This window comes from Cinclus cinclus, chromosome 17, assembly GCF_963662255.1.
Source record: "Cinclus cinclus chromosome 17, bCinCin1.1, whole genome shotgun sequence".
Classification (NCBI taxonomy): domain Eukaryota; kingdom Metazoa; phylum Chordata; class Aves; order Passeriformes; family Cinclidae; genus Cinclus; species Cinclus cinclus.
The window spans coordinates 892,947-1,028,725 of record NC_085062.1 but is presented as its reverse complement, the minus strand read 5'-3'; the positions used below and the strand labels follow the sequence as shown (position 1 = coordinate 1,028,725).

The following is a 135,779-nucleotide window of genomic DNA, read 5'->3' as shown; positions in this document are numbered from 1 at the left end:
AGCTCGGTGACTTCTGACTGTAAAGGATGAACATGTGAGCAGGCTGTGTCCTCCAGGGAAACACTGCTGGGTGAAGTTCTCTTCCTGCTTGGGGCCGTGAGTGAAATCACCTGGGGCAGTCAGAAACAGGAGCCTGGGCAGGTGGGAGGGCAGAGGAAGGTCAGGATTGGTGGGAGATGTGATGGGAGGCAGCTGTGGGACAGCACAGAGCAGGGGAGCTCTGCTGCTGAGGCCACAGACAGAAGGGACTGCAGGAAAAAAGTGAGTTTTGCCTTTATTCTTTTTTATTACTGAGTTCTGTTTGGAGAGAAGGGGAAGATTTATGGTTAAAGTGTCCTAAGTGTGGGAATCAGCAGGAGAAACTGTGATTATCCCTTAACTCTGGCCAAGGAATGGGGTGCAGACAGCCTGGTGCAGCATCCCCAGGGGACATCCTGCAGCAGAGCTGGATCCTGAGTCCTGCTGGATCCTGAGTCCTGCTGATGTGGCTGAGCTCCTGGGCACTCCACGTTCCTTCCCCAGCACGCTCACTTGCCCTCAGCTCTGGGAAATACTTTGACATTGATGGAATTGGAGAGGTGACCTGGAAAGGGCTCTTGCTTTTGGAGAGCAGGGAGGCAGTGAATTCCTGGTGCTGCACCCTGAGTGCTGGGGTGGGAACAGGACAGTGTCCCCAGTGCTTCCACATCTCCTTCCCTTGCCAAGCTCCCAGAGCAGCTAGCCATGGCAGCAAGAGGATTGCTGGCTTTGGAAATGCTCCCGGGCCAGATTTCAGTGCTCAAAAACGAGCTGTCAGCAGAGATGGAGCAGCAGACAGATAATGATGGTAATCAGCAAATAACTTTCCCTCTTGATTACTTATTTTGGACAAACTCGGACCCGTTCTTATGCTCACGTTCAGAATTAAAGCTCTTTGTGTGAAGCAACAGTGTCAAAGGCAGCCTGGAGGATCCTGGAGACTGCCTGGTGTTCAGCTGAGTTGCAAAGACACCCTGAACTAATCATCTGCCTGTCCCCTGGGCTGCTCTGTGCACTCCCAGGCAATCCTGCACATTTCTGGAGGTGCAGTGCTGTGTTCAGAGGTGGTTGGTAACTTCCTGACCCCTCGTTTTCCCCTGGAGCCTGGCTCTGAAGGATTTTGGGGAGCTGCTTTGCTCTGTGGCCATGCAGGGTGGTGGGTGCAGCAGGCTCTGGGCACCTCTGGCTGCTGGAGCAGCTTCCCAGCCCCTCTGGGCTGCCAGGGACAGGTTTATTGCCCTGAATCCAAATAATGTGAGTAGCAGCTGAATTCATGGAAGCCCTGATTGAGGCTGGGACCCTTCATGAACAGATTGCAGTGCTGTAATTACCTGGGCACTTGTGGCTGGTGGGAGGGGAGCCTTGCAGGAGGTTTTGGGGAGTTTGGCCACAGTCTCTCAGTGGAAGGGGCCCTTGGCTGGGGTCTGCTCGCTCCTGAATGGTTCTTTCACTGTTGGGTATTTTAAGCTGCCATCCAGCTTCCTGAGATTGCAGATTTAATTGTCAGCTTTGCTGATGAAAAGCCACTGGTAGAAGTTCATGCTTTGCATTTCTGGGGAGAGGGGAGGTGGAAAGAGATGTGGACAGGTCTGATTGCAGAAGTGAGGAATGAGAGGACAGTTGTGTGAAGGGCAGGGTTGATTTTGTAGTTTGTTTTCTGTAATCTCTGTAATTCCCATCCCTGTTGTGGTCTTCCCTGCTTTGGAATTTTCTGCTTTGGGGCTGAGATCTGCACAACCCCCCTGAGTTGCCAGAGCCCCTGAGCCCCTGTGCCAGCCCTGTGGGAAGGGCTGTCCAGTCAGTGTTTTCCGGTGCTGGGGAAGGTTTTGGTTCCCAAACTTGAGTTGTACAGCTTGTGTGGCTGCTGCTGGACAGCTGCAGTGCCAGTGGAAAGCCCCATGGGAGACAGACAGGCACCCAAAATGCTGAGGATTGTCACATCGTTGTCATTCAGCAGCAGCTGCTATAGGAGCAGAATTATCCAGGGACTCCTCTTTGGTGTGATGGCATTGCACATCTAATGAAACTGAGCTGAGCCCACCGTAATGATGGGGCTCTATTAATTTAATATGATATTGCTGCAGGGCCTTTCCCTGCATTGTCTGAAGAGATTAATATTCTCTAACAGAAACACTTTGGCAAATCAAGGCACCATTTCCCATTCTTCCACTCCACCCCTGTGTTTTGGGATCTGCCATTTACTTTTCCCATCCTGCCTCTGGGTTCGTCACTGCACATCCATCAGCGAGGCAGGAGCTTTGCTCTCTTTGTGGAGGGACTGCAGGAAAATCTGCTCTGCTTTGGAGGGCATTGAGTGTCATTTTCAAGCCTGCTATCACAAAAAGAAAGTGTGAGATCATATTGGGGGGTGAGGGAAGTGAGCAGGGCTGGCAGCTTGAGGACTTTGCAGACCCACAGCAGATTAAAATGGAAGTTTCCCCAAATGGGGAACTAAAGGGATTTGTTCCCAGTTGGAAAGAAACTATCAGTGTACCAGTAATTTTTATATATATATATATATATAAAAAATATATTAAAATGTATATAAACCCCAGTTCCAGTTCTTGGTGGGTGAGAGGGAATTCCCAGCCTGGTGTTCCCTGCCAAGGTGGTGCCAGAGGCAGGGGTCCTGTGTGAGGGGCAGAGGAGCCCTTGGGGAGCTGTGGGGCAGGCGAGGGGGCTGTGGCTGTGGGCAGCAGATCCATCCATGGCCAGCACAGGCTCTAATGAATGACCTCTAATTGCCCAAACCTGCTCAGCCAGCACTGAGCATATGTTCTTCAGAAATGCTCTGGGAGCAGCGTGAGCACATGCAGGAGAGGCCAGCCAGGAAGTTTGATGTCAGCTTCTAGCTGAGGTAATGGGCATAAAAATCTCCATATGCTGAGAAGTCACTTTAAGGGAAAGTATTCATCTAATTAGCCCATTTGTCTCTTCTCTCATCAAGCATCTTTCTAACAACCTCCGTTTCTTGCCTTGAAGTAGGAAACTAATAGGTGTAATGTCATAACTCGTGCTTTGGAGGTATTTGATAAGGTTGTCTTGCTCTTTAGAATAAATTAAATTCAGATTCTGCCTGCAAATTTGTCCATTTAAGGCCCGTATGGAGTAGAGAATGTCATGGCTTTAAGCTAGCAGAGTGAACCCCGGGTTCAGAAACAAATTCATGGCCCTGTTCTGAGTCAGAAATCTCATCTGGGGAGAGCTGCGATGCTGGGGCGGGTCCCTGGGAGCTGCAGCAGGAACATTCCCAATTCCCTGGCAGAAAAACCTTTGGGTACCCTTTAGGAGCCTGTCCTGGGCTGCTGGCCAGGGGGAGAAAAATCCCTCCTGCATCTGACACAGATCTCGGGGGTAATGAAGATTAAACACGGCTGATGATGGGGAGGAGCGGGGGCCGCTGTGTGCCGGGGATGGAGGGGTTAACCCGGCACAGCTCCGGGAGCTCGGGCAGGAATGGGCCGGGAATGCCGGAGATGCTGTGCTGGGAGCCAGGAGGTGGCACTCGAAGCCTGGCATGCGACATGTCCTGACCCCAGAGCACGACTTAAAACATGGCCCAGTGCCCGGGGCCAGGACAGGTGAGTGTCCCAGTGCCCGGGGCCAGGACAGGTGACGTGTCCCAGTGCCCGGGGCCAGGACAGGTGACGTGTCCCAGTGCTCGGGGCCAGGACAGGTGAGTGTCCCAGTGCTCGGGGCCAGGACAGGTGACGTGTCCCGGTGCCCAGAGCACCACAGGTGACGTGTCCTGTGCCCGGGGCCAGGACAGGTGAGTGTCCCAGTGCCCAAGGACAGGTGAGTGTCCCAGTGCCCAGGGCCAGGACAGGTGACGTGTCCCTGTCCCCAGGGACAGGTGACATGTCCGGGTACCCAGGGCCAGGACAGGTGACGTGTCCCTGTGCTCAGGGCCAGGACAGGTGAGTGTCCCAGGGCCAGGACAGGTGACGTGTCCCGGTGCCCAGAGCACCACAGGTGACATGTCCTGTGCCCGGGGCCAGGACAGGTGATGTGTCCCTGTGCCCAGGGACAGGTGATGTGTCCCTGTGCCCAGGGACAGGTGAGTGTCCCTGTGCCCAGGGACAGGTGACGTGTCCCTGTCCCCAGGGACAGGTGAGTGTCCCAGTGCCCAGGGCCAGGACAGGTGAGTGTCCCAGTGCCCAGAGCACCACAGGTGACCTGTCCTGTGCCCAGGGACAGGTGACTTGTCCCAGCTCCTGTCCCTCAGGTGATGCTTTGTGCTCACCTGGGGCTGAGCGAGTTCCCCAAGTGCAGCCTCAGGTGTGCAGCCCCTCGATGCCTGGAAGGGCTCTGTGATTCAGGGAAGTGTTCGTGAGGGGTTTTGGTTTTGTTTTAGTTTTTTTGTTTTGGTGGGTTTGGGTTTTGGGGTTTTTGGTTTGGTTTGGTTCTTTTGTGGGTTTTTTTGGGTTCATTGTTTCTTCTCCTCGCAGAAGTCGCTGCTGAAATATTTTCCTTTCTCTTGTTGAGAGACTCCAGGTTTGGTTTTTTTGTTTGTTTTTTGTTGTACAAACCAGCCATCACTCTGCCTCCTGGAGCCAGGTGTCTGCCCTGGACAGCCCAGTTCCACTGGGGGAATCGCTCTCCCTGCCAGTGGGGACAGCAGCACCTGCAGCATAATGGCTTTGGGAGCCCAGAATGAGTGAACGTGTGTGGGCAGGAACAGAGGGGCTTGTTCTGAACCACTGATGGTTTTAAAAACAAAGGTGAAAAGTGTAATTATGAGGGAGAGGTGTCAGGCTTAAGGTGGAGCTGCAGCTCTCTGTGACTTCCCCTCCTCTGGTAGCGTTCAAACCTTGATAGAAAACACAGGAAACAAACCTTGGAAAAAGCAAAGGGAGATGCTGTGCAGCAAGGCAAGGGTGGGGGAAAAGAGACAAATCATAATTAACAAACGCAGTGAGAGAATTGCCATGACCTTTTCAGGGAGGCTGGGGGTGCTCGGGTTGGTTGCCACTTCTGGTAGCCCTGGCTGGTGCTGCTCTGTCTGTCCATCACCTGATCCCTGCCCCAGCTGCCAGGGCACCTTTTTTCCTTTCTCCTGAATAGTTTTACAGTTTTGTTCCCTTTCTTCCATTAAAACCTTCTGGGGTTTGGTTCTGAATGTCTTTATTGGCTGAGAAATCCCAAATGCAGTTTGGGTGCAAACCCCAGAGGATCCTTTGCTGTCTGTCCCCACGCTCCTGTCCCTGGCACCTCCTGGGCTGTTCAGAGGGGCTCCCTGTGGGCAGAATTCTGCAGGCAGTGCCTGTGGGTGGTGGAGCCCCAGGGCTGGGACCTGAGCACGTTCATCCCCCTGCTCCTTCCCCCTGCTCTCGCCAGGCTCTGAGTCCCCAGCCCCGTGTCCAGCTCTGCCCCAGGGCTGTCACTCAGGTGTCTCACTCACCTGAGCCCTGCCCAGGCAGTGAATTCCAGGGGAGAGCCGTGCCTGGGGTGGGGGATGAGGTGATGAAGTGATTCAGCAGAGCAAAAACATTCAGCCCTTTTTAGAAAAGTTTTAAAACTCCGTCGTTTTTCCCCATGAATGATTCAGGAATCTTGCTCTGCCCTTATTGTTGTATGCAAAGTGTTATTAGAATATGGTTTCAGTCATTCTCGCTAGCAGAAAATAAGAGTCCCTAAATCACCCCTCAGCACCAGGTTTGATTGGAAATCACTCTGCTTTCCAAGGTGAGGAATTCAGCTGGAAGTGCCCCTGGCCTGGGAGGCTGGGCTGAGCTTTTATGGCAGAGCAGCTCCCCAGGAGCAGGGGAGACTCTGGATGGAGCAGGGGCTGGAGGTGAGGCTGCACCTCTGATGGATGGTGCTCTGCACTTTGAGGAGCCAGGCAAACACCTCTTCCCTGCACTGGAAATCAGCCCTGGCACAGGGCTCCTAGCTCTGAGTTCCCCAGCTCATTTGGTATTCAAGGATGCAAAGAGGAACATAAATAATTTGATATTCATAGTGACAAGTCTAGGCGCAGCCGTAGCCCCAATTTCAACAATGTAATGGACAGTCTGTTATCTCATAATGTGTTTTGAGATCAGAGCTGATTTAAAGGTTATTCACCCCGGGAGAAATTATGCTGTAATTGAATTTATCTTGGATTTGTCTATTCAAGGAAACATAACTACAGTTTAAGGGAGAAAAATACATCAAGGAGCTAAATTTTTTTATTATCAGGTTGTGTAAAAAGATACAAATTGTTCCAGCAAACTTCCTCCACTGGGCTGCTTTATTTTCTGCATAATCCAAGTCCAGACTGGAAAATAAGGACTTGTTTCAGCAGACAAAGCTGTACACCTTTAACTCAAAGCATGGCTGCAGATGATGGTGGAGCAAAGCAGCACAGAGCATTGAAATAATGAGGTTAATGTAAGATGAATCAGAAAGTCTGGGCTTGAACAGGAAAATAAAGGTTTAGCTGTGGAATGGGGAAGTGGAAATTGGTATTCCCAGCCCATGGGGGGTCACAGGGAAGGTGCTCAGGGCTGTGCCCCGAGCTGGCCAGGCTGGGAGCAGCTTTCATTTGGGTCCAGGGATGGGCAGAGGGCTGTGAGATCCCAGCTTTCATTTGGGTTCAGGGATGGCACAGGGCTGTGAGATTCCCCTGCCCCCTTTAGGGCTCTGTGCCAGGGCTGCTCCAGCCTGCAGAGGAGCTGGAAGCAGGGTCAAGGTGTTTCTCCATCCGTGGCAGCTCCAGCAGCAAATCTCCCCCTCTGGGGCATCTCCCAGGGCTGCAGCAGAGTCAGAGCATGGAGGGGAGTGGAGGGACCAGGGACATCCAGGGATAGCAGAGCCAGGCTGGAAGGTGGGAACAAGGCTGGGCTCAGCTGGGCTTTGGGAGCTTTGAGCAGCTGGATGTGACAGAGGTGGCCCTGGACACTCCTGGGTGTGACAGGGATGCTCCTGGACATTCCAGACACTCCTGGGTGTGACAGGGATGCCCCTGGACATTCCAGACACTCCCCAGCTCCTGCCTGTGCTGCTGTCCCCTGGGCAGACCCAGCCCATGGACCCCATTCCTGGGACGCAGGGAAAAGCCAGGGATGTTCCTGTGGTTCTGGCAGTGCCCTGGGGGCTGTTCCAGCTCCAGCCTTCCCTGCAGCACTTCAGGAGCACAGGCAATGCTAAAATCCCTCTGGAAGCCCTGGGTGTCGTTCCCGTTACCAGATTGTCTCAACAAGCTGTTCTTAAAGCAAAGATGGATCTTAGCTGATAAAAACACTCCTGAATGTGGGTCTCTATATCTTTGTTTTTTCTGCCCCAATCCAGCAATTTTGATAAAGGGAAAAGAATTAATTTACCTCTGAGATAACAAATTTTATGCTAAATTTCTGCCAGATGGTACAGAAAACAGCTGAGAGATTATAGCCCCCCTAACCAAGCTTTAAATAGAAATGATAAGTTGCTATAAAGCTGCCACTAGCACCATTCTAACAATGGAAGAGTTATTTCCCTCATTCACTCTCACATTCCTTATTAATCTTCCTGTTCTTCATTATCCATTTTATTTCACTTCTCCCAATGCTCATCATGTCAGAGGGAAGGGCCTTGGAGAGCCTCAGAAGCAACAAGATTTCCTGCTTTGCCTTGGAGTTATCTTCAAAACTCTTGTTTTGACTAACAAAGTAACTTCTTTTGGATAACAAAAATACTGAGAAAGATGCAGCAGCCTGGGAGATTTGGTTCAGTACCAGGACAAAGGCTCCTGGCATGGTGTTGATGGCACCAGCCCTGCTCAGGTGTTGCTGTAGCTCTCCTCAGGTGTCCCTGCTCAGCCCCTCAGAGACACCAGAACATCCCTGGAGGGTTCCTCTCCTGCTTCCCTTTCTTTTATCTCACTGAGGATTATCAGCCCAGCCTGTGCCTCACATGTTCAGTCCTGCTCTAAAACTGACTCTGGGACAATCACACAGAGTGTTGGCTTTTCTTTTTTAAAGCAGCACTTCAGCTAAATATTCTCTCCAAGAGCCTGAAGTGATTGCACGAGCAGCAGATGTGATTTCAGTGGCACTGTGGGCAGAGCAAACCCTCTGTGTCCTCTGGGGTGCTCCTGGGAGGTTTTCCTGTGAGAAGGAGGAGTCCTGGAAATGTCCAGCTCTGGGAGGATTTCAGCTCCCTGGGGAGGGCAGGAATGGTGGCTGGGGAAAGGCAGAGCAGATCAGGGTGAGCAGGGGCACAGGGGTTCCTTTGGAATGTTTACATGAACTTCTTCCCCAGGTGAGCTCCTCTTCAGGTCTGTCCCTGTTCCTGGGGGATGGTGGACACAGGGATGTGCCCACTGCAGGGATCACATGCACACATCTCTACTTTTCCATTTCCATATCTGCTGTTCAGATTAAAATCCCCTGGTGGTGGGAGTTCATGAATTGGCTGAGCTGGACTTCCCCCACTGGTGGAGCTCAACAGTCTCTATCCTTTATTTCTTCTTGCAAGCAACCTTTCCAATATTATTCAATAAAGTTGCTTTCCAATTTAATGCATCGCTGCCTCTGGATGACCAGAAACTCTGAAAGCACACTGGGAGCCCAGATGATTTTTAATATTTCAGGACAGGCATTTTCATGTCTCCCTTGCCTGCCTCTGTGCCTTGTCCATGTCCCTTCAGGTGACAGCAGCACTTCACAGCCCTCGTGCCTCTGCGTGGCTGACAAGCAAGAAATAGAGAAGCAAATGCACTGACTGATAGAGAGCAGAGCTGGAAAATCAGTTTGATGGAAAACTAAGGGAGAAGAGCTCTTGGTATAATAACTGCTTAGCCACCAGCAAATTTTATCACCTGAGCAGCCCTGGGGGAAAACCAGGTTTGATTTCCCAGCTGGAAAATTTCACTCGGATGTCAGTGAAGGGTTTGGGGGAAAGTGCTGGGGGAGGGAGAATGTGTTTGCTTCAGATGCTCCCTGCTGTCCAGGCGGGGACTGATGGCAGTGACTCCTGCTCTTGTGCTTTTTCTTGAATTTCACGAGGTGGGGGAAGAGCCCTCCTGGAACAGAAGCTGCTTTTACTCGGTGAGTGGTGCAGCCAGGCAGAGCTTTGGGGACGGGAGAGCAAATGGAATGGGGTAGGACAGGGCCAGTGCAAGTCTAATTTAACTGTGACCTTCAAGGAAAAGCTGGGTCCTTTCCTTATCCCTGAGGGAAGGCAGGGAAAGGATTGAGCTGCCCAGGGGAGAGAACTTGAGCAGAGTTCAGAGCAGCTGCACTTCTCCCATGGCAGCTGATCTTTGTGGCTCCCGGGGCAGGTGCTGCTCCCTCAGGTGTTCCAAGGAGAAGGTTCAGAGCCTGCAAGTCCTGCCACGACCCAACCAAAGCAGATCTGCAGCTGGGCTTTTGGGAGAGCTGGAAGGTGCTGGCTGTACGTGATGTGTGTGGTGTCACTGAGAGCTGCAGGGTGCCACAGGGCTCTGCACTCCACTTTGGGCTGGGAAGAGAAAAGGTCCAAGAGGTTCCTGTGGCTGGGGGGTGTGGTGGTCCACTGTGAGCAAGGTGTCAGCCTGAGCAGGTGTTGCATTATTCCAGTTCATGAGCACAAGCTGGGTGGTTCTAGGTAACAAAAAGCAGTTGTGGGACAAAGGGGAATTTTGTGACACCATTTGAACCTGCTGTCTGTTTGAACTTTGGCTCCTGCCAGCAGCTGATGGCTCAGTTGTGCTGTCAGCCTGTCAGTGTTTTGTCACTTCACTCCGCTCACTGCAAACACATCTATTCTAAATGCTGGGGGCAAACAATCTCTGTAAAATATCTGGAGCTGGGCAGATTCCTGGGCCAGTCTGTGGAGGGCTCTGGAGCCCAGCCCTGGCTCCTCTGAGCTCCCTGCCCACGGATGCTGCAGCTCTGGCTCTGCTGCCGCGTCCAGGGCTCCTGAGTGGGCAGAGGGAGACGTTCATGTGAGCTGAAGAGATTTTCTTTATGCTGTCCCTGGGCTCCCAGCCTCCCCCAGAACGGGATGAAAAAGGACTCAAAGTTTGTCCCTGCCCCCCTTTGGCCCGTGAGCTCCCCCAGAGTGGATGGGAGTTGTTCCCAGAACTGCTGCCAAGTCTCACCAAGCTGAAGGGGCTCAGCAGCCCCTGCCCTGTGAGAGCTGCTCTGCCTCTGCAGGGACATCACCACCCCTGTCCTTGACTGCTCTGTGGCTGCAGCTGGGCTTTATCTCTAGATTTTATTTCACAGGCACATTTTAAATTGCTGCATGTATATGAAAAGCAAACAATAGGGCTCTGTGCCTGCCAGGGACATGAATCACGTCAGGGAAGCGAGAATAATAAAATATTGTTTAATATACTGCAATAGACACAGCAGATGTTTAACTTTCTTTCAATAAAAATGACCCCGTATCATTTTATTAACTTCAGGGATGCATTAGTCTCTTCTCCAGAAGGCAGGAGAAAATCCAGCTATTGTACCAAAAATTAAAGAGGAAATTGAAGGGGGATGTTATCGTGGCATATTTTCCTACCACATTCTGTAGTCCTGTAGCACGAATTTCATTGGAAGTAGCTCAAGTCCTACTTGTATCTGCAAAACCAAACAAAATGAATTTGCACCCCAGATTAGCCATCTTCTCCAAAAAAAAGCCATGAGGGTCAGGCTGCTGGGTGCAGCATATATTCACTGCAGAGAAATCCTGTGAAGTATCTCAGAAGTGCTGCCCATGTGGGCACAGCCAGGAGTGCAGATTTTGGGGATGGGGAGAGCAGGTATCCCCACTGGCAGCCAGCTGCTCTGGGCTCTGGAATTTTACAGGACCTGAACCCTGCTCCTCCATCCATCGGGGACAAAGCTCCTGCTTTTAACTCCATCCACAAACACTCTTCTGCTTCAGGAGGCTGCAGGCTGGAGATGAGCTGGGATTGTTATTTTTCAAGACACTCCAAGTGTTTTTCTCAGTGTGAGCAGTAGGTTTTGATGTCTACTGCTTTTACTTCAAAAGGCTATTTGACCATATTCTGCTTTGACATCCTTGTAAAAATATTTGAAGTGCTTCAGTACTATGAGAGTGCTTTGAAAAACCCACTTTAAATTATTGTAGTGCTTCGTGCTTTTGCAAGGACTTGAATTTGGGCAGTTTTGTATCGCACAGAACAATTTCATCACGTTAAAGCTCATCAATTTGATGAGCTGGAGTTTAGAAATGATGAGGATCGTGCACGTGTGTAATATAAATTTTGGAATTACTAAACTTCTGACAGCCTGCAGTAGCAGTACAGCCAGCCTTTGCTGGGTCAGTCCCTGCACACTTTGGGACAGTAAAGGGGAAAAGGGCTTAAGGTTCAGCTAGTGAGATTCAACTCTGCTGAAGCAGGAACTGGGGGCATCTCTAGACTTCCAATGTTTGACAAAGTTCTAAAATGTTCCATCAATTAACGGGAACCCTCTCCCACACTTAATTATATCATTATTTCAGTGTCTGGAACTGGGAGTAATCCCCCAGCCCTGGAGCCCCTTCCTGGCTCCCAGAACGCTGCTCCTCACGGATGCTCAGCTTGCAGAGCTGCACTTGAGAGCATCTTGCCTGCCAGTGAAGCCATTTGTCATTAGGATCAAGTTGTGAGTTAGGATAAGTTAAATGTGCCACGGTTCCTGCGTGCTGGCACACTGCATTAACCAGTTTCCATGGCTACAGCACACAGAACATTCCGGGCCCTTGGCTCTCCTGAGATCACAGCCAGGAGAAAACTGCTGCACTCAAGGACATCCCTGAGAGTTCTGGTATTTGGAGCACAGCACTGGAGGGGAATGTCCTGATAAAGGAAACATGTTGAATGAAAAACATGTGGAAGTAGAAAAATAATCCAAGAATGGTCCTTTCCTTTTCCCTTTCCTTTTCCCTTTCCTTTTCCCTTTCCTTTTCCCTTTCCTTTTCCCTTTCCTTTTTCCTTTTCCCTTTCCTTTTCCCTTTCCCCTTTCCCCTTTTTCCTTTCCCCTTTCCCCTTTTTCCTTTCCCCTTTCCCCTTTCCCCTTTTTCCTTTCCCCTTTTTCCTTTCCCCTTTTTCCTTTCCCCTTTTTCCTTTCCCCTTTTTCCTTTCCCCTTTTTCCTTTCCCCTTTCCTTTCCCCTTTCCTTTCCCTTTTCCCCTTTCCTTTCCCCTTTCCTTCCCCCTTTCCTCAGGTACCACACTCTCAGGTATGTGCATTGTTCCACCAGCAGTGCTGGTTTACAAATTCTCTGCTTGCTCAGGAAGGAATCTGTCTCAAAGCACTGAGTGTTCAAGTGGAAAGTGTTCTGATCTGCTTCCCCCGAGGGCTCTGCTGCAGTGGCATAACCTGCTCTGCATATAAACAAAATCACTGGGATAAGATTTGGTGTTTGAAATTGCTTTTTGAAAATTAAGAACCCTCTGCAGCTTCTAACACCAGTTTATTGTAAAGTAAACTGGTCTTGTCTCATGTCAGCCCTGAGCAACTTTTGTTAACACCAGAAAGACACAAATAAAACCAGCTCAGGGGTGACTACAGACTTTTGAGGGAAATAGTGATGGATGTCTAAACTGCTCTAATTAAACTCTTGGTGGAGGTTTACATAAGCAGAATAAATGAAAAAAAGCTCCCCTTTTCTGAGGAGGGATATTCAGTGTGGATCCAAAGGCAGGAAAAAACAGTTTTTGGTGTGCCTTGGAAATATCCACAATTCCATGAGCAATGCACCCACCCTCTAATCTCAAATAGAACACAGGCACCCCTCCTTCTCCCCTGCTTCCAGCCTGGGGAGGCACTGTGAGGTACATGCTAATTCTTTCTACAGTTCTTTACAAGTCCAAGTATGAAACTTGAGAGACCTCCTCTCCTGTTGAACAAGTGCTTCTCTATGCTGTGCTTTGAATTTAAGGTACCTTAAAAGCATCCATTAGGGTAACTCCTGTCAGATCTTCCCATTGCACTGGAACAACCTAAGAAGTGTAAAATTCAAACTCTGAATCTTCAAGGTATTTCATTAATGAGGTGCAGTGCTCAGTCATAAAGTTAATTGGTTCTTATTTCTGTGGCTGGAGTGGAACCAGTGAAAGATGAGATGGGGAGGAAGGACCAGCTGAGCCTTTGAGTCACTACAGGGCCTCATCCCCTTGATGAGAAGCATCAGATTAGCATTCATAAATGGTCATAATTACTTCTTTGTGCCTGGAGCTGAGCCAGGTCATCCCAAATACAAATTAAATGAGGCAGGGGGTTGCATGTTCAGCCCCATGTGCAGTGGTGGAACAGCAGGGTCCCCCTGCCCTGACACGAGCGCGTGCCTGCACCAGGGGCCGGGTTCTGGCTGACCCAGCAGGCACTGACTGTGCTTTCCCCCAAATAATAATTTCACTGAGTGATTTCACAGCCTCTCACACTGTCAGACACCCCATTTCTTTGGCAAACTGCAGATTATTCTGTCCTTAAACTCGGCTTTAATCATGTCCTAGCAGAGGGGAAATTTATGAATGCTGTTGAGAAAACTTAAGAACTTGGGGGGAAGCAGGGCATTTAATTAAGTTCAGTGATCAGAAAGGGGCAGGATCAGTGCCCCTCTGGGAGGTTCTGCCCTCAGTGCCAGTCCTTCAGAGCAAGGAACACTGCTGAAAGCCAAATCTCCACCCCTCTCCCAACACAGCCCTCGGGAGGCACAACCCAGCTCTCCCCTGGCCTGTGGGGGCTTTGGGAATCAAAGATGCAGATGTCAAACACCACAGGGTTCTTTTTTCTCAGGGAAAAATGATCTGTTCCCTGTTCTGTCCCTTATGCAGCTTCCACTCTCCTAATATGATGGTTTTTTTAGCTGGTTATAAATGGGATATTCCAGGAATACAGCATATGGGGCTTCTAAAACAGAGGAAATTAGTTTTTGCTCATGGAGACATTATTCTTTAGTCATCCCAGGTTTAAATCATTATAAGGATTGCAAGAGCTGAAGCCTTTTCACTGATTTATCTGGGCAAGGATAGGACACTGCTGTAGTGCCTGACACAATTAATGGGGTACCTGTGGACATTCAGAAATCCAACACCATTCCACTGAATTTTCAGGAAATAAAGGCTAAAGAACAGAATAGTTGTAGTATAATTTTATTCACCTAGAAACAAAGGGTCAAAAGTCACAGCATGGAGGTTCATTTTATTTTGTAAACTTATTAAAAATATGTCCATATACAAAATAAGGACATTTTAAACAACAGAACTGCAGACAAAAGAAACTATAAAAATTCAACATGTTAATAAAAAGGTTTTATTTTCTTTCTGCAAAATTCCTTGCACCTTCCATACCAGTCTGCCCGCACTCTGAAGTACAGCTGTTAGAATCATTAAAATTCAAGAGGCTGAACATAAAGCCATTTGCTCTGCTGGAGGAATGTACTGCTGAAAGATCCAAACCCTGGAGCATAACTACAAGTAAGACGAGACTGAAGGACCTGGCTAAAGGCTGCTAAATGGTCACTGTGCATTGATCTGCTCAGAATTCTTCCTGCAAATGTCTGGAATAGTCCTTGGGGAGTAACAGTGTTAGACTGAACAGGGTCTGTCCAAAGGTGGGTGTTGTCCTAAAAATCTAATGCAGGCTCAAAAAGAAAAACATTGCTGCAGTTAAAACAATTTCAATCCCAACAAGTGTCAATTGTGCACCAAAATCTGCAGCAGCTCTCCGACAAGCTAGTGGGATTTAGGATTCAGCCCTCAGTCTTGGATACTCCTGACTGCAAGTCTAGACTTAAATCCTTGATACACTGTCAGTAACAGGTCAATTATAAAATTACATTCCTTTTTAATCTAGCTAATTTGTAATTGAATTAGTCCCTGTTCCTCCCCCCAAAATGACTCCCAGCACTGAAAATCCCCGCACTGCTCGCGGCTCCTGTCAGGCGGTTTCTGCCTGGTGTCCTGGGGGCAGGCTCGGCCTGCTGGGTGTTCCTGGGGGTCCAGTGCTCAGTGTGGGGCAGAACAGCCCCTGGCACTCCTCAGCCTCCACTCCAAGTGTCCCAGCCTCAGGAGCTCGGTGACATCTCCCCGTGAGCAAAGAGCAGCTCGAATGCCTGCAGCGAATTCACGTCCAAGGGTTGCTGTCCTCTGCCAGGACGCAGAGCAAGAAGAGCCCCTGGCATAAGGCACTGAGCCTGCAGAGGGCAGGGCTCCTGCAGTGCCCTGGGCAGGCAGGAGAGCTCCTGCTGGGGCACTGGCCCTTCCCTGGCTGCTGCTGCCCCGTGCCGGGGCTCAGAGCCTCCCGTTGGCAGCCACCTCGCCCACCTTGCACTTGTGGTGCTCGTACTTCACAGAAACTATCAGGAAAAGCAAGAGGGTGGCTCCCTGGATGGCAGCCAGCAGGAAGAAGTAATAGTTTAATTGGCAGCCGTTGATATTACCTAGAAAGAATTGAGGAGGAGGGAAAAAAAATTAATATAGATGATGCAAATAAAAACGTGGATCTTGTCAAGTTTAAATGGTGAAGACTTTTCTGCAGAACCAAACCAAATGACGTTTCCATCCCACAGCACGGTCAGTTTTTTATTATTCAGAGCAAAAGCTGGCACTGCTGAGGAAGATGTGGACAGGATAAGGAATGTTTTCTTTTGTTCATCAATGCCTTAGACCAAGTCAGAAGAAAATTGAAAAGAAAAAAAATATGCTGTAAAGAAAGAAGTTGGCAATTCCATAGATAAAAAAAAAAAGAAGCCATTACTGCAATTGTTTCTCAGATCTTTAGAGTTCATGAAAACACAGGTGACTTCTCTGTGCTTCAGTTCACCTTTGATGCTCCCTCAAAGTTGTCACAAATGAATGCTTTGGACATTAAACAATGTTAAATGAAGAAAGCTCATTGCTAAAACATCCTTCCTCTGTTAGGAAACATCCTGCTGTACTTCCAAGAACAATACACCGTGGCTCATTTCCAACCCAGCACAGCCAACTGGACCATTATGATTATCAAATGGGTGGCAGAGACTGAAACAGTGACGTGTGCATGGACCCTAACCAGCTGTTCCTGCAGCAAGCCTATAAATGTTCAGATTAAATTAATTTAATTACTGAAACTTAAGATTCAATTAAATGAACTTACAATAAAAAGCAGTAAAATTAAACTGAGCCTTTCTTTGACATTTAAAATACAATATACGTGTGAATCTCCGTTTCAAGAGCAGATGTGTTTGAAGAGTAGTAATTATCCTTTATGAGATGGGATATTAAACCCATGAAATCTTAGTTTTGGTGGGAGAAACAAGTCAATTCACTGGCAGTAACCAGCCCTGAAGTGCTGGCAGGGAGGGAACTTCCTCAGGAGATTTTGGAGGCAGTCAGTCACCCCCAGTGATGTCATGAGTTGGCAGAAATAGCAGAAATTTAGGGCACATGCTCACAGTGATTATACAGAATCTCATGAAAAATCCTCAAGTCATTCATTGATTGACTTCTCCTTGCAGCTCCTACCCTGGAAAACCCAGGTGAAGTTCAGATGTGAATCTGGAAACTTTCAATAATGCTACACCAAGTGAAACTTGAGTTACAAAGTTCCAAAAGGTTAAAGCGGGGGCTTTACCTCTGTATGGAGCTGCAGGAAAAGGCTCCTTTTCTGATTTTGGAATTGACTGGGGGAAAGAAGTCTCAGGAGGATGAAAATTCATTTGGGGAGGACACTTCCAGAAGGTTCAGGCTACTTGTTATGTTCTGCAGCTTTTGAAGAACTCAGAAGCCACAGATAGCTCGTGGCATATGGAGGGATCAGACACCATTTCTTTTTGGTAGATTCAAATGCAGTTGAAATGGCAAATTCTCTCAGACCAAATGTAAAGTTTAAGCTGCACTTTTAAGCCATGGACACACAGCAGGTCTAGCAGACGTTTTAAGAACTGTTCACACTCCTCCTGGATGAACTAATTAGCCACTGAGGAGGGGAGGATTTTCTGAAATTCCCGAGGTGCCACCTACTGGTGCCAATAATTATTTTTAACCTCCACTGGCAACTGAAAGCAGGTGATTTGTTGAACTTTAGGAGTATAAATAGCCAGCAGACAGAAATGCAGAATTAACTGGTGCTAATTTCAATGAAATCACTCGAAATGAGGAAGCTCAGTAATCACTTGGAGAGAGATGGGTACATTTTACTTCCCATAACCACAGAAAGCAATTTCAGTACTTTATACCAAATACATTCTTCTGCTGCACGTAATTTAAATATTTTTTACTGAAATGAAAATCTTTGTAATTTCTAGTGATGAAATTCAGTAACAGCTGAGCAAGTAACTGAGGCTCTACAGAAGTTTCTTGTGCTTTCATGAGGGCAGTGAATTATTTTGCATAGCCACATTATTTTGTACTTAAGATGCAAAATGAAACTTTAACAGAGCAGTAGACAAATTAATATTTTGAAAATAATAACTGTGTAAAAACTCAACAGTGCCACGTCTTTGATGCTTAACTGAAACTTCTACTTTGCAGACCGTGAATACACTGAAAATTACACTTACCAAAATCTGTGTGATTACTCATCCAGCCAATTTCTTTAATGGACACCAGTGCCAACAATCCAGAGCCAACAAACGAGCCAATCCCCGAAAAGAAAAAGAACAGCCCCATAATGGCACTCTGCATAGATTTGGGAGCAGCTGAATATGCAAATTCTAGACCTGCATTAAAAGATGAAAAAACGTTATTGGAGTATGTAAGAGTAGATTGTTCTAGAAGTGTTCTAGAAGTTACAGGTGTGTAGTGAACCCCTTGCAGTTCCCAGGTCCTTTTAATTGCTGTTTGAATCTTCTTTAAGTCATCAATGTACCAACCCATTAAATGGACAACATTTGAGACACAGACTTGGATCTTATTTACATTCCATGTGCAAACTTGAGAAATCTTCTGAACCAACGTATTCATTTTCTGTCTAAAATTATCCTCAAAGAAATGGATTAAACTAACTCAAACCTGGCATTTCCACGTTTCCCTTGTCCCTGTTGGGCAGTACATGCAGGACAAAGAAAAAAAGTCACTCTTGCATTGGCCATGAACATTTATTTCTTACAGCCTCAGTGTCTCTATCCCTGAACGTGCAGACAGAGAAATGAACTGGAACTGGAAAGGCAATACTTAATTTAATTTACTTTTGATCTAGAATTCTTTGAGTTCATTGCTTGCTAGCAAGCAATTCTTTTAAAGATTTGTAGATACAGGGCTTGAACTCTCAGCTGTCCTTACTCAAATTTTAACCAATAAACCCAAGAGAAACGTACCAGTGACCATCCATCTGCAAATCTGTGCCACGGAATTTGTGCACCAAGAGCACACACTGGGTTAGGCTCTGCCACACCAAGATTAATGCCCATGATTAACTCTCCTTTTTAGAATAATACTCCTGTCAAAAATCCAATGGGATTGTTCACAAGAGACAATCAAATACATTCTTTGCAGAGCTTTTTCTGACAGATGAAATGCTTGTCTCCAAACAGTCTGCTCATACTGAGAATTAATGCTACCTCATCTAACATTTTTCTTTGCAAGGAGAGCATTACAGACCTGAAATTGCATAGCTCTTATGTCTGGCATAATAAGGGCTTGCTTTATTTACACCACCACTGCTATTTGACTACTCCAGGCAGGGTTTAATAGAAACCCACTGGCATTTCTCCTCAAGAAAAGGAATAACACTTAAAGCCAGAGAGGCCAAGCTGGCTGCTGCAAGGGAGGAACTTTGTTCTTGGAAAAGAAGCAGAGCTGGGTGTTCTCACTGATGTACCAGCACCCTCCTGCCACCTGAGCCACCACCTGTAAGCAGCATCCTGCTGCTCTCCTCTGCAAAACTGGCACAAGGGGCCAGAGGAGAGCAGCTGTGTGAGGCCAGCAGGGAACTGAAACATCCTCACCCAGCTCAGCTGCGGGGCTTCCCTAAAAATTCAAACTGTAACCAGAGAATCCTACAGAGACATCTGCAAACGGGCAGGGCAGGGGGACAAAATGCTATTTATTTTGAGAATTCAAAGTGCCTTTGTTTCCTAGGCTCTGCCACCAATATCACAAGTCAGATTTTCCAGGGAGTATTCATCTGTCCATTCACACTTTTAAGAAGAAGCAAGTGGACAACTCTGAGGACAGAGCAGCTTGTTTGTGACTTCTTGTGAAGTTATCAGAGCTGCCACAGGGCTCGGAGCCTCGGTCCCTCCTTGGTCACCAGGCTTCTGTTTTGTACAAGTTAAGCTCGGGTATAGCACCTGAAGGGATCTGGACTGTTTCATTTCTTGTTCATTTTACAGATGCACTGGATCTGACTGCTGCAGCTGGAAGAAGACCTTAAGATTCAGAACAAAAACCAAAACGAGTGTAACCCTGCACTTTCTGCAACAAAGTAAGGTACATTTCTAAATTTGAGTAACTTCTGCAGCAGCGCTAAGATTTAATCTGGCATAAAGAATATAAAATCTTTTCTTTGCCTTCAGAGCTCCTTTGGCTGCTGGCAGCCACTGATAATGATTTCATGCTCCTGCAAACAAGCACTTCTGAAATTAGAGCCCCTCGCCGCCGTTGTCATGTGAGATTACAACTCCCAGTTAAACAAGGGTGCTTTAGCAGGATTGACAGAATAATACAAAAGATTAATGCAGTGTGTGTCATCTTTTTAAAGGCACCTCGAGTGTAACTAATGTGGCTTAATAAGAATATGCTTAGTTTTACAGTAAACAGAAAAACAGAGGTATGTTTCAGCTCTTGTGCTGTTTAGTCCCGTTTTGCTCACAACAAACATTTCCACATAATTGTGATTTTGTAACCATTAACACTTTGCTTTTTTTAAGCCTGAATTTCACAGCACAGTAGATGCCTTTATCAAGTTTAATATTGAACTGGTAAAGTACACTCTGAATCTTGAAAGGCCTTCTTAAAAATATTAAGAATTATGTTCAGATAACAGTCAGAAGGCAGGAAAGAGCCTTTGTAAAAAATACCAAATGAAAGTGCACTACACAAAGTAATTAAGCTCTGCATAGAATTTCTGGTAGATCTTTTTCAAACACTGACCAAGAGTTTTTGAAGTTGCAATGCTGTTGGTACAGTGCCAGCAGTGCAGAACAGCAGAATATTCACATAAGAATTGTGTAAGCCTTAAAGACTTCTCCCAAAGAACTCCACTGAAGTCCTCTCAGCTTGGAGTTCAGCAAACAGAGAAAGCTTCAAGATGTTTCCACAGCCTGCAGGCAGGTTTGCTATTTTTTCCTTGCAAACACCTATAAACTATTAATAGTACCTGACAGAGAAACAAGATTGTGTAAGAGGGAAGAAATCGGTTTAATTTTCCATGAACACTTGTATTTCTGATAAGTCATCTGTTTATCTGAGGTAGGATTTAAGTGGCACAATCACTAAACTGACTACAAGTAATTTCATTTCACTCTTTGGAGAAAAGTGCTAAATACAGCCTTTGTTTTAATAAATAATTAAATCAGACAAGATTTTATCTTCGGATTTTTGTGTGTTGCCATTTGTGGCAGGTACCATACACACATAATGAAACGGACAGCAAATGAGTAGTTAGGAAAAAATAACAAACCCCACTTTTATTCTCCTTGCCAAGCAACCCAAGCACCTTATTTTATTTCCTAACAACTGTGATGACAGCAGAACACAAGTAACCAGAAACCTGATGGAGCAGAAGTTCTGTGCTCCACTGAGAGGGGAACAAATGGGCCATGAGACAGCTGGGGCCACAGCCAGCAAGAGCTTCCAGAATCACAGAATCTCACTCTAGCTGTGATTGCCCAGGAATGAAAGTAACCTCCCAGAGGGGAAATGAAACTGGAGCCTGTGTCACGAGGAATCCAGGGCAAAGAGCTGTGGGTATTGCCAGCTTGAGTGGAGGATCCTCACAGTTCTGTATTTGCAAACAGAACTTCAACACTTCAGTGAGTAACTGCAGTCAAGCACAGAGGAAATGAGTTTTGCCTCGAGTCTCTGCAGGAGTGTGCTGGGCTGCCTCGGGGAGCCCCACACATCTGCTGAAGCAGGCCAGAAGAGGCACCTGGGCACTCAGCAGGGTTTGTCACTGCCAGCCAAGCCCTGCTCCAAAGAGTGCAGACTGTGCTGGGAGGTTCCCAGGAGCATTTTCACTGTGCAGCCCCAGGAAAGGAGAGCTGGGAAAGCCCCAGTGACCACAGGAGCTGCCCGAGCTCTCCTCCTGCTGATGAGCCCTGCACCTACAGGAGACAGCCCAGAAAATCAGATTTTATAGTCCTGTTCACCCCCTCCTCCCCTTCACTTTCAGCTGAAAAATCCGTGTGAGCACACAGTTGTCCGTGCATCACACAGGGCACTGCTAGGGAATTCAAGATCTCTTGCATTTGTTCAACACACACAAAATTTGAGCACTTCCAGTTTGCTTAGTGTCATGCTGAAGTCCTGGAACAGCTACAGAAAACTGATCTAAAGTAGATGAAATTATATAAAAACAGCTACTTCATGATTAATATGCACAAAACCTTTTCTTATTTCACAGATGAAAAAGCTCAAGTAACACAACTTTAAACTGCTAAGTCTTTGTAAATGGGGTTTATTTCTTCCCCTTGCCCTCAGAAAGGTGTTTCCACCTTTCTAAACTTTCTAAATAGACTTTCTAAACTGTGAGCTCGGTTTATAAGACCAAATAAAACAAAATAACAAAGCTCAAACTGTATTTCCAACACAGAGGAAGATTCAGAGGACACAAAACTGCATTGAAATACAATATTGAAGGAGTATACTGTTTTCCATTAGGGCATGCAAATACCCAGCACTAACTGGAAGCCACACAAACATTTTAGGTGTTACTCTGCTTGAAATTCAGTTTTGAAAGCACAGTCTTACATAGCCAGGCTTCAACTGTGCAAGGCAATGGTGAGCTCTGCCACTCAAATTGAGCAATATTGTATAAAAATGTATTTGGGAACATCAGAGCTTACTTCTAATGATTTGAGAAGTGTTTATTTTCTAAGATTCCATCGTTTATGACAGACAGAAAAGCAGATTTAAGCACACAAAGACTCTTACCTGCTATACTTGCAAATATTTCACTGAAACCAATCAGCACATACTGAGGAATCTGCCACCAGATTGGCAAATCTGCAGCATGGTATGTAACATTCCCAATTGTCTGGTTAATTGTTTTAACCTTTACAATTTTCAGTCTGTTGCTCTCCAGAATTCCTATGTGAAAGGGGAGGGAAAAAAGATTGACCTAAGATGCAAACATTGTTTCTCCACATTAAGAATTAAATTAGGATTCAGCCCTGCATTACAATTAGAAATGGTACAATAGGATTGTGTATTTATTTCCTGACATAAAGCATTTCAGACTACTTTTGCTGTTGTTATTTCAAGACATCCAGTTGTTCTGCCATAGAATTAGTGATTATATTCTCATTCAGTGGCAATAATTGTACAAACACTTAGCCTGTTTCTGGATGGATCAGCTCACAGCTCTCATGGACACTGTGCTGGGGTTTTTATAAAGACAATCTCATTTTCACAAACTATTACTTTGCAATGTTGAACCATTTCAACTGCCACCACAGTATTCATAAATTAGAAACCCTTTTGCTTATGGAAATGGCTACACCAGTCCTGTAGAGCTATGAAAACCCTCTATGAATACGATTATGACATTTATATGACACTTTTCATCCAAAGAGATCCAAGAGCTCATTAGAGCTTGATTTACAAGCAATACATTGCATAGAAACTACTTCATATGGAATGAAAAAGAAACATGATAGTGTAAAATATAAGCATTTTTAGCTTGCTCAGCACAACAGTTTAGAGCAGAAAGTGAATACCAAATAATGCTGTAGGGTTTTGCTGAAGCTGCCCAGATTAAACAATTGACTCTCAGTTATATAAAATACACAGAATAGCTAATAGTTAATAAAACTCCCTGCTTCACCCAAAAGAGACCCCTATAACAGAACTCCCATCTCTAACACTTGGAAGTAAGTTGAATTTATTCATCACAGTTCAGAGGAGCAGGACAGCCACTGCTTCCTGCAGCGTGGGTTGTACCCCCAGCCTCCCATTTAGTGCTGGCAGCCTGGGGCTGTCTCTGCTTCCCGAGCCAAGAGCTGACCTCCTCCTGGGACACAAAACCTGCCTGGCACCAAAAACAACCTACAGGCCTTAGGTATGCTGCTCCATGGATATCACACCATGTGCATCTGCTTCCTCAGTGCCAGCTTCCCTTTCCTGGAGCCACCCAAAGGATGCCATGGGCACCCAGCATTTCACAGGAACCTCTCTGGGCCACGCTGACAGCACTTTGCACAGAAACAAACACAGTTCCCAAAGTGCACCACGCTCCCTGTTCTTCCCAAATCTGTGCCAAGAGTCCCCGAGGGGACCAGCCAGGTCAGCATCTCTGTGCTAAGTGACACTGCCAAATTTCTTACTAACATCTGGGTTGGAGGTAAAGACTGTTCTGAATTTATTACTGCTTCATGTCAGGCCAGCCACCACATTTTCTCTATATTCCTCACTTCTCTGTAGGTGACCCATCTTATTTTTATGTATCTTTCTTTAGCTCTTCAGCTACCTCAGTGCCCTCTGAACTATGAAGAGCTGCTGGAATTAAAACTGGATTTCTCAATGTTTTCATTTTAATATAGCTGCCAAATATTTTAGAGTGGAACTTAATTAAAATGTAAACAAAGCAGTGGAGTTATCTAAGAGCTCAGGCAGAATTTCATTTATTTACACTCAACACAGAACTGTTGCACCTCAGTACATCAAGCAATCTTAATGTGTTTCTACTTTTAGAAAAGAAGCACTGAGCCACCTAGGAGCACAACTACAATATACCAAACTCTGCCATAAATTCACCTTCAAAGTACTTCAAATCTAGAATCTATTGATTCTTCCCTTAAGACTTTGATAGACAAGTTTCATGTTTCATGTTACACTCTCAGTAGTTAAAATAATCTGAACTTCTTGCTATAATGGTTTAAACTCTACAAATGAAGTAGATTTTCCAGCTGAATAACCTTGAACATTGCTGCTCACAATTTACCATAAGATGCATGAAGCACTGCAGACGTTCATTAAACCTAATCAGTTGTGTTTTAACACAGCTTATAAAATATTTTAAATAATCAAACAGATCTAATAGGCAGCCTGAGTAGTGTCCACAACTAATGGCTGTTAGATAAGCAAGTCAAAATGGAAATATGGCACAAACAAGTCATTAAGATATTGCCATGATTGCAATTCCTGACATTTTCAGATGTTTAAGATTTCATTCAGTGTCCCTCTCGAAGGCAGCAATGGTTGGAAGTAGTAGTAGTAGTGTATTTTAAGAATGTGAAAATATGGCAGCTATAAATACCACTTAACAAGAGAATAAAAACTGAATGAGACATATAAACCAACACCTTGCTAGAAATAAAGTTTCCTAAACCCCAAATTTGTCTCAACTGAAGCTCTTAAATTCCTGTTATGATGAACAGATGCTAAGTTACTCCAAAAGGTTAAACCTTCCAAACAGACTGCAAATAATCACCCAAAGAATTCACCTTTTCTAATGGGGAACAGTCGGGGAGGATCAAACCAACAAAACCACATGTTTCATTTGTAGGTGAATTGGAAAAGCATTTGAAACTTGAAGGAATTTTGCTGTGTGAACCCATTCCCCAACTCAGCTATCCCAGCTTGATGTGCTCTTCCCCACCAGCAGGAATAAAGACAGATATTGCTGGGTTTGAATTCCCTTCTATGTGAACCCACAGGTTCTATTTTAAGAGCTGACATTTAAGTGTTTTACATCATCCTCTTCTGCAGCAGCAGTGTCCTAAGAAACATGGAATAGGAGAAACACTTAACTTTAAATGACTTTGCTTTAAGAACTTTCCTTGCCCACAAAGTGACCTTGGCCCAATAATTACCTCTCTCATTGAAAGAAATCTTAATAACCATATAAAGTGTCCCTCTCCCTAAAATATAGGGGATCCCAAGTGCTGCAATGAATTTATTTAATGCTATAATGCTTTATCAATATGTTCATTACAGTGATGCTGGTGAGGGCTATAGATTCTGTGAAGCATTGCTCAGAGATGTTCAGTTCCACATCAGCAGCCCTTAACAACTTGAAATCATCTCAAAAGCAGCTGATTTATGGGGCCAGCAGAGTTGGCATCTTTTCCCTTTCATGCTAAGCTGAGCTATTTTACACTACACTAATTCCCAAACAATAGGGAACAGGAAGATAGGGGAGAGAAAACCCAAAGTGGGAGGAAACTCTTGTTCAGCCATAACCTAACTTTATTATTTCAGATCAGGGGAAAGGATTTTAGGTAAAATTTCAACTTTTTTATACTTGGACGTCAGAATGTATGAAGAAACATTTTAAAGGGTATATGCAAAGTCTACTTCAGGCAGGAAAAATGGTCCAATTTTATTGCAAGTGTACAAAACAGTTTAGTAAATTTTTGGATACAATCCCCTTTATTGAGGGAAATGCATCCACAAAGTCACATTCCAACTCTCCCACGAAGAAAGATCTGAATAATGCTGAATTAAATATTCACACAGTTTTGTTTTTTTAATGCTGTTGCAGTGAGCTGAACAATTCACCGTGTCAGGAGATTTCCAAGTAATTTTCTTACCTGCAGCAAAGGCAGAGCACATCACAAAGAACATTCCAACTGCAATCCTCTTCAGTGAGGATGGCAGCAAGCCATTCCTCTTCAAAATGGGGTCCACCAGTTTGTCCTTTAAGGGTATTAGGATCAGGATAAGCACTGCATCAAACATGGTCAGCCAGGCTGCTGGGAACTAGAAGGGGAAAGGACTCAAGTTGGCAGTTTCATACTTAGGAGCTGATTTTTACTATTATTTTACAAAGAAAGGCTTTGATCAAACACTTTGATCCAAAATAAGCAACAGTGCACTGAGAGATATTGTGAAAAGTCAAATAAGAGTGCTTGAAAGCTGAAGAAAATATTCAGCTATTCAGGTTTTCATTGAATCTGGCTGCTCGTACATCTATAAGCTCAGCTTCTCATCTGACAGAATTAAACTTTTTACCTAATTTAGTCATGAGAAGTATTTAATAGCCAAGCTCTGTATATCTTCTGTTAAGCTTAGAACTATCAGAAATATACCACAGAACAGCAGAAACAGTTTACTAATTTTACATTTACTAACGCAAATGCAAAATTCCTTTAAAATCAAGTTAAACTTGTCAAATGAATAGAGAGGGTGGTGTGACAAACGTATCCTGTAAATCCTATGGTTTTATGTCTGCAATCACATCATGGTAGCCTTTCTTGAAAAATACTGATTGAACTGCTTCTTTCAATATGCTAAAGGTAAAGCGATTATTGACTAGGCAGTCTAAAGTAACAAATGTGTGTCCAACTCCAAATGCTAATGTATCACTTAAGGATGGGCATTCACTCCTCCTGGGCTTGCAGAAATGCTTCTGTCCTGCACAAAATCTCAGGGCATGGAGATTGATCAGCTTTCCTCAAAGGTCAGACCTGGGCCACTGAAGGCTGAAGAAATTCCTGAAGAAAGCAGTGAGAGTTACCTGAAGACACCCAGAGCAGGCTCAGGTACTGTTGGGATGACAGAATCTGGGATGTGCACTGTGCCCCTCAATGCCCAAAGGCTGAGGCACTGCTCCCCAGTAACTACACACATTCAGGTCGTTCAGGCACTAGCTGAACTCCCTGGGATGTTTGTACACTAGTGACCCAACCTGCATTTGAGCTGAAGAAAGGCACTTTGCACTTGCTCTGCTCTCTTACCGTGTGGATGGAGTTGGTGTCATTCGATATCTCGGGAATTTTCAGATGGAGACTTTGCAATACATATGTTGTCTGCATCTAGCATTAGCAAAGAGGAGTTGAGATTACTTGGACAAGAAGTGCTGAGATGTTTTTCATTTTTTAACAATTAACAAAGATTATATCAGAGGGGAAATGCTAACACAGCAAGCTGAAAAGAATTATGGTCAGAACATTAAAAGATTTTTTAACCTTACAGTTGTTTTTACTAAAAACACAATCATCTGTGTGTCTTTGAAAACAATTTCTGCATAGCTTTTTCTTTTCCCAAAATGTATCTGATATCCTGAATCATCTCCATGAGACAGAACTTGAAAATTAGAATGAGGTCTAGACCACTTACCCTAACCTACGTGAAACAACTGCAAGGTGAAACACAGCACAGTATTTAAGATATGTGAATTTGTATAACTGAGTCTTAACTACAATTCTAATTATTTTTTTTCTATTATTAGGTCAAAATATTATCTGAGAGTATTCCTTAGCAGTCGTTTTTCATCTCTCAACTTCAAGGTAAGTTTCCTATTTATGACATAACATCCCAAAAAGTGTTAAATTAGAAATTATGTAAAATATAACCGCAGCCATTTGGAAGGACTCACTTGAAAATACACTGTCCAGTAAGGTATTAAAGCCAGAAAGACAGGGATAATCTTGACAAGAGCTTTTACATCTTCTACTTTATCTTCTCTGAAGGGGCCCCCCCGGGACAGCTTGGCCATCTCGAAGAGGCTTTGCTTGCGAGGTGGGTGCAGCACTCCCTGGCCTTCACTTTGGAAAAGGATTTGAAATGTTTAGTTGAACATAACTGGCAATCTTGTCTTCCTTATAAAAACCTAATGCATTTCCAAAATACCTAATTCAAGTAAGTTACAGCAACACAGCTAGGCCAGAAATCCCCAGCAGGTGGAAACACGAGAGGAAACCTTCTGCTATGAAGTTTTCTTATTTCCCATCCTCCCCACACACCCCAGCCACAAATAACTGGCAGGACTTAGGGTAACCTGTATTTTGTGATATAGCTTGTTAAGTCATTGAACTGTCTGGCAACCTGAACACATGAAACCCCACTGCAGAGGAGGCACCTGACATCTCTTACCAGTGATTCAACTCCAGCACCAGTATTCCATGGGCAGCTCTTAAGAGCGGAAAAATTCTGGCTCCCCATCAAGCCACTTTACAGCATTAAATGCAGGTGAGAGTGCTTTTCAAATCAGAAGGCATCCACAAAGATATCTACCAGAGAAGAAAGCTACCTAAAGCTGAGAGCAGCACAGCCAGGTTACATGACACTCTCAGAACTCGGAGCTGGCAGGACACAGAGCTCAGCTGACACCACGGTCTGGCTGCACAGACACCCAGGGATCTCTGTGTGCCTCTCTTCCATCCCTCAACTCCCAGAAAGTATCTCTAGGGCTCCAATTTCCCAGTTCTCAGAGCAAACCTGCTCCTTGTCCTGCAGTGCCTGGTGGGAGTTACTGCCAGCCAGTCTGAACTAAGGAGTTCCAGTCCTAGGCTGGCTCAGAGTGGAAACCAGACACAAGAGCTCATCACAAACCTGTTTGCTGAATGTTCCCCGTGGCTCTTCTTGGAGCAACAGGAGTATGTGAGAATTTTGAACATGTCTGTGAAGGCACTACCATCAGGAGGTTTGGTGATGAAGAAACTCTGCCCGCATAAGAAAACCATGAATGAAATCCCAATGCAAACTGTTGGGATGCTGTATCCGATCACAAAGCTCACGTTCTGCTGGATGTATGCAATTCCTCCCAGAGACAGGATAGCTCCCAAATTAATGCTCCAATAAAACCAATTAAAAAATCTTCTTGTGGCTTCTGGACCCCGGTCTTTGACCTGGAAAAGATTAAAAGCGAGCCCTTCAGTTTCTGAGAAAAGTAAGGCTAAACAGAATTAGAATCTGTGAATCAGAATTCAAACAAGTTCAATCCACTGAAGAGTTCAGGTTTCATTTAGAGTCACACTGAAATGATTTAAGTGTTTTGGGCTTCACATGGTGTTTGATGAAGTGACACCTCAGTGAGCTGCACCATTATGTGAGTAACCTTCTAGAAGCTCAGCACAGGGATAAAAAAAACACACTACTGAGAGACACAGCTTCCCCAGAGAGGCCATTATTATTTCTACTGCACTGACTCTCACTGGGTCATTTCTCTACAAAAAGCCCCCTCAGATTTACATCCCATAGTCCACAGGAGTTTAAGTAACTATTTTTTTAGTAACAAAAAGTTAAGCTACCTAAAAATGCACCTATTTCCACAATTGCTTCTTCTAACTGGATTTATGTAACAGTTAACACTAATCCATTTTGTAAGCCTCAAATGAATACTTGGTAATAATTTAAATTTTAACACAGTCTTAATGCCTCTCATCAGAATACAAATTGAGGACTTGTCATTCTGACCTTTTAAAAAAATTAATTAAATTTGGGTTGCCTGAGGATCACAGTAAATATTTATCCCTCTAAGTCAGTGCTGCTCATAGCGTTATTTTTCTGCTTGAAGCTCTCAGTGTCTGTCCAGTGAAAGTAAAGACATCCCTGGTTTCTAGAACTATCCTGTACAGTTTTCACCATCCCTCTTTATCATTGCCTACTGTAACTTACTCCACATTTTATAATTTAGTCCCAGGAACCCAGCATCATTCATAAGAGGTGATGTAAGAGAAATTATGCAAATTAAAATTTGAAATACACTAAAAAGATGAAGTAGTCTGTAGAAGAATCCATAATACTGTATTAGTCAGTGGCTGATGACTGAAAGGCCATTAACAGTGACTAGCAAGTCAGTGCCATGCACCAGCCTGGCTGAGTCAGTTCTTTTTAATTTGTAACTGCAAATTTCCCGTCCTCACTTGCCAGATCTTCAAAAGATCCATATTTAGTCTGCAATATGAAAAGTAAGCCGTGTCTTAAAATGAATTTTTAACACTGTCAGTTCTGATTAACAGCTTCAGGTTTCCCAGTGGTGCACAAACCCAGCTGTACCATTCAGCCAAGCCCAAGAAAGGAAATATTAAAGTGTCTATTCCTGTGCATACCTCATAGCATTGTCAGGCATTCAAGTCCATCTGTTACAATTTCAAATTCAATCCTGGAGACTAAACCCAAGAAATTCTCCCTCTCCAGCTTCAACCTGGTACTCAATTCCTAACTTTCATCAACTGCAGCAGTGTATCAATCTAGAAATCCCTTCCAAAGCCCAATGAGCAGCAGGATATTAGCAAACAATTCCACAGAACACAGTGCTCCAACTTGTGTAAAGTGTTAGCAATCTGTTTGATGAAGTTTCCATTTCTTCATCACAAACTCTCAGTTCTCTTATTTCTGCAAGGAAGATGACTTCTCATCCTCCCTCTTGCACATGACCTTGCTGACATCTTTACAAAGGAAAGCTGGGAGAAGAAAGCAAACTTTGATCCAGGTAAGAACAGGGAAGCACAGCATGAGGCTTCTGTCAAGCATTACCCCAGCATCCACCCATTAGCTCCTGAGAAACTTCCTGAAGCCAGCTGGCTTCTCTCTACTTAATCAATGCAGCAGCTCCCCTCCACGAGCTTGTGTGAGCTGCCTCTGAAGCCAGGTGAGCTGTGAGAACCCCTAACACCCCGTGGCACAGAGCTCCACAGGTAACTGCACCGTGGGAAGGCCAACCTGCACTTCCCTGCTCTGAACCTGCCCTTAGCCTCGCTGCTTTTACCTGTCCAGGACACAGCAGAGACAGCTGAGCTCCAGCCCATTCCTGCTCCACAAACCACTGTCACATCTTTCTTTTTGCTGCCTTTTCCAAAGTAGGAAATTTAGTCTGAAATTTAGTCTGTAGTCAGAATTTAGTCTGATTCGTGAGTCCTCACCTGGAAACTACTGACCACGCCTGTGGCCCTTCCCAGAATCTTCCTTCACCACCCCAAGTGTCGTTTTTGGATCAGAGTGATCAAAAGGAAGGCAGTGCTCAAAGGACAGACACACCACAGGCTTACAGTGCACAGGATCCATTTTCTCCTTCTTTATCAAAGTATATATTTGCACTAGAAATCACATCACAGCCACGTCTGAAATGTCATTTAACTGGCAAACATTACTAAGTGAATAAAAGTCCCACTGAACTACGTGGTGGAATATCTTCTCAAAGACAAAGAACTATGAAGATGTCTTGTCAAAACTCCATGTAAAAGAAACAAGATCATTCAGAAGTTCCTGACAGTAGCAGCTTTGATTTGTTCCTGCAGTCAAGTGACAGTCACAAGTGACAAAGGTAACAACCACCCCCAAAGTCATCCCAGTCAGCTCTGAGACAACCCCTCAAACAGAGCAAGGGTGAGAGAGAGAGCCTTGTCCTCGTCCTTAGCCTACCAAAGAAGCTACAGTACCAAGAGTTCTGTGCAGTCAAATCCACAGAATCCTGACCCTCTAATCCATCACTGCAGACAACCACTTACTCTTTGACATCATCTGAGAGAGCTCCATAGCTGAGCTCCAAAGTATTACTTACTCAGCTGCTGCATAATTTCAAAGTTTTACACTAAAATTCAGCAAGTCCACACATAAAGTCTGCTTTCTCTCCTATGTGTTATTACTGGCCTCGTGAATGGCACAACCTGTTTCAGGTTTGATTCTGCAGAGCCTTCGAGGTCCACAGGCTCCTAAGAAGTTTGACAGCAGCAACAACAAAATAAGCTGCAGTCAGGGACGTTCCAATCTTTATCCGTGACTCCCCATCCTTATCCAGAGGCTGGAAAATCTGTGCTCTACAAATAAATAAAGGCTGAAAAATCACTCTAAAGCCATCTTTACAGCAGCAATTTCCAATGACAACTGTAAAACAACAATTTTTAGCAGAGCTGGAAGATGTCTGGCAGTTATGGCTGATAGATTTATTGGCTGTGAAGGGAGTTCAGAGGGAAGCCACAGTGTGGGTGAAACCTGGCCTCTCTCATCGCTGTAACCCTGAAAGAAACCCAGCTATAATTAGAATGATTATGGCTGATGCTAGATTAGGAATCTGCCACCTTTCTGGCTTCAGTGCTGAAGCAGCTTTCTCAATAATGACCAACAGTCCATTGTTTCCTAAGTGCAGAAAGTCACAAACTGCTCCATGGAACAGGAAGTGACAGCAAAACACTCGAAAGGGGAACTGGAAAGTGCCAGGTTCTGGGAACATGTGATTAGAAACTCTATTCTGAGAACCAGCAGCTCACATTTAGAGCAGCAGGATAGATCAGACTGCAACTTCTAGAAAAGCATTTATAAACACAGACGAGAAAAGCTGGTCTTTTTTTAACCAGGAAAAAAAAAAAAGGAACTTTTTTTGCTAAGCTGACTGGTGGAAGTTACTCGATACTAACCCTACTTTAACAGCACTTCTAAAAGCATGCATTTAACAGTTAGTTAGAAACCACATCTTTCAACTTCAGAGAAAAGTAAGTATTGCAACTCAGTTTCCAACTTTCCACCAAGTTATTCTGCGAAATAAAGAAACCTCTCCTCATACAAGAGCTCCCCACCCGAATTCTATACACACATTAAAGCTGAAAAATTCACGTGGTAATAAGAGATCTGCAATGAAATGTAATTAACATTCTGAAAGGTGATTGTGCAAACTAAAGGACATGATGTACAATGCATCCTTTCCTTTGGTACTTGGGAAGAGGACAAATCTTATCAGCACACATCCAGCCAAAAGATGTTTGCAATGTGCTCTGGCCTCCCAAGGATGTGGCTCTGGGAGATACTTTATTCTCAGATATACAGACAGATGACAGAGATATAGATAGACAGATAGATAGAGATATACAGCTATATAGATATATCCACATCTCCCCAGCATTTTCTACATTCCTGTGCAGGGAGAAGGCACCCAAGAGGGTACCACACTGCACTCCAAGGTGAGTGGCATGCTGTAATATATTTAACAGAAGATAAGCCAGAAAAAGAGAGAAGAGGGGAAATTCAGTCCTCGGCAGAGCTCCACTGATTATTATGGCCCAGAAAGGAGTATTTCTTTTGCTTCACCCTACATAAATCACTGTGAATTATCTGCAAACCCAGCCAAACACTGCTTTCCTTGAAATCCTGGGGGAGAAGCCTTTACAAAATCCAGCTACAACAGCTACACTTCCATTGGCAATGGCTCTTCTTTTGCTCTGTTCCTGCCATTATTTATCTCCCATATTTAACTTTCATAAAACGTTCTGGGGATAAGCAGTCAGTTTTGAAAAACACCTTACAAGATAAAGTCATATTAAAGCTATTTCACTTGATGGGCTCAGGCTGGCTTGAGCAGAACTAATGCAGTGGGGAGCACACAATCCTGGGCTATAATAATGTTTTACATTTATATACTGCCTTTCAGCCAGGACTCCAGGATTCAGAATACACGAAATGCCAAAGAATGACAAATGCAAACTGCACAACAGAGAACAGAGGTATGTTTGGCAATCATTCTGTGGAGGACCCTCCCTCTTATAAAGAATTCATGGCATTTCTGATACCTGCTCCAAGCAGAACTCAGTGAGCCAGTAAACAGACATGCAACTGGACTTTCACTTTGGTTAGAAGAGCTGCTCAGTAGTACCTGGGCATAGTGAAATTCTCCATTTGTAAAGCAGAAATTACGTTTCAACATCCACAGCCAGCACACCGCCTTAGCATAGTGCTGTAATAAAAATAAATGTAACAGAGCGTTCCAGTTGCTACTGAACGCCACGTTGCCTCTCAGATGTTTTCTGTGAAGCCACTGGGTTCTGCAGGGATGACCCAATGAATGCTATCACTGTAGTGGGTCCGGATAAGGTCACTTGACAGGACATGTCCTTATGGGAACAGCCCACGGCCAGAGCAGCTTCCCCCCATCATGTGATACAGCATGAGCCTGCACAAAAATACCACTCAAGGGCAAGGCAGTGCACAAATACCTACAGCATAAAAACTGTTTGTTCTGCAGCCTTCCTTTATCACAGGATGGTAAAGACCTCTGGCACTGCCTTAGAAGGTCCACGTCATCCTTGTCAAAGCTAAAATGTGTAACCTGTGCTTCATCTGAGGCGCTCTGAGGTCAAATTAACTGGGGACAAGCTCACCAGGGAGGACAACTAAAAGTCCACTTAATGGCCATTAAGTATCCAACCCAAGTCCTCAAGATGGTGATGGCTTAGCCAACTCAAGATACCACAGCTAAGGCAGGGTGACCAGGAAACCAAAGGTCATAAGGGATCTGACACCCCACAGGCACCAAAATTATATCAAACAGGGCACAACTCTCATCCCCCAGGGAACGGAGCTGGGCGATGCGATTGCCTCCAAGGCTGAGCGCCTACAGAGACATCAGGCAGTCGGGCACTGCCCACCCCACCAAGGCAAGCCCCTCTGCCACCCCTGGGGCACCCAGCAGCCGCTGCCAGACGATACTTGACCTGGTCTGCCCCGAACGGGGTGATGTTGGCCTTGACCGAGCCGACGCCCAGCCCCACGAGGACCAGTCCCACGAAGGTGGCGGTGGCACAGTAGCGGGTGGCTCCCACCTGGGAGCAGGGCACCAGGGTGGCGTTGGCCGCCGGCGAGGAGCAGTTCTCCACGGGGAACAGGGGGACGTCCCCGCAGAGGCCCTGGCGGGTGTGCGGCGCGGCGATGACGGGGAAGGCCAGCATGCCCAGCAGGTACAGCGCCATGCTGAGCAGGATGGTGCCGAACTTGCCCAGCAGGGCGTCAGCCAGCCAGCCCCCGAACGGCGACACCAGGTAAGTGATGCCCATGAAGAGCAGCAGCGCCTGGCTGGCCTGGGCACCCTCCCAGCCGTAGGGCGGCCCGTTGAGGAACAGCACCAGATTGGAGGTGATGCCGTAGAAGGCCACTCGCTCCAGCAGCTCGGCCAGCAGCACGGCGGCGCAGGCCAGCCGGCGGCCCTGGAACGCGCTGCTGGCGGCCCGCCCGCGCTCGCCGCTGCTCAGCAAAGGGCTGCGCTCGCTCGGCTCGGCCTCGTCCATGGCCCCGCGTCCCCGCCGCGCTCCCGTCCCGCCCGGAGGGACCCGCGCCCGCACCCGGCACCGGCCCCGCCCCCCTGAGGAGCGGCGCGGCGCTATTGGCGAAGGGCGCTGTCACTCTGCCGGCGCCCGGCCCCGCCCCCGGCAGTGGGGCGGTGCCATTGGTCAAAGGCGCTGTCACTCCGCCGGCCGTGCCGTCACGTGGCTGGGTGGGGCGCGGCGGGGCGGAAGCGGCGGGGCGGGGCGGGGCGGGGCCGGCCGTGAGGGAACCCCGGCGGGCGGGCGGCGGGAGGGGTCCTCGGGGTGTCTGTCAGAACGGGGATGGCCCTCAGGGTGTCTGTCAGAACAGCCGGCAGTGCCCGGCCGGAGCTGGGGACCCAGGGCTGTCCCCGCTCGGACAGGGATTGCAGCAGGAAATGGGTTTTGACAAAATCTCTGAACCTCTTGGGTTGGAAGGGTCCTGTGCAGATCGTCCAGTCCAACCCGCCTGGCAAGGCAGGGTCGCCTGGAGCAGGGGGCACAGGAACGCCCCAGGTGGGTTCGGAATGTCTGCAGAGCGGCAGAATCCACGACATCCCTGGGCAGCTGTTCCCGTGCTCTGCCATCCTTAGTGAAAAGGAGTTCACAGAGAGGTGGAACTTGTTGTGCTTTAGTTCATGGGCATTGCTCCTCACCCTGTTGCTGGGCACCACTGAAAAGAGCCTGGCACCAATTCCTTGGCACCTCCCTCTGAGATATTTGTATGCATTATGAGGTCCCTTCTCAGCCTTCCCGAGACTAAACAGGCCCAGCTCCCAGTGTTCTCTCAGAAGAGAGATGCTGCAGACCCCAAATCATCTTTGGGGTTTTTCAGGGTTATTTAATGCTATAGTTTGTCTCTCAGCAAGGCCTTTCAGCAGGAAAAGGTGATAAATGTGCTGTAAAAGGCTGGTTTTATATTTGTTTTTATCTGTGTTTGGAAGTAGCACCCAGGGTGTGCTTGGTCACTCGGGGAGGAGCAGCAGCTGGGTGTGAGGGCGTGCAGGAATTATCCAGGTACACATGGAGAATAAATACTCTGATTTCAGTGGGACAAAGCATGTGATTACAATGGGAAAACATCAATTAGTGGTTGCAAGATCAGAACCCTGAGATGTGCAGTTCCACTGTCATGTGTGTTGAAGTATAAAGGTTGTGAGAGTGTGAAATTGTCTTCAGCAGCAGATCTTAAAGTTTTATTTTTGGCCAGAACACAGTGGGTAAGACACTGCTGGTTGTGTGTTTTCAGTGAAAAAGTTAAATTGATTGACATCCTATGGTTACATACCAAACATTTAAGCGTGATTTTGGAGCAGTGTTGGCAGTGGAACAAGTGATGCTTGTAAAAGCAAATATATTCATTTAATAATGGGCCTTTGTAAATAACATGCCATAAAAATGACTCACTAAATATATTTGCTCTCTTAAGTAGTTAACAAATTTCATGACAAAGGACAATGAGGAAAAAGCAACCAGCTGTAGTGACATCTCTTTGTGAACTACTGTAACATGACCACTTCTGTAATAAAATTACATTTCATCTTTTCCTGGCTCAATACAGTATTTCATATTAACTGTCATTGCACTTTCTGAGGAGTTCAGTAGCATCTTCTGCAGACTCGGAGTAATGAGGCACACTTTGTACTATTGTGACTTATTTTCATGTTTTAGGCCCTGCATAATTTACCTTGGTGAGTGAGGTGACATCTCTATATTGACCTGTCCCACAACTGGAACGAACACCTAACAATGCTGAGCAGGAGTAGAAACGTACATTAAAATGTTCCTTAACTCTTCAGGTATAGAGATGTGGGTACTCATTAAAATTCACAAATTACTATTAGAACCCAAACATCCTTTCTAGCACTATAGCAGCTCAGGAAGAAGGTTTTAATTTCCCCCCAAACAATACTTAGCTACAGTGTGTTTAAAAACTTCATTCTAATACATCCATGACCCTTTCTCTGAACACAGTGAATGCACTGTGTCTATAAGGGAATACATTAACGCATGTCCATATTTTCAAGACACAATGCTGCACGTTTCCAGATTATTTTTTTCAATCAAGGCCTATATAGCATAAAGCCAGAGTTACCATAAATAGTGATAAAATGTTAAGATCTCTTTGGATGTTTCCTTTATTTCCTCTTTATTTCTCAGACGACTGGTTGAGTTTCCTCATTTTTCATGGAGCAGGCTTTGCCTTACTTTAATGTTTGCATTTTTGTCTTCTTTGTGTTGCACACTAAATGTGTTGGATAGCTTTTGTTAACCCAAAACATGGTTTTCTGAGCCACAGTCAGATGCCCTGCTTCAGGCCATGCACCTGACAAAAGCCCTCCACATTTCCACAGGAGCAGGATTTCATGCCAGAAACACTTCCTGGAATGCTGACAAAACTGGTGTGGTTCTGCCTACCCTTGGATTAGCATCTACCCTCTTTTTAGTATTTCTGCAATATTTGTTGCTCTTCTAGGTTGTAGCCAGAACTTTTTAGCCCCAGTGCAGTTTGAAATGGTGTACGTAACGTTGTGCTGAATCTCAGTGATAACTTAGTGAGAGGCAGTTAACACAGCTCTGCAGCATTAAGATTTGCTAGCAAAACATGAGCCTGCCTACCAAAACGTTTACAGTTTGCCAGAACTCACTCCAGTGTGTGTTTTTATCACTTCTAAACCCTCAATTCCAGAACACCTGTTAGCCTCAGAAATCCACACAAATTATTGGACGATGTAATGTTTCAAAAATTATCAAATTCAACATTCTTCTGCATGTGGCATATTTTTCTCTGTCTACCTGACACTGAAATTTGAAGAGTAATTTAGGCCACAATAATGAGGCACTGCCATTTTTGAAGACCACTTTTCCCTATCTTCTCCAGCCTTTGGAGAAGCTGGGATCTTTGTAACCCTGTGGTGAATTACGTCAGGCAACCAGACCAGGTTATGAGCAAACAAATGATTTTTCTGTCCAATCAGCCCCCTTCTCACCACCACCCAAGTCCTGCAGCTGTTCTCAGTACTGTTACAAGCTGTTGAAACAAGTTCAGGTGGTTATTTACATCAGCCACCTGGTTCCTATTAATCTCCCAGGACTCCCTAAACTGGCCTCTCCTCTTCCTGCCTGCTGCCCCACTCAGCTGTTCTGTGTTTCTGACTGGAATTGGGGTGCACCCCTTTTATCCTGAAGACTGACTCAGTGGTACAGGACGTGTTTTCATTCCTCCAGAGTTCAGGTTTGTTCTTTTTCCTCTTCTCTGTTTTGTTGTATCTTTAGATGCCTGCTGCTGTGGTTTCTTTCCCCTGGTCTCACACACACCTTTGTGTGGGCCTTTCTGATGTGGTCTTTGAGCATCCCGTTGCTTTATTCTTTGGACTAGCACATTCCTCTGGCTGTTGTGATGGTTGGTATCTCACCGCACGTTGTGATGGTTGGTATCTCACTGCATGTCCCTCTGGCTGTTGTGATGGTTGGTATCTCACCGCACGTTGTGATGGTTGGTATCTCACCGCACGTTGTGATGGTTGGTATCTCACCGCACGTTGTGATGGTTGATATCTCACCGCACGTTGTGATGGTTGGTATCTCACTGCATGTCCCTCTGGCTGTTGTGATGGTTGATATCTCACCGCACGTTGTGATGGTTGGTATCTCACCGCACGTCCCTCTGGCTGTTCTGATGGTTGGTCTCTTACCCCAGTGTATGTTTTTTCCCCGCGGTTCTCTGGCACTAAGCACGAGGCACCTCACGCTGCCATCAGGAGGCAGAGGCTGCGATGCTCTTCTCAGCAGGCCTTTGAGTTAATGTTTCCCGGCCGTGCTCTGAGCGCGTCATCTCTGTGACCGAGCAACGAAACCGCACGGCGCCGTTCAGAGGTGTGGGAGGGCACCCGAACCTATCGGCTCGGTAGCCAAGTGCCCTCTGCCCGGGGCCAGCTGGTAGGGCTGGCCCACCCCCGCAGGGCTCGGGGCCGCTCCGTGCCCGCTCCGCGGCGCCGTTTCCGGGGGCCGGCCAGGTGAGCGGAGCGGAGCGGGCGCGATGAGGCTGCTGCTGCTGGCGTGTCTCCGTGCGCGGACCGGCAACGCCACCACGGCCGCCAGGATCCAGTAAGTGCCGCCGGTCCTGGGGAAGGATGCTCTGCGCTCTGGAGCGGCGGGGCCCGCTCGCCGTGCGCCGGGGACACGGCGGGACCGCCCCTGCTGCGGGCGCCGGGCCCGGAGCGCTGCGCTGCGTGGGCAGAGCTCCCTGCGGGCCCTGGCCACCCCTGCGCTGTGACGATAACGAGTCGTGTCCTTTCTCTGGGGACACGGGCAATTCGGGATAGATTTTACCGGTCTCCTTAGCAGAACGTGGAATTTCGTGTAGCGCAGCACCGAACAGAAATGCTCTTGAGTATCTTTCCATTACAGGTTAATCTTCAAAAAGAACTATTTTGCTGTTTACACGTTAGGCAGAGCTTTGGGTTCTTTAAGACTGGCTCATGCCACCTCTGCACCACCTTTGCATCCTGAGGTCCTTTCTGCTCCCTCTCATGGATTTGTAGGTTGTAAAGCAGAACGTTGGCTCAGCCGGGTGTTCGCGGGCTCTCGAGTTACCCCGGGCCGGGCTGGCACGCTCGGTGTGTGAAGGCTCCGGGATGCGGCTCTCCTGGGATCACGGGCACAGACCCCCCAGAATACCCCAAATTAGCTTTTTCTGTGATGTGGAAAGAGGATGTGGCTGAGAGCATTGATGCTGAGGTTCTGTTGTGCATGTCAGCTATAAAAAAAAAAAAAAAAAAAAAAAAACCAAGCAAAACAGCTCTCTATAAAAATGAAACAATGAAACAATTTCCCAGTGGTTTTGTCCTTTGAGGTCTGAAATAACGATTTGGTTTCATCTTATCTAAAAGTTGCCCAAAGTTTAGTTATCTTCGGATGGATCTCTTGGGATATTCTGCTCTTATGAGTTTTCCCTGACTGTGATGTGTGTATTGTCTCACGTGTAACGTTATGCACAGAAACATTCTCAGACATGAAGTTTTCACACTGCTTGTGTCGTACCAAGTGCAGCCTTAGACTTTGCAGGGCTGCTCTGTTGTGTAAGGTGCTGGTAGAACATCTCTGCTGGTCCTGTCAGGCACACAGGCACTGAACATATAAAGCTGAAGGTTTTGGTATTTTAAAATAATAATTTTAAAAATGATTTTTGGCTTCTGTTGTATCTGTATATATGCTTAGGAAGTTATTTGTTTTTTGTTTTTTTTAATATTGAACTTTTGGTTAAATATAAATGAAACAATGATATTGTCTCCGGGTTGAGCACTTGCCAGCATAGATTAATTTTATGGCTTAATATCACAGTGTATACTCTGTTTACGACATTACTGCTCTTCCAATAACTGGTTCATCTTTTCAGAAATAAGATACTCATTTCCTGAGTTTAAAGAAAGTGGTGACAAAGGTACCAGAATGTAATTTGGCTAAAAATCAACTTGTTAAAACAAGTGGTGTAATGAATGTGCTCAAGGCTTTATTCCTATTGGTGTGCATAATCTTCAATCACCTTTAAAAACATGAGCAATGAATAAAGAATACAGCACTAAGCAAAAGTCTTTGCTTAGGCTGCCATTGTTCAGCCTTAGCAATGAGATCAAAGAGGGTGTCAAGGAAGACAAGAAGTTATTCTTCCCTGCCCCTTGAAATGTTTTGTTTGACTTTTATTGCTTGGTAGTAAGGAGGAAGAGAGATCTGGAATTAATAGGTTAATCAGAAAGATTTAGATTAACCATTTTGCCAATATGTAAATGTTTTCTGGAGAGAGGGAAATTGTTTTGGCTCTCATTAACTGGCCAGTTGAGACAGCTATTCTGTAAATCTCCAAGTAATCAACTGTGAGAGAATTAAAAACACAAATTCAACAGCGCTTCTCATTCCTCTTGACAGGTGTTTTTTTTGTTTTTTTTATCGTAGACATTTATTGGAGTAATTCAGTAATCCAAACATTTCTGCTATTTCCAGTGCCAGTGTTAAGAGTCCCACAGGAGAACACTCCCAGGGCAGGGGTGCTCCTGTCCCCATGGCAGCTTTGGCACCTCCCTGCAGGTTTTTGCCCAGGTGTGGCACCTCCCTGCAGGTTTTTGCCCAGGTGTGGCACCTCCCTGCAGGTTTTTGCCCAGGTGTGGCACCTCCCTGCAGGTTTTTGCCCAGGTGTGGCACCTCCCTGCAGGTTTTTGCCCAGGTGTGGCAGCTCCCTGCACCTCCCTGCCAGATTTTGCTCAGGTGTAGCAGCTCCCTGCACCTCCCTGCAGGTTTTTGCCCAGGGGTGGCAGCTCCTGCACCTCCCTGCAGGTTCTTCTCAGGTATGGCAGCTCCCTGCAGGCTCTGCACGGCCATTCCCAGAGCAGGAACCTCCAGGACAGGTGTTCACCTGTACCCTGGCATGGGATGCCATCATTTCCAGGGCCTGCCCTCAGTGCTGCTGCTCCCCACCATGGTTTGCACTGCCAGAACTATTTATAACACAGGTTTAATAGTGGGATTAAGGTTGAAGCTTTGCAGAGCCCTTTGGTCCTTCCAGAGCTCAGTTAGCGACTTCAGAACACACAGACAGGAGGAGCTGGTCCCCATCTTCACTCACATTTTTAATTTCTGTCATGTGCGGTGAATTTTATTTATAGTTTCACTCATGCCAGGGCAATTTGTCTGTGTTGCTTCAAGGAGAGGTTTGAGAGGGAAACAAAATGAAGGACGTGTTTTAACAATGATGAAAAAGTAAGATTATTTACAAAGAAAACAGAAGATCCAACAGGGTTTCAGTTCTTGTAATTTGATGGGCTTCAGTGGGAGTTGTGAGTATTCAGGTCTGGCCAAGTTTCTAAGAGGCAGTGGAATGAATCTGCTCCCTTAACTGGCTCTGAATTGTGCTATATACATTTGACAGTGCTTGGTGCACAGCTGCTGTGCAGAACAGACAGCTGAGGGAAAGAGATAATTAATATTTTTGGATTAAGTCTATTTTGTGCCATTCAAGAAGTGTCAGTGTATCCACCTACCAGGAACTTTTTGGATATCAAACATTCTTTGTCTGCAAGTAATTCCGTTAAATCAGTATCAGTTGAAATTTAGAGTGTAAATGTTTCTGCAAGGAAGACATCCCAGGAAACAGAGCAAATTTCACAAGCAGAATACCTTAGAAATAAGCACACTTTTTAGTCCTGTGCCTTCTCATCAGCCAGGCTGTGTTTGGAACTCCAGAACTGTTTGCTTATATGAAAACCTGTGAACTGCAGATTCATGCTGAAGGAGGGAAGACTGCTAGGCAGGAAAAGTGAGAAGTAGTGATCAATTGTGTAGGGAACAAAAAAATAAACATTGTAAGACATTGCTTGGTATTTCATCGATGTGTTTGAGAAAAATGTTTTTGGTATAGAAATCTCAAAGTGAGCAGGTGTCAGAAAAGGGCTGTACCTTTCAGCAGGATCTCTCTGCACAGTATAGATCCAGACAACGCACTCAGAAGTTTCCCTTATAAGCTTTGTGATTTCTAAAGGCTATAAAACAATCTGCCAAACAAAAGATAACTTAATTTCCTGAATTCTAAAATGAGTGTGGCTAGGAAATACTTTGTCCAAAATTCAAGTGTGTATAAATAGCACAGTGTAAGCAGTGACCAGTGTAATGTACTTCTAAAAGTGCTCTTTCACTTTTACTGAATTGCCAAAGCTCTCCCTCATGCTTTCTGCTAGAAAACACCCAAAATCTTGGATCTGGTAGCTCAACTCCCTTTTAGAAATGTTATTTTCCCCGAGTCATGATGTTGGCTTCCGTGAGAGTTTCAGCAGAAAGGAAATACATGGCGAGGCAAATTCTAGATCCAAGCAATAATCACTGTCAGAGACACTTGGGAATTTATCTCCTCTATTGAGAAGTGTGATAGAGACAAAAGGCAGCCTTGAGATTTAGCACTTTGTGTTGTCTTGGATTCCCAGACAGCAGGAGCTGGGTTAGTTTTTATTTCTCATTCAGGAAGTATGTGTTTATGAAATGGCAGGATAATGTGAACAGACATTTGCCAGGAGGAGAAAAGATCTGGGTAATGTGTCTCCTCTGTCTTGGTGTCATTCAGGGACATCTGGGGCTTCACACACAGATCAGTCTTCAAAAAAAATCCCCTGCAACACTCGCCAATCATGTTCCTTGGTAACAGCATATGTGTGAAAATCACAGCCTGCTTTTTTTTGGTTATGAAGATGAAAAGCCATTTAGAAAATATGAAAATAGCACTGGATGTTTCAGTACTTAAATGCTACCCAATAACTCAGCTTCTGCACACGTGTATTTCCATATGTGCATGATTTCTAGTTTGTGATTAATGATATCGAACCCAATGGAATGTTTAGGGGATCAAGGCCTCTTTAAATCTGGGAACTTGAATTATTCTGGGAATATTTGCTTATTTTTTCCTTCTAAAGATGTATGCGAATTTTTTACGTGCTCCTGAGTAGAATAAAAATCTTTAAAATATTAATTTTGAAGTAGTAGAAGTGTAATGCACAATTTCTGAGCCTTGGAACACTTGAGGGAGTCCCCCTCTATTTACTGCAGAAACTGCTGTCATTCCCCAGGGAGAGTTGGAGCTGTGGAAAGTGTGGAGGAGAAGTAGTCATCCCTAGTATATTTAGAAAAAAATCACTTTCCATTGGAATTCCTGGCTGAATTTCTTGATTCCTGATATCCTGAGAGAGTTATTTTCAAATTAATTGTAATATGCAAACATATTGCTTGTACATGATAGTGATTTATGGTAATTGGAATACTGATGGGGAAAAAAACCTTTCAGACTATTTAATGAGCACCTGTGAAGTTATGGAATGCATGCCTGAGAATCCCAAGTATTTGCCCACGAGATTTTTCTCTCCACAGCTGGGAGATTTGGGCATCATTATTTAGATATAAATTGAGAACCTCTTTCAAGAGGAAGGCAGGTTCATGGGGCAGCTGCTGTTAATAATTGCTCAACAGTGTAAATAAGGAGCTTAAAATGTAGCTGTATTTTATTATTTATTGGTATTTATCATAATGGATTGGTCTTGTTTCATACAGTGGAATTAAAAGGAGTTTCTTTTTAGGATAAGGAAGAAATCCAGCACCATATGTTGTGCCAATGGAACTCTAGCTGATCTGGTGCTAATACATTGCTCCAGACATTTTACAGCACTTTTAGCACCAATTTCTGCAGTAATGACTAACTTCTGCAGGACAGAAAATTCCATTTCTTGGGAGGCTGTGAAATAATCAGGAGATGAAGGCTGACATTATCCAGGAAGTCAACGAGTTAGCAGGATTCTAATCCCAGAACAATTCATACACGACGAGAAATAAATCAGCTGTAACAATATGGAATAAGCAGAGGTGGTGTTTTTATGACACTGTTTTATTCTTGTGGTGCTTTTATGATACTGACAATGCAAACGCTCCATGTCAGCAGACACAGATTTTCTCCTGTTTTTTTGGCTGATGTTTTTGGGAACACTGATGACTGATTCTGGTTTCAGGGAGAGGAGTAAAGCTGTCTGTAATCAATGAGTTTCTTTACTTTGGCAGTCAAGAAATTGAAGCATCTGTGTTTTAATATGAGGAACCAGTGTGTGTAAAGCCGAATGGGTGAGCTGACACTGTGAGGGGTTTGTTGTTGGATTTGTTGTTTTTTTCTTTTTGGAGCTGAGGTTTTTTTTTAAGCAGGCTGTGAAGGTATTTGTGTAATTGCTTTTGTGTAGTTTTCTTGCTTATACTTCAGTTATCCTTTGCCTGGTTTCTGAAGGGGTGAGCAAAGACAAGGAGCAGTTAAGCCCACAGTCAAACAGAAAGGGAACACAATTCAACTCTCTGGCTTTCTCAATGCATTAATTTTTATGCTCTGTATTTTTAGTAGCATTGACTGGCTGGCCATATTTGTGCTTTCTTCACCTGGTGTCCTTTCTCCAGTACAAGAGGGTGAGAATCTCTGAGAGGAAGATGTGACACACTCACTGCAAAAGGAGGGTTTCAGCAGGACAAGTTGAAGTCAGTCAGGAAGGGTCCTGGCATACTTCAGTTCTTCTGGTTTTCAGAAAAGTTTTCAAAGTTTTGTCGATCAGGCTTGGGCCACGGGGTGTTACATTGCTTGGAAGAATGCCTGTGGCTTCACAGTGGTGAAGGTAACAAATTCCTTCCAGGAAAAAACCCAGCCCTGTAAATAGCTCCTGGATGCTTGAACAAAAATGGCACCAAGTTAAAAGGCAGAGCAAAGTTTAAGGAAAAAAGTTTTGATTAAGCTTGCTTCATATCCTGGTGTGCCTATAACATTGTGACTTCTTTGTTCTTTTTTTATTTGTTCCAATAACGAAGGAATCATCTACATGCTGCAGGTCATGTCTGTGTTCTTAAGGATGCTTTCATGTATGAAAGTCCAGCTGAAATAGCAAATCTGACCTCCACAGAGAAATTTGATGCAGCCCTGGCCATTCATCTCTACAAAGGAGGCAGACTGCTGCAAGGTAACCCTCTTTCTACTCTGCTATAAAAATACCTCCTAAAAAAGTCCTGCAAGGGAAGAGGATGAATCCTACCTGTTATAAATGGCTGTAAATGTATAAACCCACCCAGAATATCCTTATTCTGTTTACCCACTACAGCAAACGTTCAGAAATGCTAAAAATCTGTCTCAATGGGAGATCTGATGCAGAGAGAACTAAATAAATGTTCTTTTAAACTACACAGTGGTTTTGATAATTAAGTCCTTTAACTACATCAAGATAAGAGCATTACATTAACATTAGGATCCTTTCAGCAAATGTGCTCTTTCAGAGGACCATGGCTTGGCTAAGTAGAGCTGGGGTCAAATGGAAGAAAGCAGGGAGGCTAACTTGGTTTTTCTGCTCAAAAATGAGTCAGGGTTTCTCGACATGAAATAACATTCCTGTCAGCTAAACTACGGGAGACAGGATGTTATCAGACAAATAATAAAATTTTCTCTTCTCTCTAGCCATGTAGAACAAAATTTTAGCCTGCATTAATGATACACTAGGAACAGTGGCTCTCGAAATTGCAGACACTGTCACCTACTGAAATTGCAGGTGTGGATCCTTTTCTGAGACCACCTTTGTGTTGCATAGATCTGTTCACTGGAACAAAGGCACACGATTCATCCTTCCATCAGATCTCAGGGTGAGTTGGGAGACTCAGGAGTGCCCCCACAGTTTGTTCTGGTGGCCTTGCAGAAACCCTGAATTATGTGTGCTGTACCTGAGTTTCTTTTGTTCCAAAGGGGCTCTGATTTCAGCAGGGTCCTAAAAAACAAATATAAAATAAGTCTGTAAAATGAGCTCTGCTAACATATGAATTAAGGCTTGTTGGAACAGAGAGATGCTTTTGTTTTTGTTTTTTTACAAGACCTTGATTTGTTTTGGAAGAGGCTTGTGGATGATCTGAGAACCATCTTTTTTGGGGTTTTGGGGGATTTTTGCTGAGGAGCAAAGGATGAAGTTGAATTTTAAGTGTTTATTGGTGTAAAATTTTGTTGTAGTTTAACTTGCATGGCAGTGCCCAAATGTTGCTATTAGCTTTTCAAAATCCTAAGTGACCTGACAAGCCTGATACTTTACAAGAGCCCAGATATTCAAATAAATCAGTTACACTGTTTTTAAAAGCATCTGCAGTAACTGAAGAAATAATAAACCAAAACTCTCTGAAAGGCAAGGCAGTAACAGTAAGATTGCTGAGATGATCATAGACCAAGTGTAAAAGTTATTGCAGACTTCTGGGAGGAAAAAAGTGATTCAGAGGACATTCCTGCTCCTGGAACTTTTAGAAGTGTAGTGATTCCACTCATGCTGCCACACTGTTGATCTGTTTGGCCTCATCCTGGAAATTCTGTGTACATTATCACCACACCTACTAGATGACATCATAATTATTTAATTTTTGGTTTCTTGAGGAGGCGATCCATATTTTAAGTGGTGTTACAGACCCTTGTCCCTTGAAGATTAGAGGCAGGGGTGCTTTGATAGTGCACATTAACTCCCTCCACCTGCAGACATGAGAGTGCAATATCAACAGATGCCAAGGAAATTCTCCAGGTAGTCAGAATGGTAATTAGTCCTTCATTCTTTTTGTTCTCTCTCTCATTTAGTAATGAGGGAATTAGCAATGCTAATAAATCCTGATCTTAGAGCTCACTTAGATTCACATTTGTATTTGGAAGCTATGGAACATTTCCTATCTTTATCAGCGTGCTTTGTTTCCCATCTGGTTTGGTGTCCTGTGAAAGTGCATAGTTATTGTGGGGGGGTTTAAAAAAATATAAACCCCCAAGCTTCTCCTGGCTCCCTTTTGAGAGATTTTTGCTCAGATAGGTGATTCAGTACCATCAATGTGCTTCTTCACTCCTGGCCATTCCGTGGATATATTCTGCAGCTGCTCATTGCAGTCATTGTTTTGCAGGGAGCAGAATTCCTTTTGGAATCATCTTTGGTGGCACAGATGTAAATGAAGATACCAAATGTAAAGAGAAGCTCCAGGTAATGGGAGCAGTGCTGGAGGAAGCCAGGTAAGAGCATGGGTGAAAGGTTTGTGACTGGAAATTGGCATTTTTTTGATGGCACATCCTTTAGGAAGTTTCTATACACACTTGGAATCACTGGAAGATGTGTAGGCCAGCAGACAAAGGCTGGATTTCATTAAATCCTTGTGATCTTTGCATATTTTTTTGTGATTCAGTGGTGGGACTGGAACAGTTTCACCAGAAAACTCAGTCTGTGTGCAATCTATTTGTTTTATATTTCCTCTGTTCCTCTCACACAGCTTGTTGACAGAATGTCTGGTTGAAAAGCTGATCCCTCAAGTACAAGCAGTTTTTTTGGTTTGTTTTTTTTTTTGGTTTTTTTTTGTTGGTTGGTTGGTTTTTTAAATTTTATTTTTTCCTCTGCTAATGTGAACCTTTCCCTGGGTTCATGAGCAAAGAAGCAGAGACTGAAAGGAGTCTTAAAGCAAATTCTCTCAGTTTTTAGATGAAATGACAAGGGAGTAATTTCAGGGTGTTTTAAAGTCTGCAAAGTTCCAGTGACATGCCAGTGTAGTCATCAAACATAGACCAAGAGCTGCTCATAAACCACAGGAAATTACTAAAAACCAAAAAGACCTTTGAGCATTTTTCATAGTTTCAACATCCTCAGAAAAGAAGTTTTCTCCTGGCTGATCCAAAGGTTTGTTGACTTCAGCAGTGTTTGATCCTGGCCATGGTGGGGGAGGAAATCTTTTCCTTGTTGCAAACAGCAGCTCAGAGCAGGATGGATTTTGGGTCAGGCAGGACCTGCACCAGGCTTCTCTCTCCTGGTTTATCCTTGCTGATACCACTCTATTTTCCAGCTGTTATTGGCTCACTTAACACTGGCAGAGATGTGCTGCTCTGTCTGTAATCCCCTATAAGATGTGGTAAGTAAACAGATTTTAAAGACAGCACTTAATCACTCTGATTGGAAAATCATTAGGGCATGTTCTTGTCTCTGTGTGACTTGGAGCTGAAAGCAACTTAAGGTTCCACTCAGGAAAACATTTATGTACTTGTTTACTTTTGTTATCAAATAATCAGAAGTTATTCTTTAAACAGGTCTGACGGAAAAGAAAAAGATATCTAATGTGTCAGATAAATTTCAGCACTGTGCAAAATGAGAAATACATAAAAGCAATCTCTGAGTGTGTCCATCTAATCCATCTCTGTTTAAAATACTGTCTGTCACAAATACAGCTAATACAAAAACTGCTTTACTGAATGTTTTTTAATGATACTGATGGGAACCTGAAGTACACTTTAATAGCTTGAATTATCTATGATATTTCAGAATGTATTACTACATCCTTATGCAGTTTACAATATTTTCTCTGCTACAGGAAAAGGATCTCAGTTTTCTGGGAGTTATTCTGAATGTACCTCTTCTGCAGTAGCATCACTGGTGTTATTCATTGTATAGTTATTAAAAGAAACATTGATTTTTTTTTTTGTCTTTATTGATTGCAGGGTTGTAAGCAGAAAGCATCATGAATTGTAGATTACTTGTCCAGTACAATATCCCACCACATTCCATAAAACAAACTATTGAACACTGTCTAGCCTTATGAGTGTTTCATTTTTAATCAAATTCCTCTGAATGGTGCTTGTACTCCTCTAGGGTATTTTTTTTTTCCTATTGAGCAGTATTTTGTAGACTTAGAAGCAACATCTTCTTTATGCTTGTTAATGTGATATATTGAAAGGATAATGGCAAAATCTGGGAAGGAAGCATGTGCAACTTAACAAAACAAGCCTTTGCAAAGGCTTTAGTAACCTTAGAGCTGTCAAGCTGTGTGTGTGAAATTCATGGGAGTGCCATAAAGCAGATCCTACAGAACAGATGTAGGGGAATGAGGTTTGTTTCAACAGGCAAAAGTAGGAGTTGTAATTCAGCATTTATGGGAATCCTAAGGAGTGATTGTGGTTTCGTGCCCTCAAATGATGACATCTCATCTCCAGTGGAGAAGCTGTGTCCTGGTTGTGACTGTTGAGATTTATCTCAAACCTTCAAGGTGTCAGAGGCTTGGCCCAGGACAGAAACATTTCAGAAATTGCATGAAAAAGAAGCTCTGAATCAGCAGTGCGAGGTGTGATGACCTCCCTTTTATATTCAGTATCTCTACAAGTAATTCAAAAAGGTGTTTTGCTAAGCAGAAGTGAAGGAGCCATTCAAACATTGTTTTCCACAGGACTGAGGGTCTTCAGAAATGGCCCCGTTTGTGGGTCCAGCCCACGCTGAAGTTCCATTTAAGAACACCCAAAGCCTCTGTTTGTGTTCCGTGACAGCTTAAAAAGTGCATCAAAATCCAGCATGTTCAGAGATCTCCTCTGAACAGGGGCTCTTTTCTCACTCTGAACAAAAACCTCTCACACAGCTTCCTGCTGTTACACCAGTTAGAATAATTTGGTTATCAAGTGTGTTTAAAATCTGCCTTTTGCTGGCTGTGCTGGGACACCCAAAAATGAAAACTGCTCCTATCAGTGCTGCTTTTGAGTGGTCCCTCAGCCCTGGGTGGTGCTCAGGGACATTTCTGCCATTTCCCAAGGGCACCCAGATGTGCTGCGAGGAGCAGGCAGGAACCCTGGGGATGGTTTAAAGGCTTCCCTGGAGAGGCTGCACTGCACCCAGTGGCACTGGGCATGGGCCCAGCACAGGATGGGGAGGGGGCACTTCAGCTCCCTCCTTGCTGGTCTGGCTGTGGAAAGGAGCAGGAAATCCAGGGTCCTGCTGCAGCTGTGGCACTAATCTGGCAGCTGTCCCCATTCTTTGGGGTTTCTGTCACTGTGAGAAATCCTCACATCACCATCTGAGGGCCGAGCAGTAAAATGAGGAGCTGCTCTTGGTTTAACCACGATTTTCTGCTGAAACAAGTGGAAAGCCTGCTTTGTCTTTCATCTGGGATCAGGCTTATAAGCCTCTGATCTTAGTTCTTATCAAGATTTTTTCTGAAGTACTTTTTTTTTTTTTTAAACATTTAAACACTTTAAGCAGATGATCCCATCTATTTTTTGTCCATTTAACCAGGTTTGCAGTGGCTTTCACAGTGGAAATGAAGGAGCTGGCAGCAGCGGAGTGGGTACGTTTCTGTGGGGTGGTAAAACTCACAGTATCAAAGATCTGCATCCTCCTAAAATCTTTCCTAAATGGTGCTAGAGAATTGTAATAATCTTCACTGTCCAGTCCTGCTTTTCCTTTCAGGGAAAGCTTTTCATGTTGGTGTACTTCAACAGGTCCTAGAAATGTGGCATTAAAGCTGTTCAGTATTAGAAGGTGTGGAACACTTCAGGAAGTGTTTCTCTATAACATTTAAAACAAATCATTTGTTGTTACTGAGTCTCTCCTGATGCCAAATTGTTTATTGTTCATGTTGACAAAATTCATCCACACGGCATTAGCTGTAATAAAGAATTTGGAATTATAATTTGAAAATACTTGTTTTTGTAGACTGTGGGCATAGAATGCAGAGGTAAATTAGATTTGCAGTGCTGAACACCAGATCCAGTGAGGGGCAGGAACCATTTGGGATAAAACCAGCAAGGCAGGACCTCCCCCTGCACTGAGGTGTTGGCTCCACTCACCTCACCTTGGGAAACATCAGCTGAAGCTGCACAATTAATGCAGGAAATTGAAACAAAGTGCTTGGTACCTCTTCAGTTCTAATTTGCATCATGGTATGATCTTTAAGACACTCTTGCCTAAAAAATAATCACTGAGAGAGGAGCTTGCACAACACAGCAGTAGGATCTACAATTCCTTATTTTTCAGCATTAATTGATTCTTAATCTATTTGCATTAAAAGGCGACATGAGCAGACATGGGATTTGGCATTTTATTTTACAGGTGTAATTTGATTTTAATAGTCACTACAATGTACTTCATGATGGGTAAATGTGAAAGAGCTCAGAGATATTAAGCAAGAAAAGGACAAAAGTAACAGAGTGTAAGGAGAAGAAACAAAATTGAGCCTTGAAATAGTTTCAAAATCAGCACCTCAAATGCTGTTAAGCTCCAGACTTGGATTTTACCTAAATACTTTTGTACCTGGGGCCTGTGGGAATAATTCAGTGCTTGGAGGTCTGTGGCAGGGAACTGGAGGCAGATGCCAGATCCTAAACTGAAATCCTACCTGCTGCCCTGTGCCCTAAATGCTGGGGGTTTGAGCTCCTGTTCTGCTGGCTCTTGGTGTAAAGGCTGAGAGCAAATGCCACAAATTTCCCTCTGAGCAGTGAAGAACACGAACACATCCTCCCATGCACAGCTCGTGGGACATTGATGATTTTTATTTATTACCTCACGCTGCCGTGAGCTGCCTTTTTCCTCTAATGTGGCCTTTATTAGTGAAGAATTTAAATTACACACATGTAAGCAACTGCTATGTCTTCCAACAAATTCTTTTCTCTTACATTGGATAAATTACCCTTCATTATATGTAACCCAGCCCTTGTAATGATCTGTATTCCAGGGGAGTTTGAAATACTGTAAAAAATCTTGTGCTTATGGTCAGCATTTTATTTCAGTAGCATAAAACTGGTGCAGAAGAATTAGCTAAGCCAGTTTTATTAGCATTCAATCTCATTTTCCATTCTCCTCAAGCCCATTTAGAATAAGGAACATAAGAGAAAATGGATCTGCAGTGTGATGTCCCTGCCCTGTCCCACAGTATTCCTGGCACTTTCTGCTTGATGCTCCAGGCCCTGCCAGCAGTGCAATAATACAATAAATAATGATATTTACCCACCCTGAGCCATTTGGGGTCCAGCAGGGCATGAAAGAAGATGCTTAACTTGAATTTCGCTTTGCAAAATGGTGTTTTTAGGGAGCAGAGGGCTGGGGGCTGCTGCTCCTCTGCTTTTCCCACCTCCTTTTTCCCATTTCTCTGTTTTGCTCTCCCACTTTTTCTGCCAAGTTACATTCTGGAGTTGGCCCCAGCTCGCAGTGCTCTCCTCTTGTTTGCACGGGGCTTTTGTCACTGGAAAATTCTGTACAATTGAAAATGTCATTCAGAGAAGGTCCAGTGTTAAGTAATGAAATGATGTAACGACGTATTAAACTGTTTTTATTTTTTTTAAATCCTGTGGATGCAAAAGCCCAAGAAAGATAAAATCCATGGAATGTCCTCAGGCTTCCACTGTAGCACAGTTTTCTCTCCCACTTCATTCCTGTGTGGATTTGCTGCTTTTTTGTGTAATTTTGGTGACATTGTTCACTCTGATTCTCAGAAATCACCTCCTTCCTATCTGTGAGCTGCTCAGAGGTGACTTTTTAACTGACCTCTCTTCTTTCATTTTCTTTTCCCAGTTCATTTTTAGTGACTGCAGTGCCTGGGCAGGGGGCTGAGGGGACAGTGGAGCAATAAGGAAAACCAAAATCTCTCCAATTTAAAAATTAAAAAAAAAAAATCACTTCTGTGACTTGCTGTTTTCTGAGCTGAATGGTTCAAGAATTGGTTGCTTAGAAGTTTGTTTCTGAATTTATTTTCTTTTCATTAAATATTCTATAAATCCACAGTTGGAGTTATAGAAAGATATTGAAATAGGAAATTGCTTCTTTAATCACATAAATTAAATAACTAGCAGAGCAGCACTTCAGGAGTGATTTTGGAAGTGTAGTAATTACCTCTTTTACTACAGCTATTTTAAAGTAATTTATTTTGCAGTTTTTATTTGTGCATGTTCTGCAGTAACTACCAGGCACCAGTTTTTCTGTCTAGGCAAGTCTGTATATTTGACAGTAGTTTCTGAAACTGATATGTTTATAAATTGTATTATGGATAAATGTAAACTGGATTTTCAAAACCAACAGCTTTTTGGGAACTAGGGCTGATTTTCAGCTGGATAGATGGAATTTGTCTTATTCCAGGAAAACAGGATAATGATCTAGAGAGAGGATACAGAGACAAACTAAAAAAGATATTTGTACTAACTTGGTAATTGTGTTAATTGCAAAATTGATTAATTGATACCATAAATGGATATGGTAAATGCAAATTACATTGTTGGCTTTTGGTGTTACTTAATATATGTAATAGTAAGTTTTGATTTTTTTATAGTCAAAAGAAAATCACACTGACATGTGTTTTGTTACTCTTTATTGTGGTTCTTTTTTTTTTTTTTTTTTTTTTAAACAGATAATTTTATGTTGAACTCTGAAAATAATTTTTCTTCTCCTTCTCTTTAAAGCCAGATGCTAGGAAGAAAATCTACGTCCAAAGTCAAGGTGAGAGCTTTGAAATACTGATGAAGACATTCCATTTCTTTGATTCATGTGCTTGGTACCTGTTTGTGTATCTGCCTGCTTTGCCCCAGACATATTTTGCTGAAATGGGCTGGGGTTTGTCCTGCTCCACGGGAGTTGGGCTTTTTGCCACTGACAATAATTGAGGCAATATTTCAGTCTCTCAGCCAAAATTTCCACTCATTTTGTGCTTTTATGGAAGTGTTCCCAGCTGCGTTCCAGCAGGAATCTGAAAGGTCAGGAAACACTGAAGGCAACACCGAGATTTCTCCAAAGGCTGCAGAAGTTTTGATGCTGAATAATTATTTTCTGAAAGCCCAAATTCCTTTAAATGCTCCAAGCTGAACTCCCAGCCCAGCGACAGCCAAGTCCATGACTCAGTGAGTGGTACAGGGAACACAGCTCAGTATTTTAGGTGTGATGACTTCATTTCCTAATTTTTATTTATTTAAAAAAACTCTCTGTGGATTCCGAAACTCATTCCATTTTGTGTATTCCACTCAAAGAAAATAACATTCTTTTCTGGACTGTGTTGTTGAAATAACTGATTGTGAAGTCTGTTTAGCCCATGTTTAGTTTATATTTAAGTCTCTTGTGAGGTAATAGCTAAAAAAGAGATTAAATATTTTAATGATGGAACTACTTTATTAATTTACTTAATCTTTAACATAAGGAAAAACAAGTGCATTAACATTCAGGATAGGTTTATATTTGATTTATATATACATTTAATTTACTTTATGTTGAGGGCTGTGGGTGCCAGCTGCCCTGATCACTTTTGCAGTTGTGTGCTGCCTCAGCTGATGTTATCTCATTTGTAGTTTTAGAAGGAAAAATTGAGCAGGGTTGTGTTGCTGAAGAAGTTCAAACACTGGGTGATTGTACAAAACTTTCCATTGAATTTCAGCCTGTCTGGGGAAGGGCTGCACAGGCAACCTGGCCCAGGTGGGAATTCAGGGTGGTTGTTAGAAATATTGCTCTGAGATTTCCAGGAGCCTTCAGGAAACACAGCTCAGCCATCCAGGGGACACTAAACATGGCAATCTTTTTTTTTTCTTTTTTCTTTTTTTACACAGGAATTAAGACTACACCCAGTGAAACATTTGACTGGTACAGATTTCTACAAAATGCAGGTAAAACTCATTTTTATCCCTCTGTTTACTGTGTTTATTCCTAATAGGTGTCAAGGATGAAAGAAACTTAGAGTTTCACTCATTATGTAATAAAGCTAATGATATGAGAAGTGGCAAATCAGATGAGTCTGGTTCATCAAGGACCCAGAGTGCCTCCAGATTTCTGGTCTGGCCAGGGCTGAGCTGCACCAGCAGTGGTCACACCCTGTGGGTCAGTGTCCCCAAATGTTAATTTAGAGCCCAGCACCAGTTCCTGAGCACTCTGTGCTTTACTGGGTGACAAACTGGGGTGACTCCAGCAGTGCAGAGCTACTGAAGAGGAGAAATATGTGACATTTGATCTTGAGCTAGAGCCTGTCTCTGCTGTCACCAAAGCAGTGGCAGGTAGGGCAGGTGACCTGGTCCTGAGTCACCTGATCTGGGCAATGCTTTAATCACTTCATCTTTTCCCCAAAGAATGATTTATAGGCATTTTACCCTGGTAAAAACGTTTCAATTTTACATTCATCAGCCTGATCTCTGATAGTGCAGCTCTTCCCTGTGTTACAAATGAATCCTCACCAGTCAGAGGCATTATCACATCAGGAAATGTGTGCCATTAGTCAAAGCCAGTGTCAATTTTAAATTGAGCATTGTGAGGTTATTTTGTTCTCAGTAAATCACAGCCCACAAGCACAGTGCCACTAAGATTAATAATTTTCTGAAGTGAAATGATTTGTCACTTGCTAGCACAGCCTTAGTGTTGATTTGATCTCTTGTCCAACCATTTTGTGATTAAGTGAGCAGTCAAGAGATTGAGGAGGGGGAAGCTCCCCCTAAAGTGAATTTCTAATATATTAGAGACAGTTTTTTGCCTAATGTGTACTAATGCAAAAGTGCAAAATAATTCATAATGTACATGAAAAGCAAACTAAAATGTGATTCTAACATCTGTGCCTTATTAAATAATAACTTGAAAACTGGCATCAGATTATTCAGTATTGTGTTTATGACTGTTCCATCTCATTTATCTTTGCCTTGTGCCCGTGTCCATCTCTGGTGGCAGCCTACAATTTCCACTTGTTTTAATATTGCACATGGAGTCAGGCTTTTGGGCTGTGCCTTTGTGCTTTCTGGGGACTAATTAGGAGTTCCCAGTGAATTGCATTTTCCTGGGCAGTTGCAGTTCCAAAGTGTTTAAAATTGTGCTAAACTTGGAGCAATCAGAAGAAAACTCTGAAAGGCAGGAGGCAGTTTTGCTCAGAGGGATGTGATTTTGGCAGGGGGGGTTTGCACAATGTGCATGGGGAGACCCTGAGCTTCAGTGCAGGTAAAGCTGTCCAGTCTCCTTCAGCTCATGGCATTTGTGACCTTTCTTTTTTTTAAAGACTTCTCTCATGAAGTTCTGTTCCATGTCTGAAGGCACTTAAGGATTTTTTTGGGGATAAATATTTCCCCAGATAACCCTTGCCTGAATCTTTAGCCTTGAGCATTTGTCAAATTCAGGATTCCCAGGACAGAATGCAAAGAAGCAGCACACCCTTTGCAGTGCAGGCTTTAATTCATTTGAGGCATGACTGTTAAACCCTGGTGTTCAGGGTGTCAAATTATTCTCTCAAATGAAATAGGCTCTTCAGAATACTTCCAGACTTCTTATGAATATACTTTTTAAAATTTTGTTTTCAGTCAGAGGAAACATTTGCTCACTTTAAATATGACACCAATGCATAAACAGCCTCTTTAAATCAATGTAATGGCTCCAAAAAGAATTTAATGGCAGCTTTAAGTGAGTGGCACAATGCACTAAATGCATTTTATGGTGGGAGACTTCCAGCCCCCAAATTTGAATGGTACTAGACCAAACTCTCAGGAATCCCAGCTTTTTGCACACCCCACTTGATGGTTTGGGTGCTCATGCAAATAGCAATTACCTAACTCAAATGGAAGCAGTGCTGTGAGAGGTTTCTGTTGTTGTTATGATGATGGGTGCAGTACAGTACAGAAATCATGGAATTAGTGTTTTTCTCATGCTCTCAGCAGCAGACTTGAGAGTTGCAGAGGTGCTGGTGTGGTGTTATTGCTGTCTCCTAGCTGCAGGATCTGGGGGCTGGCTAAGGCAGCATTTTGTGGCTAAATCTACCAAAAAAAAAGGAGCTTTTAGAGTTAATTTGCATTGAGGTCACCAGTCAGCTTCACGGTTTGTTGTGTGGATGAGAGGCTGTGAGCAGCAGCAGCCAAACCAAGAAGCTGAACTGAGTGCAGATTTCAGCACAGACTTGAAGAACTCAACATTCTCAGCCTGTTGGGTAACTCAGCCTCTTTAGGGAAGTTGTGCTGCCTGTGTCAGCCTGGAGATCAGACCAGATGATCACAATGTTTTTTCCTGACCTTACGTTGCAGGGGTCTGTATCCAGCACAATCAGTTTGATTATAGCAGTTTTAGAAACCCTATCTATAGACTCGAGGGAGTCAGTGAAAGTTCAGCCTTTTGCTGTGACTTGACTGACAGAAAATGACAGGAGAGTTTAAATAAATGAGAAACCTGAGACTGATCTTCTCTAACAAGTCAAGGCTGGGGCAGAGCTGCTTGTGATCACAGGCAGGCTTGATGTCATCATTCCAGGATGAAAAAGCTCCTTTTGATTTCAGTGGAATGGGGCTGAAGCTTGGAAGATACAGCCCCTAATAAACATCAGGGGATGAGAAGATGTTGATTACTAATGAAGTCTGCACTAATAAGCTGAGAAATCTTTGTTTAGCCAACAGACAGGACTTAAAGCTGCTTTAATGGTTTTGTGGAACCATAGGGTCACACGCTTATTGCACCAGCAAATAAAACATGCAGGATGCTTTTGTGGTTTGATTTTTCAACTCTCATGTCATTTCTGCTTCATAGCACAGCTGTTCTCTGAGCTGAGAAGTTTACATAAGCTGTCATGACACAGACAGGGTTTTACAGAGGCACTGAATTTTCCTAAAGCTATTCTGGAGAGAGAGACACACATAAGAAAAACTGAGCAGTGAAAGTTTGGGCACTCACAGAGCTGCCCATAGTAAAAATCTATGCTGGCAGCAATAAACTGAGTTTCCAAACTGATCTGAAACCACAGAGCTTTTTTCTTTTCTGATCTGTTAGAAATAATGAGAAACAGGGGAGAGGAAGAATTGATTGAGAGTTTTGCAGTCTAATTTTTCTGGGTTAGTTGCCTGTCCCTGGAAGTTTACAGGTTCATTTAACTTCTCTGTCTTCACAGCCATATCAGCAGCCCCAGCAATGATTCAGTGCTGGGGATGAACAGCAGTGCAAACACTTTGGATAAACTTGGTGTTAACTTGTTAGAAACAAACTGCTTGGGGAGGTAAAATGGCACAGTAACAAATGTTTGAGTTCTGCAGGTGGCAAAGTGTATGACTGAAAAAAGGACTAATTGGGCTCCTAATTGTCAGCCTTGTGTGTCGCTGTGACTGCAGCTCCTTGCAGAGTCGGGATGGGGCAGGAGAAGCTGTTGGTGCTGCAGGACACCTCCAGCAGCTGCAGACTTGGCTGCTCTGAGCACCCTGGGCTCTGCAGCTGAGCCAGCAGAGAGAACAAACCCAAACTCCAGTGCCAAGGGGCTACACGAGCTAATGGAAGGTCTTTCTTCAGTGTACAGGGAGCTGAACTTGACAAAAGCTATGAATTGAATGATTTAAGAGTATCAAAGGTTCTGCAGTTGGATAAATTTATCTGTGTTTCATGCTCCAGAAAATAAAATCGTTGTCTGAAAGACTGAAATCTCAGCAATAAACCTATGGCTTTCCTTTTTGAGGAGAGCAGTCATTGCTTTCAGGTGCTCAGGAGATGGATAAATGAAATATTTTCAAGAGCTGTAAAAGACCTGCTGTGGTTCAAAGTGACCAAAAAAGAAAATAAGGTTATTTCCCATCACCATCTCATCGTGGCTTAGATTTTGTTTCTGAACAGAATCAGAAATGGACAAATAAGCACAAGTAATGTGGATTTAGTGTTGTTTTCTAAAGGTCTGTAGAGCACAACAGTGAGCTTGAAATCAGGGGTTGGAAAATTAATTTTCAAATCTTCTTCTTTACCTCTCAGCAAGCTAATGCTGGGTATTACTCATTCACTTCCAGGCCTGCAGCTTTCAGTAAGATTAAAGATTTGCAGTAATACATTTATTTTTATTGTGCACCTATGACTAGTGCATTTTTTTTTTCCTGATAGTACCTGGAGGGATGGAGTTAAATGAATCTGCACTTCCAAACTCTCCTTAGATAACACTTGTACTTATTCCTGCCTTTCATAGAAAAACGATGCCCCTACTGAAGCTTCAGAAATTATTTAGGCTTTTGTGTTTTTCTGTGCAGGTTTTTGTAATGGCCCCAGTACAAACTGTCCCAGTGTGTCATAACCCTGTTCTCCCCAGCAACAAGCAATAGAGCAAGAGGAGATGGCCTCAAATTGTGCCAGGGGGGATTAGAGTGGGGATCAGGAGAAACTTCTTCACCCCAAGGGGTGCCAGGCACTGGCCCAGCTGCCCAGGGCAGTGGAGCTTTAAGTCCCTGGAGGGACTTGAGGGATGTGAGGATGTGGGTGAGTGCTGGGCTCAGGGCTTCACTTGTGAACTCAGGGGACCTTTCCTACCTGAAGGATTCCATGGTTCTGTGTTTCTGTAAAACAGCTGCTGTGCTGTGGAAATGCCCTCCTGTTCTCTCAGTGTTCTCCATGCTCTCATTCTGCCTGGCCTCAGAGCAGTGCACCAGAAGCTAAACCCAGTGCCAGTGCTTCATGGCAAGCAGTTACCAAACCCATCTGGTGGTGACTGGGGAGGACTGGACGGGCAAACAAACGATTGACAACTTTCTCTAGGCCATGCCCTGACTCAGAATCAGTCAGCAGGAGAGCAGGAATCCTGGGGATTAATCCCATTTCATCCCCCTGCCAACAGGTTTTGTGCCACCTTTCAGTGCTCCCAGCAAAGCCCTGGTTGGGTGTCCTGGCTCTGCAATTCCACTCTGAAATGTCCAAATTTCAGCAGCACAGCACCAGCTCTGCTGCTCCCCTGAGCCTGAGCCTGGCTCCCTGCAGCTCCTGTGTGACCATCCCTGCTCCTGGGGGTACCTGGGCCCAGGTGACCTCTCACACTGCTCTCCATCCCTGTCCTGCCCTGACCCCCACACCCTCCTGAGCAGGCTGGGACCAGAGTGCAGTCCTTTGTCACTGATAAAGCCAAGGGACCAAAGCAGAGCTCAGCCCCAGACAAACCCTGGCACTGTTTGTTTACAGCAGCATCTCTGACTGATTCGAAACAATTATTTATGTCACTGACAGAGATGTTAATTACAGTGCCAGGGCTTTGCTTGCGTTGAGTGTAGAATGAGTCTTGAAGGATGGCTGCAAAACATGTACCACGCAGTCTTTTTTTAATTTTATTTTTTAATTGCCAGGGTTTATGTACAAATCTTTCCATTTTGTGTTTTTCAAGCAAACAGGAAGATACATGAGGCACGTATAATGAAGCACAGTGTGCTGTGAAATCTTTGCTTTTGTATCACTGACAGAAACGGGGAGAAAGAGACTGAAGCTTTTTTTTTTTTTTGTTATTTGGGTGTTTGCCTGTCATTTAAACAAGATAGTGGCACAGGGAATGTACTAAAAGAGAAAATGACTTGATTGTGCCACACTGATGTGTTTCCATTTCACATTCACACAAGGTGGTCGTATCTTACTGCATCTGCAAAAGGCAGAATGATAGCAAGAATTCACATACCAAAGTCTTGTTTAAGGTGAAGGAAAAAGAGAAAAGTCTTTCTCAAAGGGCAGTTCTCCCCCAGCTGCTGGCTGGGAAGGCAGCACTGGGATGTTCCCAGTGCTCAGAGGGGACAGTGTGGGTTGTTGTTATTATTATTATTATTGTTGTTGTTGTTATTGTTATTATTGTTATTGCAGTTATTGTTTCAGGGACAGGAGGCTGTTTGTTGGGTGGGATTTTCCCAGAGAGAGCCCCAGGTGGGAAATGATGCTGCAGGCAGCTCCACGTGGGAATGTCACCATTTCAGGGGTGGGCAGAAGGTGAACGAGTCACGCAGGTGCTGCTGAAGTCACATCTCAGGTGGGCAGAGGAAGAGCAAGCTCCCAGCACTGTGAACACAGCAGTGCAGTCCTCCAGGAATGGTTCTGTGCCACTGAGTGGGGGAAGTCATTTTTCATCTGTGTTTTAGCAAAAAGTGTGAAAGAAATGCTTTGCAGTAATTTCTGTTCTAGTTGACTACTGTGCTGGCACGCAGGGATTGAGAACTGTGGGGCATTTCCTGCTCTTTAACTACAAAAAGTGTCAGACCAAGAGCTCTAAGACCTGCAGTGATTAACCAAATCTCTTATCTGAAGTAGGTGGGGAGTTATTAGATGGATGCAAAGTTACTCTTTTTAGGATTGAAAGCACTGAGAGCCCCCCGGAGCTGTTCAGCTGCCAGGGCCCTCCAGGCTGGGTTCTGCTGTCCCAGAACTCCACCAGCCACCCGATTTTTCTCCAAGTCCTGCACGTTCACTGCCTCTGGAAATAAACACCTGTGCCCTATAAAATGATGGAAATCCTCAATCTGAGGATTGATGTAAGAGCAAGAAAGAGGGGGAATAAGGATAATTTTTTATAATCCACCCTTTTACTGTTTTTACCATTGCATGTGCTCATTCATGGAACAATTTTTTATCTGCATTAATGAATTATTTTTACAATTATTTGTTCCAGACATTCCTACAGACACAGACAGTTTACATCTGTTTCTTCTGGTGTGTGGGCTCCGAAAAGTCAAAGACCCTCTGTACTTAGTAGAAGTTTTCTCAGGTAATTAGTGGCTATTTGAATATTCTTGTTTTGTCACTCAGTGCATTCTTTTAATGTTTGTTAGTTTGGCATGAGGTGTTTTATTCATTGCAGGAAACATCATCATATATTTACATTTGAAAAAAGAAATTCTTATGTAACCACTGATCTGTTCAACACATTACTTCTGTGCCATGTCTTTCCCATCCTGCTGGGAATAACAGAGCATTCAAATCAAAGCAACATTTGATGGTTTTGCTTGCTGAGAAGACTGTTTTGCTGTTACATGCAATATTGATGGAAGACAAAAGAAAATATCATCTACTTCAAAAAAACTTTTTTATCTTGCTGTCCTGTGGCTGTTACCTTGATTTGCATGTGTGCTAATTAATGCCACCAAAGCTGCAAACGAATTTTACCACCCATTGTTCTGGCTCAGTGCTCAGACTAGGCTGAAGTTTCCTCACAGTCACAAAAGGGAATATTTTGTCAGGCTTGTGTCTGTAAAAGGTTCAAGCATTCAGAGCTGGAAATTCAGCCCGCACTGTTCACTTTTAGAGCCCTTTAAACCTTGTGATGCTGAGTAACAAATGCAGTTTGTAGGGAACTGCATTGTTATTTCCTGGGATTCAAAGAGCAGCAGATTTCTCTTGTGCATATTACTGAGTAATGATTGTAATGGTTGCAGTTACTTCCACGTGTTCCTTTGCATAGGAAAATATTCAAGTAATTTTGGCTTAGTGGCCAGAGTCACTGCATTATACAGAGCATTGTTCTCTTGAGTGATTCAGAATTAATATCTGAGCTTAGTTAAATAGCCCTTGAGTCAGAAGAGATTGCATGAAGCAGAAAGGCTAAATACTAACTTTCAGATATGCTAATATTTGAATTCCAGGGAGTAATGAGAGGGCTGGAATCTGGTGCACATTGTCTTTTAAGTAGCAATACAATGTTTGTCTAATTTTTCTTTAATCATGGAACTATTTATGCTGATTAAAAAATTAATAGTTTTTATTAATAAAACAGTTGTTCCTCTGTTTCAGACTGGCACAGAGAGGATCCCAGTGTCCATCTGGGCATTATTGGACCTGCAGTAAGTCACTGCTATAATTTTTATTTCTAAATATTTCCATTGACCACAGCTCTGTTCCAAACTGAGCCTAGGTCAGAGGATTTCTGTTCAAGAGATAAGAAGGTCCAAACCTAGAGCTTGTAAAGGCTGTTCCCAACAGGTCCAAACTGTGGAAGTGATTCCAGAGTTCCAAAGTTCAGAACTGTCACTCAAAGGGCTCCTGCACTGCAGAGGGAACAGCTCTGAGGGTTTTCAGGAGATTGAGGCAGCCCAGCTCTGTTCTCTCACTGCTTCATTCCATCACAGAAGGGAGTTCTGAAGAGAAAAGCCATCAAAATATTTGGATTCGACTCTCGGCTACTGTTGTTACACCTGTGGGATTTTAAACCCTCACAAACTACTGAAAATGTGTTCATTAGCAAACAAAATATTAGCAATGCCTGTTTCACTAAGAATAACTTGGAAATGAGCTGTCAAGTGTTCTGGAAGGCAGCAGTTGCCCTCTAGGAGGGATTTTTTGCACAGGCATTGCTGATGAGGATTTCTGATGCTGTGAAGGCGTTCAGGTGCTCCTTATCCCTGCTCTGCCATCCCTGGTGCCCGTGGAGCATTGGCTCCCTGTTCCATTCCCTCCTGGCTCTGATGCCATCCCTGGGAGCCTCAGTTCAAGCACAAAACAGCTCTCAGCAGGTGCAAAATGATCTTCAGGTTCTGTCTCACACCCAGCAGCAAGGACAGAGCTTGAGCTCACAAAACCAGTCCAGCTCCTTTTCCATTCAGAATCTCAGCACTAAAGCTTGGGACAAACCGAGTTGTTTTTTTAATACATCCCCATCTCAGAGCAATCCTAAAGCTTGGGACAAACTGAGTTGTTTTATTAATACATCCCCATCTCAGAGCAATCCTAAAGCTTGGGACAAACTGAGTTGTTTTATTAATACATCCCCATCTCAGAGCAATCCTAAAGCTTGGGACAAACTGAGTTGTTTTATTAATACATCCCCATCTCGGAGCAGTCCTAAAGCTGGTACCTCTGTCCTGATCCTTCTTGCTTCTGTGTGCTGCCTATGTAAGTTTATGCTGAAGTTACAAAAGTAATTGCAGGGCTTTAGAGGAAGGAATCAGTGTTCTCCTGCAGCACAGGGCTGGCAGAGGCAGCCTGAAGCCTTGGTTTAAGGAATGGCAGAGGTCTCAGGAGGCAGCTGTGTCATGTGAAACAAACTCTCACTGGTGCTTGAAGGGGACTAAAAGCTTCCCTGTTTCATCTGGTAATGTGTTCCCTCTGTATCAGTCTCATTTCTGATTTATCTCCACATCAGCCTGAAAACTTGCAGGCAATTTGCTTTATATAAAAAAAGCAAATAAACAAATAGACTCTCAGTAGGCAAATAAGAACCATTTCTCTATTTTCTCATTCAGTTTAATTCTTTTCAAATTTTGGGATGTAGGATTTTACTGTAAAAAACTGTTTTTAGATTTTTATTTTATCTGGGTTTTTTTTTTCCACACTAATACACGAAGTGATTTGGAAGTGAACTGGTGTGGAAGGCAAATCTAGAGCAGGTGTAATGAAGCTGTGCTTTAGAATCAAAAGATGCACTTGCTGCCTCCAGTGAGGATTTTAAACATTTTAGTCGTCTTTTTAAATTTGCTTCACTTTTTCATAAGCTAATGTCTTTACAGACCAGAAATAACCCCGTGGCAGTGCACAGGCTGCATCAAGGGCTGAACCTCCCTAAAACATTTTAGAGCATATTTCTCTCATGGAGCTAAAACATTGCTAAAGGAAAAAAACACATCTCAGCTCTACTGGTATTTAGCTGTTCTCTTCTTATTCATGTTGCTTTTCAAACCACAAAAAATCTTAAGAAAATCAGTGCCACCATCTATGAAGCATGTAATTTTTATTGTGAATATTAAAAGCCCATACAGTAAGATTATATTAATTAAGAAGAGAAAGAACAAAGGCCCACACTCTATTTTCTGCTTTACTTCCACAAGATGATATATTTGCTGCCATGAGATTATATATAATTCCCTGTATTTTCTGTGCATGATTGTCTCAAATGGTGCAGTCAAGGCAATGTTTCAGGATTGAGGCCCATGTTATGTAAAATGTTCACAGTTGTCTCCACTCCCAGTTTTCCTTTTGTTCATTTCTAGACTAAAATTTGCAACAGCAGCTAATTTTCAGCAGCTCCATATTCCAAGAATAGGAGCTTATGAAACTTCAAAAAGAAGTTAAGGCCACAAAACTTTCAGGTTTTGTTTAAGCTTCTGGGTAAGCTCTTGGAGCTCATTTTGGTGTTTTTTTTAGCCATTGCTGTTGGCAGTACAGAACACTGCTCCATCAGATAACCATTGGATCGTGGGGTCACCTGCTGCTGGGAGGAAAGGGGATTCCTGTCCCAGAGGTGCTGCCAAAACCTCAGAAACCTGAGGAACCGAGGAGGTTCTCCCTCTCCACGTTGAATATCTCTGCAGATTCCTCAAGCTCTTCACTTGGAGTACTCTGGTGATTCTCTGACAGAATATTCAGTTCCTGAGACCTGTTTTCCCCTACGGAGTCTGGACTCTCAGCACTATAAAGATGTTCCCAGACCATTATTTCAGTCTGAGTTAATATTTATATGGCAGCATTTTAATATTGTGTGTTTCCAGAAGATTTGCTGGCTCCTTCATCTTTGTGCAGCTTTTGATCTATGACCTTCCTGCACTGTCCAACACATCCTGGATCTTTCTTTTCCTGCCAGCAGAGTGGAACTCCCTGAATGGCACATCTGGACCTGTCTGGGGGTGCCCACACCCCTCTCCTTGTGTCAGCTCTTCTCCTGTGCCAGGAACTGTCCAACAGCTCCAGTGCTTCCCTCTGATCCCTGCTGGGCTGATCAATCTGTGCCCGGGGTGGGTGATGCTTTAACAAATGGGAGGGAACTGATGAGTGCTGTGCTGGGAAATAACAACATAAATTGTTTTTTATGTGGCCACAAACACTGCCTGTGGGAAAGTGGGTGCTGGAGATGTTTTGGGTGGAAAAACCTTGTTCTCAGGATGTTTTTGGGTGCCTGGCTGGAAGAATATTCTTTTCAGGGATTGGGAATTTTGTGTTTGTTATTTGCTAGGGTTGGGAATTACATATTTATTATTTACTGGGGTTTAGAATTTTGTGTTTCTTAGATTTCCAACAACTCTTTCTAGCAGAGCACAGCATCTATGTGAGTGTCTCAGTTTACATCCAGCTTGCCTCCTGAGCTCACTGAGGCACATCTTTACTCAGGGAATAAAGGGACAGTCCCTGGGCACATCAGTGCCCTGCCCCTCACTCAGACAGGAGTTGTCACACCAGGCCTGGGAGGGAACCAAGTAACAGATGTGTGGTATGATTTTCAAGCTCAGCATTTAAAATATTTTAGTTAAAAAATGTGCTAAACTTTGTTTCTTTCTCTGGGTATTCCAAACATCAGCTGCAGTGCTGAGTGCTCAGTGCCACTGACTCTGTGTGTGCTCCTTTCTAGGTTGATCCAGTTTTTACCAGTGAAGTTAAGGAGAAAGTTAAAAGGTAAGAATTAATGTTAAACCTCCTATCTGCTGAATGAAAGCAGTTGGCTGCCCCTTTGTAAATCACTATATACAAATGAGTGTCCATGCACAGCTCTGTGTGGCTGACAGATCTCTCAGGATTATTTGGCATGGAACAGGCTCAGACTGGGTATTCCAAACGTGTGAGGTTTTAGAACAACCAGAATGTTCATGTTTTGTGTTGAATCACATCCGATTCACTCTGATTTGGATATATTTATAATAGTTCATAGAGCAGTGGAAGGGTTTGGGTGGCTGAAGGATCATCCAGTTCCAGCCTCCAAGCCCCATCCAACCTCGAACATGGCCAGGGATGGAACATCCACAGTGGCTCTGGGCACCTGTTCCAGTGGCTCAGCCCCTCCCAGGGCAGAATTCCATCCATCCTTTGGGTCTCCTATGGCTCAGGTATCCTCTTGGTGTGCCTTTGGTTGCAGGGCCCCTGGGGTGCACGTGCTGCAGGAGCTGCCTCAGGAGGAGCTGCACGCTGCTGTCAGCAGGTGCTGTGCCCTGGTGAACAGCTCCATCTCGGAGGGGATGTCTGCTGCCATCCTGGAGGTAACCCCAGCTCCCTTCCTTCGCCATTTGGTGTCCATATTTCAAAGCTAGTGAAGACAAAACTGAAATATTTCTTTTTGCGAGTGTTGGCAATTAAGGTTTTCTTCCCTTGAACTGACAGTTTTTGATGCTTTCTCTGTTTTTAAAGGATAGAATGTAATTTTATCAATCCTGCTAAATTAACAATACAGACCTGAGATGTAGAAATCATTCTGATTTATTGGGGCTGTCACTAGGCTTGATTCAATACCTACTTCCTTAGAATGCTGCTAGAATGGACTTTCATTTATTTTTGCATCCTTTCAAAAAGCAATCTAAGAGCTGTATTTGGTTATTTAATTCTGAAATTATTAATGAATGAATGACACGCTCAGTTAATCCTTTTGCCATCAGTATTGAAAATTAATAACCAGTTTTATTTTGTACCTGTCAAAGTAGGGCACTGCTTAGCATCAAGTGCTTTCTCAGAAAAAAATAAGTGTACTTGAAGTGGAAGTTCTTTTGTTCCATTTGTTTTGGCGGGTGCTGAGTGTTGGTTCATCACAATCTCAGAAGATCATAGCAATTATGACACCATTAATACAAATGAGCCTGTCTTTTGTGTTTCTAATGAGTTGCATTTCCACTCATCTCAAAGTCCCATGAGTAAGAACTGAGTGGGCATTATAAGAATTAGGAAGGCAGATGATGGTGAGGCAGAAGTGAATTTCCATCCCAAATACCAGGGCTCCGAGGTGGAGGCAGCTGCCCTTGCCCAGCATTCACTGCTGAGCTCCAGCATTCACTGCCTGCCACATTCCCAGACTCACTGCTGTCAGTCCAGCTGTGCTGGGATGGATGTGCAGAGAACTGAGCCAGGTGGAGAGCCCTGCCCCAGGGTGAGAGAGCTGCCCCAGGGTGAGAGAGCTGCCCCAGGGTGAGAGAGCTGCCCCAAGGTCACAGAGCTGCCCCAGGGTCACAGAGCTGCCCCAAGGTCAGAGAGCTGCCCCAAGGTCACAGAGCTGCCCCAAGGTCACAGAGCTGCCCCAGGGTCACAGAGCTGTCCCAAGGTCACAGAGCTGCCCCAGGATCACAGAGCTGCCCCAGGGTCACAGAGCTGCCCCAGGGTGAGAGAGCTGCCCCAAGGTCACAGAGCTGCCCCAAGGTCACAGAGCTGCCCCAAGGTCACAGAGCTGCCCCAGGGTCACAGAGCTGCCCCAAGGTCACAGAGCTGCCCCAGGGGCAGAGAGCTGCCCCAAGGTCACAGAGCTGCCCCAGGGTCACAGAGCTGCCCCAAGGTCACAGAGCTGCCCCAGGGGCAGAGAGCTGCCCCAAGGTCACAGAGCTGCCCCAGGGTCACAGAGCTGTCCCAAGGTCACAGAGCTGCCCCAGGGTCACAGAGCTGCCCCAAGGTCACAGAGCTGCCCCAGGGTCACAGAGCTGCCCCAAGGTCACAGAGCTGCCCCAGGGGCAGAGAGCTGCCCCAAGGTCACAGAGCTGCCCCAAGGTCACAGAGCTGCCCCAGGGTCACAGAGCTGCCCCAAGGTCACAGAGCTGCCCCAGGGTCACAGAGCTGCCCCAGGGTCACAGAGCTGCCCCAAGGTCACAGAGCTGCCCCAAGGTCACAGAGCTGCCCCAGGGTCACAGAGCTGCCCCAGGGTCACAGAGCTGCCCCAGGGTCACAGAGCTGCCCCAAGGTCAGAGAGCTGCCCCAGGGTCACAGAGCTGCCCCAAGGTCACAGAGCTGCCCCAGGGTCACAGAGCTGCCCCAGGGTCACAGAGCTGCCCCAGGGTCACAGAGCTGCCCCAAGGTCACAGAGCTGCCCCAAGGGCAGGCTGAGCTCTGTCACTTCCTCCTCATCAGCTCCACTTTCCCTTCATGGCTGCTCACAGAACACTTGACTAAAAATCATCCTGAGTTCTTTCCCCAGAGACAGGAGCCAGGCAGACCAGGAGGGCTCAGAGGAGACTCAGCTTGCTCTGGTCCCCCCAGGCTCAGGGCTGGCAGACAGAGGGTGATGCTTCCAGAGGGTTTGGGGTTTGTGTTTGCTGCTCACCTGGACAGTGGGGTTTGAGACATGCTGATAGAACACCCTGCTGGAAACAGCTCTCTCTCTCAGGAAGTGGCAGTCCAGTCCAGAGAAGTTCTTTCCTGGGGTGGCCAGCAGCAGGAAGGGACAACTGCTGAGATCTTGTTAAATAATGAGGCAGAAAAGTCTGCAGAAAAATCTTCTGGTTCTAGGCTGGAGAAAACAGGCTTGAGTTGGGAAATGCAACTCTCATTGTCCTCAAAGTTCAACATTTAACAAGGTCATGAATCTGTAAACAGTGTTTTAGAGTGAGATAAATATATAATAGATAACTAAGATAAATATATAATCACATCTAGTTCAACCTGCCTCAAGGTATGGAAGAGCTGGGAGCCATCACTAATTACTTTGTCAGCTGGTTCTGAGATCCCTGAGATTTGACTGCAACTGATATGTTTGTGTTTGGCATTTGAAGAAGAGAAAACAAAACATGATAGCTAACATTAAAAATGCATCTCTTCCTCTGAGAGCTCAGGAGTTCTGCACGTTCCTGGGCATGGGATGGTGGGAAAGGCACCACTGCTGGAAAGGTTTCTGTGTTCTCCCTACTCCCTATTGACAACAAGGTTTGGACTCCAGCACCATTGCATTGGAGCTCTTTTCCTGTGCTCTCAGAGGAATTGAAATATCCCAATTGTTGCAAAAAAATCATTACATTCTTATGCTTTTCCCAAAAAATAACCCAATTTTAAAAAAGATTGTAGAGAAGGAAGTTGGACAGACTCTATGGAGGCACAATCCATTCTTGTCCAAGATGTGGAGCACAGGCCTAGCAGTTTGGAATAAATGCCATAGCAAATTCTAAAAATAATAAAAAAAAAAAAGATGAAGGGATATTGTAAAGTAGTAAAATTGAAGAGCCAGCAAGAAGATGCATAGGCTAGAAGGAAGAAAATGAGGGACAATCCAGAAGACCAAGTAGTAAATAAACCCAGTATTTGCTGTATTGTTGGGGAGAGATGCTTTTTGGGTAACATTGCCACAGCTTCACTTTACACCCTGCATCCTCCTGCAACAGCAGTAAAACACATTTGCAGTCAAAATAATGTAACAAAACAGATGGCCAATGGACTAAAGTGTAGTTTTATGCTATTATTCCTGGAACCTAGGTCAGTAAATTATACATTTTTTTCAGCAATGCAAATGATTCTTTTTACTGCTTGAAAATAGACTAAGTATCTAAATTAAATTCGAAGCCACTTTGTGCAGTAATTATTTACAGCCCGACCCATTTGTTTAAGGCCAGGGGTATAAAGGCAGCCCTGCATCTCAAGTATTTGGCCATCTGTTGTGTCTTTCAGTAGCTATAATTCATTGGTACCTGTGTGTTTGGGGACCTGCAGATTTTCTTGTGAAGCAGCTCCTGCCCTCCAAGTCTGAGATAGAACAAACCTCTTTCCCTGTAGAGTTTGGAAATTACAGAAAATTAAATGTAAACTTGGTGCTCAACTTCAAAAAATCATCAACTCTGTAGCTTTGAGAAGCACAAGTGAAGAAATGCATCTTGAAAGAATTTGTAGCTGTGCTGCAGCCCAGTGCCCAGGCACTGACACTCCTGTTCCATGGTCACTGGTCCATGGCCAGGTCTCCTTCCCTGCCATGGGCAGGAGCCAGACCTGGGCCACTTCCACCTTTTTGGTTGTTAAAAGGAGAAATGCAGGGAAGGGCCTTGGGCAGGTGACACAGGACACTGCCACCGCCCAGCTGAGGATTTTCAGGTCACAAGTTCAGGTAAAATATCTTCATTTCTTACTCTGAAGGTGTGGGACGAGGTGGCAGAAGGAGCTGAATCAGAAATTCTGTCACTCCTGGAGGAGCTGGTGCTCACTGGGTCCCAGTGCTGGGGCTGTACTGGGGTAACTGGGGCCAGGAGCAGCTCCCTGGGGCTTCCCAGCCCTGAGCTCTCCTTTCCTGGAGGAATTCTGTGTCTGCACTGGTGCTACAGACTGCCATCAAAGGTTTCTGGTGCTCTTCCTGTGGAAAACAGATTTGGTTAACAGGGAGCTCAGAGCAAGTGACACAGTGATTTGTGGGTGACCAAAGACTGCATTTTCTTTCACCAAAATCACTTTTTTTTAAAACAAAAAAAGTGTGTCTCAACAACTCAGACTGGTCTGTAGTTTTTATATTTCTAATTTATTCTGGTTTGTGTTCACTTCATTAATCAGTCTGAACGACCCCAGATAATCTGGTAGTCTGTGCTGCAAAGTGTAGAACAGGCTCTATCATTAAGGGTTGTTATTTTTAGCACTAACTGCTGCACAGCAGATGTTTGTGCCAGGGCTGTAGAAATGGTCAGACTAACACACCTGCAGTGGTGATTTAAACAGTGCTTTTCTTGCTTATTTTAAATTATTATTATTTTATTTAAATTATTAAAATATGTTGCTAAGTCCCAGCAGTCCCTTCCTGTACCTTAGCCTGGGTATTTGCCTCTTCAGTTTTGTCCAAACCATAAAAAAGTCATTGTTTTCTCCTTGGAATTTTGTTTCCTTGCTATGTGAAGCAAAATTGCTCATCATGCAGGATTGTAATGGCAGCAATTAAAAATGCATTGACTCTGGAGTGACAGGGAATCAGTATGAAACAGATTAAAGATTTGGGGGAGTGAATTTCTTTGTCATTTGACACTGTGCTAATTGTACAATATAAATATTTCTGGTTTTACAGTCAGTGCATCTCCAGATCTCCCAATTAATCAATAGTAATTAAAGCTTCAGATCAGGACACTGAGTGCCCAGGGTTTGCACACCTCAGAGCTGAAGCTGCATTTTGTAAAGTGGCTTGGCAGTGCTCTCTGAGGAATGGCATTTTTCAATTAAAAAACTGGGAAAGAACTTTGGGTTGTTGTTTCTACTTTTCTTGTTAAAATTGTCTTCGTTGGCACGTGGAAAAGCATGTATCCTTAAATCCTTAGAAACTGTTGCTTCCTTTTTTTCATATTCCTCTAGGCAATGGATTTAGATACTCCAGTGCTGGCAAGGGACATTCCTGGGAATGCAGCAATAATAAAACACAAGGAAACAGGACTGCTCTTCTCAAGTCCCCAGGTAAGAAAACCACAGAGCTTTGGGTTCATTTTCTATCACAGGCTTGTGTCTGTCTGGACACTTGGTGCTTCCTCTCAGCACTTTTGCTCAGACTCTCTCTCCTTTTTGGAGCTGCCTGCCCTGCATTTGCAGTTCAGGGAGCTCGAACTAGGTGTCAGCCTTGCTGAATGTTTGTTTGAGCTGCTCAGAGCCACTTGTTGCACTGGGGTTTGAAGGTCCCACAGCCAAACCCTGCAGGAGATGCTCTGGATGTGTCAGAATTCCCTTCAAGCAGTAACTGAGGTAGGAACTCGTGTTAGACAAGCTGCAGCTCCCCAGAAGAGAATGAGCCTCAAGTTTCATGTGACACATTTTCTGTGATTTCTAGCAGTGTTCATTTTTAGATGCAAGATATTGCTCAGTCAGAAATTAATGATAAAATTAAGTGAAGTTAAGTAAAGCTGGGGAGAGGGGGAACACCACCCATATTTAAATGCTGGGAATTTTCATTTCAGCATGTTTTCCTGCATTAGGGCTTTGCTGTTACATATTCATGTATGCCATGGAAAATGACTCAGAAAAAGATTCCCTCAGAGTTTTATCCAACTCAAGATTAAAAAAACATACTAGAATACACCATTTGATAATTTTGCAAAGTAGAGAACGCATCTTATTTATTTACTTTGTGGAGTGTATGATTAATGCATCCTATTAAAGTTGATTTTCTGGAAGGTGAATCCTCTTGGTTGGTTTTGAAGGAGTTTTTAATAGAAAAACTCTTCCAATTCAAGTATGGTTCTGCTTGTTTGTTTGTTTCTGGAATATTCAGCTTTTCCAGTAGTTTCTACAAATCCCAAGATATTTTCTTTGATAACTACTGTACATGCATTCCCTGGGAAAAACTCACAGACTTGCAGCTCCTCCAGAGCTTCCAGGACATCACTCCTATTGAGCAGGGCACTGAGAGCTCTCCTGGTATTAATGCTGCCACATTCTGGTGTTTCCCTCAACAATCTGCCTGCATTTGGCTTGGGATTCAAATGCATTATTAACAGCAGCCCCAGTTCTCATCATCCATCCCTGTAAGGAGCCTCTGCTGTGCTCTCCAAGGTGGTTATTTGGGATTTGAGATCCATTACAATTCTGCTGCACCTTTCACCCAGGGGAAGGAGCAGTTTGAAGCACAGAAGTGCTCCCAGGGACATCAGGAACTCTGGACAAATGGCTGAGGACTGAAGGGCTCTCTTTATATCAGAACAAGAGTCACAGGCTGTAAATTTGTCTGGACTACTGTAATTCCAGTTTCTATGAACCCCTTTCTGCCCGAGCTCCCTTCTCTGCACTGTGCTGTGCCAAAGAGCAGAACCCCTCCCTTGTCCTGCTGCTTGTTCTCCCTTCTCCTCTTCGCTGTTGCTCTGTCTCAGAACCTCTCTTAGGTGAGGGCCTGCAGGTAAAATATTTGTCCTGGAATCAGCAATGTTTGTGCAGCAGCCCTGGGAAAGGAAAGGAAAGGAAAGGAAAGGAAAGGAAAGGAAAGGAAAGGAAAGGAAAGGAAAGGAAAGGAAAGGAAAGGAAAGGAAAGGAAAGGAAAGGAAAGGAAAGGAAAGGAAAGGAAAGGAAAGGAAAGGAAAGGAAAGGAAAGGAAAGGAAAGGAAAGGAAAGGAAAGGAAAGGAAAGGAAAGGAGAAAGGAAAGGGGAAAGGAGAAAGGAAAGGGGAAAGGAAAGGGGAAAGGGGAAAGGAAAGGGGAAAGGGGAAAGGAAAGGGGAAAGGAAAGGGGAAAGGGGAAAGGAAAGGGGAAAGGAGAAAGGAAAGGGGAAAGGAGAAAGGAAAGGGGAAAGGGGAAAGGAAAGGGGAAAGGGGAAAGGAAAGGGGAAAGGGGAAAGGAAAGGGGAAAGGGGAAAGGAAAGGGGAAAGGGGAAAGGAAAGGGGAAAGGGGAAAGGAAAGGGGAAAGGGGAAAGGAAAAAGAGGAAAGGAAAGGGGAAAGGAAAGGGGAAAGGAAAGGGGAAAGGAAAGGGGAAAGGAAAGGAAAAAGGAAAGGGGAAAGGAAAGGAAAAAGGAAAGGGGAAAGGAAAGGAAAAAGGAAAGGAAAATCTCCCTCTTCCTCTGCAAACCAGCATTTGTAGCTCAGTTCATGAAGCCCCTTTTATACCTCATTGCATTTATACACGATGTATAAACTGTCAGAGTTTGCACATTCCCCCTTCCTTCCAGGGGAATGTTTTAATCCCACTGCAGAGTTGGGGAATAACTTCCTTCATGCAGAGGAGCTCAGAATGCCAAACATCAGCACTCCCAGGTTTGAAGATAAAGTTTCATTTTCTCATGTTCCTTATCTCCCCAAACCATACCAAATACAGTTTTTAAGCCACTGCACACAATCTGTCAGAGACTGAGAGTCACATTAGATCAAAGAAATGCAATTAAGTTAGAAGACATTTTAATTGTTGGGAGAAGGGACACTGCCCATGGCACTTTGCAACCTTAGGAGATCTGCTCTGAGTGAACTGGGACTGGAAAACATGTTCTGCTAAGAAATTTGTGTGGTTGTTTGGTTTTTTTTTTTACTTTGATTACTTTGACATCTTAAGTATCTTTTCTGCTGTGCCCACAGATGCATCAAGTTAGTGAGGAATATGCCTTTAATGCAGAATAGATTAGAACTGTGTCTAGGTGCTTGGGAAAGTCTGGCTGGCTGGAAGACAATGAGAAAAGATGAGAAAAGTTTGCTGGATTAGAAAAGGAATTTTCTTTTCTGAGTTTGGTGGATCCTGTCTGGCTGTGAAGATACAGGCTGGATTACAGCTCGGGAGTAGGAAGCATTGCTTATTTTCAGTTGTTTCTGATCTGATTCTGGAAGCTCTGCAGTTCCTTGGATGTGAGCAGTTGTGCCTGCTGTCTTTGGAAAGCCAAATTAGAGGGATATTAAGTGACCATTATGCAATGAGAATTGTTTTAAATCGTGAGTGCTGTTGGCTTTCTTCTTTCATTCTTGCTGGAAGTGAGCTTTTGTGGCTTCAGGAAAGTAGGAAATGTTGTGTCTGACCGTAGCCATCCTTAACCATTTGCATTTGGCTGGAAACAGCAAAAGCCTTGCCAGTCACCAGAGCCAGCACTCAGATGGAAATAGTTAATCTGGAAGTGAAAGCCCTGGAACATTTTGCTCCTGACACTCCATCATCTGTGCACATTACTGTGCACGTCACTTTTAAATCATGGGTTGATCCTGCTGCTGCTTGGATTTGCAAGTTTATGGAATATTTGACACTGAGTTAATGGGACCTGAAGTAAAAAAAAGCAAGAGGTAAGAACGGGGCAATAAATAATGCAAAACTCTGTTAAAAGGTAAGACAAAGAGTTATTCAGCAGGCTGAGCTTCAAAATTATTTGTTCAATGTCTGTAAAAGCTGAGGAAGGACCTAACTAAAGAGAAGGGGAAACTGAACTTCAGAGGCAGCAGGAGAGGGCCGCAGGCTGAGGGAGCTGGCCTGGCCAGCCCCGGGAGTGTCTGGGGACACTGCTGTGACCTGCAGAGCTTTCCTCTGCCAGCCAGGCTCAGGGACAGCCCAGGTGAGAGCTCTGAGCCTTCCCAGCCAGCAGAACGACTCTGAGCCTCGGGCACTCCCAGTGCAGCCCCCAGCAGCACTGGGGGAGCTCACGGGGCCAGCTGGGCTCCACCTGCCTGCAGGTACTGGTGGCACTGGTATTCACACCTGCCTCCCTGGGCTCGCTGTGCTGTTCAAGAATCACCTTCTTCTGGGGGCTGCAGCTGCTATGAAATGCTTTAATTGCAGACTTACTTTCATTATATAAATAATATATTAACCATGCATCTTATTTTCATTATGTGAGAGCTGCAGCGCCAGTGCAGCTCTCGTGGTAATTGAGGAATTATTCATTCTTTTTTTACTCAGTGCACTCATTTTCCAGCTTTATCTCCTGGATACCTGTGTTTGTGTGTCTCTGCAAAATATTATACAGGATTTATTTTAGGTACTATACAGAGGAGTTGACATTTTCTTTAAGGGTGATTGGTCAATTTACCAGGAGAAAACTGTATTATGGATGTTGCTGTTGAAAAATGCCTGTGTTTGTGGTGGAGTACTTCCCATGAAAAGGGCAGATGTGAGAGTGCTTCTGGATGTACAGGAGATTATTTTCTCCCATTTTTCTGGGCTGTGACTTACTGCTGAGCCTCAGCTTTTACACTGTGTTCTGCTGCCACCTGTAAATTAATTATACCCACTCCTGTGTGGGAATAGAGGTTTATTAGGAATATGGATTGGTCCCAAGTAGTAAGCTGGCACATAGATCACCTCCTTCACTTAGGCTGCTGAAAGTCATAACCCTAGGTTTTATAAGTGAAAGGCAGTTTGTGAATTTGACCCCTCTTTCACCAAAACTGAAGCTTACTTCCCATCTACACCAAAATATGGGAGTGCATAAATATTTGTGCAAATCCCACTTGCACAAATACAGCAGAGCAGCTTCTGGAGGCGTGTTACCTCTCTGTAATCACTTTATATATCACAGGCTTCTGGAAGAGCAAAAGGAAATGCTGGATTTTCTGAAAGAGCTCAGAGTTCTGAGTGTCTGCATGCTGCAAGTCCAGACTTAGCACAAAACCATAACTGAAATGCAAGTCACTTGTAGTTAGGGGAGACACCTGAAAAATGAAGTTGTTGCTATCTAAAGCTGAGAAGCCAAACCTGCAAACAAGCTAAGCCAGCTGCTCCAAGGGCAGGAGGCAAAACCCAGATAAGTCACAGTGAATCTTCCCATTGGCTTCCAGTTGGATTGCAAGTGACTTGTGGGTGGTCACACTGGATTAGGAGCACGAGTAGGGATAAGGCTGAGAACTCCTTGCTCTCCAGCTCCTGGTATTTTTCCATTTGCTTTTCCTCTCTCCTGCATTTTCTCCAGTTTTATGCTTTGCACTCAGTCTGGCATTTTTTTTCTGAAATCATCCTCAGCCTTAAGTATTGTAACTGTGAATAAGGAGCTCATTTCTTCTATCATTTACATGTTTCCAAGTTTTTGTCCTCCACATCCACATTTTAAAAGAATGCTAATAGGACTACCTGTCAAGAAATGTTACATTGCTGCTTCTGCTCTTAGCTAATTTACAGAAATTATTTTAAAACATTACTTTAAATAAAATCCCCCACAGGAGCATGAAATCGAAGTTGGGGATGTAGTTCAGTGTGAACAGTATTTATTACTGTGATTTTCCTGGTAATTGGATGAAGCCAGCAGAAGTCAGGTGAGACTTTTGCCACTTGCCCTGTGTTGTTACCATGATTTCCCTACCATGTGTCCCAGGGCTCACATTCCATTGTGGGTTCTGCACAGCCTCCCTGGCACTGCAACAGCAAATTTCATCCTGTGCTCCCCAAAGGTTTTGTATTGGTGGAGGTACTCGGACACTCTGGATTTCCACGTGTGGTTGTCTACTTAACCTAGTGGTGATATGGGCTCTGCTCTTACCTGTTTCCTGTGTAAATAATGTTTCTTGTCCTCCTCCCATCCTCTGTCCCCCGTCCCTCTGCACTGATCCTCACTACCCACGGGGCAGGAATACATTATCTGAATTTTCCACTACCACGAGAGCTGTTTGCTTTTCTGAGCTGCACCAAGGCACAGATCTGAACACATTTGTAATCAAGCTGAAGCATTGGAAGTTGTCTCTTGATGGAAAATTAGACCAGCTGCTCAGAATAGATTAGTCCAGACATCAGATCTCCTTTCACATGTTTGAAGTTCTCAGTTTCTCTTGCCTAGAAGTAAATGAGAGAGGCAGAGGAGGAGGCAGAGGAACAGTTGTGCTCTTTGAGCTCTGGTATTTTGCCCAGTAGAGTTAAAGGGAGTATATAGCTTTTTTTTGGTGTTTGGTGAGCTAACCCTACTGTATCTGTGTCTGCCCAGGTGCTGCATGCCTGCTCTTATCTTTACACTGTGGTTGTGTTGGGACTTTTTTAGTCTTGCCATAAAATTCACTGAAGGTGTCACAGTAGCAATGAGGTAAAAGTTTAGCTGAGCTGGCCTCAAAGATCTGATGCCAGGTGTCCTCCATGGACAGGAAATTCATTTATAACCAGCCTGGCTTTCCAGCACTTGGGTGGGCAGACAGTTTTTGTGTCGTGCAATGTGTTGTTGCTCATTGGTCTTAACACTACTGGAATTGTCTTTGATTTTTAATGTCTTAGTTGGTGGGCTGTATAAAATAATAAAATTATTTATTGATGATTGTTTCTAAATAAAGTATTGTACTTGACCTTGAAAAATTACTTAGGGCAGCTTCATACATTGGCTCACAGTTGGACAGGTACCAATGATACTGTCAGTATCATTAGGACTTTTCCAAGGGATTTTTAACCGATTATTTTCTTTATCTTTTTTAGGAGTTTGTTGTGCTGTCCAAGAGTTTAATTAATGACCCCATTATGGAAAGGGAAATTATAACAAAGGCCAAAGACTATGTGAAGAAACACCATTCCTGGGAAGGTGAAAGGAAAACCTACCAGGATCTTGTGCTGAGACTCCAGTGACTTGCAAGACTGCAGCTGACAGCCAGCAGAGCACTTTAATGATGGAAACCTGATTAGGTCAGGCTTTCTCTCGGACTCTTTGTAGAAAAACAGTCAGACTTGCATTGTTATTCTGTTTAACATTCCAAGATCAGAGCTGCCTCAGCTCACCCCGAGCAGGCTCAGTCTGGGAGCAGCAGCAGGATCAGGACACCCCTGGAGCAGGTGCCAGGTGTTTGCTGCAGGGACACACAGGGGACACACAGAGCTGCCAGGAAGGGTTCTGCCCATGGTGCATCCCAACTCACCTGCAGCAGCAGCAGCTTCCCTTCCACTGCCACCCCTCTGAACACCTGAGCCAGGTACACACCTGAGCCAGGTACACACCTGAGCCAGGTACACACCTCACACCTGAGCCAGGTACAGACCTGAGCCACTTGCACATCTCACACCTGAGCCAGGTACACACCTGAGCCAGGTACACACCTGAGCCACTTGCACATCTCACACCTGAGCCAGGTGCACACCTGAGCCAGGTGCACACCTCACACCTGCTGGTAAAGCCCAGACACAACCTGGAATAAATGGAGGAGGAATCCCTGATGAACATCACAGCTTGACCAGCCCTCCCCTGCTGGCAGCAGGGCTCACAAAAAGCAAAGGCAGAGTTGATGCTGGGCAGGGAGGAGCAGAGGGTGAGTTCTGTGCTGCCCCTGCAGCCTTTCCAGAGCTGCTCCCTGTGCCTGAGCTTTGTCCCAGGCCTGGCTCAGCACCAGAGCTCTGCCACAGATGCTTTGTTACATAAACTACCTCCTGCTCTGCCACTTCCATTGGTACCTCTGTGATTTACTTATTTATTAAAAAATTTATGGGACCTATAAAGAGGGATGTGGAGGTAATTTTCAATTCACTGTGTGTTTTGGTACTGTTTGTTCTTATTTGTGGCTTTTCAGGATGTATTTCAATATAATGCAGCAGGCTTGTCTTAAAGTGAGACTGATCTCTGCCTGAAGTCCACACTAGTCATCCCTGTCAGCCCAGGGATTATGGACATAGCTTTGAGTCTGTAATTGGTCATCAAAGGACTTGCATCAAGAGGAAAAAAAAATACCCATGAGGGTCATATTTCTAATAATTTGTTATTAGGAAATTTTGCTTTGAACAGTCCCAATCCTGCCCCACAGAGAGGCTGAAATGTTTTCAGTGGCTGTTGTGGCAGACTTTTCTCTGCAATGATGAAGTTCACTGTGTATTTTAAGCTTTCCTCTCGATTTTGGATGTTTTGCAAGGTTCTGGTACAGTAAACAAGAAAGCAGTTTCAGTGTTGTATATTGATTTCTCCCAAATTTCCCTCCTCGTTTTTGTGTTGGGGCTGCTCAGCACTGCCTTCAGTAACACAACCCCAAAGGTAAAACCAGCCTGCTTTAAAATCCCAGAACTGCTGCCCTCCCTTCTGAGCACATTTTTCCTAAATATCCCTGGAGTGTCCCTTGCCATGGCAGGATGGAAGTCCAGCTGTGCTACTCCTCAGTTCAGAAGCCAGCAGCCAGCCCTGGGACTGTGCAGCTGAAGGCTCCAGCTGGGTTTTCCTGCAGTCCCAGGAGGGACAGGGACCTCCCATGGCCCTGCTGGGTCTCCTTTGGCCACTCCAAACCAGACACTGAAGGAGGAACTCCTGCAATTTCATCATCACGTATGTGGCAGGTGACCTTTATGTGGGATAAAAAAGGACTTTTCTAACTTAACTGAGCCGATTTTCAGGGTGTCCTGTTCCTCTCAAAACCTCTCAGGTATCTCCTCTGCCAGCTTATTTCTGATAACCTGCTTGACTGGCTTTGATCCTTAGCCATGTCCCCTCCCCTTCCAATAGTAGTGGTTGTCTTCAGAGATAAACAAGTCTTTAAAAGCAAATAAACAAACACATAATGTGGGATAGAAGCCTAAGCACTGAGCTAATGGTAAGTGATTAGTAATAGTAATGATTAGAAGGCTTTTTCTGCAGCCTGATACATTTATTATTAAGCATCAACTATAAATATATAGATCTGGAATTTGTGCTGTTCCCAGCAAAACAAAATATGTTCAAGTGAGAAATTCTGCTACGCCCTCAGAATGTAATTAACATATGATTTTTCAGGCTGTATTTAATCTATAAATACAAAATCTGCATCTGGGAAACAGCATGCTCATTTGCATGTGCTAACCGTGGCAGGAGCACAAACAGCCCTTCTGCAAGAGATGCAGGAAGGGAAAACAAGGGAACAACGCAGAGTGGTGAGCTGAGCCCTCAGGACTGCACTCATCCATCAAGGGCACTCAGCTCCGGGACCATCCATCACAGCCTCGTGCTCTGCCACTGCACAGGGCTCAAAGGTTGGGGCAACAACTGCAGGGAATTTCATCATCATAAACTGCGGCTGGATTTATGTTTTAAATTTCATCCAGTCTTATGTTCCGGGCCTATAAATATTCAATGAGTCTTGTAAGTCCTTGTAAGGAAAATATGAGACCCATGCAAGCAGTTTTGGGTATAATTATCTTTGCAGCGACTTCACTCAAATGATTTTATAGGTAAGAATAATCCTTTTGTTGTCCTGCAGCCCTAATTACAGTATTTATCTTTCCCTTCAAAGCCCCACTCCTACCCAAGCAGCTTTTTAAGCAAAGCACACCTCCAAGAGATGCAGATACAGCTCCAAAAATAGCACTTGTTCTGTTTGCAGGAAAAAAACCTCCATTGTGCATCCACCCCACGGCTACTTCTGGGTTTCAGGACCTTGAAACGTACTGCTAATTAATCCAATTACACGCATTTTATTTTGCAGTGAACTCTGCCATTGAATCCATGGGAAGGGAGGGGAAGCAGTGGACCTGTGCAAGGGGTACCACGATGCTGTTCCCCCTTGGCACCATCCCCCAGAACTCTGTGTGTGACAAACCCCAGCCACATGGAACGGGAGCTTTCTGAATTAGGATTTCATTTTAATTAGCCCTGAAGCAGACACGTCCCCATTTTCAGAGTTAGTTTCTGTACTTTCCTAACCAGTCTGCCCTAAGAACACTCATGCTGGGCTAAGTTTTCCATTTTTGGGGGTGCTGGTCATTGGGGTTTCCATTTACAGAACCCCAGAGCTCCAGCCCGGCCTCAGGCAGCTGCTCTGAAGGTTTGCTATAATCATATCAGGACTTAATTGTGACAAAAACAAAACAAAACATTAAAATGGATACTGGAAGATTTAAAATTTTTTGTGCCTCTTCTGCAAATCATTTGCCATCAATTAAGCCCCAGTATTAAGCAACCCAAACATCTGCAAATGCTACCTTTAGGTTTAATAAATGCAGAGCACTTCAGTCTTCATTTTCAATGCATTTTCTCCTGTCTCCTGGGCTCATAACTCCTTCTGCCCCTTTCTCCCCTCAGTCTTTTTCATCTTTAGGTCAGGAATCATTCCCCATGAAAAAAAAGAAACAGTTTTGTCAAAGGTTTGTCAGAGGAGATGGGTGCTTCCATGTGGAATTCAGTCATTTAATGGCTCAGTGGGATCTGAGCACTTTTTTTCATTAAGTTGTCCAAAGTAATTTCATCACTCCAGAATTTATTTCACTTCCACCCTCCTCTGTCTGTCCAGTCCCAGCCCAGTTCCTTTAATGTGTGACACTGAAAGCTGGTGTAAGAGCAGGTCCCTCCAGCCTTGTCCCTGCCCCAGTGCTCCTCAGTCCTGCCTGACACACAAAACAAAACCTGCATCTTCCAGGGCCTTAACTGCACTGAGGGCTTCAGAGGACAGCAGCTTCTTATTAAAATGCAAAGTCTCACAGTCACCACTAGAAGAGAAAACTGTAGTAAAAAAAAACAGGATTCCTAATTTTTTAAGAAACAGTCTACATTTTCAAAAGGGGTGGATAATCATCTGAAATTTAATTCTCTCTAAATGAAGCATATTTTCATCAAGTAATTATTCCTTGTCATTCCTATGACATCTCTTTTAGCTGTCAAATATTGAGGGCACTTGAAATCTCACATCCTTTCCAAAAAAATGTAGGCCACCATTTGTTTTGTCCAGTGCCTGAAAAAAAATTACTCTAGAAATAAATTTCCTCTAGAGCATCGCCATTAAGCTAATTTAAAACATTTGTTTGAAATTGAACAATGCATTTTAATTAGAGCAGCAGAGAACATGTGGTTGCTGAGGGATCAGAGCTGTGGACACCTGACCTGAAAAAGCATTCACCCCCCTGAGCACCCTTTAACCCTTCCAGCTCCAGAGCAACTGCTGGCACCCCTTTGATGATATTTTAACGTGCAGTTCCTATTTTTGTGCCCCTCAAATCTGCTTAAAAAAATAAGTCCAGCCACAAGTATAACCTTGCCAGAGAGAGGTCACTTATTTAATTTGTCTGATTCAGCCAAGTTTCATCATTCATTGAAACTAAAGGCTCCTCTACTGCTTCAAAAATTAATCCCTGCCATTGAGAAGTCTCGCTGTTATTTTAGTGGCTTTTACAAAGTGAACTGAGTTACCAAAGCTTTAATTTAACTGGAGCAAATGCATCAACAACTCATATCCCTGAGTGTGCCCTTTGGATCCCTTACAGCTCCCAGCTTCTTCCCAGGGTTTTTTAATCTTTTTTTTGCTTTTAAAAATAGGTTTAGGAAAGTGAGAATTCACCTGAAATCACTTTAAAAACTTACATAAATCCCTGCTTGTCCAAGTGTTCACACCTTGCACTGCACACCTGACCCAGCTCCCAGGATTTCCAGCACCAAGCTGCCTCACACTCTGAAATTAGATTTGAACTAAGGCTGGCTTGGCCCTGGATTATTTCACAGGCTGCACCACGAGTCAGGCAGAAAAGCTGCACCTTCTTCTGTATGACAGCACAGCAAAGTGAGAGGCAATGGACACATTTAATAAGCATTCTCTGGAACAGGAGAACATCGTGTTACACGTGCTGAATATTCATCATCTCCTAACACCACCTGGCTCCCATCTCAGCCTGACCCAGCAATGATTCTGCTCCGAGCAGGTGTCAAGCCTTGCCCAGAGCCCCCGGCTCAGCCTGGCTTGTGTTCAGTCTCTGGCTGATCCCATCTCCTGTCTCACAGCCCTGGGAGGTGTCCCTGGAGCTCTGTGTGTCTCTCACTGCTGCATCCTCCATCCTTTTTGAGTTCCTGTGCTGGAGCTGCATGAGAGAGCTTCTCTGTCCCTGCCACCCTTCCAACATTTGTTCCTGCACGGCATCAGGGTGAATAAAACATCAGGATGTGCTCAGCTCCCAGAGGGGGAGGCTCCCAGCCAGCAGTGCTCAGGAAACACCAACTCCCACTGGAACAACTCCTGCTCCTTCTCCTCCTCCTGCTCCCAGGCTGGGATTTTGCCAGGAGCAGCCCTGGCCCTGCAGTTTTGGGAACCAGAACAGATTTATTGGCGCTCCCTGAAGTGCCACTGGGGATCACCTGATGGGAAACAGCCCCTGCTCCACTGCCACACAAGCAAAGGATGTGCATGCACGTTCCATTAATGTGTCTTCACACTGGAACATTTCTGGGAAGACAGAAATTTAATCTTGGCCAAAAAAAAAAAAAAAATAGCCTGAGATGAAGCTGGCACGCTGGCACTGCTGTGCTGCTCTTCCAGAAGCTGTCACATAATATAGAAATAAAATAGATGCTGTTCTCCCCTTCCTCGTGGTGCCTGGAAATGCAAGTCTGCCTCCTCCCAGCTATTTTTGGTAAGGCCAGAAGTGCCCCAGAGCTCTGCAAACCTGTGTGAGAAAGGGCAGCAGAGTTTCCAGCTGAGGTGGGTGCCAGCCCCAACAGGAGGGTCAGGGGCACCCTCCCGTGTGCTGGGGAGGCTTGAAAAGCAGATTGTGCACCCAGTTTTCAGGGGAAGACTGGGGAATCTGGCTGTACTGGTGAGAAGGATTTGTGCAGCAACTCTGCTTTAGAAAATTAGAGAAAAGAAGTCAGATTATCCCTCAGGGCATTAACTCCCAGCCACTGAGTTAACATTAACTCCCAACTCTGAGCAAGAGAAACTTATTTGAAATCAAACCTTGCTGCTTCATCTCTTGGGAGGGAAGAAAACAAAGACCCCCTTATATTATAATTAATATAAATGCAATAATGAGGATGTGCTGCTGATGCTTTCCCTGCTTTCCCCTTTATTTTCAGTTCTCCCTGCAACACGGGGTTAGAACTGCTCTGCCCAGTAGTCAGACATAAGTGAGGTCCTACGCAAAATGAGGAAAGTCAAACGTTGCTATGGCAGTGTTAAAATGAAATTACAATGAGGTTTATGTGTGACTGAGTATCCATATACACGAGAGGTGAAAACGACCTTTTCAACAACATATGTCAAGTGGCAGCATCTTGTCAAGAAATGCAAGGAAAAGCAAACATTAAAATTAAAAAGGCTTTCTAAGACGTGTTTGAAGGACTCTAACAGCTTAGTCCCTGAGCTGGGATTGGTGCCAGAGAGAAGCCAGGCTACAAAGAGCCCTGAGTGTGTCCCTGTCCTGAGCCCCAGGGCCAGATCTCCCCTGCAATTCCCCTCTCCCTCCGCCTTTGGTAAATGAAATCAGACCTTTGTGGCACAAGACTGGGCACTCCACTCTAAATACTGCTTAAAAACTGAGCATTTAAATGTTCCAGCTCTTTAGTTCCCCAGTGTTTTGGTTCTTTTGTTTTTTTGGTTTTTTTTTTCAGGCCAACAGTAAACTCAGAGAAATCCAGGTTTTGCAAGAAAAAGTATTTTTTTTTTGTTATGACAACATTCATCAGGTAACCCCAGAGCAAAAATCTCCATCCCTGGCTGTGGACACACTGAGCTCCTCCAGGGATTGGGGGTAACTGTGGGCTGATACAAAACCTGCACATCCCATTCCCAGAGGAAGCAGATTAACTCCCTAAGCCACCAAATAATTCCCATTGTGTATTACATGCAACTGCACAAGCACAGTGTTTTGCTGCATATTATGCTCCATTATTTTGGAATACAATGGTTCCCTTGGCATTAGTGCCAACTGAATGGTGAGTTCATTTCATCTGAAAGCCTAAACAAACACACACTGACAACGAGGATAAATCAGATTGATGCAGCACTTTCAAGTAGCTGGTAAAAATAATATTTTAATCAAATAACTCAACTGCAACTGCCATGAACTAGTGGAAGGTTAAGGCTGTGGCTCAGTATTCTACTGAGAAAACATAATTATTCCAAACACACTGTTCCATCACCACTGCTTGACTTGGATTAAAAGCAGAGGATGCAAAGCAGAGCTTCCAGCCCTAAGAGCAAACCGAAGCCATCAAAACCCCCCAAGGTTAGAGGAACAGTCTCAAAGACCAGCAAGAAAATGCAATGCTAGAAAAAAGTAACTACTGCCAGACTGGCGTGGTTTAGTCCAAAATAAACATTTGGGGAGGGCTGTCATTTTCACTCAGTCCCAAATGAGGGCTAAAGCCCCAGTGCAGGCTCTGGACCGGTGCCTGTGAGCTCTGAGCACAGTTCCAGCTGCAGCATGGGCTGCCTGCAGTGCCCAGGCTCCTGCGACACCCGGAGAGAGCAGCAGTGCTCATCCAGCTCCAGCTCAGCAGGGCAGAGCTCTTCCGGACAGACACACCTGAAAACAGGAGCCATCAACCTGTGCAGCCCTGGGGACTCGTGCCCTCCCTGGCAGGAACTCGTTTGTGGGTGAGCCACAGCCTCACACCCTGCTCACAGCTCCAGCCACCGGCCCAAGGGGCTGCAAATTCCTGTCCCCACCTCAGCACCTGTGGGCTGGGACCAAAGAGCCCCTCCCGGGCTGTTTGAGAACCTGCTCAAAACCACGTCATGCCAACTAGACTAAACCCCAGTTTATCAGAAAGGCATGAGAATAAAAGCTGATTTTCATTGTGGATGTCATCCTGGAGCTAGAGAGTGCCAACAGTGAGGAGAGCTATGGCTTCAAAAGGGAGAAAAGGACTGAACAAGCAACCGTTGTGGCAGTCATTAAAAAATTAATTAAAGGTAATTGGAGAAGAAGACAGACTGAATAATGAACTAGTGTTTGCTGGGCAGGAGTCCAGTGCAGTGTGCTGCCCTTTTGGGTAATAACTGAAACAGAAGATCCCCAAATCAAAGTCCCTGAGATGGAAACAGGAGCTGCAGTTCCAGGAGGGATCAGCACAGGAGGTGCCAGCAGCCCTGGGCAGGCTCTGCCTGTGTCCCCTCACTGTCCCCAGGGCTCCTGGCCATCCCCTGCAGCACCTCTGTGTCCCAGGAAGCCTCTGCAGGTGTTGCTCACCTGGCTCAGGTGTCATCACGGCTCACAGGGCTTTCAAAAACCCAGTACCTGCTGCAGAGTCATGAAAATGGGACAAGAGTTCATCTGCCACTTGAATAATTAAAATAACTGTCACACAGGGAACAGCTCTGTGGAATATTTCAACAGGAGCAGATTTTGTCACACAAACCTCTGCTTTCCAGTAAATGTTTCATTGACTTCTACATAAAGACCATGAATGACTCCAAAGCTGGTTTGTGCTGCAGCCAGTGAAATGTTCTTTTTTTTCTCTTCCACACCAAATATTTCAATATCAATCTATTATCATAACAAATTGCCTCTGGAGGCTGGGAGCACAGGCTGTGTTCCTTATTAGCCCTTTCCTACGTTACCTAAATTGCAGTCAACTAACATGTGGATTATAAATTCCCTTACAAAAGAAAAATCCATAAAATACTAGTTTTAGCCATCCACTTCTAATATTTCCACCAGAAAAAGTTAATTTGAATAGCTGCAAATTAAGCCTTTTGAGTCCAGCTTTACTTAAAGTTATATAAAAGGAAGAAAACCAAAACCCTCCCAAATGAGTTTAAACAGAATATTTATCATAATACATCCCACATAACAAAGCATTTTCTTCTATACTGAATATTCATTTCTGTAAAGAAAAGCTTGGGAAAAAACCAACAAAACAACCACACAGCAAATCAAGGCTTTAGGAGTGGAAAAAGGCAGCCCCCAGCAGGACCAAGAAATCAAATAATTCCCAGAAACGTTTCCCAGGAAGCTGCTGCTACCAGCTCATTGCCAGGGAGCCATCCCAGCTCCTGGCTAAGTGCAATCAATGAATCCTCCCAGAGGCTCAGGAATGGACCCTGCTCACACGGAGGGGCAATCCCCAGAGCAGCCAAATAATCAGAGCACTCTCCCAGCACACAGTTCATGGGCACTGCCCCGTTTCAGTAAGGGCACGGGGTGAAGGAGGAACATGCCGTGGAGCAGTCAGGATGAAAATGAGTTTAGGCTGCTTTGGGTCAGCAGCTCTTGTGTGTCCCAGGAGGAGATTGATGCTACATGAAAGGCTGGGGGAGTCCATGCACCCCCAGCTCATGGCCAGGAGCTTCTCTGCAGTCCCAAAAAATCCACACATGGCAATGACAGACTTTTGTTAATGCTGCTGCCACAGAAAACAAGAAATAATCAAGTATTTACTGTTCCCAGCACCACAATTTGTTCTGTCTCACACTTACAGAGGCTGTCCCAGGAGCCTGGCAGTTCCACAAAGCAGTTCCTCTGCTCTGGGCCAAGATTTCCTCACTTCTGGGTTCCTGCTTGAGGCTGAACTGCTGCAAGAGTGCGGGGTCTGATTCCTGCACTCAGGTCTTGGCCCAGGGATGGTCCCACAAAGCAGTAAAATAACAGCTGATGGTTTGGGGTGTGCAGCTCCAGGGCCATCTCCAGCTACTGTTTGCTTTCCCCTCGCTCCAGCCCAGCTGCGACTTTCCCCAGGTGTTTGTGCTTTGTGTGATGAGGGCAGAGACACACAGGTGAAACCTGGCACGCACCATTACCTGAGGGCTGGCTCTGGCACCGCAGGAGCCTCACCTGGGCACACAAATCCCTCCTGACTGTGTCAGCCACGGAGGCACCAGCACAGCCCCAGAGGTTTGGGAGAGCTTGGAGGAGAGTTTGTAAAGCTGCTCCAAGTGCGGCCAAGGGGAGCAGGCAGGGGAGCCCTTGCACCTCAAACACTGCGTGGACTCGTGTGAGGGGACAGGGGAGAAACCCCAAAAAACCCATCCAGCCTGGGAGGAATTGCAGTGTGTCGATTTTCTGAACTCCACTGCATAAAACTCTGCTCTTCAACATCCCTCCTGCTCATGGGAGAGTCTGGACTGCCCAGCCAAAATCTTCCCTTCCAGCAATTTGCAAGCCACACCTGGAGGAAAGCTCCTGACATCCCTGGCAACTCTGGCAAATTCTGCAAAGCCAGGAAAGCAGCAGTCCCTGGAGAGTCTTATTCCAGCAGTCCCTCCTCAGATCACAGTGTTTAGAACATTAGAAATAATAATAAAAAAAACAATTCACGAGACTGATCTGCATTTATGCAAACACTGAAAGGTGAGGGGGCTCATTTCTCAGTGCTAGTAAACAGGTGTTTATATACATACATACATATATATGTGTATATGTATGTATATATATATATATGTGTGTGTGTGTGTGTGTGTGTGTGTGTGTGTGTGTGTGTGTGTGTGTGTGTATCCTGCCTTCTGCATGCCCCACGCTTCTTGTAAAGCTGAAGACTTTTCTCTTCACTCAAGACTGAATTGTCCTGAATATTAACTGCCTATATCTATTACCCCAAAATGATGTGTTTCAAGTTCATTCTCTCTCTTTTTTTTTTTTTTTTTTTTTCTTCTTTCTTGGAGGGAAAAAGAGGAAGACAGAGGGACTCCTCAGATCAGTAAGTCACACAGTTCTCAGCTATCCTCTTTTGTAGAAAACAAATCCATTTCCCCACCTCCCCACACCCCACATTGTTGATGCTGCATTATCTGTATGAGCCAGGCATTGGCAAGGAGACAGGAAAAAAAATGACAGGACATTGTAAGAGAATTTAATGAAGTGGCTCCAAATATTGTATCAAAATAAATGAAGTGAATAATGCAGGAGCTCATTCCAGGCCCCTTCTCTGACAGTAGCCATTGTGTGAGCAGCACAGCCAGGAATGGGATGGCTGGGTGAATACAAAGGTGCCAGTCCGGCACATTACAGAGCAGGGAACAATGGGCAGCCTCAATTGCTACACTTAATTTCAGTAATTCGCTGAGGCCAGACACTCAGAAGAAAAGAGCAGGTGGTAAAAGGGGAGGAGGAGGAGGAGGAATTATCAGCTTTTCTGATCTCACTTAATTTGCTTCTGCTTAGGGTGGAGGAAAAGGGACTGATCCCAGCCCCACATCTCAGAGCCCATGTGCGATCCTGGGGCTGCCCACGGGAGCGACACTGCTCTGGCACTGCCACTTCCATTACCTGCCTTTCCTTGGGAATGTCCCCTCAGAGCGATCCCCTGTGGCACAGGGACACAGAGCAGGGCACAGGGACACAGGGACACAGGGCACAGGGAAACAGAGCACAGGGACACAGGGCACAGGGACACAGGGACACAGGGCAGGGCACAGGGACACAGGGCACAGGGACACAGGGACACAGGGCACAGGGACACAGAGCAGGGCACAGGGACACAGAGCACAGGGACACAGGGACACAGGGCACAGGGACACAGGGAAACAGGGCACAGGGACACAGGGCACAGGGACACAGGGCACAGGGACACAGAGCACAGGGACACAGGGACACAGAGCAGGGCACAGGGACACAGAGCACAGGGACACAGGGACACAGGGACACAGGGCACAGGGACACAGGGAAACAGGGCACAGGGACACAGGGCACAGGGACACAGGGCACAGGGACACAGAGCACAGGGACACAGGGACACAGAGCAGGGCACAGGGACACAGAGCACAGGGACACAGGGACACAGAGCACAGGGACACAGGGCACAGAGCACAGGGAAACAGGGCACAGGGAAACAGGGCACAGGGACACAGGGCACAGGGACACAGGGCACAGGGACACAGAGCAGGGCACAGGGACACAGAGCACAGGGACACAGGGACACAGAGCACAGGGACACAGGGCACAGAGCACAGGGACACAGGGCACAGGGAAACAGGGACACAGGGCACAGAGCACAGGGAAACAGGGCACAGGGACACAGAGCACAGGGACACAGGGACACAGGGCACAGGGACACAGGGACACAGAGCAGGGCACAGGGACACAGAGCAGGGCACAGGGACACAGAGCACAGGGACACAGGGACACAGAGCACAGGGACACAGGGCACAGAGCACAGGGAAACAGGGCACAGGGAAACAGGGCACAGGGACACAGGGCACAGGGACACAGGGACACAGGGCACAGGGACACAGGGACACAGAGCAGGGCACAGGGACACAGAGCAGGGCACAGGGACACAGAACACAGGGACACAGGGCACAGAGCACAGGGACACAGGGCACAGAGCACAGGGAAACAGGGCACAGGGACACAGGGCACACGGACACAGGGCACAGGGACACAGGGCACAGGGACACAGAGCAGGGCACAGGGACACAGAGCACAGTGCTGTTCCAGCTCTCCTTCAGGCTCCCTGTGACCCTGTCCCTGCACCCCAAAATGGGAGAGGGCTCCCAGGTGCCTTTGTTGGGTGTAGGGACACCTCCTGCAAAGGCCACTGTCACAGCAGTGACGGTGTCACGGCAGTGATGGTGACACAGCAGTGACGGTGACACAGGAGCACGGGCTGTGCCTGCCAGGAACAAGAGCAGACCCCAGGTGAGGAACCAGCACCTGAAACCATCAGAGCTCTTCCCCTGCATGTGAGGGGGCCGGGGGGAACGTGGGTGACAAAGGAGGCCGTGTGACACGGGGGTCACGTGGGCAGCAGGCAGGTGCCATTCTCTGCTGTGGGTCCGTCTCAGGTGTGCAGTTTCTGTTGCCCAGGTGTGGCAGGGAGAACACGAATGGCTGGCTCTCCCCCAGCCCCTCCAGCTCTGCCCCCCACGCCTCCAAGGCACCCTCCCCTCCCTGGAGACACGTCCTGCGCCCATCCTGCTCTCCATCAAGCCTCTCCTAACCCAACTGCAATTCTCTGACAGCTTTCGTGGCAAATTCCCTCGCTGCACAGCTCATGCTAAGAACCTTAATATTCCTGCAGATTCAGAAAGGGGATTTCCAACAAGCATTAGGAAAATTAAACTTCTCAAGGGCTGTCTCAATCTGACAAGCTATTTCTGGCTCTTTAAAGTACAGTAAGTGAAAATATTAAAATGGGGGATGGGGAAGCTGTAGTAAGAGCCAGAAACGAGGACAGGTGACTCTGGATATACCTAAGGCACCCTATATATGTACATACATCCACAAAAATACATGAACATGAATTGTTTAAGGCCTCCTGCTGCCTTGGAACAGAGGATCATCATCTCCCACCCTTTGCCTCCATCCAAAGCCACAGCAGCTGAGAACAGTAATGATGTGACAGGCATTTCCCTTGGAGATTTGTGCTTTGCATTCCACCCAGAGCCCCCCTGGGCAGCAGGTTGGGAGCTCCTGGTTAATCCAGGACATGGACTCTGGGGGTGGGAGACAGGGAGGGCACAGTCCAGGCTGGGCTGGGGACACTGGGCTGACCAGAAATCCTGCTGGAGGTGGCACCAGTGCACCTCAAATCCCAGAGATTTGTGTGTGTCCTGCTGTTCCCAACAGGGCAGGCTACAAAATGCCCCCATCCCTGTCTCCTTTTGCTCCTTTCTCCCCCCGTCTGCTGCTTTTCCTTTTTGCATCCCCTTCAGAGCTCCCAAGCCTACACCCCAAAGGGAGGAGAGGCTGTTTATAGCCCAGGTCACTGCAGGGGAGGGTGAGAAGCTGAACCAGGCTTTCAAGATGTAAGGGTGTGACTCTGAAGGAGGAGATGATGTTATTTTCTTCAGGAGCATCAGAGTGGCAAAATTTAGCTGTTTGCAAATTTTTTAGTAGTCTGGCCTGATAGTCTTGCTCTAAAACTAAACATGAAATTTCCCTGGTTTAAGGTCTGTTTTGAGTGATGATGCCCAGCTTGTCTGTCTGTCCTCCCTCTTCTCTGCAGCAATCATCCCCAGCAGCCCCACAAATCATTTCAGTTGGGTTCAAAGAGCACCCCCTGCAATTAAAGCCCCTCCTCATGGGTGTAGTTAAAGTGGGGGACCCCAGCTCTGCAGAAGACGAGGGGACAAAACAATTGGAAGGGATGATTAAAATCCTATGGCTCTCCAGGGGCTGGGGTAATTGTGCAAGGACTGTCCAGTGCAATGAAAACAAATCATTCTGAGCTTGCACTTGCAGCCTGCCAAAAATGCCTTTCAGCTGCATGAATTGGTCTTGCAAAAGACAATTACTGAGAGCTGCATTAAAGTCAAGGCTGTGTGGAGAGCTTGGTACAGAGCAAGACCTGATCAATACATGGGATTATTCACAATTGCAAAATACTTGGCAGGCTGATACCACTTATTTAAGGGAGGAACACGAGAGGGGCTGATTTGACCTTGGTATCCTAACAGACAGAGCAGGAGGGAATGCCAAATGCTGAGAACAAAGCTATTGATTAGGCCTGAGAGATGGGACTGATGGAAGAAAGCTGTAAAAAGTTTTTAATGGTCAAGAGGAGCACAGTGATTTAGGTGTTTGGCTTGATGACAACAGGATGGAAAATGTGTGTCCACAGTCATCAGGCAAAGGATTTGCTGAAGAAATAGGGAGGCATGAGATAGAGCTGTGCAGGTAGGTGAGTTCCTCATGGACACAGATCATCCTGGGCTGGACACGGCCAGAGTGTGCTGACCTAGGCAGTGCTCAGGGGCAGTGGAAGGACAGCTCTCTTTCTCCTGTCCTTGTTTCTGCTCCACTCAGCCCACCTGCACTTACTGAGCTCAGGAAAAGGCTGCAAATGGGACTCAGTCATCTCTGCAGTCTCCTATTGCTAGGGCTGAGTAGTGAAGCTCCTTGGATTGGTTTTTATGTCATTAGTGCATTAACTGACTGTAGGAAGCTCTAATTTAATTGTTAGGAACACAGGCCTGAACATGAATAAGCACAGTGCCTGCTACACTTCAAAGCTTCAGTGTTCTGGGGCTGGGGGCACTCACCTGGGCTCTGCCAGGTATCACACAGAGCTGATACCCAGTCAGGTATCACACAGAGCTGATACCCAGTCAGGTATCACACAGAGCAGGTGACCCAGCCAGGTATCACACAGAGCTGATACCCAGCCAGGTATCACACAGAGCAGGTGACCCAGTCAGGTATCACACAGAGCTGGTGCCCCAGCCAGGTATCACACAGAGCAGGTGACCCAGCCAGGTATCACACAGAGCTGGTGCCCTTTCAGGACAGCCCTGCACAGACCAGAGCAGGGTCTGTGGCTACCAAAGGGAGCACGACAGGAGCCCTGATGTGCAGCCAGAGCAGCAAGGAGCCAGCAGGCTCAGGGCTGGTGCAAACCAAGCGAGTTTCTGTGACTGGGGGCATTTGTGTCCCTGCAGGCTCCCCGGGCTGCTCGGAGGAGATGTGGCAGAACCTGTCGTGTGCAATCCAGCAGCCACCCTGGCAGTGTGCTGGGCATTTCCTAACGAGCATTGGCAGTACACACAAACACAGCAGCACTGCTGCTTCTCCAGCCATTAATATTACATCTGTGGGCTGCTTAATTTGCTGTTCCTCGCAGAGCTGGGGCAGGGAGCCTGCATAATGAAGGATTTGTTGACAGAGGTCTTCAGATCACATCAGCAAGAAGGTAGGAGATGATCCTGTTCCAGGCACACTTGCTTGACTCGAGCAGCCTTGGCCCTTCTGATGCTCCTGAGGATGAGCAGGGCCCAGGTGCTCTGCTCTTCTCAGGCCATTAGTGCTGCCAGTTTTGAACTTCACTGTTTAGGCTTTCACCAAGAACCAAACAGCACATCAGTGGTTTCACAGGGAAGGAGCATTATTTATGCATGAGGAAGGTGATGCCCTTCAGAAAGGTGCTCAGTCATTTGGCTGGGCAGGGACTAAAGCAGAGTGAACTCCCACCTGGGAGTTCTCAAACGAAAATGGAATTCTGGAAACAGAATGCAAATTCTGTCTCCTCAGCACTTTGCAGGTGATACCCCAGCTTGGTTTAGAGCTCTCCTGTCCTCAGGGGACAGCTCAAGCTGCAGCTAGCCAGGGCAGGACACACCTTCCTGCTCCTGCCACTGCTCACCTGTGTCACTGCAGGACACACCTTCCTGCTCCTGCCAGATCCCCTCACCTGTGTCACTGCTGGGGAGGGCTGGCAGCAGCAGTTTTGGTGGCGGCTCTGAGTTTTGGTGGCACTGGACTGCAGGATGTGGCTGCAGTGCTCCAGGGCTGTGCAGGGATGGGCTCTGGCACCACAATGAACATGTAGAAATATGTGACAGAGCTCCTGGGCTTTCAGGACTAAATAAATTCATCTCTGGAAGTTTTTTTTAAATGCTCGAAGCATTTTCTAAACGCACCATTTGGCAGTGATAGCTCCTTCCCCGAGCTAATTCCTCAGTGATGCTTGCTGGACTTTGATCAATACCACGGTGAGCGCAGCCAGCTCTTCTCCTCAGTGACACATGTGAAAGGCTCTTCCAGGCTCTCCTACAGCAGTCCTGCAGCTCTCACTAAGGATCTTCCACAGCAGAACAGCCCCTCGGGCCACAGGAGACTCAGAGCTGGCAGTCTTGGAGAAACTGAGCACACACAGAGCCGAACTAAATGGTCTCCAGGGTGCTCATTTCATTTACATCCCATTCATTACAGAAACGAGGTGTGAAAGTAGTTTCTAGAGCTCTTTGGTGCAGGCTGCACATAGAATTAATACCTGTTCTGGTTTTCCAAGTCACCTCCAGAGAAGCCTTGTTACAAACCAATTATTTAGCTGCATTGCTCAGACTTGGAATTCACTGGTGTATGAATGCAGCTGGGTCTAAACTACCATATATTTAAGACTGCTGAAGGGGAGGCTTTTAACATGAAAGAAGAGAGTAAAGAACCAGCTTACCTGATTTATAGGTCCATCGAGTTTCTACTCCTGATTGTATTCATGCATAAACTCTCTAGAAAGAACTAAACTGTACCAGATAAATTTTCTTTAAAAAAAAAAAAAGCCTCAATCAGTCTACTCACAGGAGGAGAGACTCAAACATGAAAATAAGAGGCAACTGCAAAGAAAATAAAAAGATAATTAATAACTCTCACAGGAGGGTGCTTGCTGTCAGCAGGGCTCTTTATCAGGTTCAAGAGATTGCCAGTGGGAGCCACAGGTGCAAAGCATTGTGTGCACCTCAACACCATCACTGCTTCAATGGTGGGGATAGGGTTTAGGCCCCACGTTTGCCAGTTAGGAACTGATTGCCTAAAACATTAAATTTCTCCCCTGGGATGCTCCAAAGTGCAGAGGGTTTTGCTTAAATCGCGGGCCCCGTACAGCCCCAAAAAGGAATGTACACAAACACCCCCTCCCAACACGTACATACCTGCAGAAATCCCCATAGGCAGTTGATTTATTCTGCTGTTAGCAGATTAATAAGAGGGTTTGCTTGCATACAGGTGGCCACAGTTCACACTCAGGATCCTGCAGTGGGGTTTGGCCACAGACCTGCAGTGACTCTGGGCAAATCACCTCACCTTGGGGCTCCCCACGTCAGTAAGGAACACACCTTGCTCAGAGCACTGTGAAATCCATGGGAAAAGAGCACTCTGAACACAATCCATTATTCACAGCCAGTTCCTGCTGTTGGGCACACAGGGAGCTCTGAGCAAGCAGACAGGCACAGATCTGGTGTCAGGACCCTCAGTGCTGCAGCTGGAGGCTGTTTGTCCCCAGGGAACATTTCTGTCCTGTGTGCTAGCAGAGGAACTTGCTGTTGGTTGAGCTGACAGGAAAGTGGGTTTAACAGGGCAGCCCTGGGCACAGCAGCCCTGGGCAGAGCAGCTGTGACAGGCTGCTCCAGCACGGATTGTCCCTGCTGGTCCCCAGGAGGGACACTGGCCACGCACTGTCCACTGCAAAGGCAATCCTGCACTCACAGCTCTACTCTGCTGGGCTCCACACACACCTGGGCACTGTCACCCTGCCTGCCTCACCGCACACACCACGGACTGATGTGCAAAAAGCACCCAGAACAGCCCCAGGGCTGGAGGCCAGGCTGGGCTGACCACGGCTGGACCTGCAGGGAGCTGCCACGCTTTGCTGCAGCACTGAGACTGCTTCCCTCACCTGAGAGCTCAGCCAGGGCTTGTCTGAACCCTGCTCTGTCCTGTCCCCAGTGCTCACCTCGTCCTGTCCTCAGTGCTCACCTCCTCCTGTCCCCAGTGCTCATCCTGTCCTGTTCCCAGTACTCACCTCCTCCTGTCCCCAGTGCTCACCTCATCCTGTCCTGTTCCCAGTGCTCACCTCCTCCTGTCCCCAGTGCTCACCTCCTCCTGTCCCCAGTGCTCACCTCATCCTGTCCTGTTCCCAGTGCTCACCTCCTCCTGTCCCCAGTGCTCACCTCCTCCTGTCCCCAGTGCTCACCTCATCCTGTCCTGTTCCCAGTGCTCATCCTGTCCTGTTCCCAGTGCTCATCCTGTCCTGTTCCCAGTGCTCACCTTGTCCTGTCCCCAGTGCTCACCTCGTCCTGTCCCCAATGCTCACCTCATCCTGTCCTCAGTGCTCACCTTGTCCTGTCCTGCACTGGGTCATCCACACCTTGAGCTGAAAGAAAGCAAAGACCATCTGACCTCCAAAGTATTGGGTACATTTACTCTATTTTCTCACCTACTCTCTTAAAATTGCCTTAAAAGGTGTTTAGCCAAATGTGAATCTTCCCAAAAGGAGAAAAACAGAACCCAGACCCAGAAATGCACATATTATTGGGTTTTCAGGCTAGAAATAAAAGCATGTGCATTTATTTGCAAGTAGTTTTAAATTCTGGAAGGCTTGGTGCACATACATTTGTAGCATAACATGGTGGTGCTGCATGTTCTCCCCCAGCACTGCAGAATGTAAAATTCTTTGAGTAGATTGTGCCATGAGCCTTCCAGGATCCATCAGAGGACACATGTCTGTATTGCTGCCAGGTTCTCTCAGGGTAATCGTTCTGACAGTGAAAGGAAAGAGGCGTTCAGAGTAGGAAAAAAAGATGAAGCCACTAAAATGCAAATTTTATTCACAGTTGGCATGTTTATAAATATATATATTACATTCTTACAATCTACAGTACATTCTAAATATAGAGGGATTCAATCTAAGTGTTTGTGGGAGGGCGGGTGTGTATTAAACTGAGCAACCCGGATTCAATGATGGAAGACAACAAAAAGGGGGCAAGGACCTACTCCAGAAAATAAAGGGGAACTTGAAATATTTTTTTTAATACAAAATCCAGTACCTGGATTTTACTTAGTGCTTTGGCACTTTGCCACTGGCCATTGGAGGCTCCTGTTGGACCTCACAAGGAATGTCCTGGTTTGAGGGCTGGAGGGCACGTTGGGTTGGAAGGGTAAGCACTGAAATCCTACTGTATGTACATCCTTATCAGAAGAAAACAGAAGATAATCATCACCCCTGGGAGAAACAAATGCCATCTGCTGAGCTGAGCTGTGCAGGGCTCAGTGCTCAATGTGCAGCTCTCCCCTGTGCCCTCCAAACGTGCTGGGCCAAAGGGGGGGAGCACGAGAAACTGAACCCCAACCTCCCCCAGAGGAGGAGATGGACAAAGAGAGGGGAAGGGGAAGGGGAAGGGGAAGGGGAAGGGGAAGGGGAAGGGGAAGGGGAAGGGGAAGGGGAAGGGGAAGGAACCACAGCTTCCATGGCTGACTGATCTGGGAAGTGCCCTCAGGACACCAGATGGGGAGCTCCAGAGAAAGGGAATACAAATTTGAAACAGGACAATCCAATAAAGTGGGCTTTTAAAAATAGCTCGTTCTCTCAAACTTTCCAAAACAGACCTTCCTTAATATGAGTGATATTCTGAGTATAGAGTATATCTTCTATTTTACAAATTAAGAAATACCAAAAATTGGCTGGCAAAGTTTATTACCTTGGCATCTACTTAAAAAGAGAGTTTCAGTCTGAACTGTATCTGTGTATCCATTGTCAGCGCTTGGGAGGCAAACATGCTGGTTTGTAAACAGCCCAGTTATGCCTTTATCCCCTCCAGACTCTTTGGAAACTCATGACTCCTCAGCTCTGGGAGCTGCTTCCTTCACACTGTTGGTTTTTGTCAGCTTTAAATTAATGTTCCTGGGTGGATATTCTCTGCACGTGCCTCGAACGACATGCTCTTTTCATGGATCTATTTATTCTGAAACCAATCTTTTGCTTTTAACCAAAGCTTGCAATATTGAACAGTAGAGCTGTGTGAGCTTTGTAATATCCAAACTGCACTGGAGTTTGTTATATTTATTGATTTCCTGGGAAAGCACAAAGACTGAGACCGTATTATTTTTCTAAGTTGTTTTTTTTTTCATGTTACCGTGTATCAAAAAACCACACACATCTCTCACTTCCATCTCTGAGCACAGAGAAAACTTGAATTTTAAGAGCTGTCCAGGATCTCTGCTCTCCCAGCTGCTTTTGGGTGGCTTCTTGGGGCTCCATTGAGTGATTATCCACCAGCTGATTCTTGTTAGAATACAACATTTTGCCCCACTACCCAAAATTAAAGGCAGAAGGTGAGTGAAAAACGAACAAATGAACAAACCAAACGAAAAAAGTCTTTTGTGTCTCATTACGCATTTTCGTGTAATCTCTCCATGTAGTTTTTAAGTTCTTTGCACTCCCCCAGGTCCATATCCTGGCAGACCCATTTAATGTCATCCTCGTTACTCATCAAGATGGAGTTGACAGCTGGACACCCATCGTCAGAGGAGATGGTGGTGAAGGTGGTGAACTTAACCCGTTTCCTCTTAGAGGTAGGAGAAGTGGTTGGTTCACTCTTCTGTTCTTTCCCTTCACTGAACGTGCACTCGGGAGACCTGAAGGATTGTCCATTGATGTTTTTGGTGGCAGTCGTGTTGAGGAGGTATTTGCTCTCCTCATAGTCCACTCCCCTGTCAATGGCTGTGATTTGTTCTTCTTGCTGGGACGAGAAGTTGATGTGGTTCTCCAGGAGCTCCGTCCTGTTGCTCAGCCCAACCCAGTCGTGAGAGTGGCTCATGCCCTCCTGCTCTTCGAAGGGAACCTGCTTGTTTCTGTACTTGAGCGCAAAAGTGACGCAGTTGATCAGGAACACCAGGATGGCCAGGCAGAAGACTCCCAGGAGAGCGTACATCCCGATCTCCAGGTCACTGAGGCCCCTGGGGGACTGCACCAGGTCGCTGTCCTCCGAGTCCCCGCCGTCCCTCGGCAGATCCACCTGTGCAGGGAAGCTGGTGAAGTCCACGGGCAGGTTCTGGCTGTCATCGTCCAGCAGGCTCTCCCTGTCCTCCTTCCTGCTCAGAACAGACCTGTGGGTGGTGGTGCCCCTGCCCTGCTCCTGGCCCATGGAGGAGCTGTAGTACTGCCCATCCCCTCCCCCTCTCTCCTGCCAGGTGTTTTTTTGGCGCCGGTCACTGCCGTGGTTTTCCAGGTGGCCACCAGCACCCCTGTGCTTGCTCTCACTGATGTTGGGGTTGGCATCACTCTGCCCAAACTTGACTTTAATGCTGCCACTCCCAACAGCCAGGATGCTCTTCCTTTTGGATTTCTGGCACGATTCACTGATCACCATCTCCACCTTCACCAGGGTCCCCTGGCCCTCGGTCTCAGCAGCAATCACGGGCCACTTGAATTTGGGGTCATGGTGGATGGAGACCACCTTCTCATCCAGAGAGGTGGCTGACAGGGAGAAGTCTTTGGAGTCATAAATATCCAGGGGCATGACAGATCCATCACTGAACTGGATCCAGCAGCTGATGGCTGCTTCCTGCAATACATAAAATAAATATACACACATTCAGAGTGATCGTCGAGGGAAATGTGCTCTGTTCTGGTCCACTCCCTCCTCCTCACAAGATCCACATACCATTAGTGATCAGAACAGAAATACATAGGGAGAGCAGTGAAATTAGTGTCTTGCCAAGATGTGAAGAGAAATAATCTAAAACACTTGTTGATGGTAAGATTTGTTTCCACAAAGGTGCTTAAAGGGGCTGTATCCCCTGGGCTCTGCAGAATCCACTTCAGCACCATAATAAATTGCATGTCAGGAAGCATTACCAGTGACTGAGATCATTTACTGTTCTATATTTAAATAAAAAAAACCCCAACATTATTTCTAAACTGCTTAAAATACAAAGTCTCCTGCTATTACACAAAGCACATGTTAAAAGACAGCTAATACAGCAAACAGGTCCACACATGACTCCATACCTTCACTCCTTGATTTCTGTCTCTCAAATTAAATTAGCAGATTGTATAAGCAGAGGAAACCAATCAGTTGCTTCTTTAGGAAGTGGCCAGGGCAATTTTTACACTTGTTAGCAAATAAAAACAAGACAATAACAAAGTTTAATCCAGTGTCACAGCAATGCAGATTGTGCACTCCAGTGTGTGTGGAGGCTTTCACTGAATGCAAACCAATCTGACCTGGGTGCTAATTCTGTAACAGAACGTGCCTAATGCTGCAGCTTTCCTGGGTTCCTTGACTTTTGGCTTCTAAATTGAAACATTTTTAAGTATTTTTAAATTTCATGAAACATGTGCTCACCCATTTCTGAAAATCAGTCTCTAAGGACTCTCAAATGGCTGTTGAAAATTGCTGTGCCACCTGAAAAAAATCCTTGCATTCCTACATCGATCATTTACAGACAAAATTCAGGCTGCTCTCCTGGAATCTCATTCCTGCTCCTGATGGTCTGACTTGCCCTGGCTGGGATATCTGCACTGGAGAATCCCCACCAGCCAGACCTGGCTCCATCAGTGGATTCTCCTTTGTCTGGTCAGAGCTGGGATCACCCTGCTCTGACAGTCAGCCAGACAGACAGACAGACACCCAACCAACAAACTCACTTGCGAAAACCATGAATATAAAAGTCCTGTTTCTTTAAATAAGCAATTTTTCATACAGACTGTATTCACATTCTAACTCCACATACGTACAGAGAATAAACACATGGCACAAAGTCATTCACCTGTTCAGAGCATGGAGAATAAGCTCACAGTCTTTTGGGATTGTGCAGAATCTACTGGCCTGATTCTGAAATCCTCGGAGCCACAAAGCTCCCCTGCTTCAATGGGAGATTTGCTTCTGTCTCTATTTCAGGACAGAGCCCTAAGACTTTGCTGACACTGTCATAAATCCCAGCTTTGTGTTTATTAATCTTGGGATGTTTCTTGAAGACTATATAGAATTTATGTCATCAGCTCTCATCCTCCCACTGTGTTGTGTAAACCTGCATAATCATTTAATAATTGTGCACTGCTCTGCTTATAGGGACTGTGCTCTGCAGGTCATGTCGTGAGCAATGGAGGGATTCAGCTGCCTTTCAAACCAGAGTCAGACTGGGGGGCACAATTTCCTCTCTGGTTTAGTGTGGGTCCAGTGCTGTCCTGCATCCAGAGAAGGACCTGTCCAGACTCCATTTCTGGGAATGGAAGTGCCAGGGCTGGCAGCACAGTGGGACTGAGTGGCATCCCCCCCGCTCCTGGGCTGGTCTCAGGGCACTTTGCTAAACTCCCCATGTCATGGATTAGCTCACTGGCCTTCCCTCAACCTGCCTGGCATCGATTTCTTGACTCCTGGAACACTATGGGAGCCTGATTTTTATCACCCTATAAAGACAGCAGCTCTGCATTGTTTCTCATCCTGCATCCCAAGGATAAGACCCCATGATGAATTAAAGCACCTCAGCAGTTGGCCAGACTTCAAGTGTGCATGCCATGATCATTTACCTTTAAAGCTCAGAACATGCCTAAGTGTTAAGAGCCCAGTGCATCCTTGATGAAAGTCCCAGACTGATGGATTTGGTTGGAAAAAAAGTTTAAATTTCAAATGTGTACAGAAGCACAAGGACAAATACCAGGCAGGGACTGATGAGGACATGGCGAAGTCCAAAAGCCCTTGGTAACTGTTGGTTCCCTAATAAAGGAACTAAGGGTAATAGGGGGGAAAAAATGGTTTATGAAATCATGAATCAGGAAATGAGTCAGTGATGCTGATTCATATTCCAGTAATGAATCAGAATGAAAGGGATGTTCCCTGACTTCTTAAAGTGCCCACAGGAAGTGACTAAAGGAAGGAGAGTTTGGCAGAACACGAGGCACTTTCTCATGAAAAGGTGGAATTAAAGGGTCGGTTTGGATACCTGTGGTGGGAGGCTGAACATGGCAGGATGTGCTGGGATCTAGAGGATGCTGGATGGACAGAAAAAACACGTGTGTGTGTGTGTGTGTGTGTGTGTGTGTGTGTGTGTGCAAGGGCACTGCTGGTGCCCAATTCTGACACATCCCTGCCTGTTCACGATGGGATCAACCACCACAGGAAGGATGTTTGGGGCCTGGGGCTGTTAAAACACAGTGCCCTTTTTGGGAGATCTATGTTTGTCTCTTTAGGACCCTTGGTGGACTTCGGGAAAGTCCCATAAATGAAATGTTTCATTAGCACATCAGAAGTAAAAAGCTGCTCAATTCCATTAGCTGGAAACACCAGAGGCAGTGGCTCAGAGCAGCTCCTTCCAGCTGGGCACCAGTACCTGCTTTGGGGTCTGGAGCAGCTCCTGTGCCACTGCAGTAGCAAAGATGGCCCTGTTGCTCCCCGGGCTGAGCTGCAGGGACAGGGACAGTCCTGTCACCAGCTGCACTCCCAGGTCTGTTATTGTCACCTTCTCATCCAGGACTGTCACTGTCTTCTCAGCCAAGATGGCATCTGAAAGGGGGGACAGTATCTGGAAAGAAAAAGTGAAGTTAGCAACAGCCATTTTGTACAGCACCATGTAAAATAACCACACAGAATTAATGAGACACAGATAAGGCATGTTTATGGAAATAGGAAGAATTTCTCACAGCAGACACCTTTAAAACATGATTAAATAGGGCTGCTCACATTTGGTACCTCTTCTGCAACAACAGGGACCTTATAACCCCTTTTACCTTTTACCTGTGTGACTGTAATCAGCCGTGCCATTCTCCTCTGCAATGTGCCAACCACATCTGCCTCAGATGTGGTAACTGGCTGTAAATGTAATCTTCATGTGAAATATAAGTATTGGATTAATCTTCACGTTTTGAGGTAGCATGAATATAATGCATTCTGTAGATTTATATAAAATCCACTGAATAAATGGTATTTATTTCTATCCTGTGGAAAGGAAAGGTATTGCTACAATAACCTCTCATGGTACTGAATGCAAAATTGACAGAGAGAATTTGTTTTGGTTAAGAAAATACACACAGAGGTCAGAGCAGTGATACATGACATCCAAGATGCTCATTAGCAAGCCAGTTGAATTTAATGATCCATATAGGGTACAGAGCATTTTGGAAGCAGCTTATAAGAGGTATTCTTTAAATATAACTTGCTCTCAGCTTTTTACCCTTGGATTTTTCTTTCCACAATTTTATGTGCGTTGGCTGGAGCATTTTAAATTCCAGAGCTTTAGAAAGGCATTCAGAAAATCTTTGCAGATTTTGCAGAAAGTCAAAGATCTCAAATCCCATTTCTCCAGCCTTGACAGCCTCGTTCCCCACAGGTGTGCTGCTTGTTTTCTGCTTTGACAGTCTGGGATGATAAGCATGTTTAGAGAGAGATTTGATCCCTGTCCTAGTGTTTGTTAACATGCCTTCTGCTTCGGTATCACTGAAATCATCTGTCTCCCCATCTCCTTTTCCTTTTCTTTTAATTAATATTTGGATTAATATTCCAGTCTCACTTCCTTAACCAGCACTGGTGAATTTTCACTTTACCCTTTGCTCTGTCAGTGCAGGCTGGGAGAAGACTGAGCTGTTCCAGCAGCTGCAAGCTCTGGGAAAACCCAAATCCTGGCTCAATGTTCAAAAACAGCCTTAGACAAAAATCATCAAAGCCTCCCAATATACAGGATGGATTAGACTAATAAAAACTGTGATCTACTACACTTTGGGGCACCAGATAAGGAGGAGAAACCATCTCTTCCATGTCTTCTAGTCCTTGCTTCAATTCTGTCCCATTCCAAAGCTGATGGCTGCAGTTTTTGCTGTTGATGCTGGATCACCCATTCCCGGGGAGGTGATTCAAGGGAGGAACAGGAATGTTATAAGTGTATATTTTTTATAATATATTATATAATATATATATTTTATTATTGTCTTTTCACAAGTATTAAGATGAATGCTATATGTATAATGTTAAAATAGCTTTGCTGTATGTACATGGTTTTTATTTTCTGCTATTAGCAAAAGTTAGTAGTTGATAGTTTGAACTGTCTGCTGGGCTGGGATAACTCCCAGTGAACAGATGATGAGGACCCTGCTGCTGCCATGCCAATTATCAACACTCATTGTGGAAAGAAGGAGCCAAAGCCTAAATTTAAGTTGATAAAGAAGATGTATTAAAACCACAACTGAGACACAGGCACCCAAGGAGTGGCCACGCTAAACGGTTCTTGGGAAATGTAAACTAGTTTGTGGAAAAAGTGCACCCGGCCATATTAACCCTTTGCTTTATTTCTGCCTCCTATTATCCTTTTTTATTAAACCTTTTAAATTTTACCAGCAGAGCGAAGTTTGTTTTTCGCAGGAACGCGCCCGTGGTTTCCCTACCTGAATCGTGGTCATCCCCAGCTCCAGCCCAACCAGGACCTGCCCATCCTGCAGCCTGGCGATCCTGGGCTCCTCCACCTGCATGAAGCCCCTGACCAGGTCCGTGATGTCCAGCTGCCAGTCCGAGCCCAGCAGGTAACTCAGGGGGGCCCCGGGCTCAGGGGGCTCGGCCACGAACTGCGTGAGCACCCTGACCATGGCGTGCTGGTACTGCAGGGTGCAGCCCCTGCCCCTGCGCTCGTCCTCCTCATCGTCATCGCTGTCCCTGGCCGGCCTGGGGGCGACAACAGGGAAACTTCAGCTGTGCTGCCAGCTCCAGCAGGACAGCTCCTGCTGCCTCGCTCTGCCTGGCTCTGGGGCCAAGCTGCTTCCTTCAGGTTCTCCCACTCTGAGCTGCATCCCGTGTTCATAACCCCAGAAATCACCAACCGCCCTCCCAGCTTTGCTACCGCGCTGTCCTCCCCCAGAGTCTTCCATTGTTTTCCACGTCAAGTCCTTGCTTTCAGGACCTTTACGCTTCTTTTCTTTCTGGATCTTCCCATAAACATCTTTGTGTTGCCATGGAAATCTCCTCTGCTCCTACACACATATCCCTCTCTGTACAGTACAATTTGAAATCCCATCACCACCAAAATGTCTTTGCTCTGATGCTAAGAGAAACCTGTAATAAATGTCTTCATTTGCAGGTAGGAACACCAAGTACCTCCTTTTTCAATTTGTTCCTCTTGTTCTTAACAACACTGACAACAGCTGCAGACAGTTCTGACCTGTTTCATCCATCCTCTGTCCCGTGGGCACTGACAGTGTCTGACAGCTCTGTGCCCTGACTCTGGGACACGGAGCAGTGCCTCTGGACCCTTCACAAGGATGTGAAGCAGGGATGTGCTAATTGTGACCACTGACAATGGATCCATGAGCTGCCAGGACCTGTGGACAGGCTGGAGACTGACCAGCCCTGCCAAGGCTGGCTCTTGCTGAGGTCTCCTTGCTGCCTCGTGGCTCATCCTGCCTAACTTGACCAATTGGCTCTTCCCATCTCAGTCATTAATGCTACAAAAGGAAATTGATTTCCAATCCAGGTTCATGCAACCTGCAGCTTCCATTTCCCTTACAAGTCCAGTGCAGGAGCCTATTGAATAAATGTCTGGTGACCTTCAGATTTACAGCAGAATTGCATTAAGGCCAAATGAGCATGTTCAGATCCACTGGCCCTGACAGGTCCCTGGCAAGTGCACAGCCCAGAATGAACATCCTCTAATGAAACCTACCTCTTATTAGAGATGATGGGGACTCTCCACCCCTTGATCTGATTTAGTTCTGTGTCAGAGACCTCTATCTGCAGCGGGAGACGAGGAATCCAGACTGTCATTTCTAAAGGGGCACTCAGATGCTGGTAAGTAAAATTAACTATGACATTCACTTTGCCTTTCATTTCCTTCCCATTGACAAAGACATAGTCACATCTGTCAGAAACCTGAAAATAAAAAGGAGAAGGGGAAAGAAAAATATTAATGAGTCTCTTCACTAATTATGAAGTTCATCACATGCTGGGTAAGTGGAAGGAAGAGAAAGGATCCAGGTTTAAACTAGCTCCAGGTTCAGAGGATGACTAGCAATAACAAGGAAGGTGCCTGGTGTGCCCTTAATAGCCTGTGTATTTCAGTATCCTTTTAACAGGCTGTTTTCCCCTGCTATAAACAGTTCTAGTATAATCTAAGATAAGGGAACAGCCTTGTTTTGGTCCTTAACTCCCACTCCCAACAGTAGGATAGACCTAGGATAACGGCAGGGAGAGAAGGTTCCTCTCCTCTCCTCTCCTCTCCTCTCCTCTCCTCTCCTCTCCTCTCCTCTCCTCTCCTCTCCTCTCCTCTCCTCTCCTCTCCTCTCCTCTCCTCTCCTCTCCTCTCCTCTCCTCTCCTCTCCTCTCCTCTCCTCTCCTCTCCTCTCCTCTCCTCTCCTCTCCTCTCCTCTCCTCTCCTCTCCTCTCCTCTCCTCTCCTCTCCTCTCCTCTCCTCTCCTCTCCTCTCCTCTCCTCTCCTCTCCTCTCCTCTCCTCTCCTCTCCTCTCCTCTCCTCTCCTCTCCTCTCCTCTCCTCTCCTCTCCTCTCCTCTCCTCTCCTGTCCCACAGCTCGGGCACTCCCCAGCTCTCCCCTGTGTGCAGCCCAAGGAACTCCCTGAGCTGGGAGGAACAGGTGAGTGCCTGCAGCAAGGACTGAGATGGGACACATCTCCCTCATCAGCCCCACAATGGGACAGAGCTCTTCAAGAGTCTTGTCACAGGACAGGAACGGGGTGCTCACAACCAGAACTCATCCCAGGGAGAGCTCAGTGATGGCCAGGGCTGTCCCCTGGGGCCAAACAGCTCCAGCCCTGCTGCCAGCCCCTCAGAGACCTCACACAGCACTGGAACACGAGCTCAAGCCAGTGCTGATGTCACTTTATTTATCACCTGCAGCTCTGGACATCAATATTGCAGAGAGTTAGTAAATCTCACTCAAGCAATTTAGCAGTTACTGCAAGGACCTAGGTGAGCTGACAGGACCTGTTCATTACAGTTAGTTAAAATATATGAGTAAATGTTCACGTCAAATAATTTATTAACTACCACTTTACCGTGCTGATGATCTGAAGGAATGATCTATTAGAACCCTGAACTCTTTTCACAATCCATTACCAGCCAGACTTTCTATTCCATTCCATCAATGTATTTAATATTTCTCACTCTGGAATGTACAGTCTCATCCTTGTCTGAATTTAATGCCATTTTCTACTTTTCTGTTTAAATGCTGAATGAATTTAAATAATATTTAAATATCACCAGCTTTTGTAGGATAATTGGCATTCCTAATATTACTATTTTTTGAACAACAACAACAACAACATCTCCCTCACAGACAGATCCATAGCAAATGCATTTCCATCCTGGCTTGTCTGAGCCTAGGTGACACACCAAAGAAAGGTTATCATGGCTCTTGCAATGCCTCCCTTCCAAGCCATGTCTGTTTTAAGGTCAAACTCCTGAGCTGCTGTTGGTTTCAGCAGGAAATAAGGAGTTTGTTTACAGGCAGAATTATGTTTTTGGGATTGCCTCATGTAAGCCTGTTTTACAGCAGCTCCTGTCAGGATCCAGTCTCAATGTGCTGCACAGCAAGAAAATCCAGCTGCTGTCAAAAACCCCTGAAAATGTGAGGGGAAGAGCTCAGAGCAGGCAGCTGAGCACAGACACGTCAGGGCACTGATGTTCCATCCACTCCCTCCCAGTGCTGATCCCAGTGGAGCTGAGCTGAGGGAGATGAGCTGGGCAAAGCTGTGGGAGCAGCAGGAATGGGAATGGCTCTGGGGGAAGCACAGGTACATCCCTGGGAGCAGCAGGAATGGGAATGGCTCTGGGGGAAGCACAGGAACATCCCTGGGAGCAGCAGGAATGGGAATGGCTCTGGGGGAAGCACAGGAACATCCCTGGGAGCAGCAGGAATGGGAATGGCTCTGGGGGAAGCACAGGAACATCCCTGGGAGCAGCAGGAATGGGAATGGCTCTGGGGGAAGCACAGGAACATCCCTGGGAGCAGCAGGAATGGGAATGGCTCTGGAGGAAGCACAGGTACATCCCTGGGAGCAGCAGGAATGGGAATGGCTCTGGGGGAAGCACAGGTACATCCCTGGGAGCAGCAGGAATGGGGAATGCTCCCACCTTGCTTCTGTAAGTGGGAATTGTCTGCTGCTGGCTGGCACTGTGCTTATCCCTGCTGTGTTTCTGTACTGTAAGTGCTGTTCTCACACCAGACAGGTCCCCCATGTGCTAATGAGCTCTGCTTGCTGCTTTCTGCCTCCCCTCCTTCCCCTGAGACACTGGGGAGAGGGAAAGTGGGCAGAGCCTCAAAGGGCTGACTTACACCAGGGAGGAAACAGCTACAGCAGAAGACAGGGTGGCCCCAAGGTCACCTGGAGCCCAGGAGCTGCTGGCCCTGGGGCCCTGCACTCATGTCTGAGCTCTGAAGGCTGGACCAGGGAATGCTCTGAACACCAGGATTTCCCTGGGTGACACACAGGTAACAGCTTTGTGTGGCTTTGCTGGAACTCAACTCTCCCAGGCCACAGAGATAACTCTGAATTCTGCTGGTCAGAGATGGGCATCAGACTCTCAGATTTTAAATTCATTAATGCTCAAGCAATAACAAGAGAAAGAAAACTTGGCAGCCTAAGAGACCTTGATTCCAACTTTATCAGGGCTTACTGCACAGAGAGAGTTAAAAAAAGAATCCATCCCTAAAAGACTACTGTATGAATGATTAAATAAATACCACGACCTTGTGCCTTCAAGATTATGATTTATGGAGCAAACTGATAGTCAGGAAAGAAATGCCTCTGCTTGGGATACCCGGCTGTGCCTGCTTCCCTGGCTGTAAGTGGAGTCGGCAGCAGCTATGAGCTCACTGAGTTCCCAGCCAGCCCTTCAGTGTTTGAATGAATAAGCATCACTGTTCTGCTGCAGTTTGCATGCAGTCCTAACAGAGCAACATCAAAACATGGGCAAAGTACAGTACATTTTCATAAATCAGAGCAGCACATTCAGGAACGGGTCATCAATGGACAGGCAGATCAGCCATGCCCCTGTTCCTGCAGCCACATCTGAGCCATTCATCTTCCAGCACAAGAGAAGGGGGAAAAGATGGAGGGGGAGCAGAAAAACCAAGCTGCTCTGTCTCTCCTGAGACTGTGCTTTGGAAGCTGTTCATTGGGAAAGAGGGAGTGTTTGTGCACAGTTTGCTGTGCCTCAGCCCAGCATCTGCAGGACACAGGAGGAAAGGCTGTCCCATCACTGGGATGTGCTTCCAGAGCCCCAAACCAGGGCAGCACAGGCACCAGGAGAGCCTTGCACATGTCCTGGGTGCCAGCAGTGCCCCAGGAGCCCTGCCCTGACCCAGCACAGCTCCTGCCAGCACACCAGTGATGGGACTGCAGCACCTGGGCACACAACAGCCACTCCACAGAGCCACTGAGCACCTTCTGAATGCAACAGGAGCTACAAAGGGACTGGGGGAAGGTGGGCGATTTGTGGGGGAAAACCAATCTGTGTTCTTCACAAAATCCAGGGACTCCTCTCATCCCTCATTTCCTCCTCCTCCTGCCTTTGAGTTTTGGTATCTCGGGGATGGCAACTCCAGTTTCCAGTGAAGGTGACAAGGGCTCAAGAGAGAAAGAGTAGATTTTATTTTACTGCTAATGTAGTGCTGGAATACATCTCTGTGTTGCGGCCACTGTAATTCAAGGACATTAGAATGCCATTAAACCCTTCTGGTGCTGTGCTCCCTCGCTGAAGCTTTTCTAGGCTTTGTATCACTGGAGCTTTTCACACAACTGCACTGAGCTGACTTCCATTAATTAAGGGAGACTGTACTTCGTGTTCACAAGATGCTCCAGAAATTCTCTCAGTACAGGGGGCTTTTATCTCTTGAGGGACTGAGCTCTGAATGGCTTTTTTGGGCATGAACTTGGTACGTTATAAAAGTGCTTTGGGTTTCTTTTGGCTCCTGCAGGTTCCATCAGTGAACAGCGAAGACAGCTCGCTCTGAGTGTCACACACACATCTGATCCTGAGTGCTGGCACCAGGGCAGGGGTCTGTCCCACACTGCAGCACTGCACAGGGGCAGCAGTTTCATTCCCAAGAGCACCATGTCCACAGCAAACACGCAGCTGCACGGCCAGTTCAGCCAGCAGCACTACCAAATGTGCACAGTGGGATGTTTCAGATGTGCTCTGAACTCAAACCCCCAGTGCTACTGCCAGCAAAGGGGACACTGAAGTCACTGCTGCTCCTGCTGCAAACATGGAACTGTGAACATGCAGTGCCTGGCCCCGGGCACCCCTCTGTACTTTGGGCACCCCCAGACTGAGCCCACAGCTCAGCTGGCAGCTCTCAGCTCTGGGGGATGCTGCAGAGACACTCCAGCACTGACAAACACAGCGAGGGCCACTGCTGCTCCAGGGCACCTCTGTTTCACCATGTACTTGAGAAGCCTGATGGTGCTGTTTGAAAAGGGCTCATCTCTGTCCTCTAACACTCCTCACCTTCTGTACGCTCCCGGGCTGAGATCACAAACCAGAGAAATGAGCTTCCACTAATTTCTCTTCTTTTATTCCACGCTATCTGTGGAAGAAAGCACTAAACTCCTGGAAGCCTTGTAGCAGGACTTCAGCCAGCCTGAGGAAAACGTGGAAGAAGCAACAATGCCCCTCACAAATCCCTGACAGTCCCTGACCTCCTGCACCCCATTCTCCAGTGAACATTCCCATCCCTTTCCTATGAGGATTTTACTGCTTTTCCTAAAAGGATTTTACTGCTTTTCCCACTCCCCCTGTGTGCAGGTTGTCTGTGGGAGATCTGAATTTGTGGCTGATATTTCTTTGGTCCCATAAACTCTGTGTCAGCTTCCAAAGACCTAATGGGAGGGAGGGAAAGGGGAACGTGCATCCTAACTCCCAGAAGAGGCACCCACAATCTCACTGTCAGCTCTCACAAATAATGTAACAGTCTTTCCTCACCTCATTATCATTATCAAATTCCCACGGGGTAACACTAAAGCCTGCACAGAAACTCTTTTTCTGCTACAGTAATTCTGTTGGAAATCTTACCAAGTCACACCTAGTAAGTCTTTGAAAATAAGATGTTTCTTGAGTGGTTTAGGTCTATACATCTCAAGTGTGGCCAGTTGGGAAGGTAAGCCTCTGGTATTTCCACATAAAAATCTGTATTTTGGGATCACTGAGTGACTCTGTCCCCATCCATGCTCCTGGAAATGTTCCTTTCCCCTACAAGTGCTCTCTGTATATAATATCCACTTCAAACACAGCCCTGCCACCGTGGCAACCTCATGGGATCTCTCCTGATTTAGCACTGCACACATTTTCCGTGGTCTACCAGCAGAAATGGGGATATTTAGTAACCTAAGTTATGATAATGAGCCCTGCCTAAATCACTGCTGTCAGAAGAAGAATGGGGGAGTCTCTGCTAACCATTAAAAATGAATGAGGAGGGAAATAAATAAGCAAAAGCAGCTCATTTGAGCTATAAAAGACTTGAGAACACAAGCTGTGTACCAAGGTACAAAAGGATGAGGCCATTATTAGCTCTGTAAGTCACTTACAAATGACTCTGGGATAACTGAGCCCAGCCCAAAATGAGCACAGGGCTGAGCCCACAGCCCCTCTCCAGGAGGGAGCTGGATAATCCCAGCACCTCCTGGGCTGCACAGAAAAGGCTTTTATCTTCTTCCCCAGAAAGAAACAGGAAATGCAAAGGGACAAGTGCAGGGATGCTGCTCCTGCCCTCGGAGTCTGTGCAGCTCCTGCAGGGTGAACGTGCCAAGCTCCACAGCTGCTGACAGAAGGATGCCCTGAGCCCTGAATCCAGGCAGGTTTTACACCCAGCACCACCTGCACCAAAGCCTTCCCCATTCGGTGGGATTTGCACTGAATAAGGTCTTCTTAATTTAAAGTATTTTGAATTTTAACTGGGAGGGTTGAAGTATCTGCCAAAACCTGAAAATACCCTTTCCAAGGTGATAGACGAGACAGAACAAGGGGGAATGGTTTTAAATGGAAAGAGGACGTGACATTAGATATTTGGAAAAAATTCCTCGCTGGGAGGGTGGGCAGGCCCTGGGCTGGAATTGCCAGAGCAGCTGGGGCTGCCCCTGGATCCCTGGCAGTGCCCAAGGCCAGGTTGGACACTGGGGTTGGAACAACCTGGGACAGTGGGAGGTGTCCCTGCCACGGCACGGTGGGACCTCAGGGATGTCCCTCCCGACCCAACCCATCCCATGGTCCTACCCTCCCCTCCAGCCTCTCTCTGCTCCCTGCAGAAGGATCTCCATTTTCAGAGGAGGTGTCAAGCGACACACCCCAACTCTGCAGATCCACTAAAACCAGAGCGCGCTCTGAATTTGGGAAGTCCACACCTTCAAACACCAACACCGTTCTGCAGAGGTTTTCCTACTGCCAAAAACTACCAAGAACTGCCTCATCCACAGCTGCACCTGCCTGTTCTGCCCAGGGACAAACATCTCCCTTGGCTTCTAAGGGGCTTGTTTGCTGCCAGGCTTTCCACGGTGACACGACGCAAGCCCACCTGGCACTGCTATTAATAGATGTTAGCAGAGACCTGTGCACATGAAAAATGGTTTTTACTGCACTAATCCAGCTGAAGCATCTCATAGAGCATATTGATTTAGAGAACTCTGATACCAATTAATTTCTAAGAAGTATTTTGGTCTGTTCTGCAGCTTTGTGGCAAACATCAATATCCTCAGCTGAATACACCCAAGCGAGGCACGCAATGGGACATTTTAAAAGGACTTAAATGCTGGGCAAACATCCAATTGTAGCTGCAAGTTTAATGGTTCCTTTGTGATCTGACACAACGTCCGCTGTGTGCTGGTGTTACCAACTGAAAAATCCCTTCATTAAGAGTCTTTCCTCAGGAACCACCTTCTGCTTTTTAAAATCAAGACCTGGTGGATAAAACTTCAGTGGGTTTTCCCTTTCCATGTTTCTTTTGCCCCCGTTTCCACTACTAAGCACAGTCAGTTGTTCTCTGTGCAGTGCATTTACACAGATTTTTTTATACATTTTCTGGGGCTGTAGGGACAGAAGAGCAGCTTCTGCCCAGCCTTTGGTGAGCACATTTTGAAGTCTCTGTACACTCTGTCCTCACCTGTGATTTATTTCTGTCCATGGGTTGCTTGTCCCCACTGACCACTGAGCTCAGACCAGCCAGGGGCCACCAGAAGTGTCCCTGGTGCTGGGTGTCCCCTCTCCCATGGCACTGCCACTCGAGCTGCTGGAGGATGGATGCTGCATCTCAGCAGGGCTTTCAAGACACCTACATTTGCTTTCATTTTTGGGTCATGAAATTCAGTTTAATATCAAATTCAAATGATTAGAATTATGTAAAAATACCACAACATCAAGGAAAAAGTTATTTTAAAATGAAAAAATCAAAACATTTCATTTTAGAAATGTCAAAACAAGTTGTTTCCTTGACACAACAAGAACCTGGTAGCATCCTTTTTTCCTTTGTTTTTTTCTTCTGTCAGAGATGAAATTCCAAGGAAATTAGCATTCCTTCAAGAAGCTGCTTTACAGGACTACACATTCTGACTGAACAAAGCCTGCCAAATTTTCCCCAATAAGCCTTAATCAACCGGGGCCACAAATCAAAACAAAATCATCACGGTGAAACTCTGCTCAGTTAAAATCCAGCCCCTTGGAATCCATGGTACCTTTGGCACGATGAACAGAGCCATTCCCATGGGCAGGAAGGGACAGAACAACCTTTGCACAAGCCTGGGACTCACTCCCAGCTCCCTCACACCCTTACCCCGTGGCTCTGGGATTTATTGAGATCAATACCCTGAAGGATACTGAAGTGTTAAACTCCCTCTGAACTCCAGGGGAGTTTAGTGGTTAAACCTCTCTAAGGATCCAGTCTTTAATCTCCCTTTGATGTATTTGTAAAACAAGGATCCTATCCCCTTGCTTTACAGGGATTTTGCAAAGCCTGATCTGTAAGGAACAAGGAAGAGCTCGGGTGCTGGAGTTACCCAACTGCATCTTGGTGCTGAAATTAAAATTTTCTGTGCAGTTCTTGTGGCCAGCCCTTCACCTGCTCACCTGCACAGCCGCTCCTGAGGGCAGGGGGTGCAGACCTGTCCAGGGCATCCCCAGAGAATGCACGGGGCCCCGTTCACTCCTGCTGTTCCCCACTCCTCCTGCTGCCACAGCCATCCCTCGTGTGCTGCTGGCTGGGCTGCAGCTCCTGTTTGCAGCTGGAGAAGGAGCAGGGAGTCCCTGCCCGCCTGCTGCAGGGGATGCTCCGTGAGCACAGCTCCTGTCTGCTCCTGGGAACCAGGGACAGGGATGGCAGCAGAGCCCCAGCCAGCCTGGCACTGCCACAAAGCTGCTGCACTCAGCCCAGCTCCTGCTTCAGATTTCAGGAGCCACAATTGTTTGTAATCAACGTGACAACACTTTCTCACTCCTGTTAATTGAGTTACGTCTTCGTCTTTCTCTCTCAGCCACCAGAGCTCTGTATCACTGCAGCCATCCAAGGAAAACAGCAGAATGATGAACACAGCCAGCACCCCAAGCTTCCCATCCCTGAACTGAGAATGGTATTTCATCCCTCCTTCCAGGAAAGCTTAGAGGAGTGATGACAGCAGAACAACTTTGCTCCACACTGCGAAAGGGAGGCTGCTGCCTCGTGTCTGGGTAATAAATCCCTGATGTCCGAGGGAAGCAGAGCTGCTGAGCAGGGTGACAAATCCAAGGGGCTAAACGCGAAAACCAGGCTGCAAAGGGGACAGTCAGACTTGCAGATTGCTCAGATCCAGCCAGTGAAGCAGCAGTGAGGAAGGGAGGTAATCAATTCAGAGCCTGGAATAGCCAGCTCCAGGGGCTCTCATCCCCTGCCCTCGGAGCAGCCGGCAGCAAAATGCCTGCAGTGCCAGTCTGAGCACAGTAGAGCTCCCTGGAATTCCTGTGCTCTCCCAGGGCAGCTGGAGGACCTCAGGAATTGCTGCTTCTCCCCAAAAGCAGAGCAGTCCCAGTGCTGCCTGGCTCTTCCAGCAGGCTGGGGCTGGAGCGCTCCCCCAGCCCACGGGCACAGGGAATTCAGGCAATTCAGGGAATTCACAGTGGCCAAATCACACACCTGAGGCTTCACAGGACACTTGTGACCCAGCCAAGGAACAAAACCCCAAATCCCAGGGCTCTCCTCCCGACAGAGTCCCGTTACTGCAAACCAGAGCAGACCCTGCTGCAACAGAATCCCAGGATCAGGGAATATCCAAACTGCAAGGAGCCCCAGGGATCATGGAGCACAGCTCCTGGCTCTGCACAGGGCAGCCCCAAAATCCCAGAGCAGAGTTCTCCTGGCCCCACGACCTGTGGGATGGCCACACTTCTGCTGCTGCCACTGTCCCAGTTTCAGCAGCTTCAGCGGGACTTTTTTCTCTTTTTCTCTTTGGCAGTGTGGCCACAGGCAGGTGTGAGGCTGGGGCTCTCTGGATCTCTGCCACATTTGCACAGCACAGCGTTTCCACTGCCTCGCTGTGGCTTCTCTCTTGGCACTGCCACCACACATAATACAATTATGTTAACAATCCCCTCTTTGTAAACAACTCCTGCTTTGCTTTTCCTTGCCCTGAGCCTCACTTCCAGCCATCCCTCATCGCTCCTCAGCAGTTCTGACACGCTGTGCAAGTGCAGAGCTCTGCCTCAACAAAAATTCAGATGCCTCTTACACAGATGCTGCTTTCAAGGGGGTGGTGGGATGGAGTGAGGCCACCACAACATGCTCAGCACATCCCCATGGACTGCAGCTCCTCCACACACCCTGGGTTCACTCCCAGGGAAATTTATTTTTTCTCTGTTAGGAAAAAAAACAAAAAAACTCCTCCTTTAAAGGGTTGTCATAACTTCATGGAAAATTGCTTCAAACCAAATAAAATATAAAAACTCTTTTGCATCAACTGATGAAAGAAGAAATTACCACCCTTGTAGTTTCATGCAGGACTGCTATGAAACTTCGGTCCAACAAACCAACAGCTGTTGGTTTTCTTTGTAAAAAAAAAATAGAGAAGCTGGTTAAAATGCTTTTTCTTTAAGGCTGTAAGAGAAATGTAAATTCTTCCAGACCATTCTGGACTTTTAAATTAGTTAGAAAAAAGCACTGGGCTGATATATTCTCTGCCTCCTTGGATTCACTCATCTTTCATTTCCATCATTGCATTGCAGACTAGAAGCTTTGCTATTTTTTTGACAACATTCTCATTTTTCCAGCTTCCAAGAAATCTCTAGACAGGGATTGTCAGTTCTAATTATGTAGCTCGTGCTGCAGCAACAGGTGGTTACCAAGGGCTCAGGAACAACATTTCACCTTTTGTGAAGGGATGACAAAGCCTAGCCTTGGTCCTGACAGGAGGGGTGAAGGCAGGCACGTGGGACAGGAGGAGCTGCTGATGGTAGCCCCGGTGCCAAGCCCTCCCAAACACACCTGTAAAGGACACCTGGGCTGGCTGTGGGCACGGGGATGCTCAGGATGGGAGATCTGGGGAGATTTACAGCACACGGAGCCAGCTGAGCACTGAAAGCTCTGAGTGAGGAGGTGTGGAGCTGTGCCCACAGAACACAGCTCCACATCTCCCTCCAGACACCACGGCTGGGCAGATTCACCAGCCTGGGCACCTCTGTGCCACAGGCAACGGGCAGGGCACAGCTCCAGCCCTGCACCCCCAAACTGGACTGGGTGCCCAAGGATCCGGTCCTTAGGAGAGCCAGACTCCATCCATCAGGGGTGAAGGCCTTTTGGTGAGCTTTGATCCTACCCCAAACAGCCCCACGACTTCCCTCGAACAGGAACAGTCCTGGGTTTTGAACTTCTGCCCAAACAATAATGGGTTATACCGAAATTTAATGAGGGACACCACTGGGGACTGATGTGACCCAAGCCAAGCATGAGACCAGACCTCCACAGACTTAAAGGAGTTGAGAGCAGTGCAGGAGAAGTGATTGAAAAAACCCCAGAGTGAGAAGAGAATGCCAGGATGAAGGGAGAGGAGTTTGAACTCCTCAGAACACTCAGACTTCAGCGTCCCACAAGCCCAGATGTGCAGGCACCAACTGGAGCTGAGCCATTTCCCAGCTGGTACTGAACAGAACAATGACCAAAGGCTTCTGAAATCACTTGAGTAACTCACACATCACCCAAGCAAGGGCACTGTGCTTCAGTCCCTTCAACACAGCCAAAAAGATGAAATATGCCCAGCGATGGCAGACTTCAGAGCTACAAGGACAAAGAGATTTCCATCTTGGTAACACGAGGACTTCAGAGAGTTTGAAGGATCCAGTCCTCTTTCTGCCACAGAGTTTGCCCAGGTAAAGTCTAGCTCTACTCCTCTGGCAAGTGTTCAGATATCCAACATCACCACTTAGGAAGAAAAGGTAAGATCTGTTGCAATATACATATGCTCATGCATGCATGGCAGGTTCTGCAAAATTGGCAAACACTTTGAAGTGATGGGGGGAAAATAATGCGACAGCAAAGCATGAAAACTTCTGCAGGAATCCTGTGCCTTTTAAAGGCAAGAATCACTGCAGAGCAGCATGTGCAAGCAGGACTGTGCTCCAGGAGCAGAGCAGCAGCCACAATACACAAGTGCCAGATGAAAGCTGCCATCAGCCAACACGGACAGGCTGGAGAGCCCCAGAATGCTTTCCAAAGCTCACCTGCTGTGCAGGTTTGCTCTGGAATGGAGAGAGAGAACCCTTCCCTGCCGAGCTGTGGGTGAGCTGGGCAGGGAGGGGGTTTCTGTCCTCTCCTGACCCACCACCACAACCTCCCCTCCCTCAGCTGTGGGGGGGTTCCCAGGAGAGCTGTGAGCACAGAGCTGTGACTCAGGTCCCAGTGGTCCTGGCTGGGAGTGCCAGCACACCTGTGAGCCATCCCTGAGCCTCACAAAGCCTGCTGTGCAACCATCATCATCATCATCATCCTCATCCTCATCATCACCACCACCATCCCAGCACTCCTCCCACCCTCTGCAGAGCCCTCTGCTCACCTTCCCTTTCACATCCCCCAAACAAGCCCCTCGTGAGGGGCTGAGCTGAACCCAGGCTCCTCCAGCATCTCTCCAGGGACAGGAATCATCCAAACCCATTCGCTCCCCGCCGTGAACAGAGGTCATTATTTTGACAAATTAGTTAAATCTCTCTCAGTCAGCAACGAGGACCCTGAATTATTCAACATGCATCTGTCTTTTTCCCTTACAAAAATGGCCTGTGAAGCAATAAGTGTATTTCACTTGAACCGCTTCTGAAAGATGTAAGACAGCTTGGGTTCACTCCAATGCCCCTTGAAGTCAATGCGAGCTTTTCATTTAATTTTCATTTAATTAATTTCATTAAATTTGCAGATGATGCCAAGCTGGGAGGGGTTAGAAGTTCTCTGGAGAACAAGATTAGAATTCAAAATGATCTTCATAGTGTAGAAAGCTATCTGAAATAAATAGATGAGACTGAAGAAAGGTAAGGGCAAAGGATAAAGCTGGATAGAAACAATTAAGTGCAGGATGGGGAAGATTGGCCTGGTGACATCAGTGGAGAAAAGGATTTGATCCAGAGAGGATCTGACTAGAAACTCTCCAACTCCAGGGACCACTGAGGACTGGAAGATGACAATTAACAACTGCAGTAACATTTCAGATCTGCTTAGACAAATGACTCTCAAGAATGTTTTCCATAGCTGGAAATGTTGTTCCTTTCATCTCTGTTGGAAAATTCCAGTGATTTTTACACCTTATAGTGAGGTATGGGATGCACAGCTTCCCCTGTTTGTAGTCCATGCATGCCATCAAGAAATGCAGGTTTTTCTGGGTAAAAAAGATACAAGTATTTCATCTTTGTCCCTCAGATTCAATATTGATCACAAAAGCAAAAGCAGCTCCTGTGGTTCTGGGAAATACGTTTTGCACAGCAACAGAGGCAGAACAGAGCCCTGTGAAATCCTCAATCCTCCCCTCAGCTCCTCTGAGAGGACAAAGCAGACTGTGCTCAGCCCCCTTCCTGAGCACCTAAAGTAAAGTAATTCCAGTTGCAATTAGATAAGTTAATAATTCCTGTATGCAATTAGATAAGTTTGCAGTGCACAACGTAAATACTGCTTCCAACTTCCTTCTTTCCTTACTAGATGTGAGAAAATGCTGAAGATATTGTTCTCACCTGTATTTATAGCATTAGTTGTGAAGCATTCTGATGTGCAAGACAAGCCATGGCCTGAAAATTGATCACATTTCATTAAATCAAGAAGATTCAAGGAAAAAAAACCACATTGAAGAGATGGAAGAAGAGGCATCCTGTCTTCCTCAGACAGCTAAACAAAAACCTGGTTTAGGACCAGGGAAATCACTAGGGATCAATACTGTTCCATTTCTGTGTGTCTTTCATTGCACAGTCAAGTAAAATTATAACAACAACGGTGCTGCTGATGAACATTTTATATTTGAACTATTCCCATTATCTAACAGCATTTCAGCATTTTGCAAAAAAACCTCCTGCCAACACTTTGTAAAGCACATCATAGTGAGGGCTCAGTGCTTATGACATAAATGTGTGTCTCTGTGTGCATTTTTTCATATCAATACCTATTCCTATACTACAGATATCATTATCCTCATTGTGGGAGTGAAGGAATTAACTGTTTACAAAGCCTTCCCATGGCCACAAAGTGCTGGGGAATGTTATCTGCAAATGCTATGTGGGATGAGAAATGAAGTCTCATTACTGTGACGTTGGAGAATAATCAGCCAAACCATGAAAACAGCTACATTTAGCATAAACAGGAAAGGCAGGCCAGAAACATTTCCTCTCACATAGTCGAGAAAAAATTATTAAACAAGGCCACACTCGTGGAATGGGTAGAAGTCCAGGTGAGGACTGAAGAGATGCAGTTTCTATTTCATCTCTGCCATTTGACCTCATAAAAGGTGTTTTTTTTGTGCTCTGTTTATTCATGAATGTTTTATTCATGGCTGTCTGTGTCACAGACGGGCTCTGATGGGCACTGCAGTTCCTGGGCACTGAGCTCAGTGCTGCTGGGAGGTGCTGCAGGGGCTTTCCCAATAAAAATGTGCTCCAAGAGACAGTGCCAGGTCTGGGCTGTGCAGAACAGCCCAGGCACAGCACTGGGGCTCTGGGGGCTTGGGTCTGACAGCCCCAGAGCACACAGAGCTCTCAGAACATACCCAAGGTCAATGTGGAGCAGAAAAACATCATTTTTTTCTCCCCATAACCAAGTAAGAAAGCCCAGGTGTGCCCCAGCTCCCAGAGCAGCCAAGGGGTGGCACAGCAGGGCAGCCAGGGCAAAGCAGAGGATCCTGCTGCCAGCCTGAGCCCAGATCCTCCAAGGTCCTTCCTTTTCCTCTCACAGAAATGACAGGAGGAACACATTCAATAAAGTATTTCAGGGGCTGGTTTCAGCGAGGATAGGGAATTGAAGGTGGAGGATAATTTGAAAGCATTTTGTAAGATTTTAGCTGCTTGTTCCCTATTGACTCTGATGGGAGTCGAGCTGCTTTGATCTTCCAAATGCTTTCACACTCCTTCCATCTTGACAAGCACTCATAGCACGGATCTATTTACTGGGAAATTGAGGTGAGTACTGAAGCTTGATATCTGAACGATCTCCAAACAACCCAGAGAAAAGAACACCAGATTATACAAGAGGCTCCATGTGAACACAAAGTACCCTGTTGTATGGACACATCCTGCATGTCTGTGCTTGGGAATTGATGTTAATAACAAAATCTTATGGCTGATCAAGAAGCCCCAGTGAATTTGGATTTCATGTGAGGCTGGATTTCATGTGAGGCTGGATTTCATGTGAAGTTGGATTTCACGTGAATTTGGACTTCATGTGAGGCTGGATTTCATGTGAAGTTGGATTTCATGTGAAGTTGATTTCATGTGAGGCTGGATTTCATGTGAGGCTGGATTTCATGTGAGGTTGGATTTCATGTGAAGTTGGATTTCATGTGAGGTTGGATTTCACGTGAAGTTGATTTCATGTGAGGCTGGATTTCATGTGAAGTTGGATTTCATGTGAAGTTGGATTTCATGTGAAGCTGGATTTCATGTGAGGCTGGATTTCATGTGAAGTTGGATTTCATGTGAAGTTGGATTTCATGTGAAGCTGGATTTCATGTGACAAATCTTGGTGTGGAGTTATTCATCCTTTCAGGACTGCTGGGAACGAAGCTGCAATTCCAATTTGCTGGTTTCCAAACTAAAAGGAGTTGTTCTATCATCCTCAGATATCGAGAGGAGGTTTTGGCACAATTTCATCTGGATCTCTGAGCCCTCCTCCCTCAGACGTGCAGACAGGGGAGATTTCCATTCCCCTGCAGTCAGAGAGGGATGGGTGTGAGTCCTGAGAGGCTCTCACAAGCTGGAACAAGTCTTTGCACATGGCAGACACTCAGATGGAGACACCACTCACATGGAATCTGAGGCTGTCCCACCTCCTGTTAGGGACAAAAAAACCATCCAGAGAATGGCCTGGACAACTCATTTCCCCAGGAGGGCTTTGTTCCAAATCCCCACTGCTGGCTGCCATGGCGTGGCACTGATCAGCAACTCCTTATTCCCGCAGCTCCCTGTAAAATTTGGGACTAAGTTGATGAGAAAAGGTAATTTTCTTAATACAGCAACTGTGTCCTGCAGAAGCAAGCTCCCCTGCAATACATTACTCCTCACACAATTTTAGAGTTCATCTACCTTAAGCAAATCTGGCTGTTTCAGCTAAAACTTGTGCAGCCTTAGGGATTCTTTATCAGATGAGCAGATGATCTTTTTAACACCTCCAGTTTCTGAGTTTCATATCATTCACTAAATCAATCTCTCTTTCATGATTTGTATTTATACCAATGCCCAATTCTATTACAACTCTCTCTTATGCTTTCTCAATTTCCTCTATTATTCTTTTTTAGGTCTACAATATAATTTCAGTGGCTTACTCAGAGGCTGTCACTTCCTATTTACGAGCTGAAACTTGCATGTGCATTATTACTTTATTTTTATGAAAATTCGTGATAACTAATGCAGTGATTCAATTTATGTTTGGTTTCCTATCTGGCCTCTAACCTTCATTCCTCCAAACAAACTTTTACATCTCCATTTAAATACTGGGATCATTAAGTTCTTTTCATCTCCCTGTCTCAATGGCTTCAGAAGCTGGAATGGATTTAGGCAGGAGTTTAATTAGGAACTGCTCTTTTCTGTGTTTCAGGCTACATTTCACGTGAAAGGGTAAAACATGCCCCTAACAAATGAAAGATTTGATGTAAGCCCCCAAGAGCCCTGGGCCAGGTAAGTTTTAGTGGAGCAGACAATTAGACAGTGGAGATCCTGGTGCTGGGTCCATTCCATGGGGAGCTGGCATTCATTTTATATAAAAAATATAAAATCACCCTCAGCAGCGTGCCTCTTTTTGCCACGATACTCGTGCAGACACAATCAGGTTGTTCTCAGCAAGGCTGTTCCTTATTTGCTCTCTTCAGGGAACAGGGGATATCTCAGAGCTCCATCCCAGAGACACTCTGGTCAGTCCTGCCCTGCTCTGAAGGCACAGGAACCACACCAGGCTGTTCCAAGAACTGCACTGGGACCGCAGGGGCAGCTCCAGGCTGAAGGGCCAGGCTGGGCTCAAGAAAACACCAAACTACAGAAAAGCCTGGCTGAGTGCTGGCCTCATCCTGGTTCTGTGATTAAACTCATGAAATCTCAGGGCAGCCCCGCGGTGCCCATGGGATCTGCCAGCACAGACTGGCCAGACTGGGACTGGCTCCAGAACACTCCAGGTTCCACCAGCACTGGTCCAGTTCTCCCCTCACTGTTCCCAGTGCTGTTCAGGGAAGGAAGTGCTCCCTCACATAATGACATTCTGGGACCATCCCATTTGTTCCTCTTCCCCAGTAATTTATTTTCTGCAGTTTTCCTGCGTTGAACACACTTTATGCTACTCAGTGTCTCATTTTATCCACTTAGTTTTATCCACTCAACAGCAACAAAACAACCAAGCAGCCTGGGAAGGAAACTCTTGTCAGTAATTAGCCTTGCTGGAGATCAGATGATCTCTGTCAGCTGTGGCACTGAGGATCCAGGATGAGGTTAATCACAGCTCCACACAGCTCCAGAGAAATGAGGATCAGGGAATGCTGTCCAGCCCAATCTGCCCAGGGAGGAGAGAGCTCCAGATGAGATTAGACACACACATTGTTTAACCTGGGAACAAAGGGCACGATTTGGAAAACTACTCGTCAAGGTGTCTTCCAAAATTAGCCCAGCACACACACTGCTGCCAGAGGGGCTGCTCCTCCATCTGCACGCCCCTGTGAAATCCTCACCATGGGATTCTGAGCCCTGGGGAAACACCGCCTTTCAAGATTTGTTACAAGCATGAAACTCAGCTCAGCATCGTGAAAACGTGTGAAGAACCTTCAAGGAAACACGGGCTGGCTTATGGCTGTGGCTGATGTTTGCTCTCCGTGCCAGACGAACCCAGCCAGGAACAGCTTCCTCTTCTCTTCATCTCACCAAGTGCACAGCAATCCCACTAACTGCACTGGGTTAAATTTGGATTTGCAGCGGCAGAAACGAGATCCAGCCATTAACAGAAGTTGTATGTGTGGGTGCACGTGAGACATTTTGTTTTGGTGACAGCCGAGTGCAATTAAAACAATGCTCACAGACAATGCATAAATACACTTTAGTACCATCCACTGTGCCTTCAGAATCCTCCTCACCAGGGCAAGGGACACTTCCCTTCATTACTGAAGTTTCACTTCTCCCTCTGCCTTTTAGTGGAATGAAATGGAGCATGTAATGGAACGTCATATTCATAGATTTCATTCTGCTATCAGCTCCAGGTCTGCACAAAATCTCCAACACTACAACAGCTTTTCACATTCTCACAAACGCTCAAAGAAATTGCTGAGAGCACTCAAATCCCCAAGTCTAAACAAGATGCCCTAAATTTACTCAAACAAAACCCCTTTACAGCTGCAAAATAATTACCTGCTTGCAAATAATCACATTATTTTTAATAGTTATTACACGGAGCAGATTATTTAAGCTGGGAGAAAATATCAGCTTTGTATAATACCCACCTGCTCTAAATACACAGTTACACTTTTAGTTAAAATTGAAGTGCTATTAAAGCCACTTTTTGTAGGTGCTTAGGTTTCTAATTTGCAATTAAATTAATTGGATTTGAATGCCTAAATTGATTCAGAAATCAGGCTTATCATCCAATAACCAGTTAAACAGGATGATGCTGCAAACCAAGGCTGAAACAGGAAAGTTGTTCAGCATTTCTGTGGGCAGCTCATGGGGAAACCAAAGGCACTGGTGTGTCCTACAAAGAAATCCAGCAGCCAGTGTCAGAAAGGGCAGGAGACCAGAGTCTGTGACACGTGTAAAGCACCAGAAGTGTTACAGATAATCATTTCTGGTCATCAGCAGCACTCAGCCAACTCTGGCACCTTGAACGCTTTTCACATGTGTTTGGTTTACCTTCTTTTCTCTTGAAATCCTTAAGTACTGCATAATTTTTTTTAAATATAACTGCAAAGAGAAAAAGCACATGGGTTGCCAAAAGTCACCATCCTAAAAGGAATGCAAAATGGCCCAGACAGTGAATAAAAGAGAGGAAATCTTCTTCAGTCAACCGACCTGCACAGACGCTGTTATATAAGAAATCTGAAAATATTTCTAAATCCTTCCTTACTCAGCCACTGATGTTTTATCATGACAGAATTTTCTATGGGCTGTGATTAAGTGAAATTTAATGGGAGTGATTTCTGGAGAGTCTGTGCTCTGTCCTCTTTAGGACGTTATGTATGTTATTAACAACCCTAATGACGATGCTTATACATTACATTTTATGTCTCAAAGCATTCTCCAGGGATTTAGCATTAATGCCCTTTATCTGCCAAGGTAATTCAACACCATTATACACCTTTTGTGTGTGTCTCTGCTCAAATAAACGTGTGCCAGGGCCCACAGTGGCACAGCCATGTCGCAGCTGAAAGCACATGCCAGAGCCCCACTATCACATGGCACTGCAGCACCTCAGCAACCATCCACGGGGATATCCAATTGTTATCCAGCCTCATTAGGGGAGAAATAAAAACCAAGTGTCACAGGCTGTGTGCAGGCTGAGCCCTTATTAGAATCTGCAATGCCTAAAATCCCATCCCAGGTTTAACCATTAGAGCATGATCCCTTCTTTCATTAGAACAAGGCAAAGCAGGACAGCATTCAAAATTCAGGTTCATTATGGCCTTCCTAAGCCGTGCATTCCCCCTTTCCCTGCACAGATGATGTCCAGAACCTCCCCTTGTTCTCCCAGTGCCCCTGAGCTCTAGGAACCCTGCGAGTATTCCACAGCTGATGTTCAGGATATTTCAGCTCTGACCAGCGCTCCTCTATTAACTCCAGAGCATGAGCCTCACCCTCAGCAAATCCCGACACAGTCCTTGCATCTGAGCACATTTAAATCAGCCGAAAATATCTTGTCACGTGTATTTTTATTTTAGCAAGACCAACCCCTCACACTCCTATTAGGACATCAGGACAGTGCTGCAAACTCTTAGCAAAAGCAAAGTCATTTAGTGGCTGTGAAAAGTCCTAAACTGGGCTGAGCAGACAGTCATTAAATGGCATTGTGTAGCTTTTCACCCGTGGTAACAAAGCAGCAGGGAGCTCTGTGCCAGGGTCTGGAGGATGGCTCAGAGCTGGCACCAGGAGCCATCAGGAAGAGCGGCACTTTGTAATCACTGAGACAAGCTCCTGGTTTGGAGACAGGTGCTAGTGGACGGTGTGAGCCCAGTTCAGCCCCGGTTTCCAGCAGGGTCACTGCACACGCTGCCAGAGCTGCTCTGCTGCCTCAGCCCAGCAGCAGGGAACTCACTTCCCTCTGCATGCTCTGCTCCCTCCTCCCTCAGCACCCTTCTCTAGAGAGCAACCAAAAACCTCTTCTCATGGAGGTGATGGAGGATGCAACATGCAACGAGCTGGGGCTGGAACACAGCTAAAAACCATCCCAGGGGATCTGGGGTCACATTTGGGATGCGTCCCCCTGCACAGATCTGACACTCAGAAATAGGTGAGGCACCTGGAAAACCGTCACCCTCCTTCCTGAGCACCTTCCCTGGGGCAGTGCACGGGCACAGGGACGGGAATGGTGGTCAGCAAAACGATGTGACAGCAAGGGAACGGGGCCGTGCAAAGCCTCGGTGTCATTTAGACAAACTCAACAGAACGAGGCTCACACTCACCCCTGCTGCTGATTCCTGCTCCACAGTCACTCCTCTCCCAAACGAGCCCAGCCAGGGAGCAGGGAGCTGAGCAGGCAGACAGCTCATCCACCAAAAAAAGAATGGACTCATTTTCACTCAGCTGCACTCCCGGGCAGCAGAGCCAGGGGCGGCAGCTCCGTGTGAGCTTTGAAGAGTCACAGAACTGCACCTCAGCAGTGCTGCAGCACACTGGGGACATCCACCAGCCCCTTCTGGGGTCACCACATGATTACATTTGCTCACTGGGATCCCCCTTGGCATTACTGTTCCGATATTCCCTAGATTCTGCCTCATTCTTTTTTATGGATGTAGACATATTCCTCCCTACAAAGGAAGAGAAATACCCACAGGAAATTATCATCCCTGGCTCTACAAGAACACATGTTTTTTCCCATGAAGCACAAAACCCCCAGATTCCTCAGTGTCTTCTGTAGAATTTTGAAGAAGCCTCAATTCAGAAAATATTTGGATTTTCTTTTCCATTACACAAAAGTTTTTTATCTTATGAGCTTATAGCCTTTCAAAAATATAAAGGAAGTGCAGACAACAGTGACTGTGACAGTCCCGCTGGGGTTTTCAGGATGGATGATTACAAAAAGGCAAATAACACCACAGAAACCTCGTTACTTCTCAAGATTCACATCAGAATGATGAATTGGCAGAATATGAAAGAGACAAATCCAGTCACTCCAACAGCTTTAGGTGAGTTTCAGACAATTCCTGGGAGATGCAAGTCTGTTGTATTGGTTCCACATGCAGAATTCATCTTTGCCACGTCTGTTTTTCATATCAGAGAGATTAAAGTTGTGCATTCTCCCTTTACAACCAACACCAGCAGCCCATGAACTGAACTCTACAGTTATTATTACAACTCTTTAGTTTTAACAGTGCATTTCTCTGAGTTTGTCCTGTATCCTGATTCCTAAAAAGCATTTTCATTTTTGAAGTTGCTCCCTCCTAAGGTGAAAAGGTCAGATAGATTCTGATGTCAGGAATACTGAAACTGAGTTGAAATGATAGGACACGATTTAATCATTTTCTATCAAAATGAAATGTTTAGACATTGCGGAAAATAAAAACATACATTTTCTGACTTAGATCAAGATTGTTTCCAGACGGATCAAAATTTTTGGGGGGATGGAATAAGGCAGTTCAGCTGGTGGGAGAAATCCCATTATATTATGGAAAATCATGGCATAAACTTGTTCTTCACTGAACTCTCAAGGCGCAGATTTATCTGTTCTGCTATATATTATGTACATAAAATATTGCACACTCTGGTTAGCCAGTTTAACAGATCACTGCTCCTCAAACAAGGGCTTGCTCTTCAGGGCCATGACTCCCTCCCTCCTGCCTCCCTGCACGAACCCCCTGGGGCAAGCACAGGGTGAGCACTCAGCCTCCCCTCGGACCTGCTCAGTTTTAGACTCAATGAGCCGCAATGAGCACCTTCATTCGCTCTCAGCTGGGCTGAAAGGGGACAGAGCACCGGGCAGCTGGGATTCTTCCCACTCTTGGTTCAAGGTCCAGCTGAAAATGTGTGACCACATTTTCCCAGGGCCCAGGGATGTGCTGGAAGAGGAATTTTCACGGGCTGCCTGAAGCACAGTGCTCCAGATCTGCAGCACTCGAGCTGCCAGGGCTGAACTGAGGAGCAGAGAAAATCCTGGACTCCATTATCTTTTCTCCCTTTGATCTTTTTACTCAGTGACTTTAGAAGAATTCAGCTTCTTCCTGAAGTGCACCAGTGTAAGGAAGAAAAGGAACAGCTGTTAAAAGTTTCATGCTTTAAAACACCGTCTGCTTCAGGCTACTTTAAATGCTCTGACACTTCAGTTTCCGTAAAGTCTGTCACATGATGAACAAGATGTTATTTTACCACTGATAAAACCACACTAAGTGTTAGTGAAAGATTTATTAGCTTGCAGTAATATTTCACAAGTTGCCAATGTGCTGTTCTCCCCTCTAACACACTCCCAAGTGTCAGAGCAGAGCAGCAGCCAGACCTTCCCTGGATCAGAAATGAGCTCCCATCACAGACTGCCCAGTCCTGCAGCATCCTGGGATCAGCATTCCTGCTTGGGATCAGCATTCCTGCCTGGGATCAGCATCCAGGGATCAGCATCCTGGGATCAGCATCCAGGGATCAGCATCCATCCCTGGGATCAGCATTCCTGCCTGGGATCAGCATTCCTGCCTGGGATCAGCATCCAGGGATCAGCATCCATCCCTGGGATCAGCATCCATCCCTGGGATCAGCATTCCTGCCTGGGATCAGCATTCCTGCCTGGGATCAGCATCCAGGGATCAGCATCCATCCCTGGGATCAGCATTCTGGGATCAGCATCCCTCCCTGGGATCAGCATCCCTCCCTGGGATCAGCATCCTGGGATCAGCATCCCTCCCTGGGATCAGCATCCCTGAACTCTGTCCTGTTCCCTGTGTGACTTCTGGCAACTTTCAGATGTCTGATCAAGCAAAATGAACAAAAAGGAGTTTTCATTTCAGGGTAACCCAAATGGAGATTTTCAATTAACTCATCAATCTGAAAACCCAGAGCACTAGAACATGTTGCTTTGGAAACTTCCAGGCTTTGTTGAGGCTTGAAAAATAAATGGCCATTTGGAAACAGAGATGTCTTTTCAAAATTAAACATTAAAAGAAGCCATTTTTCTTCTCTCCTTATTCTTGATTAAAATCATCTTGAGACTTTATTCCTTACTAATAACTCAGTAACAATAAAGTCTGCTCAAAAATCTCTCTTTTTTCCCCCCATTAGTTCAGTGGAGTTTTACTGTCTACAGATGGTCAGTACCTTACAGCACTTTGGACTTTACACCTTAACTTCCCTGTGTCTCACAGTCCTCACTAGTGAAACAGTCTATAACACACCTCCATTTTTTGGTGTGGTTATTCTGTCATGCTGGACCGCATCATTTCTGATAATCATTTGTCAATAAAAATATTGTTTCAATGGACTAAATTCTGCTCTGACATATTCAACCAAGTTCAGGCAGGTGCAGTTTGGCACGAAATGAGTCAGTGCAGAGTTTGGACCAGCTCGTTAAAGTTCTTTGAAGTCTAAATGAAAGAAGTGAGTAATAAATGTGGACCCTGAAATGAAAAGAAGAATGAGGTATCCTCATTCTGCAAGGAAAATGAGCTTAACCTCATCATTAATCAACACCAAAAAGCCAGGAATAAAAGCTAAGCCATGAAGACATAATCAATCTGTTAGATGCTACTTGGCAGATGCACTGAAAAACAGCAACAGCAAAGACCCAAAGAAATGTAATCTTAATCTTTATTTTTCAATGGGCATCTTAAGCAGATTTTTCTTCAATTTTCTATTCCCTACTCTAATGCCCAGAGAACAGAAACTCTAATTACTGCTGCATGCTGAAGGCTGGCCAGTAATTATATTTCTTTATCTTCATTAGATGCCTGTGAACAAGGCTTGGTCTGAACCGGAGCAGGTAAACTGGAAACTCGAGACACATTTTCAATTAAGAGCTCACTTTAAACTGGCAACTCATTTCAGCTCTGCAGAAACCTCTGTGCTGCTGCAGGAGCCCAGAGCATCCTGATCCCTGATGGGGACAGCCTGGTTTGGCACGGGGCTGTCATTAACACCATTACTAATGCTGTGATCACGGGAATAACACTCAACACACTCAGCACTGACTGGTACACCCACGTTCTTACAGGCAATGACTAAAACTTCAGAAAGCAAAACTCATTTTTACATGTCTTCCAAATGACATTTGCTTTCAAAATCTTTTTTTTTTCCCAATTCACCAAAAAAGAATTAAATAGAAGATGAGTGAGTTAGTAAGGACTTAGTCCATTAACTCCCACAATATAAGGACAAATATTTTGCTTCTGCTTTTAAATCTAAATTAAGTCCAACAATTTGCTATATTTGGCAGATTTACCAGATCCAAAAGGGCTTCACAGAAGAAAAAAAATCCAAACCCCAAAGGTTCCTAATAATACAGCCAGAAAGACACATTTAATCAGCAAATACCAGGTAAATATTTGTAGCTACATCACTTGTTTCCTCTTCTCGAGTGACAGCCACAGAGGAGTTTGTGAAAAGATAAAAGCTGCTGCAGACAAGGCAACCTGTGTGTGACCTGCTGGGATGCTCTGTACCTTATCTGCCACCATCAGCACTGCTGAGCAGATGGAAATGTGCAGGATTCCTTACAAGTCTTCCGTGCTAATATCGCTACTTGATATTATCGATTACCTTGAGGCTCCAGCCTGACCCTCCCATCTCAGGAACAGAAAGGAACTCAAAGGCACTCCCCTGAGCTCTCAGCTCCCACTGGCCAGGAAAGCACACCCTGAGCCACACCAAAGACATATTCCTGCACCTGCACAGCCCAGGGGACTCGAAAGGCAAAGGCAGAGTCAGCTCTGGAAATCCTCCCCAGGTGGAAGTGCCAGACAACCCCGAGTGTTTGATGGGCAACATGGAAAATTGGGATTTTTGTGTTTGGTTTGTTGTTTCACTGAAGCAAGCCATACAGCAATAACAGCAATAATAAATCTTGGTGTTCCAGCAGGAGAGCAGTTAAGAAAAGGAAGGAACTTGTTCCATTAGAGAACAGCACTGATGTGCAGATCCTACCTTAATGACATCTTCATCTGATGAGCTGCATTCCACAGACTCCACAAGATCTGTCACAGTGCCATCATCTTCCACAGAAACCACCTTGACAGGAACAGCCACCGTTTTCCCAGTGAGAATAGCTGTGTTCAGGATCTCTGCTTCCTAACAGAAAAGAAAACAAAAGGCCACTTCATATATATATATATATATATATATATATATATATATATATATATGTATATATGTTGCTATTATTTCATTAGTACCACCTAGATTCACCTTTCCTTAAATTCCTCATGGCTATGGCAAGAACTGTTCCAAGTGCAGCAGAATTGTTCCTGTGTGGAATCAGACCTTCTGGAGTTTTCCAGGATTTATCCTGGCTCTTGGTGGGCAAGCACTTCCCCACACTTCTTGCTTTACCTTTTCAAGAAGTTTGTGCAAACCCAGCCTCTGACACAGGGGAGGGATGCTGAGGAGGCCTGGGCTCTTCAAACAAAAAACCAGTGCCTACTGCAGAACACATTCCTCCTGCCTGATTTACCACTTGTGATTTAAAGGTGCCGAGTTCTGATTATCTGAAGAGCATCAGACAAGCAGAGCTCTTTGTCACCCGTGTGCCACCTGGGTCTGGCACCACAGAATTGCTGATCTCTGCCAGGACACTCCAAGCACAAAGTGCTGCCCCAGTTCTCCCAGCCCTGACTGCAAGATCCTGCTCATTTCTGGAAAGGTCTCTGAGCCTTTCTGAGCTGGGACCATCCTGGAGAACAAGAGGCTCTTGATTTCACCTGGCTCTTGTGTAACAAAGGCTCCCAAAACCTCCAAGTGCTAAATTCTCATTATCTAAACAGCTCCCACTATGAGCTCTGAGACTGACCTGATTTTACTCCTGGAAGACAAGAAAGTGGGAGATTGGAACCAAGGCACCAGAAGTTGATGACTGCTCCTGCTGCCTCTTGGGCTGAAGGGGAGAAGCTGAGATTTTTCTCCTCTAAAGTATTCACATCAAAAAGACCTTTTCCCCTTACTTAAAGAAACAGACACACTTTATTAAGACTCAAAGAAATATTTAAAGAAAGAAAAAAAACCCCTTCCTGGTGACTTGCTGGCTGCTTTGCTAAGGTTGCCCCATCCTCACTGCGATCTTTAGGGAAGGGAGAAAGAGGATTTCACAAGAGAACTTGAGAAGAAAATCCTCTCCCTCCTTCAGCACGAAAGCCCTTCAGAAATGTTGAAATTACAATTCAAACAAGGGTGGCAATATCTGCCTGTCAGCCAGGTCTGTCGAGCACACATTCATTCTCAGTGCACAGCTCAGCCAATGGAGGTCTCTGATTTGCAATTAAGTCTCCAGGTTCTTTGTTTTTTTCCCCCATCTGGATTTTGTACCCAAGTTGCTCAGAACTTTTTGCTGCTCCCTGCAGGCTCTACAGAGCTGCAAGCAGGGCACCTGACAGAACCAGCACTGTAATTCCAGGATCAGGTGCTGGGTCCTGGTGTTCGTGGTTTTGCCAGCCCTTGGGCACGAATCTCATTTCCCTGGGGCTGTTGGGGGCCACAGCACCTCCCAAGCTGCTCACACCTCACACTGAACTGCAAAGAGCTGCTCCCCAAGCAGCAGCAGCTCCTCCTTCCCCTGCTCCATTAGTGTGACCCTCACAATTATTTTATAAAGCAAAGGAAACTTTAATAAGCAAGCCTTTGAAACAGCGTGATTAATGAGCTCTGCTTACCAAAGGCAAATGTAATTTCCCCTGGTAAGAGCCAGTAACTGAGAATGATTCTCAAAAGCTCCATGAATGTCTTTTGAGTCTCTGAGTTTTCCAGTGCTGGCTTTGGATATTCTGAGCACAGAGTGCATCCCAATCCAGCTGTTCCTGCCTCTGGATGGGACTACTGCTGTTCCACTGCCCCTGCCCTGCTCTCCTGCCCATCTGATCCCTGGGAATTTGGGCATGTCCTGCCCAGGGCCCCTGTGGGAGGCTGCAGCCTGGCACAGTCCGTGCTCAGCCCAGCTGGAAATAACCACAGCTGGAAATAACCACAGCTGGAAAGAAATAAATAACCACAGCAGCTCCCAGCACAGCACTCAGCAGCAGGGGATGAGAACATTCCTGCCTGTCTTCAGGGTAAGGGAGCAAATACATCTTCCTCTACCTGCAATCAGAGATGGCACTGGGCTGACACTGGGCTGGTACTGGGGTGACACTGGGGTGACACTGGGCTGGCTCTGGGGTGACACTGGGCTGATACTGGGGTGACACTGGGCTGGCTCTGGGCTGGCTCTGGGGTGACACTGGGGTGACACTGGGCTGGCTCTGGGGTGACACTGGGCTGGCTCTGCCCTGTCCTGCCCTGGCATCCCTGAGCTGTGAGTTCTGCTCTCAGAGATCTCCATTTCTCCCACGGAAGGACTCACAGGATTATTTCTCTTCACCTGGTTTGCACCTCCCTCCCAAGCAGAGAGGAATGACAGCACTGACACCAAGTCCCCCAGCAGGGCACACTGAAATCCAGCTCCTTCAGGTGTTTGGGAAACGGGCAGGAAGGGCTGAACATTCCCCCGGTGAAAATGTGTGAAAATCACTTTGTTCTGAGGATACCAACATGATACTTAGTTAGCTACACTGAGATTTATAGTTCAGAGCTCAGCATGTAAAAACTATAAATCTAAGTACTTGCTAATTTGAAACTGTTTCTTTTTGCTGCTTGAGTGAAAAAGGGATCTCCTGAAGAAATACAATATTCTTTATCTGTAACTAACATATATAACAGGACCTCAGGATGGGAACAGTTACGCTTTTGCAAAGCTACAGCCAAAAGTGTCACTGTTCAAAGCCGATTCCCTCAGCAGCTGTTAAAAGATGCTGAACTTTCTCTATTAGCACAGCAATATCTCTATAACTCACTTACACTGAGCCCCCCCCAATAATAACATGAAATAATCAGAGAAAAATATGTCTCTTCATATATTAGAAATGGAAGACCAGGTAATCTTTATTCTGAAATTGCTACCACGGTAAATAAATAGTAATACTTTAAAGAAGATGCTAGAGTGAGAGTTCTTTGCTTACTGAAGAGATTCATATTAAATAACTGAGCATATTAAGCCCTCCAGCAGAAACATATTCAGAAGATGTACACAGTAAGCATCAATTTAAGTTGAAATGCAGAAGTGAATACCTATTAGGTTTTTTTTCAATTTTAATAGGTAGCTTCCCTGAAATTTAATTTCCCTTCAGACATCTTTTGCCTTATCTTTCCTAGGGTGAAAAAAAAGTACTTCAACAATATCTTTATAAATCGTTCTGAATTTCTGTTCCTGCCCCCAGTGGCCTATGTATAAACAGATTTCCTAGTGTTCCTGTGTGTATGTATGAGTTTTTAAAGAAATAAATCCACGGCTAACTCATGCCCAGCTCTGATCCAGCTGCACCCAAGCTCCACTCTCAGTCCAGGACACAAGGGGCTCCTTTCTGAACCTCACGGCTCCATGGCAGGCTGTCCCTGGCAGCTTGGCTGAGCCTGCCTGGAAATGCTCACCAGCCCCTGAATCCAAACCACATTTACCACCTGAATTTAACTCCCTGCCTTAACTACCAAAACCATCTACTGTTGATGTTCCCTGGCAAGTGAAGTGCAGCATCCCACCCTGCACACCCACCCTTCAGGAGGAGGAGTGCTTGTCCTACCGCAGCACGCAGGGAAAAGGAGATTTAAAACTCCCCGTGACACTGTAATTCCTGCTCTGGAAGCACAGCAGATCTCCAGAGCCATTCCTCATTAGAGCAGTGGAATACATCTTTGCAGGCTAAAGATCTAATTTCAAAAATCAAGAATGTTCCTCTTGGGTTTCAATAAGTATTTTGGCTTTTGGGTTATGTGCAGACTGCAATCAGGAAGAGAACAAACCGATCCCTGGAATCTCCTGAAGTCCAGAGCATGCCACAAACAAGACTGAACAGCTGCCTGAAAATCCCTCCCATTTGACGTTCCTTAACAGTCTTTATTTTCTTATTTTCCAAGTATTTTCTATTAATCAGCATGTAGAACATTAATCCAGGATCCCACCTTGAATCTCTTCACTATTTAGTTAAAAAAGACCTAGATTTGCCTCCTTTGCAGCTAGCAGCCATCTTGCTCATATCAGAGAATCCATACTTCAGTCATGCATAACTAATTTCAAATCTTATTTAGCATCAAGTCTCAGAATTAAGCAGCTAAGTGACAGCTGTTTAATTAACTCCTTAAGCTGATTAGAAAGCATTACAGAA

The 135,779-nt window shown here is 45.7% G+C and overlaps 3 protein-coding genes across 4 annotated transcripts in view; 1 reads left to right on the top strand and 2 right to left on the bottom strand.

The window, feature by feature from the left end:
- Positions 1 to 14,083: 14,083 nt before the first annotated feature.
- SLC15A4 (solute carrier family 15 member 4) lies at positions 14,084 to 34,759 on the bottom strand. Its single transcript, XM_062504224.1, has 8 exons — positions 34,190 to 34,759; positions 28,320 to 28,615; positions 27,364 to 27,532; positions 26,723 to 26,800; positions 25,577 to 25,745; positions 21,978 to 22,133; positions 17,444 to 17,602; positions 14,084 to 15,343 (listed from the first exon to the last, which is right to left on the bottom strand). The coding sequence occupies exons 1-8, from the start codon at positions 34,757 to 34,759 to the stop codon at positions 15,195 to 15,197; spliced, it is 1,746 nt and encodes a 581-aa protein (XP_062360208.1). The 3' UTR covers positions 14,084 to 15,194.
- Positions 34,760 to 38,813: 4,054 nt separating this feature from the next.
- Positions 38,814 to 78,364, top strand: GLT1D1 (glycosyltransferase 1 domain containing 1). The gene is made up of 12 exons (XM_062504368.1): positions 38,814 to 38,881; positions 45,143 to 45,291; positions 47,237 to 47,342; positions 50,368 to 50,419; positions 53,523 to 53,559; positions 54,654 to 54,710; positions 61,436 to 61,531; positions 62,554 to 62,603; positions 66,098 to 66,141; positions 66,599 to 66,719; positions 71,740 to 71,838; positions 78,218 to 78,364. Exons 1-12 carry the CDS (start codon positions 38,814 to 38,816, stop codon positions 78,362 to 78,364), a joined length of 1,026 nt encoding a protein of 341 aa, XP_062360352.1.
- A 20,618-nt stretch (positions 78,365 to 98,982) lies between these two features.
- LOC134050882 (transmembrane protein 132D-like) overlaps positions 98,983 to 135,779 on the bottom strand; it is a 190,390-nt gene continuing 153,593 nt past the window's right edge. For both annotated transcript variants that reach the window (XM_062504289.1, XM_062504291.1), the window contains exons 5-9: positions 131,521 to 131,664; positions 106,238 to 106,443; positions 104,970 to 105,243; positions 102,926 to 103,117; positions 98,983 to 100,158 (exon numbers count right to left, since the gene is read on the bottom strand). In XM_062504289.1, the coding sequence (XP_062360273.1) occupies positions 98,983 to 100,158; positions 102,926 to 103,117; positions 104,970 to 105,243; positions 106,238 to 106,443; positions 131,521 to 131,664 (1,992 nt within the window). The remainder of the gene's footprint in view (positions 100,159 to 102,925; positions 103,118 to 104,969; positions 105,244 to 106,237; positions 106,444 to 131,520; positions 131,665 to 135,779) is intronic.

What these genes read in the sequence shown, in the direction of transcription:
- GLT1D1 (XM_062504368.1), top strand. Translation starts at nt 38,814, where the DNA reads ATGAGGCTGCTGCTGCTGGCGTGTCTCCGTGCGCGGACCGGCAACGCC. An exon ending in AGGAGGCAGACTGCTGCAAG is followed by an intron (nt 45,292 to 47,236) that starts GTAACCCTCTTT and finishes ATTGTTTTGCAG; the next exon opens with GGAGCAGAATTCCTTTTGGA. An exon ending in GCAGTGCTGGAGGAAGCCAG is followed by an intron (nt 47,343 to 50,367) that starts GTAAGAGCATGG and finishes CCATTTAACCAG; the next exon opens with GTTTGCAGTGGCTTTCACAG.
- SLC15A4 (XM_062504224.1), bottom strand. Translation starts at nt 34,759, where the DNA reads ATGGACGAGGCCGAGCCGAGCGAGCGCAGCCCTTTGCTGAGCAGCGGC. An exon ending in AATATTTGCAAGTATAGCAG is followed by an intron (nt 17,603 to 21,977) that starts GTAAGAGTCTTT and finishes CTTTTAATGCAG; the next exon opens with GTCTAGAATTTGCATATTCA. An exon ending in GAGTAATCACACAGATTTTG is followed by an intron (nt 15,344 to 17,443) that starts GTAAGTGTAATT and finishes AATTCTTTCTAG; the next exon opens with GTAATATCAACGGCTGCCAA.